The 108,815-nt window shown below is 41.1% G+C and overlaps 16 protein-coding genes across 39 annotated transcripts; 6 read left to right on the plus strand and 10 right to left on the minus strand.

Annotated features, from left to right (window-relative positions):
• Nucleotides 1-338: 338 nt before the first annotated feature.
• LOC108138247 (POU domain protein 2) lies at nucleotides 339-30,637 on the plus strand. 2 transcript variants are annotated; one of them, XM_017260386.2, is made up of 5 exons: nucleotides 339-714; nucleotides 3,148-3,819; nucleotides 16,578-17,438; nucleotides 24,963-25,019; nucleotides 28,923-30,637. In XM_017260386.2, exons 2-5 carry the CDS (start codon nucleotides 3,366-3,368, stop codon nucleotides 30,221-30,223), a joined length of 2,673 nt encoding a protein of 890 aa, XP_017115875.1. In that variant the 5' UTR covers nucleotides 339-714; nucleotides 3,148-3,365; the 3' UTR covers nucleotides 30,224-30,637. The 2 variants fall into 2 exon arrangements, with proteins under 2 accessions (XP_017115875.1, XP_017115876.1); XM_017260387.2 differs by lacking the exons at nucleotides 339-714; nucleotides 3,148-3,819; nucleotides 16,578-17,438 and adding an exon at nucleotides 22,731-23,085 and having other exon boundaries at nucleotides 28,923-30,635.
• LOC108138248 (endothelin-converting enzyme 2) lies at nucleotides 10,809-12,930 on the minus strand. Its single transcript, XM_017260388.2, has one exon. It carries the CDS (start codon nucleotides 12,860-12,862, stop codon nucleotides 10,853-10,855), a length of 2,010 nt encoding a protein of 669 aa, XP_017115877.1. The 5' UTR covers nucleotides 12,863-12,930; the 3' UTR covers nucleotides 10,809-10,852.
• A 5,509-nt stretch (nucleotides 30,638-36,146) lies between the features above and the next one.
• Nucleotides 36,147-39,126, minus strand: LOC108138271 (T-complex protein 1 subunit delta). Its single transcript, XM_017260421.2, has 5 exons — nucleotides 38,893-39,126; nucleotides 37,410-38,062; nucleotides 37,190-37,329; nucleotides 36,446-37,130; nucleotides 36,147-36,378 (listed from the first exon to the last, which is right to left on the minus strand). The coding sequence occupies exons 1-5, from the start codon at nucleotides 38,996-38,998 to the stop codon at nucleotides 36,361-36,363; spliced, it is 1,602 nt and encodes a 533-aa protein (XP_017115910.1). The 5' UTR covers nucleotides 38,999-39,126; the 3' UTR covers nucleotides 36,147-36,360.
• A 67-nt stretch (nucleotides 39,127-39,193) lies between these two features.
• On the plus strand, nucleotides 39,194-40,166 carry LOC108138273 (PITH domain-containing protein CG6153). The gene is made up of 3 exons (XM_017260423.2): nucleotides 39,194-39,597; nucleotides 39,664-39,854; nucleotides 39,913-40,166. The coding sequence occupies exons 1-3, from the start codon at nucleotides 39,278-39,280 to the stop codon at nucleotides 40,035-40,037; spliced, it is 636 nt and encodes a 211-aa protein (XP_017115912.1). The 5' UTR covers nucleotides 39,194-39,277; the 3' UTR covers nucleotides 40,038-40,166.
• On the minus strand, nucleotides 40,078-41,264 carry LOC108138272 (intraflagellar transport protein 43 homolog). The gene is made up of 5 exons (XM_017260422.2): nucleotides 41,169-41,264; nucleotides 40,869-41,110; nucleotides 40,787-40,810; nucleotides 40,504-40,626; nucleotides 40,078-40,445 (listed from the first exon to the last, which is right to left on the minus strand). Exons 1-5 carry the CDS (start codon nucleotides 41,256-41,258, stop codon nucleotides 40,184-40,186), a joined length of 741 nt encoding a protein of 246 aa, XP_017115911.1. The 5' UTR covers nucleotides 41,259-41,264; the 3' UTR covers nucleotides 40,078-40,183.
• Nucleotides 41,265-41,353: 89 nt separating this feature from the next.
• Nucleotides 41,354-45,665, plus strand: LOC108138266 (PRKCA-binding protein). Of its 2 annotated transcripts, XM_017260416.2 has the most exons (4): nucleotides 41,354-41,459; nucleotides 41,599-41,757; nucleotides 42,550-42,661; nucleotides 44,313-45,665. In XM_017260416.2, exons 1-4 carry the CDS (start codon nucleotides 41,413-41,415, stop codon nucleotides 45,663-45,665), a joined length of 1,671 nt encoding a protein of 556 aa, XP_017115905.1. In that variant the 5' UTR covers nucleotides 41,354-41,412. The 2 variants fall into 2 exon arrangements, with proteins under 2 accessions (XP_017115905.1, XP_017115906.1); XM_017260417.2 differs by lacking the exon at nucleotides 41,599-41,757.
• LOC108138268 lies at nucleotides 42,896-43,871 on the minus strand. Its single transcript, XM_017260419.2, has one exon. It carries the CDS (start codon nucleotides 43,764-43,766, stop codon nucleotides 42,984-42,986), a length of 783 nt encoding a protein of 260 aa, XP_017115908.1. The 5' UTR covers nucleotides 43,767-43,871; the 3' UTR covers nucleotides 42,896-42,983.
• A 65-nt stretch (nucleotides 45,666-45,730) lies between the features above and the next one.
• LOC108138267 (thiamine transporter 1) lies at nucleotides 45,731-48,585 on the minus strand. The gene is made up of 2 exons (XM_017260418.1): nucleotides 47,740-48,585; nucleotides 45,731-46,697 (listed from the first exon to the last, which is right to left on the minus strand). Exons 1-2 carry the CDS (start codon nucleotides 48,481-48,483, stop codon nucleotides 46,143-46,145), a joined length of 1,299 nt encoding a protein of 432 aa, XP_017115907.1. The 5' UTR covers nucleotides 48,484-48,585; the 3' UTR covers nucleotides 45,731-46,142.
• Nucleotides 48,586-49,697: 1,112 nt separating this feature from the next.
• On the minus strand, nucleotides 49,698-52,629 carry LOC108138309 (ATPase family protein 2 homolog). Its single transcript, XM_017260466.2, has 3 exons — nucleotides 52,185-52,629; nucleotides 51,627-52,118; nucleotides 49,698-51,571 (listed from the first exon to the last, which is right to left on the minus strand). Exons 1-3 carry the CDS (start codon nucleotides 52,588-52,590, stop codon nucleotides 50,070-50,072), a joined length of 2,400 nt encoding a protein of 799 aa, XP_017115955.2. The 5' UTR covers nucleotides 52,591-52,629; the 3' UTR covers nucleotides 49,698-50,069.
• Nucleotides 52,630-52,964: 335 nt separating this feature from the next.
• On the plus strand, nucleotides 52,965-54,986 carry LOC108138326 (magnesium transporter NIPA2). Its single transcript, XM_017260488.2, has 2 exons — nucleotides 52,965-53,358; nucleotides 53,902-54,986. The coding sequence occupies exons 1-2, from the start codon at nucleotides 53,052-53,054 to the stop codon at nucleotides 54,756-54,758; spliced, it is 1,164 nt and encodes a 387-aa protein (XP_017115977.1). The 5' UTR covers nucleotides 52,965-53,051; the 3' UTR covers nucleotides 54,759-54,986.
• Nucleotides 54,987-55,273: 287 nt separating this feature from the next.
• On the minus strand, nucleotides 55,274-56,122 carry LOC108138204. The gene has a single exon (XM_017260323.2). The coding sequence runs from the start codon at nucleotides 56,060-56,062 to the stop codon at nucleotides 55,373-55,375; it is 690 nt and encodes a 229-aa protein (XP_017115812.1). The 5' UTR covers nucleotides 56,063-56,122; the 3' UTR covers nucleotides 55,274-55,372.
• Nucleotides 56,123-56,322: 200 nt separating this feature from the next.
• LOC108138203 (protein D3) lies at nucleotides 56,323-57,302 on the plus strand. Its single transcript, XM_017260322.2, has one exon. The coding sequence runs from the start codon at nucleotides 56,349-56,351 to the stop codon at nucleotides 57,126-57,128; it is 780 nt and encodes a 259-aa protein (XP_017115811.1). The 5' UTR covers nucleotides 56,323-56,348; the 3' UTR covers nucleotides 57,129-57,302.
• A 418-nt stretch (nucleotides 57,303-57,720) lies between these two features.
• On the minus strand, nucleotides 57,721-60,917 carry LOC108138202 (protein lingerer). The gene is made up of 3 exons (XM_017260321.2): nucleotides 59,078-60,917; nucleotides 58,086-58,936; nucleotides 57,721-58,021 (listed from the first exon to the last, which is right to left on the minus strand). Exons 1-3 carry the CDS (start codon nucleotides 60,756-60,758, stop codon nucleotides 57,965-57,967), a joined length of 2,589 nt encoding a protein of 862 aa, XP_017115810.1. The 5' UTR covers nucleotides 60,759-60,917; the 3' UTR covers nucleotides 57,721-57,964.
• A 655-nt stretch (nucleotides 60,918-61,572) lies between these two features.
• On the minus strand, nucleotides 61,573-70,738 carry LOC108138110 (PIH1 domain-containing protein 1). 3 transcript variants are annotated; one of them, XM_017260128.2, is made up of 5 exons: nucleotides 70,513-70,723; nucleotides 70,335-70,443; nucleotides 62,047-62,687; nucleotides 61,826-61,969; nucleotides 61,573-61,752 (listed from the first exon to the last, which is right to left on the minus strand). In XM_017260128.2, exons 1-5 carry the CDS (start codon nucleotides 70,579-70,581, stop codon nucleotides 61,717-61,719), a joined length of 999 nt encoding a protein of 332 aa, XP_017115617.1. In that variant the 5' UTR covers nucleotides 70,582-70,723; the 3' UTR covers nucleotides 61,573-61,716. The 3 variants fall into 3 exon arrangements, with proteins under 3 accessions (XP_017115617.1, XP_017115615.1, XP_017115616.1); XM_017260126.2 differs by lacking the exons at nucleotides 61,573-61,752; nucleotides 61,826-61,969; nucleotides 62,047-62,687 and adding exons at nucleotides 62,788-62,967; nucleotides 63,115-63,992; nucleotides 64,433-66,895 and having other exon boundaries at nucleotides 70,513-70,738; XM_017260127.2 differs by lacking the exons at nucleotides 61,573-61,752; nucleotides 61,826-61,969; nucleotides 62,047-62,687 and adding exons at nucleotides 62,788-62,967; nucleotides 63,115-63,992 and having other exon boundaries at nucleotides 70,513-70,729.
• Nucleotides 67,985-84,484, plus strand: LOC108138108 (multidrug resistance-associated protein 1). Of its 20 annotated transcripts, none has more exons than XM_017260115.2 (13): nucleotides 67,985-68,110; nucleotides 71,328-71,456; nucleotides 71,529-73,046; nucleotides 73,185-73,322; nucleotides 73,457-73,603; nucleotides 74,742-74,826; nucleotides 74,885-75,704; nucleotides 75,769-76,148; nucleotides 77,039-77,259; nucleotides 82,320-82,537; nucleotides 82,600-83,106; nucleotides 83,180-83,561; nucleotides 83,635-84,484. In XM_017260115.2, the coding sequence occupies exons 2-13, from the start codon at nucleotides 71,403-71,405 to the stop codon at nucleotides 83,824-83,826; spliced, it is 4,662 nt and encodes a 1,553-aa protein (XP_017115604.1). In that variant the 5' UTR covers nucleotides 67,985-68,110; nucleotides 71,328-71,402; the 3' UTR covers nucleotides 83,827-84,484. The 20 variants fall into 20 exon arrangements, with proteins under 20 accessions (XP_017115604.1, XP_017115609.1, XP_017115606.1 ...); XM_017260120.2 differs by lacking the exon at nucleotides 77,039-77,259 and adding an exon at nucleotides 77,827-78,047; XM_017260117.2 differs by lacking the exon at nucleotides 77,039-77,259 and adding an exon at nucleotides 78,218-78,438.
• An 18,774-nt stretch (nucleotides 84,485-103,258) lies between these two features.
• LOC108138033 (beta-1,4-glucuronyltransferase 1) lies at nucleotides 103,259-105,302 on the minus strand. The gene is made up of 2 exons (XM_017260006.2): nucleotides 104,557-105,302; nucleotides 103,259-104,290 (listed from the first exon to the last, which is right to left on the minus strand). Exons 1-2 carry the CDS (start codon nucleotides 105,268-105,270, stop codon nucleotides 103,748-103,750), a joined length of 1,257 nt encoding a protein of 418 aa, XP_017115495.1. The 5' UTR covers nucleotides 105,271-105,302; the 3' UTR covers nucleotides 103,259-103,747.
• Between the last annotated feature and the right edge of the window lie 3,513 nt (nucleotides 105,303-108,815).

Consider the following 108,815-nt stretch of genomic DNA (forward strand, 5'->3'; position numbering starts at 1 on the left):
ATTTGGAATCCGATAAGAGCCACCCATCCGTATATATGTATATAAATCCCCACACACACACAGACAGCCAGGTCCCACCCACACAATACACGCTTTTGATTTTAAAACCTCCTGCAAAAAAAAAATAAAACAGCGAGAGAAAGAAGCAGGAAAAACGAAGTCAAACGCCCCAAAACACCCACGCACCACCCCCTCCACCTGTTTTATAGTCCCCCCTCCACCCCCTCACACACACCATCGAAAAACACTCGCACACTCACTCACTCTCTCCAACAACTTCTATAAAAAAAAAGTATTTTTTGTACTCGCTTGACATTTTGTGGATACGTCGGACGTCGTCGGAAGTCGTCGCGAACTTGGCTTCTTTTTGCTCTTTCTCTATATTTTTACTCAGTTTTTTTTTTTACTTTTTGCCCATATCTCCTTGCGCGTTTTTTTAAGTCAGTCGTTTGTCGGAAGTCAATCAAAAAGCGTGTCTCGGAGAATTGTCCCAAAAGGCAGAGATCACCTCACCGCACCTCACCTTTCCCCTCAGAAGCTCCAGAAGGGCGTGAAGCGGTCGCGATTCTCGTTGGCAATTACAATTTATAAAAGTGTGGCAAAATAAACAATTAAATTATAATTCATGAGGGCAAAAAGAAAAAACTAAAAAAAAAAGGAAAAGGGAAAAAGAAAAAGAAAACCAGAAAGGAGGTGCGCCATCATCCAGCCCAAGTAAGTGCACTTCGCTTTGAGACCGTATGAGTGTGTCAAGGAGCTTGTCTTGTAACGCCCACACTCAATTGGATCGATGGATCAGCTGCATTCAGCTGCAAGAGCAGCGAGGAGCTGAGTTTCTTCTGGCTTGTCAGTTTCTTAATGAGGTTGTCCCCAGTGTGTGCCTGTATTTCTGCGTCCTTAATTGGCCATATGTGTTTGAGGGCCAACAAGTGTCCCGATATGGCTGACAATTGCAGTTAGGCAGGCGAACTAAATCCATCGGAGATCTTAGCCAGACTTTCGCTAGAATTTTGACAACTAAGAGAGAAACCTTAATAGCACAATCTCGAGCAAAAAATCCTTTATTCAAGCTGTCAACTTTGTCGATATAACTATTTTAAAACTTTAAATAATCATAGAACAACATGTAGAAATTTAATTTTTATTATTTTATTTATAAGTAACCTTTTTCAAAAACAATGTATTTTTGAAACGTATTTTTCGAAAGCTTAATTTTATATTCGAGTTTCCCAACTTAATACAATAAATAATGTTATGCAATACATAAAATCTTTGTCCAGGTCTTTTGATAGAAAAAGAATAATTGGAATAGTTTTTAGGGAGAGCTATACCATCAAAATTCAAGCAAAATTAATAAATATGTATTTTATTATGAAATTAAAGAACTTAACTTTAACTTTCGAATTATATTACTTTTACAATATTCGTATTTAATATTTTATTTGAGTTTAAGAATATTATCTATAGCTCATGAAAGTCGGCCGATAAGCTTATGTAAATAAATAAAGTTTTCTAAAATACTAAAAACAATATAAATATATAGAAACAAACCTTAAGTAAATTATTTTAAACGACAAATATGTTTTGGTTTTTAAATAATCGAGTTTTCTTGAAAACTATTTTTAACTTTATGTTCGACCTTAATGAGCTAGGTATCCCACTTATAATTTTATGAGCTGTTTAATGTTCCACTTCTGGCAATGATTCGATAATCACGACAAACAATTTCTCAACCTTAAGTCGACAAATCACACCGTCAAACTTAGTTCCCTCGTATCTTTACAACCAAACTGTGTACACCCAATGGGAAATTATAAAAACACACTTCTCAAATTGGAGACAAACAATCGCAATGTTCGGTATTATGCGATATGCGATACGATCCCAACTGGAGTAAGCAATTGTGTTTAATTTTAAAACAAGATAAAGTTAAACAAAAAAAAAAATAGCTAAAGCTCCATATCGGGCCAATAAGAAATTACCGGCTCGATTGGGAATTATTGAAAGTAGTAGTGTGGCAAAAGCGACTGCATTTAGTCGGCGTCCACTTTGATGTGGCCGGTATATCGATTCTTGGCAATTGGTTGCTGACATGCAAAGAACATAATTTACCGACTGGCAAAATTGATAAACAATCTTCGTGTGGCACTTTGGCTGTGGCCAATTTGCCGTCGATACTGACAACTCAATTGATTTGTTTACAAGTGCCATTAATGTTAGTTTGCCGCGTCCCGCCTCTATAAATGGTTACGGTTATGTATGTATGTAAATGCCCCCTCCTCACCATTTCCATAAACTCGATGCACTTTTCAGCGCCATATCTTATCTGCGCGGTGACTTGTTGTTCGGGGCATTTGATCGTCATCGTAGCTCGTTCTCCTCCTCGATGTAGTTTAATTTTCCATTTCTATTTCCTTTGATTTCATCGCCTTTCGTTGTGATTTTTCGACTCCCACCCAGTTCTTCTTTCGGCCCCTTATCACATTTAACTTCAATTTGTTTTCAATTTACAACAATTTCGTTTCAAGCCAGAATTGGTAAATATGCCCGTCAGTTTGCCCATTTTTTTCGTGTTTGTTTGCATAATAATACAAATTTGAGGTTTTATTGCTTTTTATGGTGTCTACTGCTGTAAAGTTTTATACAACCACTTTAGAGCTGTGGGAGCTGATTTGACAGGCCATGGGAAAGTTTAAAGAAAATGTTTGGATTGGCCAAAAGCGAACTCGAAGTAAATATGCAAGCTATTTAAATTTTGACAGTGATAATGACCTGTAAGTTAACTAACCTGTAATAAAAATTAATAAGACAGGAGTAATTCAGGAGTATAGCTTTTTGCGAGATAAGTCCTATCAAAATACAAACTTGATAATCGCGAAAGGCAGTGACAGGCCAACTCACTCGGAAAGCAGTTAGTAATCTTTAACTGGGTAAATGTTTATGCAAACATCAGTTTCCTGCTGCAAGAGTCAAAAGTCTGGTGGTAATTTCACGTGAAGTAGAATTCTATGGGAAAATCAATTACATCCGCCATCAAGTTATATAGATCACTGCGTTACATATTTAATAACAGCTTTTTAAAATGCACTTAACAGCAAATTAAGCTTTCAGCAGAAGAAGACATTTTTAATTATCGACCGTTTGCAGGCAGGAGGCAGGAATATATATCGCCAGCGGTCCATGGGTCAATATCATAATCTGAGACAGCAACCGGAGCGGCAAACAAGTCGCCACAGGCAGCAAGGAGCAGTAGAGGTTCCCATAAATCAAAGCGACGCAATTTGCTGCTGACGAACTGCAACGCAACAGCAGCAACAGCAAAAGCAGCAACAAGAGCAACATCAGCAGCAGCAGCAGCACCAACTATGCCATTACTGCTGGCAACAACACTGTCCAACAATTCCCATCATCAACGCTTGAGCTCAACAGCAGCAGCAGCAGCAGCAACAGCAACAACAGCAACAGCAGCAGCCATGTTGCTGACGTCGCCGACAGCAGCAACTCATTGCCTTGCAACAGCAACAACTGCGGCAGGTGTTAATGTTCAAATTACTGGCCAAGGCGTTTCAGCAACTTTGGTCGACGATCAACTGCAACTGCCGGCAATGGCAGCATCAGCGGCTAATTATGCTGCTAACGTTGGCCATTTGAATGGCTTTAACCCTAAAGACAACTGCCCACCAGTTCCACCCACCAAGGAGGCTTTTGAGGGATTGCTGCGCCTGCCGCAGATTCAAGTCAAGCAGGAATTCATGGAGTCGCCGCCGGAGAGAGTCGCCTGCAGTCCCATGAACCACCAGCAGGCAGCAGCGACATCAGGTGAGTTGCCCCTGCTCATGGGAATGGGAATATGTTGGTAGCTTTCTAAGCCATACATGGGTAGAAGGCTCAATGCCGCTCGGTTTTTTCTTATTTTGATATGGCTTAGAATATTTCAGCAACAGACGATCATACACATATATTAAAGCCAAATATTAGCGCCACCCTCAAATAGGCACTCATAATCTTGATTTAAAAAATTAATAAAGCAGAAAACTGATTTTATTTTTTAAGACAGAGTGCTTTGCAAATATTAGGTTTCAAATATTTAAAAATGTTTTTAACATTTCGAACCGATAATAAAATGAATTAATATAAGAACTACCGAAAGATTCAAATAAATGGTAAAAGATAAATAAAAAACTGAAAACTACAAATTCCCAAATAGGGTATTATTTAAATGTTATTTTTAAAATAATATTTATTTATTCAATAATGCTAAAAACGCCTTGCATAATTTTCTAATAACACTATTGCCCATTAAATACCTCGCAATTCCCCTGCCCAAAAGCGTCCACTCAAATGAATATGTGTATTTAAAAACCCGTTAAGTGAAAAATGAGGTATTTACAACGTGTTAACAAGAACCCAGCCATTTTTCACAGCCTTCAACCCAAGAAACAAGCCTCAAGAACCCCTTTTGCAAAAGAAAAACTCGTGCCAAACGCATGCTTATGGGATTTTCAATTTTTTATGCATCGAAACAGATTTCATTTTTTATTGGCAAAGGGTCCCCGTCATCTTGATAGAGGCGAAAATAAAGGATGCGACACAAGGGACTTGGGACCCGGGCTAATATTGCAATAGAGACGCCCTGTGCCACGAGTGCGAACATTTATGAAGATTGAAAGGGTTGTCAAACACTTCATCCGTCTGAAGGGACAAGGACAAGGACAAGGAGAACCACAAGGGGTTGAAGAGGGTGCCACACATCCTGTTGCTCCTGCTCAACCCAAAAAAGGGATGCAACATCTTGTTTTCTTTCGATTATTGAAATTGCCATTTTGCCTTTTGATGATCTCACTCGGGGGACACGAAAACACTTCATGTGACCTCAATTGTATTCAAAGGCAAGCGAACCGAAACCCCTATTTAAACATATTTAAATTGAACTCATTGCCATTCATCTTCATATGTAAATCCATTTCCTCTGCTCCAGCTCGGAAATGCTCTCCTGACATGCAAAACCACCAAAAAAGCATACATCTTTAAGTGCGCAATTATCAAAAATTTAAAGTAAAACAATGGGTGGGGAGCACAAAACTAATAATCCCAACACGCGACCGGAAATTAAAGTCGATTTAAGCAAATGTAACCCACCGAAGTTGGTTTCTTTGATTAGACTTTCTGTTAGATGTTCGTGATGTTCACCTAGGCCCAAGATCGTTAGCATTTGAGGCAATCCATCACCCAAGTCTTAAGCAAGCTTCCCATTACGATTTGAACAATAATTTGCCATAAATGAGCCACCAGTCGCATACAATGGCACATCAACGGCAAATACATCAGGGGAAATGCTACGGAAAACTGATAGATGCAATCCAAAGACAGAGATTTTAAGTAGCAAAATAATTGCTAAATAAATAAAATATTCTTAAGTTTTCCCGTTTAATATTTTTGAAGCAGATGGTGTTCCGATTAATGGAATTTTGAGTCAACATTCATCGAAATATTGTAAAACTCCTTACATTTAATTATTAAAATGTTTAACACTTTGTTATAATAAACTTAGTTATTAACAAACTATTATATTGTAAAGATCTCTTAACATCGCGGAAATCGCCACATTTTTTAGCTTACTCTGGAACATTTTTATCAAGATATCAGGAAGTACCACAAGCCTAACCCCATTGTCCACTGAATGGTATTCAAAATAAGTGCAGTTGATGCCAGCAAGTGCCGGAAATGCAAAGAAAAGAGAACATTGGGATGCATCCCCTTTCCAACTTCTAGAACTTCTAGTTCTGTGAGAACATGAGGCTGGGATAACAAAAGGGAAACGGCGTTAGGAACTCAGACATTTCATTCAGAACGGACTCGGATTTATCTCGCCAATCTTCACCAGCCAGCGATGAACTGTCAGACGGAGATGCTCAATGCATCGCCGCATGAATGAAAATAATTATGATAATTGCAACTGCCACGAGATCGGATGAAATGGGCTAGATATAGGGTCTTGAGTTCCCAACTAATTGCAGGCTCGCTGGCATCGTGGACCGCAGAAGCAATTCTTTGGTTGTGCCTTACGAAAACCCAATAAATCCATTGTTGCGCTTAATTATTGTCGAAATTCAAATTGAAATGGTTGGGTTACCTGCCGCCAGCTCCTCTACCTGTCTTAGCAGCTCAATCATTTATCTTCCTGAGATGCGCGAAATTTGAATGCTCAACGACTGCACCTGATCTCTCTATAAACGCATCTCCATATGATCTTTTGTCGATCTCTTCCCCATTCCCTCTATATTCATGTAAAAAATGGGGTTTTCTTGTGTGGAAATTAGATCCTATTTGGCCCAGCGTGTGATTAGCGCGTCCCTTTGATCCACGCTGATGTGCGGCTGTCGGATGCATTTGATTTATATTCAATTGAGGTTCTCTGACGGAACCCAGACAGGTTCTGCCTGCTGCAGCAATTAAATTCAAATCAAACATTTATTTAAATTTTATGCACCGGTTGGTGGTTGATTGAATCGCATTGAACTCAGTTTTTCTGAGCTTCTGAAGATGAGTTCGATTCGAGATGGTAGGATGATTTTAAGCATTTTTACAAAATTCTAGTTAATATTTAATAAGACACAAATTTAAACAACATTTTTTAATTTTTCTGAAGTTTTTACGCTAGATATTAATAGATATTTTTTTAAAGTGCATTTCGTATAAAACCTATGAAATATTTAAGAAAATAGAGCTTCATTGTCTCATAACTAAGTACACTCTCGAAGCCAAAGTTGTTTGTACATATTTTTGACTTTTTGTGTCTTCTTCAACCCTTGCCGATCTTATTTAAAAGAAACCAAACCGGAAAGGCGCCAATTAACCAAAACCCGACTAATATTCTTCACCAAATTATGCATCATTAATCCATAAACGGTCACGTTGGGTAAGATGAGGTCCCAGCTGACGCCGTCATATCTTCACACCTTCTACAGGAAAGGTAAAGGAATTGCCGAAGGAAAAACCTTCGCAACAGATGTGACGTTCTCCGCTAATATCATTTTAATCGCGTCAAATTAAAGGTTCATTGAACAAACAATTGAACGGCACTGAAAATTCCCAGCGTTATTAGATCATTATATGGTAAACAAAAATTTCCTTGAGAAAGAGGAGTTCTATTGCTCCAAAAAGAGAAAAAAGAAAAAAACGAGGTACCCTTGACCATGTAAGGCAGCTAAGAAAATTAGATTTTTAATTAAAATAATTTCGTATGCAATTTAGATAATCGTTGGCGAAAATACAGAAAAACCAGCAGAAGCCCATCCTTTACCGATCCATGCGATCCATATGCGATTTGTTTGGCTGCATTTTCGGCTGGCCTGCGTTTTTTTTTTGAGTTGGGGGCTCGCAACTTGAGAGTTGGGGCGTTTACCCATGGAGGCGGACGCCAGTCGCGGCCAAATAAAATGAAGCACATTTTTTATACAAATCGAGAGGAGGCGGCAGCATCGGCCACATCGGCCGCATCGGCAGCAGCAGGTTGCATCAAGATCCGCATGCATTTGCCCCGCTCCAAAGCTGTTGCTCCTGCCCCAGCTGCGGTGGCTTCTTGTGGCGGAGCACCACCGATGCCGAGGGTCAGGGTGCTCACGCATCACCGGCAACAACAATTGCAAAATATTTAAATTGATCATCTCCATTTAATAAAGCTAAAGGTTCAATGGTTGCAGGAACCCAGAGGTGGCAGCGTGACCGCAATGTTTAAGGGTTTCTCAGGCAAATAAATGTAGCTTGACAAAAAGTGTTGTCTGAGGGCAATCTATACATTGGAAAAGAATATTAGTATTTGTCAAAAATATTTGGAGCCTAAAACTATTGTTTTTTTATGATGTTTTTTTCAAGATTATTTTACGGATTTATTTTAATTCAATTCGAAGTGGCTGATGTTTGGTAACTTTCTTGATTTCATTGATTTCTAAAATGAGTTGTTACTTAATTGCTTGGTAAATTCAATGACTATAATATCACATACAATTTTAATTCATACTGGAATAGTAAAATCCGTAAAACAAGCATAAAAATTTCACAGCAGTTTTTTTTTGGTTCAAAAACAACTTACGTTAAAAACCCAGTTACTCACGTTCTCCTCACGCTGCCATACACGTTTCCAACTTCCACTGCTGCTGTCTTTTTGCTTCCTGCTAAGCTGCAAAAAGTTCTTAACTTAATTTCGCAACGATTTTCATAATTCACCATGAACACCGGACTTGGCAGCTAGTGCACCGATGGATTCCTGCCGTTTCCCGCCACAAGTCCCCGAAATTCCCCGGCAAGTGCAACTGTTTTGGTAGTTCCTACCTGACTGTTGGCCTGGCTAAGCTCAACTCTTAGCTTGGCCTGCGACGACGCCCCTTTTGTTCAATTTCTGTTGCGATGGTGGAGCTGATGACGAGGACGATGATGATGAGGATGGTGGGTCAGCCAGTTGGTTGCTGTGGAACGGGGTGATGGGTGAAGGTTGAGGCTGAGGCTGAGCTGGATGAGGCATTATGGGCTAAGCGGCGGAAGCAACGCTGCCGTCGCATAAAAGGAATTCTGCATGTAATTATGGAAACATGGTTTTGGCAAGTTGTTTGCACAGTGCACGAAGTCATAGGGTTGTCAGGTCAAGCTATAAAAATCAGTAACGGAAATAAAAATAGTTTTAATATAAATCAGGTCTGAAATGCAAGATGTGCTACAGTATATTTATGTAATTGGTTAGTATTAAAACTTAAGTGTTAGAAGTAATATTTAAATATTGATAGATACAAATTAAATATTAAATTACAAAAATAAATGTTACAAGCTAAAATTTGTTTAAAATAAATATGTAATATCTTAAACAAGTTTCCACTTCACCAATTACGACATTCAGGTTTAGAGAACTATCTTGTTATGCCTCTTTCACCACTTAAAGTATGTTTTAAAGTGCAGGCTTCTCAAAGTTTTTTCCTGTGTAAAAGCTATTTTTGTCTCACATTTGGGATGAGCAAAAAGACCTTAATCTTGTACTTTGAGTAAAAGCATTTGTAATTTAAGGAATAATTTTTCCTAATTTAAGTAAATTAAATTTCCAATAGCTACCCGACAACCCTTCAGTCGGGCCATATTTCCCGCTATGGCCCCAAACCCGTACATCACCCACCCAGCCCGGATCCACCCCCTTCGCTTCCCGAGCAAGTTGATTTTTTATTACACCGTCTACGCCTTTCGAATTACCAGCGACAAGCCCTCTCTGCAATGGTTTACATAAATGGAATTAATGCGACCACGAACGGGGGATCGAGGTGGTCGAGAAGGGGGCGGAGACCGGAGACCGGAGAACCTGTGCTAGAAGATTACAAATGAAGGCTAATTTGACTGGTCCATTGTGCAGGGTAAATGCAATTATAAGATAGAGCACGGCAGTCTAGCATTTCCCAGCCTAAGAGATTTCGCAATTTGATTTGCCCGAAGACCACCTCCACGATCGATTTTCTGATGTGGGTATCCGTATGCAGCAGTGCACTTTGCATTTCACAGTGCACAAAAGCCATTAAATTAATGATCTATCTGCAATGCATGAGCAGGATTTTTACGACCTGCCAGGAGTCAGGACTGCCCGCTGCGAGGATGCAAAAGGCAGCAGGATCGTTTACCTGCCTGTTGCCCAGCAAATAAGAGACCTGGCGCCGAAAATCCATAACAAATGCATGAAAATCCGTTAGGCCGCCGCTCGGACGCTTGGACGCTCGGACGGCCGAGATAAGCCCGAATATCCTTAAGCAAATACATGTCCTTATTTCGTATGCAGGCTGTAGCCTCGATCCATCCAACGGTTTGACTTCCTTTCGACTCCTAGTCGTAGCCGTTGGCTTTGGTTTTGTTCTCCGTATCTGACTCTCAAGTGACGACTAATGATAGTACAAACTGTTTTTCTTTTTGGGAAAAACAGAACATGGCAACGGTTTTCAACTGAAGCCTAAATTTCTGCACCTTTTCGTGTACCCGGTGACTTTCTTCTTGGCCTTTTGTTGCACCTTTTGTTGTCCGGCCGAAAATGCCATTAATTCGTAATGAGAAAGGTGTCATCACTGCAAAGTCAAAAGACAAATATTGCCGGGACCCGCCCACAGTTCGAGAACCCATCCCCGATGGGAGGTTCCTGCAGCAGGTTCTGCATCAAATCAATTAGTATTTGTGTTCTATTCGATTGCCATCAGCTGTTCTAAGTGGGGGGCGTCAGCTTAGTCCGTGAAATATTGATTTTCTGCCGGCAGAAGAGCCACGAAATCGCTGATTGCACTAAGGCAGCGAACACTTTGGATGAGTAAATAAAGTCATCATTGGGCAGGCTGACCAATGATTATTTGGTTTTTAATTCCCAAAAAAAAAACATAGCAAAGACAAACTAAAGATATGGATCGAATATGCATAAATACATAAAGAAAGAATATAAGTAAACGGTATTATTGCGCAAATATGTCGTTTTTGAATACTTCCTTACAAGCATTTGAAATTTGGTTTCAAAAGTTCACTTTCTCTCTTTTCTTTAATATTCTTAAAAAAGTAGTAACAATTCTTTACATTGCAATACCTAAAACTATTGCACTGGGATAAATAATTGAAGATTTATAGTCTATTATTAAAATCAAAAAATAATAATAGTTAAGTTAACAATTTCGTATTTAGCACAACGAAATCTATTAAAAAATTTACATTTTCTTTTGTCATAATAAGATAAAATTAATATTTACCATTTATTTCTGATATTGTTTTTTTTTTTTTAATTTCGCAACCTTAAGCCCATTAAATAAAAACCATAGCATTCTGTTTCTTGTACATATTACACTTTATTTCACCATACCACGCACTTCTTGAGCGGATTCATTTCCGTGCCCAGTTTGCAGTTGAAAGCCTCACTAAACTCGGGCATGTTGCTCAAGGTGCCCTGAACCCGAAACTCGTCGTAGGCGTGGACATCAGTCTTCAGTCTCCGGATCTTCTCGCCATTATCCTTGCCATTGCACCAGGTTTGGGCAAACTTTACGAAGAACAGCTGTTTGTTGTTGAAGTTAACTCCCCTCAGAGGCTTTTCCGACCAAGCCTTGTCGCCAGATTTCCGCTTAAATGCATAGTATGCCATTCGGGTGCCAACATTATCGGCTATATTATCGCCGGAGGTGAGAGTGCCATTGGTCTGCACGCCCATCAGAATAAACTTATTGTACTGCGATTCCAGGCAGCGGTAGCGCTCCTTAAAGTTCCTCAGAGAAGCTGTTGACCACCAGTTGGTCTTCTTGCCGTCATAATTGTACTGATAGCAGTAGGAGTCGAAGCCATGGGCCATCTCGTGGCCAATAATGTTACCCACTCCAGCGTACTTTAGAACATCCGGGAAATCAATGTGGTAGAAAGGCCACTGGGCCATGCCAATGGTGATGAAGGCTAGATTCAGGAAATCTGCATAGTATGCATTCACTGTTCTCGTTGGCATAAGTAGCGGAATCAGAGCCTTATCAACCGAACGCAGGCGTATCCTGGCCCGACTGCCCTCCATGGTGCACAGGTTCTCGAACCAATTTCCGGTCATATTGATGTCGTTATACACCCCATCAATCACCTCGCGATGCTGCAGATCATCCGTATAGCCCACTAAAATATCCATTGAAGCCAGCTTGGTTTTGGCCTGCGAACGAGTCTCATCGTCCAGCCAGGTATGATGATCCAAGAGATCGTAAAACGTATCCTTGATGTCCTTCGCAACACTCAGTATATCAGCACGTCTATCCCTATCGAAAACCTTACCAATAAACCAGGGCAAAAGAGCGTAATTGAAGTAGGTCTCCGACAAAGAGCGACATTCACTTTGAACTCCGCCCACTTTCGTTTGAGTTTTCCACAAGCCATAAAACCTAAGCAGCTCTCTAATTTTAATATAGCTTCTCAGGGTGTCCAGATTTGTTTGCTCCAGAAAGAATACCAAATCGTTGACATTATCCAGTTGATTGAGCACTGGCCAGTGGCCTTCCTGGCTGCCATTAAAGGCCAGTTCGAAAAATCGCGTCCAATTCAAACGATCGTGTTTGTGTTTCGCCAGGAAATCCTTGTAATTTGACTGCTCTGTTCCATTTCGTAATTTTGTTACAGAAATTAAACTCTTTTCGAATTGTGTGAGGTTGGCAAAGTTCTCAACAAATTGTTTAGATTTCTCCGCACTTGAATCCAAGCCAAATTCTCTGGTCATATTCTTCAGCTGCTCATCACTTATACCTCCCAGAACTTTAATGGGCGGAGTTAAAAGTAGATCAAACTTCCTAGAAGAAGTGCTATAATGCACTTTTAGAGGCAGTAGTGGGTATATATCATATTTGGACATGAAGTTTATGTACATCCAATCGTAAGTCGCATTACTCTTCTGCAAACGATCCTCATCGAGATCCAGAAAATACTGATAGCCCAATGACAGGTTGGCCTTCATTTCCACACAGCTGGCGTAGAATTGTTTGGCTTTCACCTCCGCCGAACGTGTGCCATTCACACCCAAATCCCTCAGCTCTCCTTTGGTGGCATTCTGCAGAAAGCCCAGGACCTGCTCGTCAATCTTGTGCTGGATTGCGTGAAGAAAACTGGTGTTCCTGGCCTGTTCCGGCACCAATTCCGCCTTCTTCCAACCGCCACAGCTGAACTCGTAGAAGTTCTCGCACGGATCCACGCTCCTGTTCATGGCGGACAGTAAAAATCGGCCATAGTCCTCAAGCAATTCCTCGCGCTGATTCGTGGCAGGTGGCAGGGAAAACAGATCGCTGGCCAAAACGCGGTCGATTAACATGAGCGATATTAACGTGGCCCACAGAGCGTTGACCATGGTCCAGACACTCAAAAACACACGATTCGAGAGCAAAAATTAAACTGGAGTTGCGCGCCCGGCCGCAGACGGAAAAGTTCTAAACTTTTTTGGCAGCGCGCTTTGGCAATTTATACAATCATGATCGGGCAAAAGCGAAAGGGGGGCATTCGGGTCGAAAGGGAGCGAGCACACGCTTCAGTGGCTGAGGTAATACAACACACACACTCGGATTCACCACCACAGATATCACATTAGGGGCAAAATTGATGCTTCTACCATAAAACAGTCGAATCTTCCGCACAAATCTTGGCATTCTTCAATTAACCGCAATTCTCCAAAAGAACTCTTATCAGTCTAGAAAGCTCTCGCTGCCCTAAATGCTTATTTAACTATTTTATCGCTCTCCAGAGATCTCGGTCCAGAGTGATTCTCTTTGGACTCTTTTCGGATCTGTTTGTTTGTTTTATTTTTTGTTTGAATGTCACATGTTAATGACCCCGTTCCGAAATAATCACCGCAATTATAATGCAAACATTTCTAAATGGTTTTTAACTCTCTCATCTGCTTGCTTTACTTTTTATATATTTTAAATGTGTTTTATGTGTGTTACGTATTTGTCTGGGAATAGACTCGTTACATCAGTCAGTAGGGCGAGAGAAATTCGTGGGGGGAGGCCTTGGAAGAGTACCAAAAATAATTTCAAAAAACAGAACCAGACAATATTTCAATTAAATATCCGCGAAACAATTTGCGTGTTTTTTACAAACATTTTTAGCCAAACTTTAAATGATACACTCAGAAGAACTATGTAGGTTTTAGAATTTTTATATCTGAACAAATTGTATGTAACCTCTTAAATCAATTATATGTTATGCATTAAAAAGCGGAAATAATTTTATTAATTAAAATTATTCTATCATGCGCTAGAATTAAAATCAAAAACTGATACATTTTTTTTACCACATTACCACATTCTTATAGCCTTTAAGACTTCACACAATTACCCAACTCGATTCCATTCGCTGCTGTGTGGTCCAATTTCTCAATTAAAAATATTTCCAAAGAAAAATCATAAAAAAAACTCATTTCAATCAACCGAAAAAAGAGATATTCAGCGAATTTCCTTAGCAGGCATTGCGTAATTGAAAATTCTTAAAGGTTCGAAGAGAAGACGCCAACTGGCAATGCATTGCGCTCCTGTCACTTCTGCGGGGCTGCCCTTTCCCTTTCCCCGTCCCCCGCTTTTCACTTTTCTAATGTGTTTGCCAGCCGGTGCATGCAACAAAGGAGCACAAAGGATAAAGGATATTGCCGCAATGTGAAATCAAAGCGCATAGGAAAGCAATAAAGAGGGGACCAGGTAGAGCAGGATGCGCGTTAATCGCCATGTTACAGGTAAATATAATCGCACAAAGTAACAATGCCAAAAAAGCGGGGAAATGGTGATGGCAGGCGGATCCCTTTGGAGCGCCTTCGAGTTGGTTGAAACAGCTTGCGCGGCTTAGGAGACGGGGCCAAAAGGATGCACGGCACCAGTGGCAAATTGAGCCTGAAAAAAGGATTTAATGTTCAGTTTTTTAACAATTGCGGCTTGTGCGGCTGAGACAGCTGCTCCAATGGCAACTGTGCAAGCAAGGCATCCTTTTTGTCCCTTCATTTGATTGAAACTTTCACCTTTGGATCTTCATCTTTCAGCGAGAGTTCCCTTTCGACAGATTGCATTCTGAAAGGACCTTGACTGGCACGCGCATTCAAGCATATTGACAGGAACAAAAAAAAAATCATTTATAGAAAACAGGAAGCCTTTCCAATTATCGAAAGTCAGCTTTCTGGCCCGACCCGCCCTCATTTCATTTTCATAATCCCAAGCACGCTTCGCAATCAGTGGTGACGTATATTGTTTGCACCGATGCCAAATCTAGCATTTTAAATGCTACAACTTATTTTTCTATTTTGGCTCTAATAATATTAAACTAAAATAAAAAAAAAAACAAGATCTGATCTAATAATTTAAAAAGGATTGGAAAATGTGGTTAAGTCTACGAAGATATGTTCCTAATCGGTAAAAATGAGTCTGGTAAAGTGTTAAAAAAAATGTGTTCATGCACTGGCATATCTAACATTTTGTTGTTAAATATAAACAAACAAAATACATGTCTTAAATACAAACAATTAAAATTATCTCTCGTATTTATGCTTCACTTAAGTAAGATGGCTGGAAAATAGCTAAATGGGCACCACAGTTTCCGTCAGATATTTCTGCACCATTTCCGGTTTGTCAACCCTTTTTGCATCTTTAAGATGTCGCGTGGCCAGCACAAGCCGAAGGGGTGACAGAGGGTTAAACGTTAACTAATATTTTTTTTATTGTTATGCTAAAGAACCCGGATCAGTCAGTGCCGGCGAAAAGATGGGGAAATGACTTTCCTGCGGCTTTGCCGGCTTTGTTCTACCCGACCCCCGGTTATAAATCAAATTAATACCCATAACATCGGCTCTGATCCGATCTGACTACTGGCTTCAATCACAATTATCTCGGTCTCGTGATTCGTGAACTTCTCTCATTATTCAGTCGGTGCTGGACGCTTTAATGAACATTTTGTGGTTGCCTTGGTTGGACTTGAAGCGATGGCAATTGTATTTGATGCTTTTTTATTTTTGTGCATCATTAGCCATAGGTCAAAGTTTCATTCATAAAGTGTTCTGTATTTCTCCGCTGAGTACTGGCTCATAAATGATCCAACAATGAAGTGATCATGTGCCATACAGTAGCAGTTGTCGGCTAGGTAATTTAAAGGAGGTCGGAAAAATATTGTAAATTATTTTTGAGCTAATGTGGGGTTTTTATTTATATTTGGGTAACAAAAACCAGATCAACTTTTTTTTTGAAAATATTATGGCACAAATTTTAGAATAAATTGTCAAACTGCTATTTTGTAGCCAAAATAAACATTAAATCTAAATGAAAACTAAAACTTTAAAAACAATATTTAAATAATAAATGGTTAGCACACACCATTGTTTTGTTATATAATAATATTTAATAATAAGAGCTTTTTTTAAATCTTTTTGGTATGCTTTCTGGTATTCGTTCTCCTTCCATACGAATATCTCCATTTGTAGTCCTAAAATGCAGCTAATAGAGTTACCCATCCCCGGGCGAAGGGCGTGTTACTCAGCCTGATGACGTACAACGCCCACACTTCGATGAACAAATGTTCGGATTTTACTCCCTCCGCTTCTTATCTAAAAACTATAAAATCAAAATTATGTACAGATTTCATAATCAATCAAAGTCATAAACGAAAAGATCGACGAAGAACAAAAAACTGATTGAAAACTGTATAAAGCGAATATGGCGTTCAACCACCAAAAAAAAAAAAAAAAACGCGTAACCAAATGGGCAAGGGTGCAGTGCAGAGGGGGTTACAAGGTAAAAAGGCGTATCAAAGTTCCATAATGATGAGTAATTGATAGTGACATAAACGGTTTCCATTGGCAATATGCCGAGGGAAAGGGGTTGGAGGAGCACGAAACAGGGCTGTTTACCATCAGAGGGGTGAAAAGCCAGCAAGTGTTGATAATGATATTGAAACCCCTTTTTTTAACCCTTTTTTAGCCCATTTTATCAACATTTTTTTTGGGAAAATTCTCACTTCATCTCGGTTAGTCTATAAAAATGCAATTGTTTAACCCTTTTTTCTGTTTTCACTTATTTCCCGGTGATTTATAGCACTGGCTTCAAGCTGTCGCGGCAAAACAATATTAAATCCCTGGTATCTAAGGCCCGCCGACGGCATTGGATATCATAATTATAATAGCAACGGCAGCGGGGACATCAACAAGGATGTTGGCCAGCAGATGACTTCCGCAAGTGGCGATGGCCAGACATGTCTGCCAGTCTCGTATTTTGGCATGGAGACGCTGGCATCTGTCAAACAGAGACAGAAATCCCTGCCAGACTTTCTAATACCGCTGCACGAAATCATGTTCCAACAACATCATTACCAGCAAAGGACAATGGGCACATTAATTAATAGTCTGCCGCCCGGTTTGGTCGGGTATCCCCCCAAAGCAGAGACGTTCAAGTCGTTAACCCCACCAAAAGCAGCGCAGCACCAAAAGAATCAACAGAATCACCAGAATCACCCGAATACCCCGAATCACACCGGCGAGCACTCCTTCGTCCGTCATTTTCACGAACGAGATCGCCTCATTCGGGAGCACCAGCTCAAGCAGCAGCAGTTGCGTGACGAGGAGGAAGTCCTTCAGGAGCAGCAGCAGGAGTTGGTGCAGGATTGCCTGGTGGTGGAGCCGGGGAACGTCCAGGATGTACCATTCCAGCTGGAGCATAACCATCATTGGCATGGCGTCGTTTGCGATGCCAATGGCCATGCCACGAGGCTGCTCCACATTACCCCACCGAAAGCAGGTCCCCCACCGTTGCCACCACAACAACCGCCAGTCAGGGAGGTCCTGCCCCTGAACTCCACATCCTGCTCGACAATGGTGGAAGCACCACCCAAGGAGCAGGAGCCCAGCATTTACGAGCAGTCAGTTCCAAATGGTCGACATTGTCGTCCTGCCAACAAAGGTAAGTTTTATGCTCAAATTAATTGTTTAGTGGGTAAGGAAATGGGTTAGTTAGTTAAGAAAATGGAAAAATTATATTCAATATACATATTTATGTGTTAGACGATACTTTTGAGTAAGCTACGGAGCAGACTATGAAAATAACCATGGTTTCAAAGCAATTTCTATGGTAATATATTGATTTATATAAGTTTTGTATTCGCGGCAAAAAAAAAAAATAATTCATTGCTTAAAAAACTTGATATTTATTAATATCTGTCTTATAGTTTTCCTAAGGAAGTTTTTCATTATTATGGTGCTTTTAAATTTCAAGTAGTTGTAATCATATTGAAAATAAATGTTAAATATTAACTTAAACATTTTGTTTATTTATTAAAGGTGACAGAAATTAAATAATTTTTTTACCCATCTTATTCATATAAGAAATATCATTTTATATATTTGATTTTGGTAATTGTAATAAATTATTTAAAAACTACACAATTTTCCTTCCTAATAATTAGGACAGATGGTGTTCTTAAATTTCCTGAAACATCCGTCAAGTATTTCCCACGAAAACATTTCCCAGCCTCGCTGCCTTACCAAATCTAATCCAAAGTAACTCAAAACCAAGCATTCGACAAACCTTAAAAAAAATGCAACTCAATTACAAGCTTTCAACTTAATACAATACTTTTTATGCTGTCACCTACCCCAACCGAAGGGGACAGAAAATAAAAGAAAGTGGGAGAAGTTCCCCCACAATGGACAACATACAAACTCCATTTAAAATCACTAAAATATTAATAAATTTTACAAAAGTGCGAACAAAATATGCGTGAAAATTCTCAAGTACACCAGCGCAACCTTTACAACTTTATTTAATGGAATTTAAAACCACTTTGTGCCCAGTGGGTGGGTGGGTATGGCTTGGGTCATTGGTGGGTGGTTGTCGGGTTGTTCGAAAAGGTTGCTTGCGGCGCTTAAAAAACCGAACCACAATTGCATGAGGTAACCTTTGACAGGGACACAACAAAAAGCGAAAGAACCCACCCTCGCCGTAAAAAGCAAGGGAAAATCCAAGAGGAAAGCTCTGTCGCAAACTGGTGTCACTACCAACTGTGACCTGGTATTCTGAGCAGCTTATGGCCAATTGAGCTCCGCCTCGGGGAACGAACTCCGCTGAGGGTGGCCGTAAATCCAATAAAAACGCTTTACAAGCTGTAAAGCAAAGATCATAAATCCATTTTTGTTTTTTACCCACCACCTCGATTTAAATGCGATTTAAATTTTTTCACCGACATAACAATGATGGCGCACCAACATAAGGGTTAGATTTGCATAGATTTATCTGACTATAAAAAAAACAGGAATTGACAGAAAATGGTGGTAAACACAGAAAATTATTTTTATTCACTTAATTTATTTTCCTTTTATGTGAAAAACTTAAAAATGCTATTGCCTTAATACAAGAAAAAATCAAAATTGTTGGATAAATTAGGTTTTTGTATAAATTGGTTCTCATTATTAAATAAAAATGTATTTTATACGTTATATTTCCAAAATAATCAAAATTATATATAAATTTTAGAATAAAAGCAAAAGGTGAAGCAATTTATAATATATCCAAAAATCATATTGTCATTTTCAATTCTTAAGCTATTGGAAGTTTCCTTAACTGTCAGCCGTTACAAAAACAGAACCCTCTCGATGGTATTCCCTCCAAAACTTTTCAACTCTTTCCATCTGCTGAACCAAAAAATCGAATACAAAAAACCCACAAAAAATAGCGCGCCAAAATAGTAGAAAGGAACCCGATTAAAGCGAGTGCAAATCGATGAGGAAACCTCAGCAACGGAAATCAAAGAAGGAAGAGGACAAAGCAGCCTCTAAATGTCCCTTTACTTCCGCATTTGTAGCGCCGCATCTTCCCTTCTTGGATTATTTATTAACGTTTATTGATTTCGACTTGCCCAGCGGCAATCTGCCACAGAAAATCTCTGTCAATCGGCACTGCAACCCTTCGCAGAAGACCAAACTCAGATATTTCGACAAAAAATAATGAATTTTCTCCTCTTTTTTTCCACGCACAATGCCGAAGAAAATTGCGCGCCGTTTTTTGGCCCAGAAAACAGAAGAAAACGACAAGACTCAAGGGTAAAAATTGAGGATCACTGTCGAGGATTACCCGAGATCTTCCACAGCTTAGCTCTAAGGTAAACTCGTGAGGGGTAGCAACCCCTTGGCTTCGACTACCTAAGGTTGAATGTACCCCAATAATGCGTAATTTTTTAAGGTAAAAATAGCTCGAAATTGAAAGAAATTCAAATTGAACAAAGGCCAATTTTTTGGGTGATTTTTTGTGCGATTTTTGTCTTTGAGGAGGGTGAGAAAAAGGCACGAAAAATTGCGGTTCCTTTTTTACTTTTTTTTTTTTGGGTGCCAGGACTCTTATTAAGTACGGGATATCTAACGGAATTTTTGCAAAATTTTCTCACCATTTTTTTGGGTGAAGAATTACTGATTTATGTGCCTGTTTTTTAACCCATTTTGGAAATACAAAATGAAATTTTATAACAAAAAACCGTTACCTTCTCTCTGAGTAAAAACTTATTATGTCATTTGCAATTAAGTTTTAGAAACAAGATATTATTTTTCTTTTCTTGTTAGAAGTATTACTTTTATAACATTAGCATTTTTTATCAATAGGAACAAATTATATTAATATTTTCAACTTATTTGTAATTTTTACATATACTTTCAATAACGTTTATGAGAATACAAATATGTTAACTTCAAATTTTCTGTTGTGTTACTCTTTCCTATAAGCAATTATTCTTGCGAATGAGTTTTTTGTTATCACATATCAAAGATTCTTATTTCATAGACCTTAAAAACTATTAAAGCCTAACAAATTTATTTCCAATATGTATATTTTAGCAAAGTCCTCCCAACAGCCAAAAGATATGAACCCCAACAGAAACTACTCCCCCAACCATTTAACCTTCCAATTTATCCGCCCGAAAAGTACAACAAACTTGAGGACCGAATGCTAGTCTCGTCTTATTTGCTTAACGCAAATTGGTATGTCATTTTAATGCGTTGCAAGAACGGCAATGGCAGAACAAGAAGCGACAGGGAAATGTCGGAGTTTTCACAACCACCCGACATTGTTTGGTTCCGGGTTAGTGCTCCCACCGCCGATCCTGCCGATGTCCTTGTCCTTGTCCCGTCTGTCTTCGTCATGCAAAGTGTGTGTGGTTTCCACCCAACACCCCCTTTTCCTCTCGATTTTCCGGCGATGCTGCCAAGCGTTTATTTTCTTGATTAATTTCAATGCCCAAAAACTTCTATGTTGCTATGCACATGTGTGTATTTGAGTGTGCCTCCCCCTTTTCGTCCTGTCTGGTGTGTCCAGTGATGTCCTGGCTGTCTGTGCCGTCTGCTCCTGGCAAATAATCAAATTGCCTAGACACCGCCCAGGAACAACGCAAAATAACGCACAGGGAAAACTATCCGAAGTGAGGAACTGTTTATCTTTTGTCTCCCAGTGACAAGTTTAATCAGCAGCAGCAGTAACGCCAGGACCAAAAAGGATAACTATTGAAATTAGTTTGGGGGAGAATCGAACGATTGCTATTGATTTTCCCGTTTTTCCTACGGCTCTTAAATCATTTTGGCACTTTAATTTGAAGTAATGTGTAAATAATGATAGAAACAACCTTTTTTATTGCAGTAAATCAAGTAGTTACTTCCCATTTCCTTTCTTCTAACAGAAAATAGTATTTTATTAAATTACCAAGTTAGATATTCATAAAGACATACTCCTTTATAGTTCGTTTGATTTTATTCGTACTTTCTTCATTCTTTAATTGTTTTGCTCCTTCGAGCGAAGAGGAAATCGAGTCCTGAAGGCAAAACATTAATTTTGCAGTTTTAATTAAAATGCTTCAGACGAAACGGGAAATGGGTCCCAGTCAGCCATGGGAAAACGGGAAGAAGAATTTCCTCCATTATTTTCTCCGGCAGGTCCCACAAACTTGGGCTAAAAGAGAAAGAAAGCAATGGAAAGTGCAGTCACAGTCATAATCATAAAATGTATGCGCTGTCACCAGGGCTGCAAAGGACCATTTCCTTAGCTTTTCCTCTTCAAAAGAAAAGGAAAAGGAAAATCGCAGTACACTGGCTTGTGTGGGTGGGAAATGGCAAAAAAAAAAAAGAAAAAAAGCGGTAGGGCGCAACAACACTTGTTGTAATTACTCGAGCAAGTCTCGGTTCAATGGCTGCGCTGATGTTTATATGAATGAGTCTTGTGTTTATATAATCACACCGAAATGCTCGATTTGATGGGTGGATTGAATGGCAGGATTGCAGGACTTTGAAACGCTGCCATGAATTGATGCATGATGAGTAACAGTCGATTTTTAAAGAAATATTGATAATACTCTAACATATTATAATTACTGATTTAAAAAAAAAAGTCATTGGCGTCAGACTAACATAAATTTCTATAGAACTAAATCATTTTAATCAGTTATTCCATCTATAATATTTTATCCAGTAGGGATATAAAATAGTGTGTTTACATAGAGCATATGGGTGACATAAGTTCAATATACTGATTTAAAAAAATGTCACTATATATCTCAAATAACTTATTTTGAAATCTCTAAATATTTGCCAAACTGAATTAAGCTCCCCCAAAAATAACCATTAATCTATATCCCTGATCGTATGTACATACTTATAAGGCAGACACCTTTTAGGAGCACATAAAACCCCCCACTTAATTATGATTTATTTGCAACCGGGGAAAATCGAGTTATGCAAAGAAATGCTGCAAGCTGCGCAGAAAGTCGGGATGGCAAAGGAAAACGGAAAATGCATAATACATAGGCCACACCCATTTCGCAGGAGAAGTCAACTCGTGGCCTATGCTAATGCAGGAAAATGTGGAAAAGCAGGGGAACAACAATGGAGTGCAAGGAAATTCTGATCAGAATGCAGGCGACAAAGAATACGTTCCACACGCACACACAGACTAACGGTGGTGCAGGGTTGGTTTTGAGTGCAAATGAGCGCGTGAGTGAGAAGTTTGAATGGAAAGAGGAGAGCGGAGAGGAATCGAGGAAAACTACCGCTGCAAATCATAAAGCATATCACACACACTCACAGCCAAGAGAGAGAGTGAAAGAGAGGCAACGAGTGCGAGGGAGAGACAGCATGCACATAACGGGTCCCACAGAGAATGCAGCCAAATACGATTCCTCGGGTTTCTGAGTCCCAGTTTCTCAGTTTGTCAGTTTCTCGATTTCTCAGTTCCTCAGTTGCATTCAGTTTCGAGTTTTCAACGACGACAGTCGGCCACTAACGGTCGGGTTCTCAAAAAAAAAAATAAAAGTCGAGAAGAACAAAACGGAAGAACAGAAAACCTAACGAAGACTTTCTTTCTTGTGAAAATTACAAGTGCAAATTTAAATATCATTAATTATAAGCGTTTATAAATAATAAAACCAATAAAATGATGGTGATACAGCAACAACAACAGCATCTATGGGATGCAACAACAGCAAATAATGGAAATACGCAAACACAACAATCGGCGAATGTGGAAAGCACACCAACAAAAGTTTGCCATCAAGAAAATACAACAACAGGACCACACACATGTGAGTTTTTCAGGGTTGCCGCTCCACAACCAGAAAGAAACAAAAAAATATTTAAAGTTTTTGTTTATTTTAACTTGCTTAACATATCTTTAACGTTTATAAAAAAAATTGGATCTATCACAAAACAATAAATTAAGGAATAAATATGGTTGAAGAAACACCACTGAACTTGTGGATGGATTTCTAAAAACTTTTATATATTAACTTCCGAGTCAACTTACTGAATAAAACCCAAATCTTAACCTGATTTATGAAACCCTGTACCTGTTACCAAAAGTTTTCATTTTCTCGGGCAATAAATTTCGAAAAAAGGACTAGGAAAATAGGACAAAGGTCATCGATGATGATTGCACGCCCACACATTTTTCCCGGTCAGAGGGTCCAGATCAGATGGAATAGAATATAGAAGAGGCACACACAATTTCCCTATCAGATAAACGATTTCATGGCGTTTTGCAATAGATTTGATGCGATGTCCTGCTGCTGGCGGTGTCGTTTTTGGGCAGCAGCTGCCCTTGAGCGTCCCACTGTGCGAGCGTGTGATCGTAGTTTTTAGATTTGTTGTGTTTGCATTTGCATCCTGACAGTGTCCTTTTTACCTGTGTCCCAGACGTTGTCTTTTTTTCTGAGGGTATTTTGCATGGACACAACGGAGAAAGAAAACGTTATTTTTTGTTCCATATTCTTGGCATTTCCTTCGAGTTTTCGTTTTTTAGGGGAAAAACTATTTTCCAGTCTAAGGCGTAGGTAATTTTTTTTGACAGAACAAAGAAAAGAAAACCAAATTAGCCACAAAAGGCAAATTTGGTGTAATTACATTTAAGCCGAAGGTGTGCCTACGAAAAGAAGAGAAATTCTAACATGCAGATCATGTGCACAACTAAAGTCCCAAATATCCTTTGACTAATGCCACTTGTTACCCTGCTAACAACGGAGGTGTGAGGTCAACCACCGCCCCCACTTAAGCCCCACAATCCCATTGGAAACCAACATTACCCAACCACAAGGACAACGCCGCCATCCCAATGGCCATCGGGTAATCTGTATATTTATATTCTCCTGCACTGGACATTATGCACAAGGATTCCACAAGTCAGAGCGTCCTCACAACAATATATTGTCGTAAAAATATGTTACTTTTTCTCGCTGCCCGTTGTCCTTCTCGGGCAAGGATACTACTTTGCTTACGCCCCGAGGGAGCTATAAATTTAATATCTACTTTGCAAAACAAAAAACCAAATGGCACAAAAAAAAACTAGGGGAGGATGAGAGTGGACGGTGGAAAATGGGTGAAAGATGGTTGGGATTTTAGTTTGAGTTCTGTGGGCGATTTGGGATTTGCAGCTAGGGGGAACTTATTTAAATCAAACTCTTTAAAAAAAAACATAATTAAATAGGAAAATGACAACAAGTACTCAAGGTATCGCTGTACATTGAAAATTACAACAGGCAGCAAAAAAGATTCGGTAAAATATTTTTTGTTTTTTAATTTGCTTACACCAAAGGAATCCAGAACCTTCACGATTACTTACAGTGCATTTTTCGAAGCATGTAAAAATTGTGTGAAAACTACTTTAAGCATTATGCCAACCATTTGCTAGCGGAAATGGATCCTTAAAAAACTTTACACCAGCGAGCACTCAGCTCAAAGCTGCTAACATTTTTGCATGTTATATACGCCATAAGAAATGTGTTATGTCCGAATTCCTAATGGACATTTTACGAGCCAGACATGAAACGAAAACACCCTGACATCCCCACACCTTATCCATGCCTTGTCCATTTCTGTCTTGAACCTGAAGTACGTGTCATTTGCATTTGCGTTTGTTTGTGCCAACCATTATTAAAAATTTAAAATATTTTCTTGCTCTTTGCAGTTATGCGGCACATGTCCAACTCACCCACACCGCCATCGCCGCTGCGCTCGCTATCAGGTAAATATCCTATCCATAATATGGCTAATCCTTGGCCAGCATTCAGCCGACATGTCCTTTTTATCCTGCTCCCGACTCGTGTCGGAACGTGGCTACTTTGTGGCCAAATTGATTACTCACACGACAGACAATTTTTATAGTTTGCAGTGTTTCTGTTTTTTTTTTTTTTGCAATATGCAATCAGCCACGCACCCCGCTCCTGCCCTCCACTGCATCCCCTTTGCACATCCCCTATCCACATTGCGTTTATTTCAGGGTTTGGCTTAGGTAGTAACTCAGAAGTGCGGCGAGGACTGGAGTTCCTGGCTCTGTTATTGGTAATGAGGCATTAGGTTAGGGCACCTAGAATATTTATGGGTGCCGTTGAGGAACCAGCACGTGACTGAAGTGTGACTGAAGGTCCAAAGCCTTGTGGGCTTGCAATAAGAAATTCGATGACTCGACATTGAAAGATGAAACTACTCTGGCAAGTACTTACTTCATTATTTCATGATGAAATGCGGCAAAGGATGAGAGTAACAAACATTTTAAAAAGAAGCAAATACCTTTTTCATTACAAGAAAAGAAAATTATTAAGTCAGTTTTATACTAATAAATAATATTATTGTATTTAGTTACTCATTTTTCCACACTATTGAGTCCACACACTGAATTAATTGGTACACACACACTTTCATTATGTTCCATTGTCAAACTTCATTGAAACTTTAAATCTCTTTCATCCATTTCCATGGAATGCCACCCAAAAAGGTTTTTTTTTCCACACCCACCAACAACCTCCCCCGAAAACAACCCCCGCAAGGAAACAAGCTTAAACAGGAGATCATCCTTCTGAGACCCCTATATGGTCTTTTGACCTCCAGCTCCCTCCCCCGTTGACCCTAACACGACCCTCTTCTGTTCGCAAACAAACAGAAATAACAATTTGTCAAAATGTAAATTTCTGCTTTGGCGAATTTAAATGATGGGTCGAGCAATTATGTAGGGACCCCGAACCAAGGCCAACCCCTAACGAAGTGCAACTAATCTATGCAAAAACATGCATGGAAATCCACCCCATTTGAATAAATGCGGCCCATTAACAGGGTTGCCAGAGCCATCCGATAGTAGTTGACAATTAAACTTGCATTTTTATTGGTTTACACAAATTAGACGAGTCAAGGGTGCCTAACCCCTCTCGGGCCATTATGCATATTCAAATGTTGTCAAAACATAAAGAGGGGGGAACTCTTTTTCCAAAAAAGGGTTGCTTCAACAGCTAAAAAAACTCAAGTGCCGTAACATTAGCATCACACAACAAAAAAAGGCAAACTGTTGATCCTGCTCAACCCTGTTTAACATATCATTTGAATAGCGCCGAGGTGTGAAGTCAATTGAGGGGTAACCCTAAGCAAAGGGTTACCCTTGCCACCTCATTTTTTAAAGCACCACTTGTTGAACGATCTCCCCTCGTCTCTTTATTCAAATTGAAAGGATTTGGTTGCGTGAAGTTAATTGAGGCTCTCTCAATGTTCGAGGGGTAATTCAGAAGAGGAAGCGAGTGAAGGATATTATAATCAGCGGTTCTGATTGGGTGCTCCTTGTTTTTTGTATTATAAAAAACTTGGTTCTGTGGGCGTTTCAAGGGCGTTTTGTATGGCATGCAAACAAGTTAAAAAAAAACGATAGGCGTGACGAGGTTTTTCATGTAGGGTTAAGTGGAGGATTGAAAGTGCAAAGGGTTTAACTTGCTAATATGATAGTATTAATGAGCTTTATTTGAATAATGAACGATATTAGCCGACTAAGAGTGGGAAAATTAGGTATAATGGCAATGCTTTTGAAGCCAAATATTGTATATATTAATGTTTGTTTTAAAGATAAACGCCTCTTAACAAATCCTATTGTAAATGATATGAAGCTATGCTGTGCTAAACAATTTATTTTGGATTTCAACGAAAGATTTTCCAAAGCCTTGTTTCAGTTGTGAATTTTCGTTTAGTTCATATGTAGATAAACTGGTTAAGATATGCAAAGATAATTGGATCTCTCAGAGCACTCTCTATATTTCTGGTTGTATCTTTCCCAAAAATCGAAACGCACTTTGCACTCCCTATTGCAGACAGGGAAAAACAACCCCTAACAACTGCAGCGAAAAGGAGTACACAGAATACAGAGTTTTCAAATATAGCCAACACTTCATTTGTCAGTGGAAACATTCACACATTGCCATTGTGGCAGGACGAGGAACTTGCATTCACCATGTAGTCCTCATCAGCAGGATAACACATCTGCCTCGGAGGCAGACAAAGCGGCATCACCTGGTTTTGGGTTTCGGAAAATCGAGGCCCGAGGATCGTGGATCGCTCGCTGCAGGCGCATTCCACTTACAAAGGATCGAAACAGTGTTTCTTGGCTTGACTTGAACTTGCTCCTGAGGCTTCTTGACTTTCTTCATTTTTTTGTTGGAAGCCAAACAATGCAACTTGGAACCCCTTTTTTATGGCTGGTCCTATTTTCAACCCAATGGCAAGTTGCATTCTGCTCTAATCCGCGCCTCGTGCATTCAAAATTGTAACGAATTTTAAATTCCAAACTGTTCTATCGCACGAGGGTTGAAAAATCCTTCCCAAAAAGGGTGATACGTTTTTGGCTGGGTCTAACCCTTGGATGATTTTCATTTCTAACTGGTTGCCAAATGCGTTTCCAATGGCTAATTTTATTACGGCGTATTCAACTTTCGACGTTCTACATAAAGGGAGTCATAAAAACAGCTGCCCACATGCAATTTATTCGCAAAGTTCAAACGCCCGCATTGAAAATATTTTTCGAAACAGTTCCTAATCTGGTGAATCCAGTTTAACATGGGGTTGAATCCGCTTACAACTATCATTTCTCTTTATTTCTAAATCGGTTTAAAGCGCTAAATTTTTTACATTTTCAGCAAATGTTTGGAAATTGATTTCGAAATGGAAGTCGACAGGAAGTAGAGTTTAAAAGATTTCAAAAATTTTGAGCTTTTAACTATTTTTTGTAGTTTTAACCTAATTAGAATTTGTTTTTGTGTTACTTTTAACCTTATGGTTGAAATAATGACAAAGATTTTTGGTTTATATTTCTCCTGTCGGAAGTTTCTGTCTCATTATTTTATCCCACATCAAAATCAATAATTTTCTTTTAGAAAATTATGAAATCTGAGCTTCTTTCGTTCGTGTACTGCGCATTTATCGGAGACAAAGGAGCAAGCTTCCTGTTTGACTTCGCCGTGGCCTCTGATGTATGGCTATTTTTCAATTATTATGCATGATTGGGTTTTCAACAACGATGTTGGGGGAGGCTGATGACTGATGGATTACGGGGGAATGGAGGCCACAAAAGCAAACCCTTCCGCTTGAGCGTCTATCGTAGCTAACCGCAGGACGCAGACATTCGACAGGATAGCGAAAAAAGGATGGGCATTCAATTGGAAGATTGAATAAAATTTGCCTTAAAAAGAGCGAAAAGAAAACGTTTATAGAAAGTCGCTGAATAAATGCACTAACAAAAAACATTGAAAACACATTAAGGGGATAATATTATTATATGAACTTAATAAATTTAATTTATTATGTTTCTACAACTGATCTGCTAATAGGAAGACTTATTAAAATACCTTTTGTGTTTAAGAATTTTAGAAACCAATAGTTCTGTTGTTCCTTTTCTTAAAGGTAATTTTATAATAGTCATATTCTTTTTATGTGGACTAAAAAAAATATCCATCAAACTCCCGCTATACCCTTAAAAATAGTCTTTTTGGTTAAAATCAAATTATGCGACGCGTGCGTTGACCAGTCCGGCTACTTGAACTTCATTGAGTTGGAAAATTGAAAAGCAAACTACCCGCAATCGGCTACTATAAAAAATATCTATTTCCTTTTCTTGCAGACTGTGGAAAAAGCTTTGAAGAGGAGGAACTGGAGCTGGGCGAGAACAGCGAGATGCCGCAGAATTTGAGCAGCAAGCGGCAGGCCAGGGAACTGGATTCAGAGCTGGAGAACGAGGTTCTGGACCTGGCACCGCCGCCCAAAAGATTGGCCGAATCGCAGTTGAAGGAGGAACAAGCGGAGGATGTTGTTCCACCGCAACCCATGGGTTTTGCTCCGGAGGAGATGCACCAGGCACTGCAACTGCAGCTGCATAGCTACATCGAAATGGTTCGCCAATTGGCTCCAGAGGCTTTTCCCAATCCAAACCTAGCCACGCAGTTCCTGCTGCAGAACTCCCTTCAGGCCTTGGCGCAGTTTCAGGCCCTGCAGCAGATCAAACAGCAGCAAAGGGAGGATCCGCTGCCCAGTTACTCCACCCCCCTGGCCAAGTCTCCCCTAAGAAGTCCCTCCCTGAGCCCGGTGCCCAGGCACAGCAAATCCCAGCAGCGAACTCCGCCCAACTCCATGTCTGCCAATTCGCTGGGACTGAGCAGTGCCGTGATGACGCCAAATACGCCCAGCATGCAGCAGCAGCAGCAGCAACTGCAGCAGAGCACTCCGAAACCCACGAGTGGTCTCACTGTGGCCTCGGCCATGGCCAAGCTGGAGCAGTCGCCGGAGGAGACCACCGACCTGGAGGAACTGGAGCAGTTTGCCAAGACCTTCAAGCAGCGGAGAATCAAGCTGGGCTTCACCCAGGGCGACGTGGGTCTGGCCATGGGCAAGCTGTATGGCAACGACTTCTCGCAGACCACCATCTCACGGTTCGAGGCCCTCAATCTGAGCTTCAAGAACATGTGCAAGCTGAAGCCGCTGCTGCAGAAGTGGCTGGAGGATGCGGACAGCAGTGTGGCCAAGTCGGGCGGTGGCGTGTTCAACATCACCACGATGACCAGCAGCTTGAGCAGCACACCGGAGAGCATTCTGGGGCGCAGGCGCAAGAAGCGCACCTCCATTGAAACCACCGTTCGTACCACTCTGGAGAAGGCCTTCCTGATGAACTGCAAGCCCACGTCGGAGGAGATTAGCCAGCTGTCGGAGCGCTTGAACATGGACAAGGAGGTGATCCGGGTGTGGTTTTGCAACCGGCGCCAGAAGGAGAAGCGCATCAATCCCTCGCTGGATCTGGACAGTCCCACGGGCACACCCTTGAGCAGTCATGCCTTTGGCTATCCTCCTCAGGCCCTCAACATGTCCCACATGCAACTGGAGGCTGGATCGGGTTCTTTCTGCGGCAGCTCCATCAGTTCCGGGGAATAAGAAGGGCACGGAGCACACACCAACCTTGTACATAGTCAGCTTAGACTCCAAACTCTTCCACAACATTCCACAACAAGCCACTCTCTCCATATCAAATGCAACAACGCCATGGATGTGTTTAGTAAACTAGGTGATAGCCAGTCGTATCAGAAAACCCATTACGAATTTATGATACATATATGTAGTTCCACACTACCTATTCGTGTCTGTATGCATATAGAGTTCCTAGATCTAACTATCCCCCAAATGCCATATATATGTTGTGTCCTATACCCACTACGCCACAAATCAATTCCCCTAGTTGTATTTAATATGTATTGTCGTAGATGTGTATGTGTACCGATGTTGTTGTACGATTTCCAATTGTAAATTGATCTTGAACATACTTAGATCCTACAAATCCAAAAATTTCAATAAAATTATTCCGATAAAATAATTTATACAAAATATGAAATGTTTGTTTATTTTGGGGCGAAATAAAAAAGGGAAATTTAATAACATATGGGTTTTTCATAAATGATAATGATATAAATATATGAGAGAACGAAATTGTTAATTTCGTTTTTTGATTAAAAAACTAAAGCTTAAAAAAATTATTTTTTCGGTCAAAAAAGAACTTTAACATACAAATACAAAAAAATACTATTTTAAATATATTTAAAGAATAATAGTAAGCAATTTATTATTCATTTAAAAGTTTTTAAAATATTTCTAAGCTTAAAAAAAACACACACAGCTTAGTGTAAAAATCATTTTACATAACTTTAACTTTGACCAGGAAATAAATCTTATATTAAGACAAAGTAGCCATATTATTTGGTTGAAAAGAAATAAAATATAGAATTTAAAATGGTTACTTTAATAGATAACCCAATTGAAAAAAAAAAATAAGCAAGAAGTCTAATATATCGAGTATGAAAATAACAATTTTAAAATAAAATAAAGATTACTCTCGAACAATTTTGTTATCATGTGATATCATATATGCTAGCCATGCATATAAATCCTCTTTAATTTAAACAGATTCTATTTACTGTTTATAAAAATCTAAACTTTTTTTTTTTTGCAAACTAATATTTTTAAAAGGAGTTAGGTTATTATTCAATTAGCCAACGCTTTAAGTTTATTGCCTGTCGTGTGCCATTCACAAACCCACTCGAATCTCATTAGGCACTGCCTAAATAAATATTGAACGAGATATTTAGTTAACTGATTTCCTTGGCCCGCCTCGAAAGCGTTTGCCAGCCACGCGACAAAGGCAAACACGACCATTTTTTAATAAACTTCCTGCCAAACGCGGGCCAAGGCAGAAAGGATGCGAAGGACCCACACCAGAGCAACCCCTTTTTTTTTTTTTTTTTTTTGGTTGTCGAGTGTGGATTTGTTGGATAAGAAATCACTTCATCTTTTTGGGCCCGGCGACAGTCAATATGGCAGCAGCCCAGACAGAAACCCCTATTTGTATATCGAGGCAAGCGTGTAAATCCTTTTCTAGCAACCCCCAACTCCGGTTCCCTTTCCTTCCCTTTCCTGCCAAAGTTTGTCGTGCTCTGATTCGTTCAGCAAGGCACGAATCTCTAAAAAATGATAAGAGTTGGGGAAGAAAAAGGGTTTATGCCATCAATTCACACATAGTTATGTCATATGGTCCTCGCTCCGGTGGTTGGTTTTGGTTTTGGTCTTGTTCTGGTTCTAGTTCCTGTTGTTTGCTGTTTTCTGGCCCCGATGTGGGCAGTGGAAGTATTTTATGTTGTCCCAGTTGTGTCCTTTTGAAATCGCTTAAGTAAGTCAAGTCTTTAAGGGAGATATCTCTTAATGGAAGTGTGCCAATGAATTAGGTAAATGAAGGTGTTCGGGAATGGCAAATAGACAAACGTTCAAGACCTTTTTTAATGCTTGAAAGGGGTAAAGTTGAAAGTAAAAATTTTTTATGGTAAACAGAATGCTTTTGTGACCAGCTGCTCGGATAATATACATAAGTTAATTAATTTTTAAGCATATCTACCTTCGAACACAAGAATCGGCGCTTGACTTTAAATTATATTGCGGAATATTGAAGCATTATCCGTTCAATAATATATATTATATATTTTAACATTTATATATTTATTATTTGTTCTCAAACATGATATAACTTTAAAATTTCATTTGCTGACTGGTTAGAAACAAATTTGAATTTGGCAACTGACTTTTTTTCTAAGCTGCGTTTTCGTAAATACATTTACATTACATTTTTCTTTTTAATAAAAATTTGCAAATAATTTTGTAAGTAAATATAGTAGTTTTTGGTTCAAAAAAATTTATTTGAAAACAAGAAATTGTATTTAAAAGTGTACGCCACCTTGATGAGAATACATTTTTGATATTGATTAGTTTCTATGACCATTTTTTGTAGTGTATACATACAAGCCGTACTTACTTTGAGTTTTCTATGAAGCACTTGCATTTCTGAGCCATTTTCGGTATGTTTACAGTCTTTCAATAGTTGTTGAAAACCAATTCAAAATCTTTGACGTCGTATTCTCTCACCATATTCGCTTAAAACTCGACGGCTTACTTGCCCGCAGCTGTCCAGAGTTGCGAATAAATTTTTAATCTGGCCAGAAGTAAAATCTCGACCAGAATGCTTACCCTATTTAATTTGCAGGCCAGTCGCCCACTCGAACACACATCAAACGGAGGCCAAAGGAAAAGCAAAAGCCCATCGATTCCAGCACTCACACTTAATTGGCGAGCACTCGAATCCTCGACTGGTGGTTTTGGGACTCTTTGAATGTTATCAGTCCTGTGCAGACGACGTCTGTCCATTCCAAATACACAAAAAAAAAAAAAAAAATCAGAAAAAAGAATGGAAACGGACGCAAAATGGCTTTGAGCAATTTCGGTTTTCAATAGGGGAAACTTCAATTGCATTGGTCATATTCAAAGTGCCTTAACCCTGAGTCGGTCCAAATGGGCTGATAAGCCCCGTAGGCTTTTCTGGGGGGTTTCCCGGTGGTTGGAGATCATCAGACCGAGATTCCATTCAGGTTTCCTTTGATAGATTTCTTTTAGCCGACAGGCAAACACTTGCTGCATTTGCAAATTAAATTTTCTCTCCTAGAAATATTTCGTTTTCATTTCGCCCCGCTTCATTTATAACAATTTAATGAAATTTTCGAATGCGTTTTCATAATATTGTCGTGGCCCCGCCATCATTAATCACTTGCCACTTGGCAGGACTAACGAAAATTAAGTTTCCTTTATGCTTTTGCTACAGAATTTCATTTCATTTTCCTTCTTTGAGTGGCATGAACTAGATGAGAGTCTTTTGTTAGGCAGAAATCTTAAATCTTAAAGGTATTTCGTAATAATTCTTAGTCATAAGTATGCCTGGTAAAAATAAAGAGAAAAGGTCAAATCAAATGTTTGAATAAATTTCGAGAAGACTACTGCATTTACTCCAGCTTCTAATAACAAGACCCTGTTATATATATATTCTTGGTCAGGATCAACAATATTTGTTTTTGATTTCTTTGCAAGCTAGTCTCTCATCTTGATATAAATTTAAAATCTTTAATAAGAACCGTATGGGAAGCGATTAAACTAACCAATAAATGTTATATTCTCAACTATAACTATAAATATGTATTGAAAAATTTTAAATCAAGCTAAAACTAGCACAAATAATCTTTTATAACGCTGCAGAACGAATCTAAAATTAGTTTGGAAATGTCCTTTGTTTCTCTTCAATAAATATAAAAGAGATGTGAGATAGCAGACGTTAGTAATTTCGGATGAGTTTGGCGAAATAAAAAGTGCTCGCAAATTATATGGCGAACATATGTTAAATTTCTGCGTGACTGGCTGACAATTTGGTGCTTTGAATTTCAATTCGTCTAGCGAACAAAAAAAGAAGAAAAGGAGCATGGACAACGGGGACACTCCCCTTTTTGCCCGACTGAAGAACATAAGACTTGTGCAAACATTTGGCCAAAAACAACAGAAGCGGGGGAAAACACAATTGAATTACAATGAAAATATGAAATGAGCAAAAAGTAGATGAGAAAATCGCATACAAAAATTAAGCAAACAGGCGAAACAATGGAAAAAACCCCCGAAATGAAAAGTTTCAAAGGGTGTGTGGGCCACTGGCTCCGGCAAATAGCTGGGGAAAAAAGCGCAAATTCAATATTTGCACAAGAAACAAATGGGAGCGAGGACGCCAACGACAAATGCCCCAAGACTGTCGAGCAAATAGCTAAAAAAGTAACAAAAGTAGAATAAATAAGAAAGAAAGAATGCTGCATAAATCGAAGTTTTCAATACCCTTTAGGTATTGATTCCTAAACCAGTTTTTTACGAAACTTTTCTATGACTTTTTAATATACTTTTATTGTATTCCTTAGATGAACGAACTTTTGATACATACCTAGTTTTAAGTTAAATTACCATTAATAAAGGGAGCATATCTAAAAGATAGTAATACCTATGCTAAAGTAAGTAATACCTAGCCACCTATATAAAAGACCATAAGGCATAAAAAAAATGGGCACCAAAAAAAAAGAAAACTTGTGGGAGGTATATTTTCCACCCTGCATTTGGCAAACCAAAATGGAAAACACAAATCAATGGCCGCTGGAGAGAAAAAAAACTTTAAAATGGAAATTTGCATGCGAACCCCAAAAGCTGATGGAAAACCTACCCCTGTATTTTTCACAAGCCAATTAGCGCAATAGCTTTTCCGAGGCTCGAAAATCAAAGCCAATCAAGGGCGTGATCCGAAATCAACACCATCTCGGCAGATGGGTGGTTGAAGATAGTGGGCTGGAAAACTTGATCCCTTTGACATGTTTACACATTTAATTAACTTACACACGCATCGAAAGTTTCCGGACACCAGAGATGGTGCCCATCTAATCACACCCAAGCGGGACCCCAACCCACCAACATCCAAAATGGGGCTAAGAAAACAAAAGGATAAAGACCCGCCGCCTTCTTTTTGACAATTTGAAACCAGCTCAAGTGGTTTAATCATTTAACGCACATCATAAAAATCGCATCAAGTGATTTTTATTTACACGCCCAGGACGAAAACGAGCCCCAAATCCAACGGAGGGTGGATACGACTGGGGCGGGGTGTGAAAGGGGTGGGGTTTCAGCGAACCCCTTTGAAACCCAAGGTGGTGGCTGAAAGCGATGAAAATGAGTTCGAACATTAGATAAGGATACGGTTGGTAATCATTTAGGCTTAAACAAAATAAAATGAATGGCTTCGTACTTTCTAGCTAGAGATGATTTAACTGATGACTCTGTGAGATTTATATTCATTGGCAATCTTCAAATTATGAATTATAAAAACTGGCAAATAGGATTGTCAAATGGGTATTTTCCAGCCATAGCCAACAATTGAGACAGGGTAAAAATAAGACGGTATAACCAATGATATCAATTTGTGTCGCCGAATATTTGATACCCTTATTGATATAAATCTAGTTAATTATTAAATATTAATAATTATCTAATGGGCAAACGACGATCGATTTTCTTGCGAACGTCATTTTTGAAGCCTATAAATCCTACCTCAAAATAAACAAAATAGCAAAGTTATTCCCCTAAAAATGTATATAAAAATAAGAGCAAGCATTTGTAGTCAAGAAATCCTTCACTTCATTTTTAACCAAATCAGAATAGATAAGTTATTGGGTTAATTTACTACGCAATTTTGCAAAATAATCACAAGTTTACAACTAAAAAGAAATAAAAAAATAAAACATATTTATATTATTTATTTTAATGCATTAATTTAGTCGTATAAAATAGTCTACTCTCTTCAAAATTATATGGTCAAGGCTCTTTTCCAAAAATGACCAACAAATTATTGACGTTTACCTTTTTTTAACCACTTAAAAATCTCGAAACTCTATGTTAAAAAACCATTTTATTTGGGTTGTGTTAGCAAAGTATTTAATCATTTAGTTTTCGCGTTTTTTTTTTTTAAATACATATTAAGCTGGTAAGGCGTAGTGTATATGTGAATTGTATTCAAATTTAATGCATAATCGCATAATGGGTAAAAGATGTGAGGGATTAGATGAAAATGCTTTAAGATTGATCTTGATCAGAGACAGAGAACCGAAGGAGTCGGGTCACAATGCTTAACTGAAGGTGTTAACCTTAAAGAAGAGAGAGTCGGTGATTAGCAATCAATTAAATATTTAAATAAGTTTATGCAACACTTACAATATCATCAATCTTCAAGATCGAGCGAATCGTCTCCGTGGCCAGGGTGATTGAGGAAATACTGACCAGCAGTGGTTGCACCACATTCTCCGCATAAATGTCTGTGATGGCGCCCTTGCGCACATTAATACCAGCCGTCTTCTCGCCCTGGGCGTGGCGGTTGCGCAGCTCTGTGACCGTGGCAATGGGATTCAAGCCGGCGTTCTCGGCCAGAGTCGAAGGAATGACCTCCAGGGCATCGGCAAATGCCCGGAAGCAGTACGCATCCACACCCTCAACAGTTTGAGCCAAGGCCGCCAGCTGCAGTGCCATCTCAATCTCCGGCGCACCACCGCCCACAATCTGGGCGCGCAACTTCACCAGGCAACGCACCACACAGAGGGCGTCGTGCAGGGAGCGGGCAGCCTCCTCAAGCACCAGCTTGTTGGATCCGCGGCAGATGATCGAGACTGTGCGTCCCATGTTCTGGATGCCGGTGATCTTCACAAACTTGTTGGTGCCACTGGCCACCTCCTCGACCAACTCGGCACTGGACAGGTTCTCGGCTGTGAAGTGATCCAGCGAGGCGATCGGACGGCAGTGCAGAGTCTTGCACACAAACTCAATGTCCTCGCGCTCCACATCCTTGACCACCAGACACTTGATCTTGTCCAAAAAGTGCTGAGCCAGATCAGAGACAGCATCGCTAGAAATGAAACATTAAACTATGAGCACGAAGTGGGGTGAAAATATCGCTGAACCTACCGCAGGATGGACTTCTGAACCAGCAGCACGTTGCAACCGGACTTCTTGATCTGCTTGACAATGTTGAGGATGTATGAACGCTCCTCCTTCAGCACACGATCCATGGCAGCGTAGTCCGACACAATCACATTATGGTCCATCTGGAAAGTGAGTTGTGCAAATTATTATTAGTAGTAACAAGAACTTAAATTGTACTTGAATTTTCCTATTTGGTACTCACATCGGTCTTGGGAGCCGAAATGCAGAACTGGATCAGCCCGATCTTGGCCTTCTCGATGCGCTTGGGAGCATTGGATCCGGCCGAGCGGCAGGTGAAGACCAATCCATCGACCAGCTCGGTATCCTCGACGGTGCCGCCCAGGCTGGAGATGACCTTGATGTTCTTGAGATCCACGGAGCCCTCCTTGCTGGGGTCCGTGACCTTGAGGACGGCATCCACGGCAATGGGGGCCAGCAGGCTGCTCTGCTGGGACACCACCTTGGAGTTGAGCGAGGTGGAGGCACTCTTGATCAGCGTCTCGCGGTCGTTCAGCTCGATGGGAGTGGACATCTGTTTGAGGATCTCCACGGCCTTGTTGGAGCAGCGCTGGAACGAGTCCGAAATGGCCGTGGGATGCAGGCCCTTCTGCAGCAGCTTCTCGCAGGCTTCCAGCAGAGCGCCGGCAATGACCACCACGGAGGTGGTGCCATCGCCAGCGGCCACATCCTGGGCACGAGACAGCTCCACAAGCATCTTGGCGGCCGGGTGCAGCACGTTCATCTGCTTCAGGATGGTGGCTCCATCGTTCGTGATGGACACTTCGCCATTGCCCGCCTGGATCATCTTGTCCATGCCGCGGGGGCCCAAACTGGTACGAATGGCATCGGAAACGGCTGCAAAGGAGGAGTGATTATTAGTTTAAGTTCTTGATTTTTGAAACCCTTACAGAACTAAGGAATAGGAAAAAATCAGAAGCCAATCCTACGGAAGCTTGTTTAGAATTTAATTTAAATCATTAAAATGAAGTTCCCATTAAATTCTGCACTGATAATTCAATTCTACAGTTGCAAATGTGCAAATAATGATAATATGTATCTACAGAAATTTTGCATGTAAAACGATAAAGGTTAAAAATGTTACACCAATTGGCATTCATAAAATTTATTTTAAAACATATCTTTCAAAAAACATGCAATTAGAAGGTTGAGCGCAGCTTGTTAATTTTTAAGTGATAAGTAATATATTAAATAAGCTATAAGAAATTGGATGAATTGTGGTTTATGTTATTACGCACATACAAATAAGCAGTAAGAAGGAATGGCATGTGCTAAGTTCCACACAGAATGCTTTAAAATTTGATGACTAATTTTGCAATAAACAGACAGATAGTCTGGGATTTATAGGACCCAAAGCTATTTTATTTTCTAGAATGGGAGGCAGAGCAAACCTCATTTCGGAGCTATACTACTCCCAAGAAGGGTATTTATAAGCCTTAAAAATTCACAGCACTGTTCATTCATCACATGAGTAATGCTCGCTCTTCTTCTTCCGGCCCAAGAAGTTTCCAGACAGCCGGCATCCAACTGCGATTTTCAGTTGCCATTTGGCCAGGAATTCTGGCACAACATCGTCTGAAAACCCATTGAACAGCCTTTCTGGACTACAAATAGTCCCTGGGCAGACATTTCACCCAAGTTTCGTTTAATTTTGCACATTTTCTCACCTTTCGCCGCTTGAATGTTCGACAAGCGCACATCCGTGGGCTTCGACTTGTTTTTGAAGGCCTTGGCCGTGGGCTTGCTGCCAACCGATTGTGCCTTGGGCGCCATTGGAACGATACGATTCAGTTTTCAGCAAAACACAATTATTTCACACTAAATTCACAGCGATTTACACGGATTAAAATTGGGTAAATTTATTTTTTTCGGGCTGGAATTAGTGTGGCCGCACCCAACGAGCTGAAAAATACCGCCGTCTTGAAATCGATTGCACTCGGTGCTACCGATGTCATCGTTCCCTGTGAATGCTGTTTTGGGGTTACCGTTTTCTCAAAGGTGACTCGGCTGGTTTATTTACGTTTGGATTTTGTTAAATTTTAAATTGAAAACATGCCGCACGGACACTCGCACGATCACGGTGGATGCAGCCACGAGGCCACGGATGTGGACCACGCACTGGAAATGGGCATAGAGTACAGTTTGTACACAAAAATCGACCTGGACAACACCGAGTGTCTGAACGAGGAGACGGAAGGCCAGGGAAAAAGTGTTTTTAAGCCCTATGAGCGACGCCAGGACCTCTCGAAATACGTCCAGAGCGACGCGGACGAGGAACTGCTATTCAATATTCCCTTTACCGGCAACGTTAAGCTCAAGGGAATCATTATAAGCGGTGCCAATGATGATTCGCATCCCAACAGAGTTCAAATGTAAGAGCAATACTCTAAGGAATCGAACAAATTTGTACTTTCTTAACTCTGATTTACAATTTTCAGCTTTAAGAATCGCCCGAGGATGACTTTCGATGATGCGAAAGCTAAGCCCGACCAGGAATTCCATCTCACTCGCGATGCCCGTGGCGAAATCGAGTACTCACCCAAAGTGGTCACATTCTCATCCGTGCATCACCTCTCGCTGTACTTCCCCAGTAATTTTGGCGATGACAACACTCGCATTTACTATATAGGTAGGTGTGCCACAGAATCATGCCTTTTATATCACCCATTAAAATTATATACTCTCAGGACTTCGAGGGGAGTTCACTGAAGCCCATTATCATGGTGTAACCATCTGCAATTACGAAGCTCGTGCCAATGCCGCAGATCACAAGGAAAAGGCTTTCGATGGAGTGGGAAGAGCCATCCAATAAATGAGAAAAAGCCTGCTTTTATGTTAGTTACAAATCGCAATTTAATTGAGTATCTCTGTTAAGTATATTTTGTGATCATTTAAGGCATAAAATGTATTAAAACATTTGAGTATTTGTATTGCACTGAAATCGAATGGTAAAATTACTCAAGTATATTGTGTGGGGGGCACCACATCGGGTCCTATCTTCATGCCCACATTGGGCACCTTATCCGAATGGATTTCAGCCGTGACCTCGGTGAAGAGTTTGTCCCACTGCCAGAGATCGTCCTTCTCGTTGAGACTCTCCTGGGGAACCAGGCATTCGGCAAGGATTGAGAGATCAAAGCCATCTACTGCTGAAAAGGCGTACTGGGAAAGCAAGTCCGAATTTGCCTCCTTTAAAACAGCAGACCGACTAGTGCCGATACTAAAAATGGTAGGTATTTAGTTTCTGTAGTGGAAACAAAGGGTAATCTCAGGCTTACGCAGGTGGTTCGACTATCTCATTCAGCATAATTTCATCTTTAACATCTTCCATATCTGGGATGACTGGTATGTCATCGGTTGGTATTGAATTTGTAGCCGATTTTGTTTGCTTAAAACGTTCGCTGCAAAAAATACAATTTTTTTTAATTGCAGAAAAAATTTAGAACTTATTGAAATTAAAATCGTTCTCTGCCATAAAATGTTTATACATTTTTTGTATTTATTAAATATCCTTGGTAATCCTTTAAATCAATTTTACAAGCTTTAGATATATGTACTTACTCATCAAAGGAGTTCTTCTTGGACCTGTGAAGAAAGAGTAATTAGGAAAATGGTTTTTTTTTAAGAGGACTACGACACCCACTTTAATCCTTTTAGCCCAGAATCCGCCCATCCCCCCGAAATTCGACGGATGGGTGGACGATGCGACTCGAACTCATTGTTGTAGGTCGACGAAGTGGCCGTGTCCGAAGTTGTTGGCGGAGTTCCTGCCTGGACATTCAGGGTGATGTCGATGGATATGTCCTTGGATCCTGAGGCCGCCTGTGTGGGGTCCTCCTTCAAGACATCGCGACTCTTGGAGCGCCGGCCCTTCCTGGCCGTCGTCTGGGGGTAAAAATATGTTCCAACTGTTATATGCACCTATTAAATGGTTATTCTTCACCTTTCTTATGGTCATCTTCAGTTCTTCGGCCCAGTCCATCATTTTTTGTTTACGTTTTTCCTCAGCGTTTCCAAGGCAACAAGTGGTCATGGTTGCTCCGTGTGAATGGTTGAGTTTCTCCTGGAGTTTGCCATTCGCCTTGCGATCCGATAGTTTTCAAATCAGTAGTTATCAATATCCGATGACAGAGGGAGGAAGTTCAAGTTGCCAAAATAAACAAACATATTTTTTGTAATCACGGAAAATGCTGACGGACACCGACGATGACTTCTTCTTTGAGGAGGATAAGATGTAAGTACCCGATGGAAGCCATCAGTTAACGGAAACCTTCTGCCTAGCTTAAATCGAGCACAACAATCTGTTGCGATGTGCCAAAGTGTCTGTTAAAAATCAATAATCGTCCCAAACCGAAACATATTGTTGGACTCAGGCCACAACCGCTGCTCATCCAGTTGGATGAAGACAAGGATCTTCCAGTGGAGCCGGAAAAACCATCCGCTGCTCCACCCGAGACCACCGTTATGCTCTGTTCTCCGGCGGGCTTTTCCATCGAGTCAGCCAATAGGCAGAAATATGAGTTAGATCGTTTGTAAGTCGGCCCCGTTGACCCGGAATCAAAAAAAACATTACTAGAAAAGTGTATTTCCAAGGTTATTATTTATATGTGAATAAATTGTTAAGTTCTTGAAACGATTAATAATTTTGTTAAATATTTTATGTTAAATATTTTACAGTTTTATTTAACCTTTGCACCTTTTTTTCAAATTTTAAACAGTCGGTGAAGTTGGTTTTTTTTTTTTTGACATTTAATGATTTATTTAATTTTGACTTAACATTTAATTTCTTCTTATATTTTGTATAGTTTTTTTTAACAAACACTGTAATTATATCGTATTTTGAACAACAAAATAACCAGAACTAGAACCAACGGTATTTTGTTTTATTAAATTTTATGATTCAAACCAAAATAGGACAACTAGAATTTTTATTTTTGTGTAGTGATATAGTTGCTTATAATAAACAATAACGTATTCATAGCTAAGCTAGCTAGTGAAATAGTAAATTATGTTAACTTCGAGGCGTCCTTAGGCAATCGGATTCCTTTCAATCGATGTCGTTAGTATCACTAAATTGCCCCGAATATTTGTTTCCTCAAACAGCAGTAGGTAAACTAATTATAGTCTAATTGCCTTGCTAAAACTGGTAACATGGCTAATTAGAAAATTGCACCGATCGATGTGAGTACGTATGGAAAATTGATATAAAGTCACCCACACATAAATAAATATTTAAAATCATATAGCACGCGTAGTTCTCGCTTGGTTCTTAACTATAATTTGACAAAACTAATCGTTAATCCACTTTTTAAACCATAAATTAGGGGCATGACAGTCACTACCAATGCTGTTGTTATTACCAAGGATCAGAGCAACCTAATTGGAATAAGCATCGGAGGTGGAGCACCCATGTGTCCCTGTCTTTATATTGTGCAGGTGAGTTAAAGTTCAGGGTTAAGGGTCCCGACTATTATATACCCGTTCTTATCTGACCAATATCAAAATATAGGGTTTTAGGATTAAGCTATTTTATCTCTTCTTGCGATCTATATGTTTTAATTCGATATTTAATAGATTAATATGTATCAACCAAATAAAATACAAAGTATTTTTCCCACATCCGAGACTCAATGATATAATATTCAAAGTATCTGTACAATTTTCGGTGAATTTTTCGGAGGAAGTTCTAACTGTATATTTAACTAACTGATCGTTACTCTCATCACTTTCTAGATTTATGTTTATGAAAATTAAATTCCTAGGATCTTTGGGATCCATTTGCAGCACTGACCCTTGTCCAGGGATTCGGAGTAGCCTTAAAGTTTGTAATTTTGCGGAGCTTGAGGAACTCCTTCCGTTCTCGCTTAAACCAGTCGCTGGCCTTCTGCTCCAGCTTTCGATCCATCCGCCACCTTTTCTGCTCGTCATACAACTGGCGACTCAGAGCGCGTTCGGAAGTATGAAGATGAAAAGGCTTTGGACGGGTGCAATTAGAGTCGATTCGCGGGATGAACGGCTGGCGGTGCAGGTAGTCCATTGACGATTTTGGATTGATCTTGGGAGTAAAGTCTGTCTGCCTTTTGCTTTGCTTTTCCTGCTTCTGTCGTTTGTGGAGCGCCTCCATTGAGACGAATAGGGTGCCAGGACATCGGGGCTTCGTCAGCTTTTGCAGAGAGTGCAGGTACAGCTTACGCCTCTCCAAACGCTGATGGGATCGCTCGAAATTGGGCACAGGTCTACTCCGGAACTGATTCTTAATCCCTTGGACTTTAGCCAAACGGTTAAGCTCCTTGCGCCTCTCGTCGTATACCTGTTGTATATTATAAGCCCGAGGCGTCCTCTTGAACTTCTTCGTCTTTCCCTGCTTTTGGCCACCACCCGCCGGTTTACGCTTATGAAAAACGTTTTGCAAGTCCTGCTCCCGGAGCACTGCCCTCAGCCTGTTATCCAGTCGATCGAAACCCGGAATCAACTTTGGTCTCATCTGGGGTTCATTTGTGAACTGCTCTTGGGACCACTTATTCCAGTCGGTGATGGTCATAACTTGGCTAGCCAATTTGGGAACTATTGTGTTTAAACAATTTAGAAGCTTGGACAAAGGTCTACTACAAACATGGTTACGATATTTGGTTTAGAAATAATATGAATTATATTCAAAAGCCTGAAAATTATTCTCCACCAGAGTTGTGCCTTTACATTAGTTTTGTAATTAATTGGAAGTTTAATTACCACAAATTTATTACAATTAACATTGTAATAAATTATTTTGGAAAAGTAATGACAATGAAAAATCAATTCATTGATTTTGCCAAAGGTAATTCTAATGGAAAAAACTATTCACTACTTTGAAAAAAACATTAAATAAGCATTGATTCCTTTTTTAATTTATAATTATAAAATCATAGAACATAGAACAACAATTTTTTTAATGCCCTTCTTGGGCATTCCATGTGTTGGCAGTTTGTAAATGTATTCATAACATCGAATGGACTTAATCTAAAAGTTCGCTTACAAAATAAAAACTACAACAATGATTGTTCAAGATAAGAGATAGATAATGATACAACTTTTCCCTCTTAAACTGCAGATCTTCGATGGCACTCCCGCCGCAAGGGAGGGATCCCTGCAATCCGGGGACGAACTGCTGGCGGTGAACTCGGTGAGCGTGAAGGGCAAGACGAAGGTGGAGGTGGCCAAGATGATCCAGACGGCCACCGACGAGGTGGTCGTCCACTACAACAAGCTGCACGCCGATCCCGAACAGGGCAAGACACTGGACATCATTCTGAAGAAGCTGAAGCATCGGATAGTGGACAACTTGTCGAGCAACACGGCCGACACTTTGGGACTCTCCCGGGCGATACTCTGCAATGATTCGCTGGTGAAGCGACTGGAGGAGCTGGAGGGCACTGAATTGATGTACAAGGGTCTGGTGGAGCATGCCCGCCGCATGCTCAAGGCCTACTACGATCTGCTGCAGACGTACAAGTCCTTTGGCGATTGCTTCACCCAAATTTCGGTCCATGAACCGCAGCAGCGAGCCTCGGAGGCTTTCCGCACCTTCGGCGAGTTTCATCGCACCCTGGAAAAGGATGGCTTGGGCATCATCAAGCAGATAAAGCCAGTGCTGGCCGATCTGGGTACGTATCTGAACAAAGCTATTCCGGACACAAAGCTCACGGTACGTCGATATGCGGATGCCAAGTTCACGTATCTCTCGTATTGCCTGAAAGTCAAGGAGATGGACGATGAGGAGCATGGCTTTGCTGCCCTCCAGGAGCCATTCTATCGGGTGGAGACGGGGAACTATGAGTACAGATTGATCCTGCGGTGTCGCCAGGATGCACGCAGCAAGTTCGCCAAACTGCGCACGGATGTGCTCGAAAAGATGGAGCTGCTGGAGTGCAAACATGCCATGGATCTGAACAAGCAGCTGAGAAGCCTGCTGGAGAGTTTGGCGGAACTCCACCGGAGTCTGGTGGAGCGACTGGACTCCCTGCCGCCGCTCTTTCCCATCGAGGTGGACTTCAAGGAGACGGATTTCCAGTACAAGTCGAGCACACTGAAGCCACAAGAGTTGGACGATGACGAAATCGAGGCCAACAATCACTCCAGTTCCACTCCACGCCAAGTGGATTGCGGTTTCGAGGCCGTGGAGCAGCCGGCGGCCATCATCAGTGTGGAGGTCAAGGCATCCGTAGAGTCGTCCGCTTCCCCGTCCACCAATGAGAACGAATCGCTGCTCAAGGAACTGGGTCTCTACGATGTGGACCTGCTGTCCAATCCGCAGACCATCAGCAATCAAAAGGACTCCATAGCGGCCCAGAACGATGGCTATGACTTCGATCTCTTCCTCAACCAGGCGACTGCTGCCACCACCAGTTTGGAGAGGGATCTGATGTCCTCCAACGCGGAGGAGATGGATCTACTCTTGCAATAGGCTTTTATAGTACAAGTATTATTAAATATATTAGATAAATGTTACATTTAAATATAGTCGGTGTATGTAATATAAAATCTTTCATTTTTTGTTTATTATTTTGCTATTTTTGATTAAAATATTTATTTTTTACCTGTAGGATGGAGCGAAGGAAAAGCTTAAGGGACTAATGAATGTTGTAAGCTGTCTTGATCAATCAGATGCAGTACGGAAAATAATTATTTAGATTATATTCGTTATCTTAATTTATCTGTGTATACAAACATAATACGTTTAATGTTAATTTTTGTGGAAAAATTTTATTAAATTAAACTAAATTAAAAGAAAAAAAGTTCGTATTCCCGAGTATTAACTGAACAATCAGTCGATTTCTTTCTTTTTACAACAAAATCTTGTTTCAACAAAATTGCGTTAAAGGAATCTAAGGAATTATCTTAATTTCAACCTATTAATAACCTGTTTAAAACTCATTCTAGTTTAGGTTAAGGGAACCCCATTATTCTCACTTGCTATTCTAGTTCTGCAGAAGAATTTCGCCAGAACGGACCCGATTAGGTAGATTCCCCCCAAAACTAGGAAGTAGCTGCCATACACCACGTACTGATCGCGTGGTCCCAGACCAAAGCCCACATTCTCCACCACCACAACGGTCAGGATGGTCTGAAGGAGCAGTCCAGCCAGCGTGTTGATGCCGAAGATCAGTCCAAAACTGTCCTCCACCAGATTGCCAGCCACCACCGCACCCGCCACTGTGATGATGAAGAAAAAGACGGCGCAGAAGAGCACGTAGTTCACATAGGCCACCCAGATTTGCTGCGTCTTGGCGGCATAGATGAGCAGGGCTCCCAGGACAGCGGCACACATGGATATGCCCAACATGTAGGATCCACGGCGCTTATTGGAGTTGAGCAAGCCGGCGAGAATTGCTCCGATGGCGCCAAGCAGAGTGGCCGTGGCCTCCACTCCGCCATTATAAACGCTCAGGTGATCCGGGGCCACCTCTTTCCACAGGAATTGAATGTAGGAGATAACCTGCGGATCGAAAATACTTGTTATATTTCAGCGTTAAATGCACCCCACTATTTCGGGAATTACATTCCCGGTTTTATTGTTAGGGTAATGTTTAAACTGTATTACACCACTAATAACATTAGAGTGGATGAAAGATTAAATACTAATTGCAAAATATTAATACAATTTGTAATATTCCTGTTTGGAAGAGTAAGTATACATTGCGTTAACAATTTCCCAAAAAAAAAATTTGTCCGATAAAATTGTTTTTATTTTTGCCACCATGATAATTATTCTCTAGCAGTTATCTTGGCAATTATTCATTTTTAAACATCTTTCGGAAAAGCGATACGGGTATTTTTTTTAGTAGAGAACTAAGCTATAATTATAATAATATAATCTACGCCAACAAATACGATGGAGCCACACTATAAGCGGGTAACCCTAACACCTTTCCAATAATTACCTTAAAAACATCTTTTGCAGGCGTGTATAAAAGTGGCTTTATGTATTTTAAGTATAAGTATCGACTACCACTATTAGAACAAGAAAGAAAGCAAGCTTCGGAAGTCGAAGTTGATATACTCTTGCAGGTCTTATTATATTATAAATAAAATGTTATTATTTATTACAAATACAGTATTTAACAAAACGACTTCATTTCAATTTTTATGCTGTATGATGTTTTTCGATTTTAATAAAGTTAAAAACGTTATTCTTAAATATTTATACTATTTCGGACGACTATATCATATACATAATGGTTCATTATTCAAGATTATGGTTTTAATTTTACACCGATAATTTAATGCTGCCATAGGAGCGATCGGAAATCATCTTAACTTTATTATTATAAACATTTAGGCATAAAAGTAGAAATATTGTTATTGTTTTAAAGAATATTTATTTTGGATTAGCTAAAAAGGTGTAAGATCTACGGCTTTTCGAAGTGTGCTTCTTTTCTTGTCTGCAAGGCTCTCCATGAAGTGGATATGGTATGGAGAAAGAAACTGCTAAGTTTGCAGAAAAACGTAGATCTAGAGTAGAAATACAACCGACTCACCTGAATTTGACCACACGTGGCCAGTGCCCACCACAGGCTCCACTGCAGCACGACGGGATTGGAGTAGGATGAGACGAGATGGTACCACAAGAGGCGGCATGCGTTGGAAAAGGAGAATCTGGGAGTCGTCACCTCTCCACCGGCAGGTGGATTCTTGTCCGCGGCAGCATAAAAGTAGAGACTTCGGGGAACACCAGGAAGGAAAAGGGACACCGCCAAGGAGATGAGCTGAGTGCTCAGCGAGATGTAGTGCAGCTGGCGGTAGTTCATGCTGTCGGTGGACACCAGAACTTGAGCCAACAGGCCGCCCAGGAACTTTCCGCTCAGGATGGCAGCCCTCGTGTGACCCGTGACGATCTGGTACTGCTCCTTGTCCACCTTGGCGTACATGTACGTGTAGTAGGCCACCTCCGCGGCCGTGAAGGTGCCGAAAAAGAGCTGGGCAACTTGCAACATCCTCACGGTTTCCGTCCAGATGAGCAGCGTGAAGAGCGTAATCCCGGCCAGCGCCGACAGCACGATAACCGGCTTGTAGCGCACCAGGTCCGTGATGAGAAACACAATGACCAACTGGGCCAGCACCGAGTAGGTGCCGAAGGGGTACACATCCTGGTAGATCGTTTCTATGGTCAGATTTCCGTAGTCCGAGGACAAATACTCCGTGACGTACGGCTCCGAGGGTCGAAGTTCCCGGAAAAACCCGAACGTGCACAGCAGCAGCGAGATCTTCAGCCAGTTTTTCATGTCGTAAATTGCGATACCAAGTGGTGGTGACCTGGTGGAATCGACTCTGCTCCGGCGACAGATGTTGCGCGTACCGAAAAGTGTCGTAACCAACGCGACGAATGCCAGCCGGCAACTGATCGCGCAATTTGGGAGCGGAGCATTCCCAGTCACTCTCCGGCAAACCGACCACAGTGGTGCCCAGAAGTATCCACACACAACAAGCGAAAAACTAAAACCGGTCAGTCAAGCTTTTAATGCAAGGGAAGATTTTTGCTTTGATAAATTGATCAAGTTCAACTTATAATTATAAATTATTATTGGTTATAATAAGTATTTTATAGTTATTATCAGCTTCAAATTTATTTAAATTTTAACTAGTCAAAAAAAAGAGAAACAATTTCGTCATATGATGTCAAAAATTAATATTTATAAAAATGGCTGACTGCTATAGAAATAATATACAACTTTCGGAAAATTCGTGGATTACAAAATATGGTTCGATTCTACCAAAAAAATATTTCTATTTTCGTTAGATTAGGTATCAAAAAACCAAAAACACTAAACATATTATATTTTCATCGCATATATTAAAATTACCATTATTGTAAATCTATAAATTTTCAATTCTAATATTATTTTACATATGTATCTCATATATTTTTAGCAAGAACTGTTTGACCTTAAAAGACCGTGAAACAAAAGTTCTATTCTCAATATTTAATTAACTTTCAGCTTTTTAAACCAGAACTTATCACAGCATGGCTTTGGCCCTAAATCATGGACAAAAAACGCAAATTCAATGAAAAATCTAAAGTTGAGTAAGTTGTTCGTTTGACGCATTGCAAGGTAAGCTGAATTGTAAGTTGTTTCACAAACACGAAACCGAATTCATAGCTTCGAGGAATTTCAGTGGTTGCTCCAAATGAATTTATCGTCAATTGAGTGATGCATTAATTGGGAATTCTCTTAATGCTCATCGTTTAAATAATTAAACTCTTAGAATTCATAAACAAGAGAATCTACTCTTGAATTCAAAGCTGTAAAAATAAAGCATTTAAAGTTTGCTGATAACTTTGCTATTGTCATCTTATCTAAGCCTAATCTTAGCACACTAAATTTGATACTGTCTAGCAAGCAAAGTATATCTCAAGTCGATTTTATTTAAGTCTGCTCCAATAAATAACTGTTGAGGGTTAACTAAAAGTTAATTTTCTTAATAAAAAGATAAAATGTTAGTTTAAAAATCAACGAAGATTTAATTTTATTTTCCTTTTTTTCTCGATTGCTATGAGTTAGTAGGCTGATCCTACCCGTTCACACCTGCATCATAAATAAGTCTTTCTTCAAAACTGAGGGATGATAATAAATGTCATCAATAGTCATAAATTCCTCTTGAGATTTTACCACATGCACTAAAGGTAATCTTTATAGAGTTTTTTGGTATATAAACAATTGGAAGGTTAGGTTAAGTTCAAGCTTGACAAGACAATAATAATGTTGATCTTGAGGACTGGGTTTCCGAAACTCATTAAAAATTGCCCGTGACTAATTACTTTGATACTCTTCATAGAGTTTAAGGATCCAAAGTTTCTCTTAATCCTATACTACTTCCGTTTGAGGTAGTCTTCATAGAGTTTCAGCAATTCCGGACTTGTCCGTGGTGGCACTGCCTTTAAGGCATGCTCGAAGTCCACCCACTTCACCTGCTCCGCTTCGAAGCTTTGCTCAAGGGCCCGCAGGGCAGCCTCATGGCACACGGCTTGGATTTCTGCCCCTGAGTAGCCCTCCGTTAGCTGCACCAACCGCTCCATGTCCACTTCCTTGGCTACCGGCATGGCGCGCAGTTTAATCTTCAAGATTTCCGCACGTGCTTCCCTTTGGGGTAATCCCACATAGAGAATACGATCGATTCTTCCTGGTCGGAGTAGCGCCTTGTCAATCATATCCGGGCGATTGGTTGCCGCCACAATGGTGACATTTTGCAGCGCCTCAACGCCATCCAGTTCGGTGAGCAGTTGAGTGAGAACGCGTTCCTTGACGGAGGAGCCAGAACTGGAACCCTCACCCTCCGCCCGCTCCCCGCCAATGGCGTCGATCTCATCGAAGAAAACTATGGCGGGGGCCACCTGGCGGGCCTTTCGGAACACCTCGCGCACGGCTCGCTCCGATTCACCGACCCACATGGAGAAGAGCTCTGGACCCTTGATGGACAGGAAGTTGAGCTTGCTTTCGGTGGCCAGGGCCTTGGCAATCATCGTTTTGGAGCAGCCTGGCGGTCCGAACATGAGGATACCCCTTGGTGGCTTTATGCCCAGCCGTTGGAACTTCTCCGCATGAAGCAGCGGCCACTCGATGGCCTGCTGCATGGCCAAACGGAGCTCGGATTGACCGCCGATGTCCGACCACTGAACGTTGGGACACTCGATGAGCACTTCTCGCATCGCCGAGGGTTTAATGCGCGTCAAAGCGGTCTGTAGATGCGGAAGCTGCAAGGGATTGGGCTGTGCCTGTAGTACCGCAGAATACACCAGATTCGCCAGATCTGCTCCCACATAGCCATGGGTAATGGATGCTACATTCTCCACCTCCTCTTCACTCAGTTGATGCTCCAAAGACTGGATCAGGCAACGAATAATATCACGTCTTGCCTGCGGACTTGGGGCACCCAACTCCAGTTCACTGTCCAATCGACCAGCTCTCCGAATGCTCGGATGCAGAGCGTCAATTTGTGAACTGGTGGCCAGCAGGAAGGTTTTTTTCCCCTTTAGCTGGCTGGGAGTGCTGAGCTGATCGAGCAGCGATAGGAAGGCCAACGAGACCCGCTTGACCAGATCGCTGCCCTCCTGCTTGGGACACAAGTTGTGGACATCCTCAATCAGCAGCAGAGTTGGATGTGGATAGTGATTGTAGGCGCGCTCGAAAATGGCCGCCAGTTTCTGTTCCGTTTCGCCCAGGAACTTGCTGTACACTTCGCCGCTGTTGATGCGGATCACCTGCACATGACCTTGGCTCCGCTCCTCTGCCACCGCGCACATAGCTTCCAGAATCATGGACTTGCCACAGCCAGTGGCGCCGTAGAGAAGCAATCCGCGAGATACTCGGAGACCTGCGAGATGAAAACAATAAAGATAATATGAAAGAGAAACTTGATATACACCCACCTGCAGGCAAGGCGCGAAGGCCCAAAGCGTAATCCATGCTCTCCTCAACCAGTTGCAGTTGCCTATCCAGTCCTCCTATTTGGGATTTGGTTACCCTGTGGCTCATCGTCTGATCCTCATGTTGCTGATCTGAATTTTCAAGTATCAGTTGGAGTTTAGTGACATTGGTAACCTGCACAAACTGCTGGGGCTTGGAGTCCAGACTGAGACCAGCTAGGGCATCTTCGACGGTGCCCTGCCATCGTTCCAGCCGAAATAGCAGCGATTTGTTGAAGAAATTCATGTGGATTTGGCTGAGCTGGCAAAAGACTCTATTAACCATTTCCCTTTTGAGCAGGCTGACCGCCTCCTGAAGTTGTCCTGATGTTAGATGCATCTCTGTGCTGTTCAGATGCTTGAGGGAAACGCTGGCAGCCGCTGTGAGGCAACTGGGATCCAGGGCGAAGATCTTCACGAGCTTTCCACGCAGTTGCGTGCAATGGAGCTTGAAGTCTGAAAGAGATCATAAAGGTAATGTTTTTCAAAACAGTATTCCCTCTAAAAGTTAACCTCACTTACCCCTTTCGCTCACAAACACTGTGGTCAGGAATTGCTCCGAAATGGGCCACACAATCCTTACAAGCGGATGCTCCGCCGTCGAAGCAGCTTCTAGCACCACATGCTGCCCAATGTGAAGCTGGGCCAACTGCATTGCACCCTCAGAGACGAAGACCAGCATGTTGGCATACTTGGCAGGTAGATCTTTCAGGGATTCCACCTCGAAGTTCCGCTGCTGAAGGCTTCTCGTGAAGATTGTCCCACTTCGCACGAACTCCGCGTCTGAATCGGGACCCCCATCGTCCTGGCCGATGGCAGAACAGACGCCTTCGTGAGTGTCCCTCGCCTTAGACGGTATGTGTACGCCACAGGACTCGCAGTGGTACCAACTGGCCTGGTTTTTCTTGCTGCTCGACTTTGGCGGCATCTCTTCGACCGGTTGCACGTTTTGTTTTCATTTTCGGTGGTCGCGTCCGCGTCCATTGGTGAATGGCAAATCGAAGACGGCCTTGTCTAGTTTTGGCGAAAAATAGTTAAATGAAATTATGGCTAAAAAAGTAGCTGGGCTTGCGCCGAAATAAATTTTAAATAAATAAATATACCAGGTTAATATTATATTAAATGTGGCGCTTAAAAAAATATATTCTTAAGTTTTAGCCCAAAAAATGTATTTTTGATTTAGGAGGACACTGCGCAATTTTTAAATCATTAAATGGCTAAATTGGGCTGAGCATGTCAATGCGCCGTTTTGCCATCACTGTTAGTGTTGTGTATTCGGCATTTTCCGGCTGCCCGAATGCAGCCACTCCCGAGGTTCATTGTTTGTGACTCAGACTTCCAAGAGCAAAAAAGACAGACAGCAGGAGCGGATTACACAGCGGATAAGCTATGAACAGCGACGGCGAAGCCTCATCACTGCAGATGCCCCTGCCCCAGATGACGGTGCAGGGCATCCTCGCAGGGGAAGCTCTACAATCACCCGACCCTGCGCCTCTTTCGGTGGCGGAGGCGGTGTCCAACACGGACTTCTACATCGGAGTGGGCCTGGCCATTTCCTCCTGCTTCTTCATCGGCTCCAGCTTCATCATCAAGAAAAAGGCCCTCATCCGGCTGAGCAGATACGGCGAGGTTCGGGCTTCGGCCGGAGGATTCGGATACCTAAGGGAGTGGATCTGGTGGGCGGGCCTTTTAACGAGTGAGTGGAAAACAAGAATAAAACCCTTGCAATGTGCTAGTTCAATTGTAATAAACAGGAATAGAATAGAATCATCTCAATAACATGTTAATTTAAATCTTGAAACTAAATCAGAAGTGCCACAGAAGGACAATAAAAGAGATTACAAACGAAATTTATTCAGGATATGGTAGACTTTTGTCCCTGCCATGTCTCATTCAATTATCTATTAAATACCAAAAAAAAGTAATGTCATTAAGACGGATCGTTCTTTGAAACCGTTTTAGATATGGATATGGAAGTCAGATTGCAGTAGTTCTTATTATTGACGTAGCGCACAAAAGATTGGAATATTTGTAATCGATTAGCACTTTGTTATTTAAAGCAGGGAAATGAAAACTATGCAAATGTATAAAATCTATAGAATAGTTGTTATTTTGCCAAGCTCCTCCAAAATCTCGAATACCTCTTGCAAGTGTACATATGTATGCATATATATAGTGACAAACAAAACCCCTTATCGCACTGACTCATTGACTCACCGCCTGTTTTTTGTTGTTGCAGTGGGTGTGGGAGAAGCGGCCAACTTTGCGGCCTATGCCTTTGCGCCGGCCTCTTTGGTGACCCCATTGGGTGCCTTGAGTGTGATCATCTCCGCCGTGATGGCCTCCAGATTCCTCAACGAGAAGCTGAATCTGCTGGGCAAGATAGGCTGCTTCCTGTGCATACTGGGCTCCACGATCATTGTGATCCACTCGCCCAAGGAGAAGGAGATCGAGGATCTGCAACTGCTGTTCGACATGCTCTTGGATCCGGTGTTCATCCTGTACATGATCTGCATCATTGGCTCCACGGTGTTTGTGGCCTGCTTTATTGCCCCGCGCCATGGACACACCAATGTGGTGGTCTATATCTTCCTGTGCTCGGGCATTGGATCGCTGACTGTGATGTCGTGCAAGGCCTTGGGTCTGGCCATTCGGCAGACGCTAAACAATGGGGGCAACGTGTTCCTCACCTGGATGCCTTGGTTCCTGATCCTGGTCACCGTCACGTTCATAGCCATCCAGATGAACTACCTGAACAAGGCGCTGGATATATTCAACACCAGCATAGTGACGCCAGTTTATTATGTGATGTTTACCACCTTGGTGATTGCTGCCTCTGCCATCCTGTTCAAGGAGTTCACCCACATGCGATTCGACGACATCCTGGGCGATGTGTGTGGCTTCCTCATCGTCATAACCGCCGTCTTCCTGCTCAACGCCTTCAGGGACATTGATATATCGCTGAACGATGTGAGGGGTCTGATGCGGCCCAAAATGCAGCGGGTGTCGCAGTTTGACGAGGAGGTTCTGGTCACCAGCAACTCCAAGGAGCGACGTCTGTCCTACGGATCCGGGGACGTCTACCGGAAGGCCTGACGCAAGCAGCGCTACCAGGTCTAGTTGCATCCCCCGCAGCGAACGGCCTGAAGAGGAGCTTCTCGCTCCGCAGACGAAGCAATGGTCCAAATATCTGTGCATATCACTTGCCCACACACACATCTCATCCCCATCGTTGTTCCTTCGATCTTGTTATCCACACATTCGCTAGCTTAAGATCTTAGCTTTAGGTTGAAACTATATTACAGACGATTTACTAAACAAAAACGATTTGTGTGTGTATTTAATTGGATTAGAATTTAAAAGAGATTTTTCAAGCTTCCTTTTGCCTACTTATTAGATATTAAAAAACAGCTTTCAATACTAAATAGCGGGATATTGTGATATATGCATGTCTATAAGAATTTTGGTTATATTTCAATTATGTTTTTAAAGTTTTCCAGTTTTATAAAAGTGTAAGCATTACATTTTTTTTGCTACTTTTAGCATATGTTTAGTGCGTGCTTACAAGTGAGAAAACGGAATTAATAATTTCCGAAAAAAATTAACAAATGTTTCTTATTACACATTTATTGAATTAGCTTTTAAACAAGTGTTCTTCTTACTTAATCTCTACTGTACTTCAATCAATGTAGTGAGGACACAATTACGTTTTAAAGGTGGGCTTCATATTGCTGGCGACGTCTTTCCTTTTGGCTGGGCCTTTGGTTCCTCCTTTTTCCCTTGGACTTTTCCATGTTACCTGGGATAATCTTGGGCTCCAGGACAAAGTTCTGTCTCTTTTCCCGCTTTCTGTCCTTGTTCTCCGTTTCCATGCCACTGCCCATTTGGAACATTCCCGATCCGTAGAGCCAAATGCAACTGCTCGAACTTTCGGCTGTGTGATAGGAATCATCCGCTGAATCTTCAGGAGTGCAGTCCGCTCTCAAGGGATTCTCCGGTCTACGCGTTCTACGGAATGTGAAGAATGCGGGATCTGTTATAAGGGGAAATCGTTCGCTTCCATCTTTGGGGATCTGTGGAAAACTGATCTCCTGATCCAGGGACACCATTCCGAAGTGCCGCATCATGGCCACCGCCTCCTGATGCGCAGTTGAAGTGTCCTCCCAGTCCTCCATGGTGGCGTGCTCGCCTAGCGGTTTGGTTTCCGCTATTTTCTCGATCTTCTCCATCATTTGCAGACTCTCACGGATTTCCCGACCCCTTCCGCCCGTCGATTCCTCGGGTGTCCTGTACTCCCGTTTCTTCGTCTCCTCGTAGGCCAATTGACCGTGGATCAGATTAAAACCCGGCTCCATATTCACTAGGTCGTGTTCGAATCGCGATTTGGGAACCCAAGCCATTTTGACTATCAGCTTAGAATTATAAAATTATATTTTACACAGTATTTTGTGGACTGAATCAGGCTTTTCATTTCCTTTCCAAGAGCTTTCCAAATTTAAAAAATATATGTTTGCTATCGATAGCTGGTTATCGGTTTTTTAACAAGGCGTTTCCAGGTGAATAGCAGTGTGGCAAGCAAAAGAATTGCCTTTTGCCGGCGCATCCGGGTGAATAGCACAAAGCCAAGGAAGATAATTGACTAATAACTGTTATTTAATTAATCAGTTATTTAATTTAACCGTAAAGATGAGCTTGATGCGACTAAGAGTGTTGCGTAATCTCAACCGGAACGTCCTGAGTGGATTGTGGAAGGATTCACCTCGATCGTTCGCTGTGAATGCCAACTCTTCAGCTGTCAACTTTCCGGCCGCCATTAGAACGCTGAAAACATTCAACAGCGGACTGCAACTACGCATCCTAACCAAAGAACCGCTCTCTGCATTTACCCAATCTCAACGGCGGTATTCTTGCGAAAACATTGGTAAAACCATGGAGGAGAACTGCGTGGTCCCGGACGTGATTGCCAAGGCCCCGGCGCAGACGGCCGTGGTGGAATACCCGTGCGACATTGTGGTGAAGCCAGGTCAGGTGCTGACCCCCACCCAGGTGAAGGACCAGCCGTGTGTGAAATGGGAGGCAGACGCCGGCAAACTATACACCCTCTGCATGACCGATCCGGATGCGCCGAGTCGCCAGGACCCGAAATTCCGCGAGTGGCACCACTGGCTGGTCGGCAACATACCCGGCGGTGATGTCGCCAAGGGCGAAGTGCTTTCCGCCTACGTGGGATCGGGTCCGCCGCCGGACACCGGTCTCCATCGCTACGTGTTCCTGATCTACGAACAGAAGTGCAAGTTGACCTTCGACGAGAAGCGGCTGCCCAACAACAGCGGCGACGGACGTGGTGGCTTCAAGATCGCCGACTTCGCCAAGAAGTACGACCTGGGCGATCCCATTGCCGGCAATCTCTACCAGGCGGAGTACGACGACTATGTGCCGATCCTCTACAAGCAGCTGGGTGCCTAACTCCTGCGCCATATAAGCAGAGAACTGTGGTTATATAAGGGCAGTCAAAATTGGATTTATAATTTGCATATTTAATGTAACCTTAAGCCTGAGAAAAAGACACTTTGTAAAACATTGTTGCTGGCAATAAAATTGTTAAAGACACCGACTGCAAAAGTGCCATAATATTTTAAATATTGTCTATCTTGTCGCTCATTTATTTAGTTTCATTATTTTAAATAGTTTGCTTTGTCCTTAGATGTAACATTAATGTAATGTTGTAATCACATTAATTGATTCACAAGGTTTTTCCACGACTAAATTCCGAGTCCATAAAAATTCCACTTCATTTTGTTGAATGAGACTTCTGTAGCACATAGTTAAAAACTTCCCAATTATTTTTCCTCTTTAAAAAAATCATTTTTGAGGGCCGGTTATTTATTCATTTAAATCATTCCAATTACATGCTAGTTTGTTTATAAATAGGATTCTTCTAGCGTCATATAAAATGTTATGTTCTTACCAAAAATCGATACACTCTTGTGTTTTGGAGATACATGTTTCAATTGCTATTGACTTCCTAGTAGGAAGTACATTTCTGATCAATGTTATATCGGGATAGTTCTTTATTTATTTAAGCATTCTGATCTAATTACAGACTACATCATATAGTCAGGGTGTTCCTTCATAATGTGTATAATAAAGGTCTTTAATACAATCTAGATACGTAATCATATACTTCATAAAATAGTCCTGAAGAAGAACCTAATTTTCGTTCGGTGATGGGACTCGTGTGTGTGTAGGTCTGGATGTTGAGAAGAGAAAGGATGTGTACTTTCAAAATTATCCGAGTTCTTTTACTCTAAAACCGGAAAAATGCTGCGATGGTCCTTCCATTCGGTTTCACTAATAGCCTGTAAGAAACAAATTCGTGATAATTAAATGGGACTTTCGAAGAGTTCGAGACCAAGAACTCACCACCAGCTCGTCAAAAGCCTGCTTGGACAACCAGTGGAAGCAGGGACTCTTCCACTCGCGGGCAATGGCCTGCTGATCCTTAACGTCCTCCTCGGCGGTGGACTTGGAATTGGTGATGGCCTTGTACTTGGCCCACAGGTAGACCATGCTGCGCATCTTGTATACCCAGAGGTCGTTGGGTATGCCGCGAATGATGTCCTGGATCTCCACCATGTTCAGCTCAGTGAGGTTGTCCAGGAAGGTGCGGTTCATCAAGGTGAAGATTGTCTTCATGGTGTCGTACGGCACATCCGCATTCTTCTCGAGTCCAAAGTGAGCGGACTTGATGATTGCATAAACCACCTGCTCCGTGGAAAGCTTGGGCAGATTGGGCAGGAAGCAGTGCTCCAGATTGAGATTACCGCACTCCAACAATTGCTGGTTGATCTCCTCGCCCACGTTCTTGTAGTCCTTCCACCAGTTGGCCCAGTCCTTGTATTTCTTCGCCTCGTGCAGCGGTGCCCACTCGGTCCTCAGGCGCTTCCTATTGCGCTTGGCGATCTTTCGAGCCGACTTGGCATCGTCGGCCACCGACTCGTCCTCCGAGTCTTCGTTGAGCACGACGGCAGCCTCCAGGAAGTCCTCCTCGGTGGCGTCCTGGTTTGTGCTGTAATTGAAGTTCTGCTCGAAGAAGGACAAGGCATACGAGTCGGCCTCCGGCTGTGGAATCTTCTTCGGCTGATCGTTCAGATAGGGGATTTTGAAGCCGCCCATTAGGAAGCCGCGCTTGCGGGCCACACGACGCCACTTCTTCACCGACTTGGAGGCAGGCTCAGTTTCCACTGGCGGAGCTGGGGCGATGCGCTTCTGACCTACAATATGTTTAAGATTATGTTAAGAGTTTGGTTTAATTTTATTTTAATGTTATGGAATATCCATAAATATAAAATTATATATTGACTGTTCTGAAGAATGTACCCTACTGAACATGAACATTTCAGAATGCGACTTACCGACTTGTACAGGTAATCCAGGGGCGTTGTTTGGCCTTTTAGCCACTCCGGCTGGGATGCCTGCTTGTGGGCCAGCCTTCACTAGATGCGGACCAGTCCTAGTTGTCTGAGGTCCCGTCCTCTGGACCAGTGGTCCTTTCTTCTGAACCTGTGGTCCAGTTCTAACAGCCGGTGGTCCAGTTTTGGCTGCCTGTGGCCCACTCCTCACGACTGCGGAACCACTCCGTGCCGCTTGTCCAGCCACCGGTGGTTTCTTGTTGACTACTGCAACTGGTTTCGGCTTGGGAGCTAAGTTGTTGACCTTATACTGAGTGGGTGGGGCATTGGGCGGTTTCTTCTGGCCTCCAACTGCATTGCCCGGACGTATGTTGGCGGGCTTGTTGGGCTGACTGTTCCTATTGTTAAGCACATTGTTCCTGCCCGTGGCAGTGACGATGGCGGCAGCTGCCCGCGGATTGTTTCGCAAGATTTGCACCGCCTTGGCGGCCGGCGGAGGTCCCGGTTTGCGGACAACCCCACCATTGTTCAGGTTCATCTTTTGAAGCTGGTTACGCTTCGTGTTGAAGGCTCGCTGGCTGGCTTCCCAGCCGGAGCTACTGGCTCCACCGCCGCCGCCGATGGCACCACCTCCTCCTCCTCCACTGTTCGATTGATAGCCGGAGTTCTGGAACGAAGAGGATTGCGACTGGGCCTGCGAGTTGTTCCAGTTGTTGCGAGAGTCGTTGAATGTGCGACTGATGTTGTTGCTGAAGCCGCCCCCAGAATTATTGCCACTATAGCCAGGTCCTCCTGGTCCTAATCCGCCGCCGCCCGGTCCTCGATTGTTGTAGTTTCCCATGTCGCGATTGTTGTCGCCAAAGTTGCCCGAGTTGTTTCCAAAGTTGCCCGAGTTTTGCCCGAAATTGCCCTGGTTTCCACCTCGTCCGTAGGAATCATTGAATCCAGATGGCTGATTATCGAAGCTCGGACCTCTTCCTGGGAAATTGTCATTGTTAAAGTTGCCCGAGTTGCGTGGATTGTTTCCTCCGTAAGAGGGCCCGTCGTTTCCTCCATACGAAGGGCCATTGTTTCCCCCGTAGGAAGGACCATTGTTGCCGCCAAAATTGGGCCCGTCGTTGGGTCCAAAGGAAGGCCCATTATTTCCGCCAAATGAGGGACCCTCGTTGTGACCAAAGTTGCCGAACGAACCCTGATTCTGATTCCGGGGCACGTCGTTGAAGAATCTGTCGCTGTTGTTCTGTGACTGCGGGCCGCGATAGCTATTCTCCGGATGGCGCAATTCCGAATTGAAATTTCCGGAGGCTCCGGCATTGCGGTTGCCGAAATTCTGTGACGACTCAAGTTCCAGTAAACGCGCCAGGTTGCCCAAATTGGATTGTCCCCTATTCATATTTGATGATCCATAGTTGGATAGCTGCTGCTGCTGATGTCCCCGGTAATTGTCTTGGAAATCATCGCCGGAGTTGCCGCCGAAACGCTGATTGTTTGGATTAAAACCGGAGCGATCGTCGCCGGAACGTGGATAGTTGTTGTTGTTGCCGCCGCCGCCGCTGAAGTTGTTGTTGTAGCTACCACCAAAGTTTGAGGAATACATTCCACCTCCGCCTCCACCACCGGAATTGCCCATTCCACGCCGCTGGCCAATGCCGTAAGCGTCGTTCTTCATTTGGCGATAGTCCATCCCGACTTTTGCTTACCCGGAGTCACCTAATCGTTGGCCACTCTGCTCTGCGCTATTGATTCACACGCTGCTCGACGCTTTTCAACACAATTAATGCGGCCCAGAAAAATGCTCCCCGATTTTTTCGCACTCTGTCAACCAGGGTTGCAACGCAATGGAAGCCGGCTACACAAAAAGGTAACAAATCCCATATACGGCGTCGGTATTTTTTACTCAAAAATACTAACTTCAGCCGAAAGAATACCACCATCATATTTTTTATAGCGGGATTTTTTAAACGAGATTTAAGATGTAAAAAAAAAGGGTTAAAGACGGATTTTGAGATAAAGGCATAAATATGGGCTAATACGTTGCTTTATAATCATTAGTGCTATCGTGTTAATATAATTTTTCACAGATTGTCGTTAAAGAAGAACAAACAAAATAATAATAATAAATAAAGATAATTTATTTGAATTAGGCTCAAAATAAACCCTTGAGGGGGAGCATGGCTTTTTAGCTTTTTTTTATTATTATATTATTATTTTAAATGAGTTGATTTTATGTTAAGAATGTAGCGCTAAATTTTATGTCGATCAGAGCAAAATTTACGAAGGTATGGATATGTTTATAACTTTTTAAATTAAGTTTAATTATATATTTGTACTGTTTGTTATGAATCCTAGCTAGGCACCAACTAATCCTTTATTCATGAACTTACTTTCCTTTAAAATAAACTGAAGCTTTGTGCCGCTGTCAAAATTAGAAACCCACAGAATCTTGGTCATGAATTATCGTCAGTCAGTTTCTAAAAAAAATGAAATGAAATTCGGGCTTTTTATTTTTTATTTATTTTTATTATACATTGACATAAACACAGTGAAATTGGTAGCTTCTGAATTGGTTTTTATCAACATTATCACACTGCCAATGATTTATTAAATAAGGCGAACACAAGTATTGTGTTATATTTGTGTATTTAGTTACTAAAAACAGGAATGCGGATCTGGAGCATCTGAAAGAACAAAGAATAAAATTAAAATTTTATAAAATTGCTTCTCCTTTGGGCTAGGCTATCGGAGTGTTACCTTGCTGGTCTTATCGAATAGAGCCTGGGCACGATCCTGTTGCAGACGGTAATTGACAAATTTGTCAAACACATAGCCATGCCTCGGAGACTCCACCAGGATACGATCGTCTCCAACATCAAGACTGACCTCCTGCGAAGATACCTGCGGTGCAAAGAGATTTTATAAGTTTCTTTTCGTAAAACCTGTAAAAAATATCAATTGCGACTGTTTTAGCTTACACAATTTGGTAGGTAAATTTCAGCGTGGATTTCATCAACGGCATCGTTTCGAACTCGAGCGCGAAGTTTGTACTGCAACTCCTGATTTCCGGCTGCCAGTTGGCGGCTGTTTCTGATGGCCGCCGCATCCTTCTCGTTGATCTCCTGAACCAATTTGCCAGTCTTGTCTTGTGTCACCACCTGATCCTGGCCGGTAATAGCAGATGGGCCTGCAGTCGCCGGCTGAGCCTTTTGAACATCCTCGTTGCGCACTCGATGGGACACCAGAGTGCCGATGAACTTGCGATTGTTCAGGATAATGGTCTTTTCCATGTTGAGCTGCACATTGTATTTTTCACTCATGGCCTCGGCCACAATTTGCAGAAAGAAGTTGTTGAACAACTGCGATTTCTGGATCTTTACCAGAAACTTTGGATTGATGGCAATGTCGCAGACATCGACGGTTTTGTCGGAACGATCCTTTGTGTGTCTTGGCTCCGAGATGCTCATGGGCACCCGGTACGAACCGGGCGTAGTGGACTCCAGTATGGCAATCAGTTCCTCTTCGGTGACATCTTGGGGTGCCGGAACTTCCGGAGCCTGGCACACATTAATGAAGAACTTCTCATCGCTATTCAACTTAAAGCTCTTTACGCAGAAACCTGTGGAGAAGGCGGAAAAGGGAAACGAAGTGGGTTATTAGAGATTATTCTCAGCAAAGTTTCATGTAACTAATCAATCCTATGCTGAATTCAAGCGTAGTTTTCCTTTGCAGAAGCTATGTATGTATATCCATGATTTATTTGGTTTGGTTTTCATTCTGTATACAATCTATTGTACATAAAGTTTAAAGTTATTTGGGTAAGAAGGTGCGCAATTAAATTATCCTTTCAAACCAGGATAGATTTTATTGTGATCCGGCCAGGCGATCTCGCTGATTGCCTATAAATAGAAGTAAGGTAAGTCGTTAGTTGATTCCTGGGGAAGATGAACAAATCAAAACACCTGACAACAAGATTATGCTGGACATTTTCAGCATTTAAAGATTGTTAGCACGTGATTTTTGTTCCTTGAAACATTCACTCTCACCTTGAGCTCATCGAAAGCTTGCTTGGCCAGCCAATGGAAGACTGGATTCTTCCATTCCCGCGCAATCGTCTGAATTTCCTTTGCCTTGTGCGCATTTTTTGCGACTGGACTCTTTAGAGTGGCATGGTACCTCTCCCAGAGGTAGAGCATGCTGCGTATCTTGTACAGCCATAGGTGATTGGGAATGCCACGGATCAGGTCCTGCAACTCCTCCATTTGCTTCTTGGACAATTTCTCGAGGAATGTCTCGTTCATCAGAAGGAATATGGAGCGCATGTTGCGGTAGTGGCTGAAAGTATTCTTCTCCAGACCCATGTGACCCAGTTTGAACACCTGATTGACCACGTGTGCGGATTTGGCCTTTGGTGACGAGGGACCGAAGCGGTGGCGCAGTGAGCGGTCGCCGTACTTCTCCAGCTTCTTGTTGATTTCGCTGCCGCACCACTTGTAATCACGCCACCAATTGTGCCAGTCCTTGTAGTTATTATTCCTATAGATTTTAGTCCACTCCTTACGCAACTGGGAGCGTAATTTCTTCTTGGAGTTGCGATGGTAAGCCCCTGACTGAACCCCAGATCGATTGGAGTCCAGAGACTCAGATTCAGATACGTCATCATCATCATCCTCCTCCGCAACAATTGCTCCATCGTCGGTGGCATATATGTTTGTGTTGTAGATGGGCGTTTGCTCGAAGAAGGTCACCGCATAGGAATCCTCCTCTTTTTGTGGCAGCTTCTTGCTCTCGTCCTTGATATAGGGCAAGCGAATTCCGGCTATAATGAAGCTCCGATTGGAGTCCACCTTCTGGCGCTTGGGGTCCGCTTTCTTAGACCCATTTTGGGCACCCAACCCTGCGGCATCCGCTTCCCTTTTTTGCCCTGCAAAATGTAATATGGCTGTTTATATACTTTGTAGGTGAATTTAACGACTCGGGAATGCAAACCAGGGCAACAGTTGTGAGGGTTTCAATTGGAAAGAAATACAACTTCATTATTTGGTTCAGTTTTGTACCGTCTGGTATCTCAACTTGCTTTTTATTATTTAGATTCAGAAAGAGTTCTTCGCAATTGCAATTACAATAAATAACAAAGGAAAATCTTTTCTGAAGAATATTTAAGTTGCGATCGTAATCGCTCTATGTATAAAGTAGACCCGTTGGGGATCACATTTTAAGATAAAATATTTATTCAGCCGGTTTGCATTCCAAACTACATCTATGTGTAGTTTTAAACCAATTAAAACGGAAGAGTTGGTAACTAAACTTGTTGGTTCGTTCTAAGTTTGGTTTTTAATATGAATTTAAGAACTTGACCCTTACCAGCGCGTGGGTTTGCCATGACCGCGTTGTTCTTGGTTGGATTGGTGTTCTTAGTGCGGATTGCCGGTTGTTTAGTTTTGTTCTGAATCGGTGCACGATTGTTTGGCGGAACGCCTGGCTTCTTATTATTTGGATTTAGAGCACCAGGTTTTCCATCTTGTAGTTGGTTTGGATTTGGTTTGTTTTGACTGGGAGCATTAACATTCCTTGATGCACTGCGATCTAGACTTGTTGATGTATTTGGGCGGATTTGATTGGGTCCGCCGGAATTCCTGGATGAGCCACGCTTTTGAGCTGTTAATGAATTTGATCTTTGATTGTTATCTGGACCGCCAGGAATAAAGTTTGCCCTTGGGTTGCGCTCCAGACTTGGTTTGCGGTGTACTTGGCCACTGGGATTTATGTTCCTGGCCATGTTCCGATCTAGACTTGTTCGGGGATGATTTGCATTTGTTTGGATTTGATTTGAACTAACCGAATTGGCGTTTCTTTGAGCAATTCTATCAGCGATTGGTCTGTTGGGATTGAGACCTCCAGATTGCTGGCTATCGCGGTAACGATTACCAGAGCCCGATCCGCGATCAATAGTCTGCTGATACTGGTGGTTCGGTGGAAAGTGGCGGTTATTTGAGCCCCGGAATGCTGCAGTTTCTCTTGGGGGAAGGCGTTGTGTGTCAGCGCCACGTGAAGAGTTGTTCCGCTGATCGAAATCGTCGTTTAAGTTGTGCGGACGATCGGGTTCGCGATCAAGCTGGCGCCTATTGTCGTCAAAGTGGCGATCGCGTCCATATGAATTATGATCATCGCTGTAATGTTCCCTGGAGATGGGTTGGTTTCCCTTAAAGTTTCGCTCTTCGCGGTTGCGGACATCTGGTCTTTTAAAGTTATCGTGCTGATGTCCATGAAAACCATCATCGTGCATGATGGCATAATTTTCTGCCTCGATGAAACGGGGATCTTCGATAAAGTTGCGTTCATTCGACATATAGTTGCCACCGTCTAGATCTCGTTCGTTGGCGTCAATCCAATCAGTGCGACAGAGTGTTATTTGATTGTTATTGACAATACGTTGGTAATTGCGATTAGCTTGGGGTTCAGGATTTCCGCCAAAGTTGTCGTTCACTTCGCGAATGTCCTGGTCCACATAACGCTGCGGTTGTGGATGGTTGTCAGGTGAGTGGAATCGATCTCTGGGCAGTTGAAAGTTTTCAACTAAGTTGCCATGTTGATTGATTATCGAATTTCGATCCAAGCTGGTTGGTTGATTATGACCAAAGTCCTGAATGTTAGGCCCACGATTATAGTTCATCCGGGGGTTGACAAAGTTCGAGGCATTATCTCTAATATTTTGTTGCTCACCACGAATGTTGGTGTTGCGATTTAATCCTTGGACATTTTGTATATCGACATTGGGTTCCTGGTTGCGGTTAAATTGCCGTGGATTCGCATAGCGATTAAGTCCTTGCGGACACAAATCGCGATTGTTTTGATTGAATTCATCCGAATTTGGATTACTGCGATTAAACTCCAGCGGACCAACAGTACCATTGTTTCGATTCATTTCATCAGCGGTAACATTTCGATTATTTCGATTAAATTCATCGTTGTTAAAATTACGATTATTACGAGTAAAATCTTGCAAACTTGCATTTCTATTGTTGCGATTATATTCCTGCGGATTTGCATTTCTATTAGAGCGATTGAATTCCTGTGGATCTCTGTTCAATTCATTTGCATTACGATTAATGCGATTATCATCTCGATTTGGATTTACATTTCGATTGCCATGAAATTCCTGTGGATTCGCACCACGATTATTGCGATTGAATGCCGGCTGATTTGTACCACGATTATTATGAACGAATGCATCAGGTCTTTTGTTTCGGTTTAATTCCTGATTGTTCGCATTTCGATTAAGTTCCTCAGTATTCATGGTACGATTATTGCGATTGATCGGAAAATTAATTGGTCCAGAATTTCTATGGATTGCTTCCTCAGTATTCACGCTATGATTATTGCGATTGACATCTTGGTTTCGATTGATCGGAGCATTATGGGGTCCCGAATTCCTTGGGACTGCAAATCCCCGACTGTTGTCCCTCCGGCCTTGAAATTCGTCCTCCCTTTGTCGGTTCCTCGGACGCGACCGATCAATCCGCCCCGGCGAAGTATCCCGGCTAATGGTGTGCCAATCAATGTTCCTCGGCGGCGATGGAGTGCGTGGACGTGACTCTGCGTCGTCCTGGCTCTCCACCGCTTCCCCGATGGCCCGCAGCACCTCCTTGTCCACTACATCCTGACGACTGTCGCCCAGCTCGACGCTGAGGCGGAACCGCTGGCGCTGGAAGTGGCGCAGGTTGAAGTTGGGCACCTTAAAGGTGCGCTGTGCCAGGGCGTTGGCCAACATCCGACTGGCGCCCAGCTCCCGGAGAAACTGACGGCGGTTGTCCAGTTCGTTGTTTCCTAATTTCATGGTACCACCACATACAATTAGAAATTCAGGTTTGGGGTTAGAGCAATTTTAAACGACAATCTATTCATGACAATATTGTCAAAATATGCAGTGCTCGCCAGTAAGTATTTTATAATTTAAATAACAATAATCTAATAATATTTTAAGCGAGTCATAGCAAATATTTATCGATTATCAACACGTATAAATATGTGGATAAAATTAATTGCAATAACTCAATGCATGAAATAATAAAACCTAATTGATTTCAAACGCATTAATACTTGATTACCAATAGTCGTTATCAAATAGCTGACTAAAGTTGATTTTCGCTGTTTTTGCCAATCTATGGAAGATCTAATGACATTATCTGTTATTTTAATTTAAACATTTACTCGTATCGATTAGATAAGCAATGCTATCAATTTTATTTATAGAATTTTAAATACTTGGCTTCTATTTCCAAAACCACTGCATTAAGAAATAAAAATTAAGTAAAAAATCAAATGCGCGCACGTAGAAACTACAATAATAGTAATGGTCATGCTTATACCAAAAACACGGAGAATACGAAAGTAAACACCCACTGAAATCCTCACAATTGGGAACTGCCGGTGATATGGTTATCAGTCAGGGGCTTCTGTTGCTCTTGTGACAACAAAATGCTTAAGAGTGTGATGACTGTTTTGCTTTACACGCTTGCAAATAATTTCACCAGAGCCGGAAAGCCCCATAGCTTCATAATGCTCGTATATTACTTAAAAGCGTGGAAGAGAGCGGCGTCGCTATGTCTCTGTATCTTATAGAGGTTTTATTTTTTCTGGCCAAATATGGCCCTAAATGTATATGAGCCTTGCTGGCCTGGGTTTTAATTGATCGGTGGGCCAAAAAAAAAGAGCAACGGCAAACGTTTTCTATTGTGTATACAAATGCTCTTGATTTCTGCGTTTCTCCCGCTCAGCGGCTATTATCTCATTTTTGATTTGAGCACGGAAAGGCAAAACAAATAAGTTTGTTCACAGCGCTTGGCTCGAATTCAGTTGCCCATTTAGCTCGTAACGAGCCGGTTGTCCGTGGTTTTTTTGTGGTCTGCTGCTGCTGCTGCTGCTGGTGCTGCCCTCCATCCAATACCGATCCCAACCGCTCCGAGTCGAGTCGATTCGATTCTATTCGCTCCGATCCGATCCGATCCGTTTGAATCGCAGCGACTTTTTTCCTACGCAGAGGTAATTATAAGTGACATTTCAGTCGCATCGATACTGTCCATTGAGGTTTTTGTTGCTGCAGCCCGCCAAAGCGGAACAAGAGTGTGTGTGTGTGTGTGTGTTTGTATCTATGTGAAATTTATCTGCTTTTCGTTGTGGGTGCGAAAGTTATTTTTCCGATATTGTGAAATTTTCGAAGTGCTCCAGAGAATCCCGCGAAAAACATTCCTAAAAATGGCTGAGGTGATTCACTATCGGAATTGTTTGATAATAACCGTTAGTGTTTTGTCATGCTTGTAGAGCGATTATTTAATTGATAAAATATGTATAATTGGAGTGCGCAAGGTTGTTTTTAATTCAAATGCAATTACACAGCGATGGAAACTACATAGTTGCCTCGTGGGCTCCACTGTATCCACTGTGCTGACGTCAGAGGCCTTGAGAGATGGTGTTCTATAGTTTCGACATCTTCTCCCATAACGATGATAATCAGTTAGAAAAAAAGAGCTCCGGAGCTTTCAAGGAGACGAAGCAGCAACTGGAGCAAACAAGTGTGCGATAAGCCACAATATAAGGATTATAAACTGCAATTCATAACTAGAGTAACGACAAACACAATGGAAGAGTCTAGTATATGGGACCGATAAGGTTCATTCCGATAAGGAACAGCTTATAAAAATCATTGTGGCTACAGGGAAGTGTCTCATTTTTTGGAGTTTGCACTTAGCAATATGCAATTTTCCTTATCTCTCTTTAAGTCTTAATAAAGACAGCGCCGTGTCAAGTGTCTTTAACATTTTGTAAATAAATCACGTTTGTTTGTCGTATATAAACAATTTATGCCGGCTGGTAAAATCCAAAGCAAACAAATAAGGTGTCAAGTAAGAGAAGAGTTCTCAATTGGTTTTGGGCAGAGAAAAATCACCCGCTTTTTATTGGAGAGTAGGGATCTCGGTTCCGTTTCGCTTAGCATCTCATCGTGACTCGGCGTTTTCTATGTGCGCTCAAGAGAAATTTCGCCTAAGACAAAGCAACTCTCATTTTGTGCAATTGAAAATTACTTTTGCTGGGGGTTTTCGTCTGCCGATTGTTGTGTTGTGCTGTATTATATAATCGCTGCGGGAACAGGTTTCGCCATTAATTATATCGAACTTAAAATACCCGTTCCTTCTGTGCTAGAATTTTATCTAAGGCCGCTTGCTTAAAACACATGCGTAAACGGGCAAACAAGTTTTTGGCGTCCATAAAATGTGACCAGCCCAACGCCTCTATCGAAATTTGCGGCTCCGGTCAAGATTAGCTCCGAGTTAGTCTTTCTTCTCTTTGTGTAAATTAATTCTTCGAGGCGGGCAAACTAGTTTTGCGTTGAATATTTGTCATTGACAATGATTGTTGGACAATAAACCATCGATTCAAGTGGGCAAGCGATGAGACCTTCCACGAAGTACCCTGTGCATGTAAACACTTATCGGCGCATAGCACACAATTACGAGGGGCTAGATTACAAACTATTCTAATCAACCCTTTTAACCCTCAAGAGCAGCATTCTTTGAGATATACATACATACATATGCATGCCATTTGAATCTCATAAATCAATAACATTGAATTTTAATGAATATTAATAACAATTTGAAAAAAAAAAATGTGATTAAGAAACAAATTATTTTTCATGGCTAATACTTATAAATTTAAACTGATTTTCATTTCTAGAGGGTAAATTAAAATATATATACATATATATAAAATTATATTAAAAATAAATTTCCCATTCGGACTCTAAGAATTTTTTATAAAAGCAAGGAAAGTTCTATATATTCTACAAAAAAATATAGTTAATTGAATTTATTATCCATATCTTGTTTTTTGCTTGTAATAATGATTTTTTAAAAAAGCTAGGCATTTGAGAGTTAAAATTTGGGCAGATAATATTGGTGTCATCGCCCTTTCGGTTATTAATATATATCAGTATCTGTCATATCGCGCGTTCACGTTCGCCTGTTCTCCGTTTGTCTTATCGCGGGTTTACTGTACCGCTCTCAGGCGCAATCGATAGCGACGTGAGATGTTTATCTGGCTGACATGGTTCAGCACTCGTAGAGATTGGCGACAGTAATCATAAGTGACATAGACCATAAAGTCTGGTGTCATGCCTAGCCGGCTAGAAATTCCTGGATTCTCCGCGCTACCGCTCGCCATTTCAGTGCCCTGAAAAATCCCGGTTATCGCAATGGACGCCACTCACCTGCGGTCGGCTGAACAATTAGCGAATCCCGCGGCGGAGGCTTTTGCTGGCCACTTCCGCCCGGATTCGCACCTCCGAAGAACTGGTTGATGTTGTCCTCAAACTCGTTCTGCATTAATTAATACAAATTGAAGTGGTTTCAAAATTCTCTAATTCGCATTCTTCGTGTCTTTCTTACCCGCACGAATCGCAAGTTCTGCTCGCGAAAATTGTCGTTGCCCTCAATGAAATTTGAGCGACGCGCCATTTTGCACCACGCTATTAACAGTCAGGCACGATTTAAAACAAATGTAAAACTATTTTTATGCTTTGCCACTCGCAGAAAACAAAAATTTTTTATCTGCTTTAACGGAGCTGTCAACTCGTTTGAAAAAAATAATTGTGATAGTGTGACCATCCGTAGAATGTTCTGATTTGCTAGAAACCAGTAAAATACTAGAAACAAATTGTGTGGCCATGTTAATGTCACGTTTACAATGGGGTTCCACGAAAGTTTTCGCTGTAGAGGAAAAAAATGTACAATTGTAGAAAAAATATAACAAAAAGTTAACAGAATTTAAGATGTTACTATTTTTTATTTAAAGGTTTACCTAATGATATTTAATAAGCATGAAGACAATTAAAGACCTGGGAGGAACAATATAGATAAAAATTTAATTTCTAATATTCCTATAAAACTATTTGGAAACTTGTTTTACAATATTAGCATCTTGACCATATAAAATCGCAAATTTTATTTTATTATATCATTAAAATTATTTTTTCATTCAAAATAACTGAAAAATGAGTTTCATAAGTACCAACGATTTTTAAGCATAATCTCCAATTATTTACCACTGTACTTCAAAACAAAATACCACGAAAAATACCGGTGTAAAGACACACCTCGTTCCACTGCCGCGATTAGCGGTTGTTGTAGTTGCTGCGGCTTGGGAAGGAACAGCTGTTGGCCAGCAAATATATAGATCCGTTGCTTCCTTTTCGTCATTACAGTTACCACATCGCCCGATATAGCACTGTTCACAGCCCAATTGCACTTGGAGCAGGTTGTCGAGAAGACGAGCGACCATGGCGGAGGACACAAGTTCGCCGATGGACAGATTTTGCGGTTCCACATTCTGGGTGAGTGTGCCTCCTTAGTTGCGCCTGAGGTCGAGGAAGTACATATATATTTTCCGTTTATCCGGTGAACAGAACGCTTCGGAGACATGGTGGACCGACGATCCGGACTTTACGCCGTGCTTTGAGCAGACGGTGCTGGTCTGGACGCCCTGCGCCTTCTACTGGTGCTTCGTGATCTTCGACTTCTACTATCTGAAGGCGAGTCTGGACAGGAACATACCCTGGAACAAGCTGAACGTGAGCAAGGCCCTGGTGAATCTGGGTCTGCTGGTGATCACTGCCCTGGACCTGATAATGGCCCTGATCAAGAAGGGCGGCGACTCCGAGCTGCCGCTGTACGACTTGGATGTGTGGGGTCCCATCATCAAGTTCGCCACCTTCCTGCTGATCTTTATATTCATCCCGCTGAATCGCAAGTACGGAGTGCAGACCACGGGATGCCAATTCCTGTTCTGGTTCCTGCTGACCGTGCTCTCGATTCCGCGCTGCCGCACTGAGGTTCGGCAAGATGCGGACCGCCAGAAGATCCTGGACTCGCAACAGGACACGGAGCACAACTTCTTCTGGGAGGAGTACCAGTTCGTCAGCTTCTTCGTCTCATTCACCTTCACCTGCATCATGCTGATCCTCAACTGCTTTGCGGACGGCATGCCCAAGCAAACCAAGTATCAGAGGGGAGAGAACGAGATACCCGAGCTGTCGGCCAGTTTCATCTCGAGGATCACCTACCGGTGGTTCGATAGCATGGCCCTCAAGGGCTACCGCAACCCGCTGGAGGAGAAGGACCTCTGGGACCTGCGGCCGCAGGACAGCTGCTCCGAGGTGATGCCCATCTTTGCCCACCACTGGAACCAGAACGTGCGTAAGAACTACAAGGGCAGGGCCCGCGTGGAGCCGAAGGCGCAGTTTAGCAACGGACACGTGACCTTCGAGAATCCCCATGGCGAGAAGAATGGCCGCAAGAAGGGCATGGCCAGCATTATGCCGCCCATCTACCGATCCTTCGGAGGCGTTTTCCTGTTTGGCTCCCTCATGAAGCTGTTCACCGATGTCCTGACATTCGCCCAGCCGCAGGTCCTCAGCCTGATCATTGGCTTCGTCGAGGCCCACGAAACGGATCCGCAGCCCGAGTGGAAGGGCATCATGTACTCCGTGTTGCTTTTCGTATTGGCCGCTGCACAGACCTTTATTCTGGGTCAGTACTTCCACCGCATGTTCATCGTGGGCCTGCGCATCAGGACAGCTCTGATCAACGCCATCTACCGCAAGGCCCTGCGCATTTCAAACTCCACCAAAAAGGAATCGACCGTGGGTGAAATCGTCAACCTGATGGCCGTGGATGCCCAGCGTTTCATGGAGCTGACTACCTACCTGAATATGATCTGGTCGGCGCCTCTGCAGATCGGTCTAGCCCTGTATTTCCTCTGGCAGCAGCTGGGACCGTCTGTCCTGGCCGGTCTGGCTGTGATGATAATCCTTATACCCGTGAACGGAGTGATTGCCAGCCGCATCAAGACCTATCAGATCAGGCAGATGAAGTACAAGGATGAGCGTGTTAAGCTGATGAACGAAGTCCTGAGTGGCATTAAGGTGAGTGATTCTAGGATTAGGAACACATGAAAGGGATATAAACCCTAATCCCTTAAAACAGATAATTATCCAATGTCTTACTGACTGCGGTTAGGATTACGATTGCACGCTAATCTTTTCCATTGCCATCCCTGACAGGTCCTCAAATTGTACGCCTGGGAGCCGAGTTTCGAGAAGCAAGTGTTGGACATCCGTGACAAGGAGATCGCAACTCTGCGATCCACCGCTTACCTGAACGCGGGCACCTCGTTCCTGTGGTCCTGCGCCCCCTTCCTGGTAAGATATGCCAGCCCCGCAGGGCTCTGAGTCCTCCGAGATTTCTTTACAGCTGACCGAGATGAGAGAGATGATGACGTATAGCATTGGATTAATCTGGCAAATATATGTACTTCGTGTCCGCACAATCAAAGGTATCCTTGGTCACGTTCGCCACTTACGTGCTGACCAGCGAGGCGAATCAGCTGAGCGTCGAGAAGGTGTTAGTCTCAATCGCCCTCTTCGACCTCATGAAACTCCCGCTGACCATCCTGCCCATGCTGAGTGTTGACATAGCCGAGGTACGGCGACAACGACGATGATGGAGTTTCAAGCTCTTCGGCTATGGTGCATCTCCGCCTCCTCTTTTCCATCAACTTCGAGACAAGGATCAAGAACATCCATTTTAGCAACGCCTTAAACGATATTGTGTATTATCTTTTAGGTTTCATTAGTTACATTCGCCACTTACGTTCTAATCGATAAAAATAACGTGCTTGATGCCACAAAAACCTTTGTCTCATTATCATTATTCAACATTCTCCGTTTTCCGTTAACAATGTTGCCCATGCTGATCACCAACCTGGTGCAAGTAAGTTACGCTCGATTGCAATACCAAATACTACCACTTTGTCGATCTCAGTGGGGCTGAGCGATTATATTTTCTATTTTCTATATAAAACTCAGACTAATCGCCGGCCCCACTGAGATCGACCGTTTTGTGCCGTTTTGTGATTGTGATTTATGTTTATTTACTCAATTTGAATTCTTTTTTAGCCAAAGCAAATATACACCAAAAAATATCCCTCTAACCAATGTTTCCCTTTCCTTCATTGATATCTTCCACTTATTTTTTCCATTTAAATTTCTCATTCGCCTGGAATTTAAAGGTGTCCGAACCAAACCAGTTCCGATTTGTCGTAAATTTGGTGGTGGGGAACCTTTCTATCAGTTTCAAAAGAAACCATTTGTTTGGGTTTTAAAATATGCCCTTGCAGAGGGTAATTTAGGTGGACTTAATTGTGGGTCAAGTGAAGACATGAATATTTGTCCGTGTGCTTAGAAAGAAATACGTGATTTGTAGTCAGTTAGGTGAAAACCTTTAAAGAAATTAAACCTTAAGAAATTATAAAACCAATCGCGAATTTAATTCTTTAAAAACTTTTATCTCACCTTTATTTTACGAATTGGATTATCATATCTCATCCCAAATCTTCAGACCCTTCCTTTTATGTGTTCTGCAGGGGTATATAAAAGCCTCGGTAGACTCCGAGTATATTCCTCATTTATTCCGTTTTGGGTTATTACATTTTTCCCCATCTGCCCCATCATTCTTTTCCTTTCCCAAAACCTTTTACTAACATATTCTGTGTACCACAATAACGCATATTGTGCAAACCATTCTAATCGACTTTCCAATTTCCATGTGCGAACGAATAGACGCAAGTTTCTGTGGATCGTATAAATAAGTTCCTGAACAGTGAGGAACTGGATCCCAACAGCGTTCTCCACGATTCCTCCAAACGTAAGCACATTAACTTGGCATGAAATCTTTGTGATTAACATACTCATTATACTTATAGCCCATCCCATGAGCATTGAGAACGGCGAGTTCTCCTGGGGCGATGAGATCACGCTGCGCAACATCAACATCGAGGTGCACAAGAACAGCCTGGTGGCCCTGGTGGGCACCGTGGGCTCCGGTAAGTCCTCGGTGGTGCAGGCCTTCCTCGGCGAAATGGAGAAACTTGCGGGCGTTGTCAACACCGTGGGCAAGTTGGCCTATGTGCCGCAGCAGGCGTGGATTCAGAATGCGACGGTGAGGGACAACATCCTGTTCGGCAAGCCCTACGACCGCAAGCGCTACAACAAGGTGATCGAGGCCTGTGCCCTGCGCGCCGATATCGACATCCTTTCGGCGGGAGATCTCACGGAAATCGGTGAGAAGGGCATTAATTTATCAGGTGGCCAGAAGCAGCGTATTTCGTTGGCCCGTGCCGTATACAGTGATGCCGATCTCTATCTACTGGACGATCCCCTGAGTGCCGTGGACTCCCATGTGGGTAAGCACATTTTCGAGGAGGTGATTGGACCCAAGGGCATGTTGGCACGCAAGTCACGCGTGCTGGTCACCCATGGCGTCACGTTCCTGCCCCAGGTCGACAGCATCTACGTGCTGAAAATGGGCGAGATCAGCGAGAGCGGCACCTTCGACCAGCTGGTAAAGAACAAGGGTGCCTTCGCCGACTTCATCATCCAGCATCTGCAGGATGGCAATGAAGAGGAGGAGGAACTCAACCAGATCAAGCGGCAAATCTCCAGCACCGGAGATGTCCCTGAGTTGCTAGGCAGTGTCGAGAAGGCCATTAAGTTGGCGCGCACGGAAAGCTTGTCGGATTCCATGTGAGTAAATGGTGCTTAAATTATATTTATTTATATACTAATTAATTGAATATTTGTTTTTTAGCTCGGTTACCTCCGCTGACAGTTTAATGGGCGGAGGCGGAGGAGGAGGAAGTCTTCGTCGGCGGACCAGGCGCCAGAATTCCCACGACTCAGTGGCCTCAGCCGCTTCGTTGAAGAAGAAGCAGGAGGTCGAGGGCAAGCTTATTGAAACAGAAAAATCACAGACCGGTGGAGTGGAGTTCGCCGTGTACAAACATTATATCAAGAGCGTTGGCATCTTCCTGTCGGTGGCCACGCTGGTGCTGAACTTCGTTTTCCAAGCATTCCAAATCGGGTCGAATCTGTGGCTCACCAAGTGGGCCAACGACCAAGACGTGGGCAACGACACTGGCCTCAGGGACATGTATCTGGGTGTTTATGGTGCCTTTGGATTCGGTCAAGGTAAGTCCATTGTAATTCGACTTAGTTCGATACTTTTTATTTGAAATTATTCTTGTTTCATGTTCGTTTTGTCCATTTTGTTGTGTTAGATTAAGTTTGTTTTAGTTGTTTTGTTTTTATTATTTTATTGCATGTTTTTGCTTATTTTTTATGCCTTTTATGTTTTCCTTTTTGTAATTTGGTTTTGTTATTTACATTAAGAAGAAAGATGGTGTCACAGAATGAAAAATACATTATAAAATTAATACTTAAACCCAAAAATATTTACATATTAAACTTAAACAAAAGATACAATATTATAAAATGTTTTTTTTCATTTTGTCACCATCTTTTTTAGTTTATTATATGTTTGATTTGGGGTTTTCATTTATGTTTGGCTTTTTTAATTGTTTCTAACCTTGGCGCCAAGAGAACACATGCTGCTCAGCTACCTTAAGTCGGCTTTAATTAGCTTTAACCCCAATCTTTGGCCGTTCACAAAACTCATATGCAAAGCACCCAAAGCTAACAAGCACTAACACCTCAAACTAAGTAGTTTTATTTAATGCTGCACGCTTAGCAAACCAAACACGAAAGGCTTTCTATATTTATAAACAATATTAATATTTGTCTTACCCAACGTACACTAAATTGTTCTGATATCGATAATTATGAATTGGTTATCGATCGATTGTGATTGATGTTATTGTATATCAGAACATTAAACCTAACCAACTTAACTAACGGTTCCCCCTTGTGTATGTGTGTTTGTGTGCGTAAATGTGTAAATTGATTAATTTCACAAACAATATTATACTTTGGCAATATTTTTGGACACCGCCTAACTCACAAAAACAAAATTATCGATCAATAATCGCCAAAAATCGATACAAATCCACCGCAAATTCTAGTCGCGACGAACTTCTTTTCATCCCTCGCCATCTCATTGGGTTGCCTCGAGTGCTCGCGGGTATTACATCAGACCCTGCTCTACTTTAATCTCCGCTGGCCCATGGAACTCTTCGACACGACGCCGCTGGGACGGGTTGTCAATCGGTTCTCCAAAGATATCGATACAATCGATAATGTGCTGCCATTCAACATTCGTGTCGTCATTGGTCAGGCATACATGGTAATTGATGGAATTCGGAGCAGACGCATTAACGAACGCCACTATGAATATTAATCAATGCACGGCACTTAATAATCAAAACGGAAAATCGGATCACTCTATATATATCATGGTTCGGCCTGGCTCATCATGCATTGCCACATACTAACAATAATAACATTCTTCCGTACTCTTTATTTTCTCTTTAACAATTTTTAATGTTGCTGTTTAAGGCCTTAGCCAATTTAGCTTGTGAAATTTTAATATCATAAGGTTTTTAATCAAAGTCTCTATCAGATTTTAATAACGATACAAATTTTGCAATCTACTTAAAGTATAGAATCGCTTCTGTAAAAGTCTATTAATTTAAAGAAAGTAATATTCAGATAACGATCATGCTTTTATGATAATTATTTATAAACTATAAAGCTTCTTTTGAAAAGTATACTTCAAATCCATTAAAATAACTTAAATGAAAATGCAAGGGAAAAAAAGAGAGCACGGCAGGATATCATCGTCGGTGGGCAAGAGGTTTTGTTGCGTACCTGGTCATTACCTGATTTACCCCTATCCTCGCTCTCTTCGAAGTTATGTCAGGATATCTGTCCACCCTGATCCTTTCGCTGGGCTGCGTTTACAGTGCCCGATATATGCACAACGTCCTGCTTCATGGCACCATGCGTTGGCCAATGGAAATGTTCGACATCACGCCCCTGGGTCGAGTTGTGAATCGCTTTTCCAAGGACATAGACACAGTTGACAACACCCTGCCACTCAACTTGCGGGCCGGCATATTGCAATTGTTTATGGTAATTACCAAAGAAGGAACATTCCAAAAAAAAAACCCCCAATTCCCATCCTCAGCTGAGTAGGTTAGTTCTCCTCTGTGAGTTGTCAAGGCTTTTTAGAATGTTTTGTCCACGCTTCAATTAAATTTTGATCAAACTTAGTTATAAAAGAACTTAACTTAACTTTCCAGTTACCTCATATTTCTTTTGTTCGCTCACACTGGCACTTGGATGCATCTACTGCTCCAAGGAGCTGCACGAGAGGCTTTTGACCTTCGTCTTCCGCTGGCCCATGGCGCTGTTCGATACCACACCCCTTGGGCGCATTGTCAACCGCTTCTCGAAGGACGTCGACACGATCGACAATGTCCTGCCGATGCTTTGGCGCATGGTCATAAGTCAGGCGTTTGCGGTAATTGCCTATAAATTTGGGAAGGGCCTTTCAAAGCTTAGACTCTTAACTTAAAAGAAGTAAAAAAGTTGTAAAGATATTTAACCTATCTGAAATTAATTAAAATTATTTTTATCTATTACTTTGAAACGCTCTTCACATTAAACATACATAATTTGCCACTACAGTCCCTGAATACATCTGAATCTCAAAACCCTTTAACTTAATTGCTGGCATAAAAGGCTTTAGGGTCCGGGTGAAATTAATTGATCTTATGGCAATGTGAAACAATATTTCTTAGTTACCTTTCTATACTCACTCACCTTTTGCAATTGGCACAATCCCCTTTAATTTATCCCCAGTGTTGTACGTTTGTAAAACTTCAGGGCAAAATAATCCTATTTGGCACTAACTCCAACGTTCCATGTTGTGTATATACATGTAAATATAATCACTAACCTTCGGGGTGCTTACACCAACAAATATAGAAGCATGATTAGTTGAAGTTGATTTATTTTCTTTAGAACGATTTTTTTTGTAAGCCTCGAAATGTTAAGCTAACTAAGCGAATAAACAAATTTACGTTACATGCAGTACTGGCCAAATATTTGTCGGGACTGGCTTTAGCCCTCGGAGGACTTCACTGCTCAATGAATATTTTCAACCGACTGCTGAACACTGGCCTCAAATGGCCGATGGAACTGTTCGATACAACGCCAATAGGTCGCATTCTGAGTCGCTACTCCAAGGATATCGACACGGTTGACAGTGTGCTTCCAAGCATAGCCGTACAGTTGTTGAACACGTGCTTCGGGGTAAAGATTGACCCTTGACATTTCCACCCTTTGTCCGAGCTTAGATCCTTAGATCCGCCTGAAACCTAATTAAACCTGCAATCTACTAACTTCGAAATATATGCACTCTTATTCAATCTAAAAATTTCATATTAACAAAAGACAAGATTCTTGTAACCTACTTTACACTCACCTTAACCCTTTAACCTTTTCCCCACAAAAAGTTAACAACAACACATAAACCATCCACAATCTAATTAATCAATCAGCTTCAGCAACTAAACATTTTAGCCTTTGATCTACACTTTCATTTACAATTAGCCTTTTCTTTTGGATCGAATCACTCCCTTACCTTATTTAAGATTCATTATTGCTCTGCCCATTTTATCCACAATCCACATATTAATTATAAACCACATTTATTGGATGTGCGAGATGTGTGTGTTGGACAGCCCGAAAAGGGGAACTGAAACCATTTTAGTTTAAGCCCAACCTTAACCAGGGGCTATGGTAAACAAAAAAGAAAACACTCTGAAGATGTACTGGTCTCAGAGCCTCTAACTTTAAGTGTTCTTTATAAGTGGGAGCTGCCTTTACGCTTCGGTTTTATGTGAAATAGATAAAGAATAATGTAGGGAATCGCCTCATTCGGTCAATCCATATCCAATCAAAACCTTTTCTCAATCACTTACCAAGTGCTCGTGGTCGCACCTGTTCCGCTCTTTCACCCTTCCGATTGTCCCAGGTGTGCTAGCGTACTTTGCGGTGGTAATCGTTTACCTCGGCGGCTTTCATGCGGCCCAGACCATCCACAATGAACTGCTGGCCGTCATAATCCGGGGCTCCGTGTGCCGCTTCTTCGATATCACACCGATCGGGCGACTCTTGAACAGTTTTAGCGGCGATATGGATGTGGTCGACGAAGAGTTGCCCGCCACCATGGATTCCTTTATGACCTTTATCTTTATGGTATTTGCATATTTGATTTTCACCAATTTTTTCAGTGTTTTTCTTTTCCCCCTACTGTTATTACTTTGATAACTTTTGATTTGTAGCCTTAAAAGAGTTACGGTTTGTACGTGCAGAACCTTTGTTGTGGCAAGGTTTTGCCCAAAATCTCGTTCATATCTCTAACATTTCAAATATCTCTCTTTATCTCTTATCTCATTTTATCTCTCTGTTCGATTTCTAATGCCCATTAAAACAAGTTAGGTCTTTGCAATTACGGCGCCGCCATAACCCTTTTCACAGCCACCTTACATGCCTCATCCAGAGTGTTCCATCGACTCTTTAACCACATCATGCATTGTCCCTCTGAGTTTTTTGACATCACGCCCAAGGGTCGGATATTGGATCGCTGTTCGAACGATATCAACTGCTTGGACTTGATTATGCCAATTAATATAAGAATGGTCATGAGTACGGCCTTTCAGGTAATCTTTCGTATCCAAAGTTCAAATGAAAATGTTCTATCATTTTTTTTTTAAATCTTGTTAATTCCTTTGATCTAAAATATAACTCAGTATTAATTCTAGCAATCGGCTGCTATAAAAGTTTAAATTTTTTTCTTTTAAATCCAAACGTATTCCACTGATTTTCGTTAAACCGCTAAGTTTTTCCCTAATGTTTTGTCCTTAAAATAAACCATAAACTAACACATAAAATTAGTCTGTCTCCTAACCCTTGTCCTAAACACTGTTCTTGGTCAGTTAAAAATAGATTACAAAGTTTGTGAACCTCTTTGCGTCCAGAATTTATAAGAATATATTCCCTTCGATATTCCAAGTCTTTAGCTATATAGGCAGTGTGGTTATCGTTTACTTGGGTGCCCTGATCGGGACCCGGAAAATATTTGTCCACCTATTTGGCAACATAATGCATGCCCCGCAAGCCTTTTTCGACATAAAGCCCCGGGCACGAATTCTCGATCGTCTGTCGAACGACATTTACAAATTGGATATTGTATTGCCAGAACTAATACGCGTCTTTAACTCGCAAGTGTTTCGGGTACGTTGGCTGTGATTAACCACCAATAAAAGTAATATTTTATAACTAATTGTGACTAACATTATGGTATCAATTGCACTGTACCAATCCCTCAGCCCGTAGCAATTTGAGGCATTCTCCGGCTCTCCACATCCTTAGCCTGTAAATACATAGTTGGATTGACGGGGCGGGCGCATGTTGTACTTTGGTTCCCTTCCAAAACCCCTAACTTAAGATTATTTTTCCTGTGGTTGTCTTCTCTTTTCTTGGCCTGAGTACACAAAAAATATAAAATATTTACTGATAAATTACAGTTTTGAAATCCGAAACATGTTATTAAATTGTTAAAATAAATTTTATTTATTAATATGAACAAAGAAAGTTAAAATATTAACATTTTTAAATTAATCAGTAAATATTTTGTTTGGAGCGTAAGCCAACCCCGAACCCACTTAGGGATTTGGCTGGGCATACTCTATTCTATTTTATCTACTCGCAGAGTGCTTTTAAAGTGCCGAATTCAGCCAAATGATGTGAAATTTAATTCTCCATCCGTACTGAATTGCCCAATCGCAGGTTTCACGTCATTCTTTTCGGATTTGGCTCCGGCGCTGGGCAGTTTGCATGCCGCGAAAGTCCTGCACTCGATGCTCCTCGAGAATGTGCTGAAAGCACCAATGACCATGTTCGATACGACGCCGGTGGGTCGCATCCTGTCCCGATTTTCGAAAGACGTTGAATCGGTTGACCAGAAAATGCCGCAGGTCATTAACGATTGCATTTGGTGTGCTTACGAGGTAATTTTCACAGCACTAGGCACTAGGAATCGTCTTCAAATTGCTACAAAATAACACATTGGAAGTAACCCCAGCGACACTAACCTTGTGCATATCAGAGAACTAACTAGTCCCCGATTAATTGGCGGCGCCTCATTACTCCTCCCTCTCCCATATTTTTTCCTTTCATCAAGTTGAAGCGTTCGATCCAAAAAAGGAGACAAATTCATTACCATATTTCCGTTCATTATATTTTTCCTATTAACCCACGCACCTCCACGCACCTTTGGTCCATTTTCCTACCCTGAATTGCCTTTACTTACATTGCTATTTTGATATTGGCTAGGTTCTGGCTACCATTGTGGTCATTAGTCTGTCCACGCCGATTTTCCTGGCCGTGATCGTGCCCATCGCCTTCCTGTACTACTTCGCCCAGCGCTTTTATGTGGCCACTTCCCGGCAGCTGATGCGTCTGGAATCCGTCTCTCGATCTCCGATCTACTCGCATTTCAGTGAAACTGTGACCGGAGCCTCAACAATTCGCGCCTACAACGTTGGAAATCGGTATTTCACTTTTCTATATTTGTGCAAAACAATTATCTAATTCAATAAACCCCAAACTTTAGCTTCATTGACGAATCCGATGCCAAGGTAGACAAGAACCAGGTGTGCAAGTATCCATCTGTGATCGCCAACCGTTGGCTGGCCATTCGCCTTGAAATGGTGGGCAATCTGATCATCCTGTTCGCCTCGCTCTTCGCCGTGCTGGGCGGTCAGACCAATCCCGGCCTGGTGGGTCTGTCGGTGAGCTACGCCCTGCAGGTGACCCAAACCCTCAACTGGCTGGTGCGCATGACCTCCGACATCGAGACGAACATCGTGTCCGTGGAGCGCATCAAGGAGTACGGCGAGACGAAGCAGGAAGCCGCCTGGGAGCTGGAGCAGGACAAGAACAAGCCCAAGAACTGGCCGCAGGAGGGACGCGTCGAGTTCCAGAACTTCCAGGTGCGCTACCGCGAAGGTCTGGATCTGGTGCTGCGCGGTGTTAGCTTCGACATCAAGGGTGGCGAGAAGGTCGGCATCGTGGGTCGCACGGGCGCTGGAAAATCCAGCCTCACATTGGCTTTGTTCAGGTAAAGAATTTGTTTTTAAGTTGAGAAGATTGAACATTGCTAACCAAAAAAAAAAACATTGATTTCCTTACAGAATCATTGAAGCTGCCGGTGGTCGAATCGCCATCGATGGCGTGGACATTGCCACCATGGGTCTGCACATGTTGCGCTCGCGCCTGACAATCATACCACAGGATCCGGTGCTGTTCTCTGGATCGCTGCGCATCAACCTGGATCCCTTCGAAATCAAAACCGATGACGAGATCTGGAAGGCCCTGGAGCTGTCCCATCTGAAGTCGTTTGTGAAGAGTTTGGCAGCGGGCCTGAATCACGAGATTGCCGAGGGCGGCGAGAATCTGTCGGTGGGTCAGCGGCAGCTGGTTTGTTTGGCTCGTGCTCTGCTGCGAAAGACCAAGGTCCTGGTTCTCGACGAAGCCACCGCAGCTGTGGATCTGGAAACTGATGATTTGATTCAGGTGACTGTCGATTAAATTGCTATTTAACATTCCAAAATAATAATGCGATAATAATGTTGCCTGCCACTTGCAGAAAACAATCCGTACGGAGTTCAAGGAGTGCACTGTGCTGACAATTGCCCATCGTTTGAACACTATTCTGGACTCGGACAAGGTGATCGTGCTGGACAAGGGCCAGATCACGGAGTTCGCCTCGCCCACGGAACTGCTGGACAATCCCAAATCGGCCTTCTACAGCATGGCCAAGGATGCCAACCTAGTTTAAGATCCACGAATGTCAACTTGAAACTCCACGAAACTCAAGCGGAAGAGTGTGTGCCCCCAACAAAAACCCTAGGAATATAGTTGTACGAAAAGAAACTTATTGAGCGGTAGCTTTAAGCCATTTGGCACTGACAACTGGCAGTCGGAAAATGCTCTACCTCAAGGATAGGACAAGCAACTTAGAAACAAAGAAAAGAAAGCAAACAAACAAAGCAAAAGAAACAATAACCAGAAGAAATTAGCAAATACCAACTGAATGTTCATTAGCCTAAGCCAAATTAATCAAGCCAGTTGAGCCTTCGTCGGTTACTCTATGTTCGTTTTTAATATGTATATGTATTTACATAGTCAAGTGTATTTTTCTATTGTCTATTGTACTTAGTTTTCTATGCAAAAACAAAACGATGTAAGAGAAGAAGACCAGAAGTGAGAAGCTCTTAAGTATGTCACATATTTATGTACTTAAAATTAAAATCAACAAAAATGAAAAACCAGAATGATACTTAAACTCACTCAAGAATTGTTTGCCTTCAACTGATAAGATCAGTAATTGAAATGGTCATCGTAGTTAAATATATTGAAACTTTTGTAAAATGTATACTTAAATACTGTAATAAACACAGGGAATGAAGAAGTGTCAATAAATCCCATTGAAACGATGATGTGTTTTCATTTTGTCAATTGGAAAACAATTATCTTCGATCCCCTAAAATATATAAAAAGAAGATTTTACCCGCATTTTTTTCAGTGATAAAATACATTTTGATTTCTGTCCAGGGCAACTTTTTATGATTAAGCTTTTAGTGGAGTGCTTTCCTCTATGGAAAGTTATTTTTTGGTTTGCGCATGGAATACAAATTTCTCCGAAAAAGCTTTCACTTTCTTTTTTTTTTGTTTGTATTTATTTGATATTTATAAGGTCGGAAGTGTCTCCTTTACTGCGTTGCAAACTTCTGAATGAAATTATAATACCCTCTGCAAGTGTTAGATAAATTAAAACCTAAATTTTATTTTTTTTTAATGTAGTAGAACCTTAATGTAAGAGAAAGCAAAAAGTTTTAAACTGCAAGCCCAGTATTCTTACATATTTATCATTATGCTGGTCTAGAACATAAAAGCTTGCTATATGCTATGCTTTGCTAAATTTACAAGTGTATACAAATAAGTAGCTCGTTTAAAATGGATTGACTTATCAAATATATTTTTATTTTTTTGTATACCATATGTAAACATTTCTGTAAATCGATTGCGAATTGCAAGAGACTTGTCTTATTCAATACAAGCACCTGATTTTCTCGTATTCAATTTTTGCTTGGAAGAAGAAGGCTGACATTTTTTGCTCAAAAGAAATGTGAATTCAGATTTTTCAAATTTTTAAGAACTTGCTTTGTTTTAACAATTACCCACGCTAAGTTTAATTATAATTAAAATAATTTTAAGAATTATCTTTCTTGTTCTATAAAAATCAAATACAATGAAATAATGTTTTTGGAAAGGTGTATCTGAGTGTATGGTTCTTAAAGTAGAAACAACTGATGTGTTCGTTTATATAAACCTTAATCATTGAAGTTTTCCTAAAAAATCAAAACAAACCTGCATAAACTGATGGGTGCTTGGATTGAATAGTCTTTAACTTTCGATGCATATAATCAAAAAGCAATAGTGTTTTAGCTCTAAAATCCTTCCAACTTTTTGGTTTTGCTTTTGACAGCTTTAAGCTTTAGTCTCAAATTTAGGCTGACTAATGTGGCAATGGACAGGCCATAAATTATATTTATAAGCCCCGAAAAGCAAACCAAACTGTTTGGGGACAATTTTCAACCACTTATTACCCATCCACCTTGAGATATACGTATTTATTTTAGATATTTGCCGGCAGCCACCCACCGAAAATAGGCATTCCATTTGTCTTTATTTAGCCGCACACACAAAATGGTTGCTTGGAGGCTGCATTTATTGACAATAAACAGGTCATAAATTACGGATTGAACGATCTGTTACTGGGAATGTTTTCTAAATATTCTAAAAAAATACAAAAAACAAAAGTCCTTGGCTAAGCTTTAGTTTGTATTAAGCAGGGCGATGCGAACTTCAAAGTGGAAGTTGCAAGGCCTTTGTTTTCTCTTTCGGTGGGCGGCTGGGGGCGTGCCTGCGGAGTGCACTTGAAAACAAAAAGCGTAAAGTTATTAAAGGTTTTGTGTGCGCTTTGTGTGCCCGCTTTCATGTCACTTACACTTTTGGCCATGTTTCAGAGCCCCTTTTAGCCAGCCCCTTTGCTGGCTTTTATGTGTGCCGTCTGGTCTTTCACTTGGTAATCTTGGCAACGCCTTTTGCATACACGCCGTCGCCGCCGCGGGTTGGGGAGCCCAAAACTTCAAGCGTGCGGCAAATTCAATTTGAAATTTTCAAATGTTTTTCTTATTTTCCAGCATTCAACCCACCCACCCACATCAATGCATATATTTTTTGTTCTTCCACTGTTTGGAAATTACATTTTTTATGAGGGGTGCCCTGGCTCCTGGCTGGAGTGTCAATCCCCGATCCCAGGACATGAATGGGAGGGCGTGGCTCGGGACCGTCCCTTCTCAAACTCCTTTGAAAGTTGCATCGCCTCCCAGAAAAGGAGCCAAATGAATATTTTATTGCCCGCGCATCAGCGGCAGCCGAAAGTGAGTGAAAGATTTTTGATGTATGGCAAGTTGCTAACCAGAAATTGGCCACCCGCCGTGCAACAGCAGGCATAGCAGGTCCTTGAGGCCATGTGCACGGTGGAAGTGGAAGGACTTGTCAACTTAATGCGAAATTTTGTAAACTTATTTTACATAATCCAAAACTTTAATGTTTTAATAACGTGTAATTACTACCGTATTTTAACAAATTCATGGTGTTTCTAAAAGCATGAGTATGGTATTTAAGGTATTTTCTTTTACAAGGACGCAAAGAAGTCAATTACCAACATTAGAATACAATATAACCATCTGAATGTTTTAATTTCATATTTATTTTGTGTGTCTTCTTTTTTTAATTGTTGAATTAATTTAATTAAACAATATGAAAAACATAAGAACTGTAGATCTTTAGAATAACCTTTTCACCCCATTGTTCCTAAAGCAGAAGCATCTTCTATGGCCGCCGTGGGATTGTGCGTGCCGCGTACCTAAACATAAATATATTTCGAGGACTCTGCTCTGGTTCCTGGGGGGCAGTACCTTCTATAGATCGCTTTTCTTACGCATCAAAGGAGCCATTTCGGATGTGCCAAAAGCTCCATGGTTGATGTCGTGCGGCGCTTCATTTTCTATTGCTCTCGAGTTGCTTACTGCATCAAAATGTTGAACAAAAATAAACTCGTATATGAATATTTTTATATTTTATTTTCTGTAATTGAAAGTGTGAGTAAGTGGATTTTTCCCTAGGACGCCAGAGAAAGTCGAGCGAGCGAAAGTGCGTGCCCTTGACTGAGGAAGCTTATTACAAATGTGTGTAAGTTTGGCGAGCACTTACACTTACCACTTGCTGACACTAGAAATTAAAGGGTTTTAAAATAAAGCTTTGTCAGTTACATACGTGTATAACTAAAAATGTTAATTAAACTGATGCTTGGTACAAATCAGTCTAGGACTGAAGCTATGATGGACACCGACTTTCAAACCGCTTTAAAATTTTGAAAATGAGCACACTAATACTAACGAACCAGTATGGAAAAAGCCATACCCTGGTCAATATTTCTCCATTCGACCTAAAATTTAAATATGAAACAAAAACAAAATCAAATACAAATTTAGAAATTGATTATTGTTATCTTTTATATTAATATTGTAAATATTAAAAATGTTTAAGTTGTTGCCAAAAACGAATCCTGTCGAAATTTGGATACAAAATCCAAGCTGGCACTCACAGCCGACTGGCAAAGGGAAAACCGCAAATTATCCAAAAACCGAATCACTGTTGGGCACCAACTCTCAAATGGTTTCATTCGGATTTCATGTCCTGCCTATCATGCAAGACATATGAAAATAGGACCGCGCACTTCCGCTGATGTGACAGCGAGCATACGGATTCTGTAGCATACTTTTTAGCGCCTCCTTCTCTTTCGGCGTCTGTCATTCCTCTTTGTGTTCTTGTGACAGCTTGCTCTCTAGGTGCGAGCTATGCGTGTGTGTGCACTCAAAAAAATTGTGTAAACTCAAGATTCTAGATACTAAATATCAGTAAGTATCAGTAAAGTCAACGCAGCAGAGGAAACGTTTCAAATTTAAATTAAATCAAACTGTTAAATCAAACTGTATGTTTTGGTAGTCACGCTCTTATTAACCAGATAAAAGAAGTATACAAAATGTGTCTGCTCCCCTGATATTTTATCCTGGCTACCCCCGTGCAATGAGGCCGTGCTAAAATTCATTTGTCAAAAGGATTACCATGGTAATAGGGTTTTAAGCATAACCGGCAAACATTCACAGTTTTTTTTGCGTGAGAAATTTTTTTGTGGCTCGCTTGGCTTCGTTTAGGTTTTGTTTTCGGTTTGTTTTGCTTTGTTTGTTTTTTTGGTTTCGGCGGCCACAGGTGGCAGCTAATTAAAAAAGCGGGATTAAGCAATTATGACTGACATTTGTACAACACACATAATCGCACCATACCCAAAACCCCCTGGTCCACACATTTGGCCCACCTTTGGCAAACAGATTTTTGTTGGCGGCAAGCTGCTAATAAATTGACTGCAATCAAAGCTGTCATAAGTTGAGCAGGACAACGCCCACGCAGCCTTGGCCGAAGGACAGATAACTGAGGTCACATATACGGGTCAGAGGCAGGGTTTCATAGGGTTTTGCGAGGCTCATCTCAAATAGTTAAAATATCAGTCGAAATAATAAGATCTTACATACCCACATATACTTTAATTTGCAAATAAATATTTTAATGTATGTCTATGGTTAATATAAAGAGTTATTTATTGTAAATATAAGTTTAAAGATTTTTTTATAATAAAATAAAATAATAAATGATCAATAAATCAATACCATTTCAAAACCTACTTATTGCTTGGTTAAATTTCTGAACAATTCTTAACTAAATTTCGATAGAAATTAAAACTTTAAAGTGGGTTCTTGGTTTAAATAATTTATTCGTCTAAAGTGAATTCTTCTCTTTTAAAGTGAAGTTCCATTTTTTTTAACAAATAATTTATAAGTTCCGCTACCCTATACTCGACCATTAGATACCCCCCGTTAAGGACGCCCCGGGTTTAGCGGGCAACATCCACCCGCAGCCAAATGACAGCTTAATCGCCCAAAAAATCAAGCCAAGCGGAGACATTGTCCTCTCCGAACTCAAGGATTCCTGCTGGCTGCCATGTGTCGCCTGGGCCATCATCTTCGCCGCTGTGGGAAACTAACCCTCCGGAACCCTCCGGAACCCCCCGGAAAAGCGACCTATGTGAGACTCCAACGAGGCGAAAATGTACAAATTGTTGTGATTTATTTTAACAGACTTTTTGTTAACCCAAAAGGAGCGAATGTTAGCAGAAGGAGTGGAAGAAGCATTTGCTACTCTATTGATGAATATGCTGGTGGGTCACTCACATGTGACAGGGCCAGGGCCAGGGACAGGGGCAGGGGCGGCGATGGAAGGGGTTCTAAGGGGGGCGGGGACTGGAGAGCCCGGCGCGTGACAATGCGCCAATGTGTGGTCAAGTGCGCACGACTGAGCCGAGGGAGCCCCAAAGGAGGCTCCATCAATTTGTCCCCAGCCGCTGGATTGGAGGTGTGGAAACCCAAAGGGGATGAAGCAAAAGTTAACGCTAACAGGTTTAACCAGGCTAAGGATAAATGTGGAGACAGTGGCCAGAATAGCCGAAGGAGAGTGGTGCCGGGGTTGGCTGGAGAACTGTGGTGCGGATGATGATGGGACACCCTCATCATTAGTGAGAAATGCTTGAGTTTTAACTGAAAGATTTAGATGAACACGTGTCCCCCAGCGCGTGTGTGTGTTCAGGGTGGCCATCAAGGGCGTACTTAAGGGGGAGATATATAATTAAAAGGATATAAATTGTGCTTTTTCACTTTGGAACTCGCTATTACTTGGGAGTATTAAATGCTTGAAGCTACCAGCTTTAGTATTATTTGTAGGTGTTCCATATCGATTTAAATGATGTCGAATCTGTACAAAAATTAGCTACCTAATAAGTTTTACAAATATTACAACCCAAATTTATTGTTCGGATGATATTTTTGTTACACCCCTTTATAGTTTTTCATATAATTCATTGCCTTTATCCAGATCATATGGTTTAACCCCTTAAGTACACCCATGGTAACCATGAAGATTCCTTTGGTGAGATTTTCCAACCGAGGACTAAACAGCTTCACTTTAACGTGAACAGCATTGTAACAAAATGTTTAGCACATCTGATAACCCTTCGCTTTTGTTTTATAGAACGGTGCTCAAGTCAAGTTTTTCCGACTAGGAGTTGCTTATCTTTGTCTAAGAGCCTTTGTCGTATAGCTATTTGTGGTGCTTGGATTTCTTTCCAGTTGAGTTGTGTGAGTTACCTCGAAACCTCATCAAAGTCAAAAATTAACATTGGTTACATTTTCTGGATTGTAACGCTTTCTTTTGTTTAGGTATTTTGAAAAAGAATTTTAATACCCGTTACTCATAGATTAAAAGAGTAAATGTTCGTAAAAGGTGTGTAACATGATATGTAAGGAAAAAGTATATGTATTCTTAATCAGGGTCAATAGCCGATTCGATATATACCACAAATTGACAAATCTGTCATGTAACTTTTGCAGTTTTATAAAAACAGCATAATATAATAGTGTATGTTATATATGTAAGTATATATAAATCAGAAATTTTAAGAGATTTTTTGCAATTCAGTTATTTTATAACTTAACTACATATTAAAAATGACGATTTCATATATATAAGAGAGCGGGAGAGCGGTAATGGCTGATTAATATTAAGTACCTAAAATGTTATCATTGGCTAATCCCATATAATAGGATGAGAGCATAAATCGGAGTACCGAATTAATTTTTTTTTGATCAGAATTAAATGCGAAATTATAAATAATCTTATTATTGCTAATTTGTCAATGATTTTTTGTCCACCAAAAATTGTTTTTAAGCCCTGTTCGCTTTTTCTCTGTTAATTTCCATCAGTAGCCATTAAAATAATAAAATTACTATTTTTTTAGAGCTGGGCAGCAATGCCAATTAGCGTGGACTTGGAAGCCTCTTATCCTGCAGCTCCGCCCCCCCACTTTTCCTCTTGACGGTTACAATTGGCATGACTTTCCCCTATTTAGGCTAAACAAACGATGCCCCGGGATTAGGTTCCTTTCTTGGGTATCTATGCCAGCATTAGCTAATTCTATAAGGCTGGCCCCCAGCCCCTCCTGCCGTCCGTCTCCACTTTATGAAATATTGCGGAACACTTTTTTCGCCTTCGCTCCATCGGAGATGCTGCACATCGATGGAGGCACGTACTTTGGTTAGCATTTCAGCTCAGCTGTGGCGACAGGGCGACAATTTAATTTATTTGGCCGCTTTACTAGGGCGTGGTGTGGGGCGTGGCTGGAAGTCAGCGAATTTACGATTGACATTTGCGTTTAACCTACTTATGCTGATTTGATGGCAGCTCATAAATAAAATTTAAACCAATTGCCGGACTCGGGACCTAGACCTCCTAGATCATTTCCGTCGAAATCCCACACCCACACCCACTCATCAATCGCAGCTGCTATCAATGTGGGCCATCATCTGGCCCATCATCCTAATCATCATCCCTCGCCATTATTATCCTCCACGAGCTGCTCGTAATTGAACTCTTAGTAAGCCAAGCAATTTGGATTTTTAGTGCAAGTACCAGCAACGACAAATATTTAAAATCCCCCACACACTAGGGAAAATACAATACTAGATTGATACCTTAACTACATTTATTACTTTGACCAACAAATCTCTTGAGCACATCTGCCCAAATTTATTTTTCTTCGACTTTTAAAAATCATATTACTTATCTTATGCTTTATTTTGAACACATTACTCTCATACGACATGTCTGTTATATGTTTATTATTAAATAGTGTTTAGAAATATATCTTTAAAAACATATAATTTCATAACGTATATTCTTGATAAATTCCTAATATGCAGCCAAAGGATATGATATTTTTATCCGTGTACTTATACACTTCACCCTGTCCGACTACTCGACAAATTTTTGTCGTCGGTGTCAAATGACGCAGAAAGTCGGCGCAACGCCTAGAAATTAAAACGTGAAATGAGTCGTAAGAAAAACAATGAAAAACTCCAAGAAATGAGAACGAGAAGCCGAAAAGTTTTTCGATTGTCTTTGGAGTATCTCACTGGCGGATGGGGGGATGCAAGAGGCTGGGCTTTTAGGCGAGTGAAAGGTTAGGAGTTTGCTAAATGTGTCACTGGGGTGCAATTTGAAAATGAAATTTTACGTATTTTTTCCAGTTTTAGTTTTTTTTTTTATCGCGTTTTCGTAACGCTCTGCTGCCAGATGACCTTGAGGAGGTGGGGGTGCGGGTCGCATGGGAGTTTATATAGGCTGTGTGTGTCCTTGCTGGAGAGATAGTTTCTCAACTTTTTTTTTAACTTTTCATGTATATGCAGAGTAAGTTAATTTGATTTTTCCCAATAAGCAAAAAAGAAAGGGGAAATTTTTTCAACAAACTATTCCCCGAAGAGCACTAGTTTTTTGCAAGGCCCAAGGCCAGTTCTACTGTATGTTGCACAATGAATTCGTTTTAATTATTGGAATCAATTAGAGTCTCTCTATATATCACCTTGAATGAGTAACACATTGAATATTCCATGAAATGGCGTAATAGTACAGCCTTTGATAAATATCAACTATCGCTTGCTCACAGATATTCTTTTCAGTCTGCGTTGAAAAACTCTCCCTTCTCGACATTAAAATACTCTTAATGCGATTATTAAATATGTAATTTTAATTACACTTAACGACTGAACATACGCTCATGTGTGAAACGTGATGACTGACCCTTTGAATATTTAAAATACAACCATTTTATTACAATCTCTCACTCCGCAATATAATCTCTTCATAAATATAATATTTATTAAATTTCGCAACTGGCAAGCACTGAGCCCCTGACCTTGGCCCAACGAAAGCCCCAAAGACGCTTTAAAACCAGCAGCTCACAATACTTTTTCCAGCTTTTTTTCCTCGTTTTATGCACTAGCCGGAGTCAGTAAATGGTTTGAAATTTGACATACTTATGCCCAAACAATTCAAATAAAGACCGGGCGCCGAACAAAAGAGCAATGGGAAAGGTTGCGAAGAGTGTTTCCCCGTTTCTTTGGGGTGTCCGCAGCATCCCAGGGGCTGAAGGGATAGGGATGCTGTGGGTGGGACATCGGCGGGATTGGATTGGTTACGGGGGCCAAAAGGTCGGCAACCCGCTCTCGACTAAAGCCCAATTCAATAACTCAGACAGAAAAAGAAGACTCGGAGATGGCCTCGATTTGGTTTGGTTTGGTTTGGTTCGGTTTGGCTTGGCTGGACTCCTTTTATTTTAATGTGCATGTCGAGAACTGAGGCAAACAAATATTTATAAATGCTCAACTAGAAGAGATAACTTTATTTTAATATGCACACACTCAAGATCTCATCACACACATCTCCTGCAGAATAAAAGTATATATAACATATATTGGCGTTCACTTTGCTGGGGTGAAAAGTTTTTCGAGATTCGGTTCCGCATTTCGTGGAAGTTGAGTCGTCGATGGGTCGACGCTTTCATTCATTCATTCGTTCAATGGCATCGCATCGGCAGCAACAACAACAGTAACAAAAGCTACATGAGCAACAACAACAGGAGTTACATTTTTATTGCTTGGCATGAAGCATATGAAAGCCGCTCGAACGAATCCATTGCTCCGCCAGAAAAACACACCCACAACCCTTTAATGCCTTTTTTGTGCCGAATACTCTATATCGAGGTGGGGATACTACATCTATTGAAGAGTTATGGTAGATCAAGGATATAGTGCATACAATAAACCAGTGCGTCAGGATTCGACTCTTGATTTCTCTTTGGTCTAACCAATCCATCCATTAGGAGCCGTGCTATTTTTAGTATGAATGTCGCATTTTTACCAATAATACTTTTGTCATTCAGGGGGTAAATCCCAAAAAAAGGTATAGTTATGCATTATACTAACTTTTTATCAAGGCATTCGATATGAATTTGAATATTTCTCTAGAATACAACCAATTACTAAAACCAATTTTTTAATGTCAGTTTTAGTTTGTAATCTGTCAGAGGAAACTTCCTATTTTGACTTAATGTTGACTTTCGAAAACGTTTGAAACACAAATTAAATAAATAAAAATACAACATTTTTTATAGAATATTGCTTCTAGTTTAAAGTTGTTGGCCAATAAAATCTAACACGATAATGAAAAAATATATATTTTAGCAAAATAAGTGTAACTCAACTAATATATAATACATAATGTACTTATATTTTTTATTTTAATACAACTTAAAATTATTTCAATAAAGAATGTATAAAATACCTACAAAATATATATTAATTATATATTATAGGTTATAGGATATTAACTATTCGATATGGACATAATGTCCTTGCTTCCCGTTTCCTGGTTATTTCGTTTTTTTTGTGCTGTTTTATTTCTGCTGCCAACCCAAACGAAAAGAGCGCAAAAGCGGCAGAAAAAAGGGGTGAAAGGAGGGGGGAGGGAAAGGGGAAAAGAGAAAAGAGAAAAGGGATTCCTTGCTTGCGCGCAGGAAAGAAATATATATTTTTCCGATATTTTAACATGAATTTTGCATATTGTTAATTTTGCCTTTCAACTGAAAACGTAGCGCAAACAGTGGGGTTTTGGGTGAGGGGTAAGGGGACGGTGAGGAAACGGAAGTGGGAGTGCTCTTTTATAGCATTTAGCTTCCGCTTCTGAATGTGTGTGCGAGTCTGCTTATGTGTGACTAAGCGAATGTGGCCCTTTGTGTGTGTGTAATATTTATTTGACAAGCGCATTGAGTTTGATTTTTGCTCTTAAGTATGCAAAAAGGAAAAAGGAAATGGAATGGAAAACTAGAAAGTCATTTTCCACCTGTTGCTTCTAACCAACTCACCATTTTCCAGGTGGTGAATAACATTTCCCTGTCGGTACGCACCACATAAAAAACATGATTTTCACTTCGCACAAGGGAGATTTATTTAAAAATAATTCCAGAAAAACTACGCTTTTTCACCTAACATGAACATCATTGAAAAAATGTCGATTTTTAGTGCAAACACTTGAAGTGACCAGCAGCAGAAGGCTTCAAACACGCTTCGGGCTATAGTTATTAATGTGCTTTTCCATCACTTCTGGAGCTGCAAGAGTGTTAATAAACATATGCATTTAAATCAACATATGCACTGTTAAATCTGAGCGTGCTTCCGGCCATGGAATAACTTAAACTGGTAGTCATGAGTTCAGAGGACAAGATTAAATCGAAATGATTCAGAAGAGCTGCATTTTGAGCATAATTTTATGTAGTATTCGATTGCACTTTAAAAAGGGAAACACGTTTAATTGGTCCAATTAAAACGGATTAATGAGTAAATCGTTAAATTCAATTTATCGCACACTTTTATTATTTATTACAACCGATTAAAGAAGGGCATCACATCTTTAATTAATAGCTTCTAATGACATGGGAAACAATTGACTTGCTTCAAAGAGTAATAAACAATATATATAAAAATTAAATAGATTTGCACATACTTAGATTTTAAATGTTTGATATTTTTCTTGTAATGATTGATAAATTGAATCTGGCTGGAATTTTAACAAAGCTCATCGTTTTATTCAACGATAATAAAGTTGTAATATAGTTTCTTATTTTGAATACCGAATAAACAAATTTAAGTAGATGTAATAATTATATTTATGACCGCAAGCTAATTGGTGGAATATACAATCGCATAATAGCATGCTTGGCAGCCCAATTAATATGATAAAGGGAGTCAGAAGCAAGGAAACATTATAATAATTTAATAACTGAATCCGGCTTGTTGGTGCAGCTTGCTTGCGAGATCGCTGGCATAAGTTAACCCCTGTTTGTGTGCGAAGAAACATGCATTTGTGTGTCTGCAATCTATTAGTTGTTTGCATATGCAATTTGCCCGCTTGCCATTTGCCCTTTTGCCCATTTGGCAAAACACTTAACTTTAACCTTAACCTTAGTCATTTCTTCGTCTAGTTATGCATATTTTATGTGTTGGTGCTACTTTGGCTTATGTTGCAGCTGCAACGGCTACCTAATGCAGTGCAACAGCAACAACCACTATCGAATTGACTAATGGCCTTGACTGGAACTGGAGGTGGGTTTTAGTGGGTTAAAGCAGGGCCAACGGATGGAAGCAGCGGCAGCAGCAGCAGCTGCATGCCCTGATAAACATTTGTTTAACATGACCATTAAGACAAGTCAAACTGCAAACGCACACGGGGCCCTCACACACACACACACTCACACACACACACAAGCAGGCTCCTCCGATAGAGACACTCATCCATGCAAATGGCGCAATATGGCATAGGACATGCAATATGCCACACACACACACACACACACACAAGCACATTCGTACACCGGCACTCACACACGCAAAACACCAGGACACATACTAATAAGTAACAAACAACAGACACGATTACAACCAAATGACACAGAAAATCACTACTGGGCGTTATGTAGATGCTCATTGCATTCAGCCCGCTTCGCTTTGCCTCGTTTTTGTTCCGTTCCGTTCAGTTCAGTTCGGCTCAGTCCGCTCCTGCCACGCCCCTCAACCCAACCGACTGCCGCCCCCCCGCTGCACAGGATTCCGTTCGCTTCATATGAAAGTAAATTAGCTTAGTGCCCGCCGGTGCACGGAACAAAACCAGTTGCTTTATTCAACATTTTGGTTTAATAAAGCTTAATGCGTTTTCATTTGAACTTAAGCTAGATTTCTTAAACATTTATTATTTTATTAGTGGCACTATACCCCTTTTTATCTTTGAGATACTTAGTCCTTTTATTATAGAAAATATTTTCTAAGGACGCAAACTTTCTCGTTTCTTCCAGTGTACCTCGGCTGACTTCTGGCAGCTATTTATGTGCAATCTGCGCCCCTTCCATCAGACCTCATGCATGTTCCATAGGCTGGTGCGTGTCTGCAGTCCACAAAATACGCCGTGCCACAATTCCAATGGCGGACAGAGGACGATGGACGGCAAAAGCACAACCGACTGACTTAGTAACTCTTCATATCCTCCGACCCTGCTGGCTTCCTTTATGGGCTCGGTCCAGCCGATATGGCTTAAATCGACATAAATGCGGTCATTGGGGGGCCATGGCGGGCATTTCGCTTTCGATTTGTTTATAGCTGCGTTTAATAAATTGCTAAATGAACTTGGAACCCCGCTTCATCTTAGCTCCTCGCCCCTGAAGTGGATTTCTCTACGATAAGCCATCGAGCATGGGCATTTGCATTGTTTCTGGGTTTTATGTTTCATGTGTGGGTGGATTGCAGAGGCTCTAAACAATCAAGGGAAGCTGGTGAAACAAAAATTATGGGAAAGTTCTGATTGAGTATTGAAAGTACTTGAAAATCTGCACCTCTTATACACAACATTTTTATTTAGATCGTAGGGAAATAATTATAAAAAATAAAATACTCAAGCACTATATTTATTTCCTAGAATAAATCGTTTTTGTCTGAAACTTATTTGTTGGTTAACACTTAAAATGTTTGGTAATTGTAACTTGAGAAATGTTTAAATTATAATATGATTTTAATATTTAAGAAGTGTGAAATCTCTCAGTTATCGTTTGTATATCTGTTATATAAGAATACAAAATTAACCATATACACTATATATTGATCGGTTTTTTTTTTTATTTGCTCTTTAACCCGCAAATGTTTATTTTGCTCGACGCTCGATGGCTTTCTCTATTAGTTTCTGTGAGTGCTTGTATGAGTTCCAAGAAATATGAGTGCCCCGTGGCTGGTCCAGCGGCTGCTCCAAGTTGCAGCCTCCCGATTCCGTTCGCCTTAACCCGCTCGTGGCCATTGTGCCACTGCTGCCCTGAAGTGAGTCATAAAAATAGTGCAAAATAGCAAATGCTACAAACGCCAACGAACCAAAAATGAAATGGCTTAAGCTTTCCTAAGCGTCGTCGATGGTAACTTCACCCTGTTTCGCCCTTCGACTCCCTTTTCTCCGTCCGATTCCCTGTTTTCTCTTTCCCTTTCTCACTGTACAGTTGTTGTTGCTGCTGCTGCTCCTCAAATATAAATGCATTTGCGCCCGACCACAAAATGTGTTCAGCCGGAAATTGTACGTGGAGAGGCTGCACTGTTCAAAATTGAATAACATTTTATTTTAAATAGCTAGTAACTTATCAAAATTAATAAATAATTTTTTTATAATTTAATTTTTGTTAATTTTTGTTTGAGAAAATAATTTAATCATTAAAAGAAACAAATCAATTTTCAAGCTTCTGCACATAGAAAAATCAAAGACATTAATTTATTACTCGTACGTAGTGTGGGCACACACATAAATTGCTTAATGTTAAATTTAATAGAACTAATCACATTTCCGATTAAGGTTAATCGTAAGAATAATTATTTTTATACATTTAACTCTGTCTTGTTGGGCAGAATATAAAGAATTAAAATTTTAACTTATTACTCATACGTCGTGTGGGCACTTACTTAAATTGCCCAATGTTATTTTTAATAGAAAACGACTTTGATAACCTAGAAGTAATTACACATCCGCTTAATAATAATTTTATGATTCATTTTTTTAAGACTTTTAATGCAGTCTTGTAAGGCAATGTATAAAGAATTTAAATATCTCAATCTCCAAATTATTTCAAACTAATTTATGAGCATAGATCAATCCAATCCATAGACGAATCCAATCGTGAAATTCACAATTCAGCCTGATTTATTTCAGTGAACAGCACATGGGGAAACATCGAGGGGCAAGCCCCTTTCGGTTTTGTGGGGATATGTGGTGGCATGAAAGGTTGGGCGCGGTTTGAGTGGGTTAAGATCCGCTTGGCCCTGCTCTGGCAGCCATATGTTCCATTAGCTTTTTTAAGCGCCTATTGCCACTGCTGAAATTTTAACAGATTTTCTCCTCCTGTTCCGCTGCTGTTTTGAACATTGCGGTTGAAATTTTCGCTAACCGACAACACGAGTCAAAAAAAATCGAAATAGCAACCGGCAACCGGCAGCCGGCAAAAAAGACATCTGAAATGGCTGGCTTATGCAACTCCAAGTACTCTGACAAAAAGATTGTTTCCATGGCCGCTAAAAACTGAGCAGACAAAATTTGACACTTTAATGGATGGCTTGGTCTTTGTATATAAATCTTTAACAACAACGACTTTTAATGTTTTCAATTTTGCCTTTTGATACTATTCGCTTGTAAATACATTATTTGTTTTGTTTTTGCAAAAGTAAATAAATATACAAAACATAATAACCAGTAAAATTCATTAACATATTTTTGGGTTAATTTTAAATAATTTTTGCATTTTAAAAGTTGAAAATAAAATCAATTTAAGCAATCTGAATAAATAAATGTTATATTTATTTAAAGAGCTGTACTTTTGCCAACCCTCAGTTCACAATCAACACACAATCTGAAAGAGCACTAAAGCGTGATGGGCTTTTGGGGACTGAACTCCTAAACTGGGCAATAGCGTCGCCTTTTGCTTATTTGCATCGATTTGCGGGGGCAAACGACGGGGGCAAGCGATGGTTTTGGATTTGACACGGAGGTCCAAAGGGGGTGCCAAGTTCTGCGGAGCTGTTTTGTGGACTCGTTAACATCGCCATCGCCGTCAGCTGCACCTGCACCTGCACCTGCACCTTTCTGACGCTGCAGTTTCGTCCTGTTTTGTCCTGCCACACGATGCCGTGTCATGGAATTCTGAGCTGAGGACGCGTCAAAGTGCAAATGAGCTCAACGATGTCTGCTTTAGTTCCCCCTCCACCTTCACCACTCCGCTTGAAGGATATACAATCAGGAGGACTCCAAGCAGAGACGCTGGGCAAACACAATAAATGCATTCATGCAATATGCATCAGGTAATCTCGTTGCTTTTAATCGTTGTTTGACATCAAAATTACAATTTTCTTAAGACGCTTAGCCCATCTACAAGTATATGGCATTTGTATGGAAAACGTATTCACTCAATGGCAGATGTTTGCTTAAGCTCCGCTTTTGAGGGGGTTAAAAAACTGGCAACATCTTAAGAAAGTTTCTGGCCATTCTCAAATAGCAATTTCTATGGCACAAAAGAATCTGTGTTCTAACGCACCTTTGCACTCTTTTATTCAAAAGAAAAATTGATGCCGCAATGGTTTTGGTTTTAGGACAATTCCTCCGTTTGCCCATCTATCCAACTACACTTCCTGATTATGGCTGGAATATTTTGAATGGAAACAATGGAAACAATATATAAGATATACCCTTTTACTTTATTGTGGCAACTTTAATAAAATTTCTATAGAGTCATAGAAACATTTAAAGGAAATTGATGTGATATCTTAAAACAACTAAGAGGAAAAATAATAACATCAACAAATTTTGTTACTGAATTTATTTCTGTTAGGTAGTTATTATTTAGTTAGCCTAACAAGTCTGTCTTTCCGGGTAAGATGTCGAGCATCCTGGGAATTAGTTTCCTGGTTCAGTCTCCACTTGATCCTTCTATTGATGCCCCGACACGTTGCAACAATCGCTCACTTTGACGGCTGCCTATTGTTTGCAGTTTTCCCACCGCTGTTGTTCACTTTTTAGTTTTTCCTTGCTACTTTTGTAATTTTTCTCGTTTTGTTTGTTTCGTCGTCGCTTTTCCTAGTTTTTCATACTCTGTTGTAACAATAGAGGTTGCTGGGAAATTGGGGGTTTCTGTTGGGGCCAAAGGACTTATTGAATGGAGCACTACCACTGCCCTTCATTGTGGTCAATGCTAAAGGCTGTCAATAGGGCATCTTGTGTCGAGTAGCCTTTTTGAGTTTTCCTTGAACTATGAAGTGTTTGAGCCTAAACGGTAAGGTGACATGGGGCAGTTAAGCAAGTTTGTATAAAAATTTGAGATGATTCGGCCATTAAAAAACAACAATATAAATGTTTTCGGTTAATTACGGAAAACATGAAGGTCGAAAACAGTATGGATTACCAGTAAAATGTACCTTAATTGCATCAAGGAAACTTAATGTGGTCAAAAAATGTACAATGTCTTCTATTATCTATTTCATATTTAAAAATTTTGTCATCTAGGACGACACAACTCAACAAATTCGTTGCTTTTGGGCATTATGATGCTTCAGCTGGGAAATAGCCGAGAAGGTAAATTTCCTTTTGACCATTTTCGATTCCATCCAGTTTCTTATTTACGTATTTGTCATTGTCTTATCGAGCAGAAGACTCAGGTGTGTTTTGAGAATGGGCAGCTGGAACAGAGCCCGATGCATTCAGGTGAAACAGTTTTGCAATTTCACGCGGCCCCAGGCTTTTGTCCCAGTCTCTGTCTCAGTCTCTGTCCCACACAGTGGACTTAATCGCACCAGCCGTCTCTGCCACTTTTTGGGGCAGGTCGAACAACGTCAGCAGTTGGCTGGAAGACAAATGGAAAGCATTCGCTTGCTTGGCTACTGCAGGCAGCAATTAAAAGATTTTCATGCTGCTTCAGCTGCTTTCGTTTTCCGTATTCCTTCATCCTTCATTGCCCACCCACCCACTACCCTTTTCTTCCCTCCGACAACTCCACCCATTGGGCTAACACAAATTTTTTGCTCTTGTCTCCATTTAGTCACTGTTAGTTTCAACTTTGGGGGTCATTTGTCTTTTTGAAAAACTTTTGGTCTTACTTTGTTTCGCCAAGTTGCCATGTCATTGTGACGGGAGTAAGAAGGACACTCACACTCACACTCGCTCACTGTCTCGCTCTGGTCAGTTTTTTACGGTTTTCGCATATTTATGTTTTGCCAAGGGATGTAGTAGTGGATGTTTTTAACTTTATAGGATTCCGAACAAGCTGCAGGCCGGGATTTATACACTTTGAGATATATGTATGCCGGTTATAGAGAAGCCGAAGATAAAAACGGACTACGTACATTTGGCAAAGTAATTTTAATTACCAAATTTTTTATTTTTATATTTTTTTTAAAGAGTTATTAAACGATGGTTAAATAAAAAATATAAATATTTCGTAAAAGGTCTTCATTAAACAGCTGCAATGGTATAAAATCTTCGGATTGCGAAGTTTGCTGCCTTTCTTGTTTTAATATGTAATTAATACAAATGTTTAAGAGCTTTTCGATTATATTCTTTAAAATTATAGAAAACAATATTAAATACATAAGTGAATTGTTTCTCGAGTGCCACAAGTTACAAAACAAATGATAAGTATTAACCACAAATAATTGAAACAATAATTTAGCTTGTTTAATATGAAAGTTTTGAGGCAGTTTTGAATTTAAGCTCAGGCTCTTGAGCAAAAATGGGCGAAAACCGATGGATTCCCTTGCAGATGAACAGGGAAGGGGAAGGGGGTCCTTCACCGGCACTTGGGTCATCCACAGAGAGCTGTGAACCACAATAATGGTATATGACCTCGCACTCTGCACTCACACGAGTGCATTGTGTATGTGCATGAACCGCAATAAACAATATGAATTTATATGCGCTCGGAAACATTTTAATTAATCACTGGAGGGCATCAATTGCATTTTGTATGCTAATAATTTGCGCTATAAATATTCCGAAACCCTTTGGACGCCGCTCCAATCAGCCCTCTAAAATTCCCGACCCGCGGAAATCATAAAGGCCTCATCTACTATTCGATTTCTTTATTACTATCCCTCTCCGCCTTTTATTGCTTGCATTTTAAAATGAATTGATATTCAATTAAGCTAAAAATTTCTCTCCCTCCCATGGTTCTGATATTCAAAACACACACAACCAGTAGAACGCAGCAAATAATAAATATTTATTTAGGTTTGCAGTTCATATTTTATACTATTGATGCTGTTGCGTTTGCTGTTGATTTATTTGTTAACTGCACAGCAGAAAAAGTTAAGCAAACATTGACGGAAGCGGAAAAGGAAATTTGCCCTGAGCTACCACGAATTTTAAGTGCATTATAAACGCGTTATTTATATTACAATATGAAGTTTTGTTTGGGAATAGTTTTAAAATGTAACATGTTTATCACGACCAACACTAAAAAAGTACTTTTTATTTAATTCAATATTAACATATGCAACTTAACCATACTTAACGACTTTTTTAAACCTACTCAAATGGTATTATAGTTTTATTGAACGCTGTTTATCTGCCCGTCCATACGTTCTACCGAAAATATTTTTAGCTTTAGCTTAATTTGGATGTCTAGATAACACTTTTTTAAATGCCTTTTTTTCTGTTTTAGGTAGAATTATATAGAAGTCGGAAATAGCCGGATCGGAAGAATATATCATATTACTACCAACCGGAAAAAATAATTGCAAACAATTTAAAATGTCGTTTTTTCAGTACTCATTATCAGAAACTCGGTCTTTAACAATTTAGTAAAATGCATTTTTAAATTTAAAAAATTAACGGACTTAATCATATACCTGCCATAGGAAAGATAGAAAAATGTTCTGTACTAAAAAAATAATTTACCTGAAAGTTTGGTTTCAATTAGTTTGTCTTGAAACTAAAGTCATAAAGTATTAAAGTGCAAGAATTAGTTAATTAAATTTTTACCTTTCTTTTTATGGAATGCTTACAAATTGAGTTTTACGCCAAAACAAAATTCTTCTTATAAACTAACATAGAATTTGGAATTGCCCCTAAATGACACAGCCCGCTCGAAAACCGTACATGATGCCTAGCTCCCGGGAGATCCTTTTGTTGATGAGGCCATTGGTGCGGCGGGTCTGGGGGAAGATTGATTTGCCGGGCTGCTTGATGCCGGGCTTGTGGACCAGAAAGCAGTTGTCCAGAATGTGGAACTCGTAGTCCAGGACACACATGGCGTACGCCTGCGTCATTTTGTCCCTCTGGCCCTCCCAGGTCAGCCGCTCGTCGTACGGCGGATCCTCGACGGTGCCAATGAAAATTGGCTCCCACATGTTGTCCGAATCGGAGCGATGGCCCACATTGAAGACGTTCAGATCGTCGGATGCCTGGGTGGCATTGATCCACTCCTCCAGTTTGGGTCCTCGATGGCAGACCTCGCAGATTTGCATGTGAAATGGAAGGGCTTCGCCCGACTTCAACAACTTTTGCAACTCGGTCTTGGTGCTCGGAACTGAAACATTGGACATTACTTCAAAAATACGCAGCGCATGGACCACCGGTGATGTGGGCTGCTGTCCCGGCCTTCCAATTACCTGTGAATAGAGTTATATTTACATCACGTTCAAATATCTTTTGTTGAGCTTAAGTTAAATTTTTGGTGAATTGTAATAATATACTTATTTATTATAAATCATATATGTTCGAAAACAATAAAGCTCTTTAGATTTTTTGATGAATCAATCATTCCTGAGGCAGCAAGATAAGCTTTAATACCATAACACAGCTTTAGAACACGAAGCCCAATGGTTGGTGTTTTAGGAGAGTGTGAAAAAGTCTTAAGTCTTAAAGTAAACATTACATGTCGGCTTAAGAAGCTCAAATAGGCGGGAACCAATCTGGGCGAAGGATACAGCTCGATGTCCGAGGCCAGGACGAAATGGGTTAGCGAAGCCCTGCGTGCAATGTTGCGTCCCAAATTGACGGGGTAATCGAGCTTGGTCCGTGACCTGTACATATTGCCTTTGGCTACATTCACATACGGCGGTGGGGCGTGGCAGTTGGCCCTTTTCCTCAGAGCCATTTTGGGCGAAAGCACCACCTGGGGCAGGTGTTCCACGTTAAAGTACAGGTGGAAGCTGGTCAGCTCGCGAACCAAGTGCCTGCCAGGATGGCACTGCAGCAGGTACAGGATGCTCTCGAGAGTGGGACCGAAATCGGCGCCAGGAGCATAAATGGCCAGGCTGAGAGGCGATCGCCAGCGTTCCAACAGAGGCACCACATTGTCCAGGTAAGTGTAGTCCGCATGGCTGGTGTATGTCACATTTGCGAAGCACAAAAGTGGTCCGTGACCCGCCATTATGTAGTTCTCCAGCACCCAGTAGTCACGATATATCCCCTGGCTCGACTTGTAACCCTTGTCCTCGCAGTTTACGAACTTTCGCAGCTTCAGCAAAGTGGCTTCGTCCAGGCAGTTGACATTCAAAATGAGAGACAGGATAGCGATCACAATCAGAAAGTTCATATTGTTCTTCAAAGGCCTACAATTTCCTTTCCAGAAACCTAATTTGAGCATGAAATTTATTTCCCTGAGAACTTTGTGACTTTTTTGTTTTGTTATTAAATGCCTTTTATTAATTTACAAAACGTTAATCTAGAAGTTTGTGTTAGTGTTTTGGTAACAAATAAGAAAACAAATCACGGGACCAACAAATATAAATCAAACGTATTATATGCATTAGTGCATGAAGCTCGCCTTTATCTTTTGTTTTACCTTAAAGCTTTAAGAATCATTTAAAACTCAATTAGGCTAACCTTTCCCCAAAGACTTTCCCCCCAACCAGTTGAACCAAACGCCCAACAAGAAGTAATCTGTTTCGAATGGGGTTTATTATTGATTAGCAGAAATTTTAATATGCAGCCTGCGCAAATAAACAATTAATACGGAAAATTAATGTACATTGTTCATTGTTATTCATTGTAAAAGGTAAATCCCCAAACCCGGCCGGCCATCCCAACCTGCCTTTGAACAGTAGGCGTGGACAACAAATTTTAATTATGCGCCAGTTTTGGCTTCTATTAGGGCGCGTGATGGAGGAGGTGGTGTGTATATAGATTATGTATTTGTATGTATATTGAAATATTAGTAATTACGAGTTGAAAATTCATGAAAATACAATTTGCGATTATTGTTATTAGTGTCAGGCAACAGGCAGGGCGCCACCGATGAGAGTCTCTCCGTTGAAAACTTTTGCCAGTGGCTGGTAAAGTTCTCACTGTGCGGTGAGGAGCCAAAAGGGCGAAAGGACAAAGGACGCAGGACGGCGACAGCAGCTGAAAAATTTATAAATTCAATAGCACCTAATTAAAATTAAATCTGAAAGCTTTCTGTATCGACGATGGGGCACGGCTTAGGCAGTCACCATTGGAAAAGCTATAGCTACAGCTACAGGATACAACGCAACAGACCAGACCAGAGCAGAACAGAAGGAGAGTTGGCCAAGGATACAGGGCAGGATATGCACGGTAAATGCTGTAGCCGGAAATGAACACGTGCTGATGTGTACCAGAAGTGCACTTGGCGAAAAAACTAAAACTAGAAAGCAACTACAATCACAATGATGCTGTGATGGCTTTAGGTGCTATTTTTAATTTGTAATTTTATTATTATTATTTATTTCATTTACATATGGAAGAAATTTTTTATTCGGGCGTGAATCAAAAAAATTGTATTTTTCACACATGAACATGATTTTTTCGCTGCTCTTCTGGAAAATATTTTTTAAACGAATTTATTACTAACTAAATTTTATAAAATTTTCGTTTAGGCAGTTTGCTTCACTCAAGTTGAGCCAACATTTGTACGCAGTACATAACAAGGTTTTTGCTTGGTTTTTATAACTTTTACCAAACCTACCAGCGATCGAAAAAAAATGTAATAAAATTCTATTTAATATGGGTGTGGGTGCTGGAATTAAAATGTTTTACGTTTTATAAATGAAATAGGTAGTAGCCTGCAATGTGGACATTATTGAGTAACCTAAAAATATGAACGGAACAGCTAGGTTTTGGTGTTCGTGAGGTGTAAATTTATGAATTTACATACGTTGTTTATTTTTGGCAGTGTGTGTGCGCGGCATGGAAAACTTTGCCAACTGAAACGTTCTGTGTGTTTATTTATGAACCGGCGTTTGTTTGCCCAGCCAGCTCGACGCCGTTTTATACCTTTCCCTATGGGTGGCTGTGGGCTATATTAATTATTGAAAGATTTGATATCGGCTTAAAGTTACGTTCGCCGTCTGTTGCTCTTATTGTTCCAGCTTGCTGCACCTTGCTGGCTGTACCACCCACCCACCCACAAATATTGCTCCATCCACTCACCCTTTACCTTTTACCTGCGCTGGAAAACCAACTTACTTGTCGCATACATCATCATCAAGACAGTGCCAAATCTAATTTACCTTGTCTGCCTCTGCCTCTGCCTGACGACTCTGTTCCTTTCCCCCCCTTAACTTTTACTGAGCTGGCTGCACTTAGTCCTTCATCCAGGCGCCTGGAAACGAACCAATAAATCAGTTTATAATAGCAAAGAAAAATAGAGAAGAACTACACCGAAGTAAGGTGCAACTTTTGATGCAGGACCAATCAATGGGCCCCCGAGAGAAAGTTGAAAGTGTTTTTTTCCAAAGAAATTATATTTACCTGTGCGTTGGACAGAAATAAGTCAGGGTAAAAGAAGGGAGATGCATCAAAACCCGGATGGATAGAAGGACATTTGACAGTTTCATGGAGAAAATAAAACCTAGTTGGTAATCGAAATGGATACGTTTGCAGGGTCTATAATTATAATCTTTTCTGCCTAGCTGAGGATTAAGTTTCAATGAAATGAAAAGGAAACAAAATTAAGGATTACATGTTTTCAAGTAATCAGAAAAGTTTGGTTTTACGAAAATATTGTAGTGGAGAAATGCTAGCAAAAATGAAACATTATTGGTATTCGAAATAAATCCAGTTCCAAGGTCTATAATTATCCTCTTTTCTGCCTGGCTGCAGATTTAGTTCCAAAGAAATTGAAAGGAAACCAAATAAAGATTTACGTGTTTGAAAGTAAGCAGGAAATTTTGGTTTTACAAAAATATTGGCAAAAGACAGTTAGGACTTTTTTTAAATAACATATGCTTAAATTTGTAATAAACCCCAAATCAACAGAAAGTTAAATTGCTGTGCAAAAACTTCAATAACAATGTATATTTTACCTAAGATTTAAGTTAATTCACTTGTTGACAATTGATGTTTTCAATTCAAATGTCTTTTCTGTGGGCCGAGTTTCCATTTGCTGGATGAAATGTTTTCTGTTGACGAGCATGGTTCATAACTTAATTTCGGTTTTAGCATTTATCATTCGAGTGAGCCGATTGTTTCAGTCCTGAGCCGATTCACTGCTCATCGTCGAGGCCGGACAATAAAGATACCGACTGACCGGAAGCTTAGCTGAAGAAGCTTCTCTAGTGCGCACTTGAATTTTGCATTTTATTTAAAGTCGAGCCGTAGCCAAGTCTGGCATGTTGCAGATGACATTTAATGTGGTCCTCAGTCCGCCTGTCGACACAATCCTTCCAGGACAATGCTAACGAGGCGGAAGGCGGGACAGGGCGGAACAAGGCGGATGCAAGGGGTGTGGTCGGGTCGAGAATCAGAGGCACGCTGCATATTTTAACATTTCCGGTTTGATTTCATATTCCAAACAAAATGGCCGGCAGACGTGCTTCCGCCATCAGCTGCACGCACCGTACCTGAACCAGATCCAGATCTAGAAACAGAGCCTGGGCCAGGGTCTGGCCAAATCCATATGCACATGACGGGCCCTTGCACTGGCAGAAATAAATGTATCTAATTCACAATATTTTGAGTAACGAATGTCAAACTGTCGGTACAAATCGTTCCATTTCATTTTGTTTTGGTAAATAAATACGTATTTCCGAGTTTATTTGTTTTAGATTTTGTATGTATATACTTAAAAAAAAACAAAGAAGATTGGACCGTTTTAAACCAAAGTATTTTTTTTACAGGTGAAAAGTCAAAAACATTCCAGTGTAAAAAGACAACAGGAGTTGTTTATTA

The sequence above is a fragment of the Drosophila elegans genome, unplaced genomic scaffold (assembly GCF_018152505.1).
Source record: "Drosophila elegans isolate 14027-0461.03 unplaced genomic scaffold, ASM1815250v1 contig_814, whole genome shotgun sequence".
Lineage (NCBI taxonomy): Eukaryota > Metazoa > Arthropoda > Insecta > Diptera > Drosophilidae > Drosophila > Drosophila elegans.

Excerpts from the sequence above, each read along its gene's own strand:
- LOC108138273 (XM_017260423.2), top strand. The coding sequence starts at position 39,278 with ATGCCGCACGGACACTCGCACGATCACGGTGGATGCAGCCACGAGGCC. Across the intron at positions 39,598-39,663 it reads CATCCCAACAGAGTTCAAAT|CTTTAAGAATCGCCCGAGGA; the intron begins GTAAGAGCAATA and ends TACAATTTTCAG. Across the intron at positions 39,855-39,912 it reads CACTCGCATTTACTATATAG|GACTTCGAGGGGAGTTCACT; the intron begins GTAGGTGTGCCA and ends ATATACTCTCAG.
- LOC108138108 (XM_017260106.2), top strand. The coding sequence starts at position 71,403 with ATGGCGGAGGACACAAGTTCGCCGATGGACAGATTTTGCGGTTCCACA. Across the intron at positions 75,705-75,768 it reads GAAAGCTTGTCGGATTCCAT|CTCGGTTACCTCCGCTGACA; the intron begins GTGAGTAAATGG and ends TTTGTTTTTTAG. Across the intron at positions 82,538-82,599 it reads GCCTACAACGTTGGAAATCG|CTTCATTGACGAATCCGATG; the intron begins GTATTTCACTTT and ends CCCAAACTTTAG.
- LOC108138203 (XM_017260322.2), top strand. The coding sequence starts at position 56,349 with ATGAGCTTGATGCGACTAAGAGTGTTGCGTAATCTCAACCGGAACGTC.
- LOC108138248 (XM_017260388.2), bottom strand. The coding sequence starts at position 12,862 with ATGGTCAACGCTCTGTGGGCCACGTTAATATCGCTCATGTTAATCGAC.
- LOC108138202 (XM_017260321.2), bottom strand. The coding sequence starts at position 60,758 with ATGGACTATCGCCAAATGAAGAACGACGCTTACGGCATTGGCCAGCGG. Across the intron at positions 58,937-59,077 it reads TGGATTACCTGTACAAGTCG|GTCAGAAGCGCATCGCCCCA; the intron begins GTAAGTCGCATT and ends AACATATTGTAG. Across the intron at positions 58,022-58,085 it reads AGGCTTTTGACGAGCTGGTG|GCTATTAGTGAAACCGAATG; the intron begins GTGAGTTCTTGG and ends TGTTTCTTACAG.
- LOC108138309 (XM_017260466.2), bottom strand. The coding sequence starts at position 52,590 with ATGCCGCCAAAGTCGAGCAGCAAGAAAAACCAGGCCAGTTGGTACCAC. Across the intron at positions 52,119-52,184 it reads AGTGTTTGTGAGCGAAAGGG|ACTTCAAGCTCCATTGCACG; the intron begins GTAAGTGAGGTT and ends GATCTCTTTCAG. Across the intron at positions 51,572-51,626 it reads CCTTCGCGCCTTGCCTGCAG|GTCTCCGAGTATCTCGCGGA; the intron begins GTGGGTGTATAT and ends TTCATCTCGCAG.
- LOC108138247 (XM_017260386.2), top strand. The coding sequence starts at position 3,366 with ATGCCATTACTGCTGGCAACAACACTGTCCAACAATTCCCATCATCAA. Across the intron at positions 3,820-16,577 it reads GCAGGCAGCAGCGACATCAG|CACTGGCTTCAAGCTGTCGC; the intron begins GTGAGTTGCCCC and ends GGTGATTTATAG. Across the intron at positions 25,020-28,922 it reads GCCGCTGCGCTCGCTATCAG|ACTGTGGAAAAAGCTTTGAA; the intron begins GTAAATATCCTA and ends CTTTTCTTGCAG.
- LOC108138110 (XM_017260126.2), bottom strand. The coding sequence starts at position 70,581 with ATGGCGCGTCGCTCAAATTTCATTGAGGGCAACGACAATTTTCGCGAG. Across the intron at positions 63,993-64,432 it reads CATGGCAAACCCACGCGCTG|GGCAAAAAAGGGAAGCGGAT; the intron begins GTAAGGGTCAAG and ends TACATTTTGCAG. Across the intron at positions 62,968-63,114 it reads AAGCTTTCGATGAGCTCAAG|GCAATCAGCGAGATCGCCTG; the intron begins GTGAGAGTGAAT and ends TTCTATTTATAG.
- LOC108138204 (XM_017260323.2), bottom strand. The coding sequence starts at position 56,062 with ATGGCTTGGGTTCCCAAATCGCGATTCGAACACGACCTAGTGAATATG.
- LOC108138266 (XM_017260416.2), top strand. The coding sequence starts at position 41,413 with ATGCTGACGGACACCGACGATGACTTCTTCTTTGAGGAGGATAAGAT. Across the intron at positions 41,758-42,549 it reads AAATATGAGTTAGATCGTTT|GGGCATGACAGTCACTACCA; the intron begins GTAAGTCGGCCC and ends ACCATAAATTAG. Across the intron at positions 42,662-44,312 it reads CCTGTCTTTATATTGTGCAG|ATCTTCGATGGCACTCCCGC; the intron begins GTGAGTTAAAGT and ends CTTAAACTGCAG.
- LOC108138272 (XM_017260422.2), bottom strand. The coding sequence starts at position 41,258 with ATGACCACTTGTTGCCTTGGAAACGCTGAGGAAAAACGTAAACAAAAA. Across the intron at positions 41,111-41,168 it reads TGAAGATGACCATAAGAAAG|ACGACGGCCAGGAAGGGCCG; the intron begins GTGAAGAATAAC and ends TTTTACCCCCAG. Across the intron at positions 40,627-40,786 it reads AAGAAGAACTCCTTTGATGA|CGAACGTTTTAAGCAAACAA; the intron begins GTAAGTACATAT and ends TATTTTTTGCAG.
- LOC108138326 (XM_017260488.2), top strand. The coding sequence starts at position 53,052 with ATGAACAGCGACGGCGAAGCCTCATCACTGCAGATGCCCCTGCCCCAG. Across the intron at positions 53,359-53,901 it reads GTGGGCGGGCCTTTTAACGA|TGGGTGTGGGAGAAGCGGCC; the intron begins GTGAGTGGAAAA and ends TTGTTGTTGCAG.
- LOC108138267 (XM_017260418.1), bottom strand. The coding sequence starts at position 48,483 with ATGAAAAACTGGCTGAAGATCTCGCTGCTGCTGTGCACGTTCGGGTTT. Across the intron at positions 46,698-47,739 it reads CCACGTGTGGTCAAATTCAG|GTTATCTCCTACATTCAATT; the intron begins GTGAGTCGGTTG and ends TTCGATCCGCAG.
- LOC108138033 (XM_017260006.2), bottom strand. The coding sequence starts at position 105,270 with ATGCTCAAATTAGGTTTCTGGAAAGGAAATTGTAGGCCTTTGAAGAAC. Across the intron at positions 104,291-104,556 it reads TGAGCTTCTTAAGCCGACAT|GTAATTGGAAGGCCGGGACA; the intron begins GTAATGTTTACT and ends CTCTATTCACAG.
- LOC108138268 (XM_017260419.2), bottom strand. The coding sequence starts at position 43,766 with ATGACCATCACCGACTGGAATAAGTGGTCCCAAGAGCAGTTCACAAAT.
- LOC108138271 (XM_017260421.2), bottom strand. The coding sequence starts at position 38,998 with ATGGCGCCCAAGGCACAATCGGTTGGCAGCAAGCCCACGGCCAAGGCC. Across the intron at positions 38,063-38,892 it reads GAACATTCAAGCGGCGAAAG|CCGTTTCCGATGCCATTCGT; the intron begins GTGAGAAAATGT and ends CCTCCTTTGCAG. Across the intron at positions 37,330-37,409 it reads TTTCGGCTCCCAAGACCGAT|ATGGACCATAATGTGATTGT; the intron begins GTGAGTACCAAA and ends CTCACTTTCCAG.